Consider the following 127500-nt stretch of genomic DNA (forward strand, 5'->3'; position numbering starts at 1 on the left):
CCGAGAGAGAGAGACGCGCGCGGTCACCGAAAGAGAGAGAACCGCGCGCGGTCACCGAAAGAGAGAGAACCGCGCGCGGTCACCGAGAGAGAGAGACGCGCGCGGTCACCGAGAGAGAGAGACGCGCGCGGTCACCGAGAGAGAGACGCGCGCGCGGTCACCGAGAGAGAGACACGCGCGCGCGGTCACCGAGAGAGAGACACGCGCGCGCGGTCACCGAGAGAGAGACACGCGCGCGCGGTCACCGAGAGAGACACGCGCGCGCGGTCACCGAGAGAGAGACGCGCGCGCGGTCACCGAGAGAGAGACGCGCGCGCGGTCACCGAGAGAGAGACGCGCGCGCGGTCACCGAGAGAGAGACGCGCGCGCGGTCACCGAGAGAGAGACGCGCGCGCGGTCACCGAGAGAGAGACGCGCGCGCGGTCACCGAGAGAGAGAGAGAACCGCGCGGTCACCGAGAGAGAGAGAGAACCGCGCGGTCACCGAGAGAGAGAGAGAACCGCGCGGTCACCGAGAGAGAGAGAGAACCGCGCGCGGTCACCGAGAGAGAGAGAACCGCGCGGTCACTGAGAGAGAGAGAGAACCGCGCGGTCACTGAGAGAGAGAGAGAACCGCGCGGTCACCGAGAGAGAGAGAGAGAGAGACGCGCGCGGTCACTGAGAGAGACAGAACCGCGCGGTCACTGAGAGAGAGAGAGAACCGCGCGGTCACTTAGAGAGACACACACGCGGTCACTGAGAGACTCGGTCGCTGAGAGACATATGCGGTCATTGAGAGAGACACGCGGTCACTGACTGCACACCTGTAGGACCGTGCACAGCTCTCCCATTTAGATGGTTATTTTCTCTCTACCCCTAAAACAAACCCTGGCTACACTTGGTTTGTGCAGAGTTAAAGGTCAGCTTGGTTTCAGGTGTGAAAGCTGGCTGGAGTTCCCCTCCTCTTTTAAAGTAAGTCCCAAACAGCTGAGGGTGAGGAGTACCTTATTCAGATGCTCTTCACTATATTTATTTGTAAAGCTGACAGTAAATTATTATACATCTGTGTCAGTCAGCAGTCATTTGTGAAAACTGAGCAAAGATTGCTGGACAGAAAATTCCAGAAGCCAGCTGAAATCATCAGGATAGAGTGCACAGCCAAGAGATCCCAAGGTCTCAAATCATAAAACGCTGAGTGCACTTCCCTCTTTCAGCATAAAACGTGTCTTTGATGCAGATGGCATCTCTTTCATTCATTATTGTTGTACTCATGTCTATCGTCCATTTTATTTAAGCAGGGAAATGCAAACCGTTTTGAGTAACTGTGGCAAACATAGTCCTGCCTTAAATTTGCTGTCTGCCGTTCTGTGCTCCCTGCTTCCGCTGCCTCCAGCAGCAAATTGCACTGATTCTGAGCATTTTTCTATTTAACCACAAGAGGGAGTGTTTTCCTGATGTTGCAGCACTGTTATGGAAACCTGTTCTTCTCTTTAACATGCTGAGATTTTCAGGAACTGAGACAGACAGTCTCTGTGAGAGTGATGCTGACACACCTCATCAAAGATGCTCTTCATTTCAACTCCTCAGAGGCCGCTTTTACCTCTTTTCAGAAGAACCCAAATGAACAGGAATACTGTGTCCTCCATAGATGACAGGAGACACATCCCCCTTCGTATCCAGGAAAGTGTAAACTCTGCTAAACCATGACCCCACACAGAGTAGAGTAGCTCCAGCAGCAGTGATGGTGACAGCAGGACATGGAGATGTGTCCCCTCCCCTCCACCCTGCCCCACACTGCCTCTGCCTTGGAGAACGAGTATCTTTTTTTATTTTTTTTTCTGGGGGGGGTGGTCAGGAAATCTTGTACCCCTGTGTTTTTTCTGTACCTGGCTGTGCTCATTTTTTGCAGGTACAGTGCACTTCAGTGGAGTGTGCTGTGTTCCACATAGTATTCCAGTTGGAATTATTACAGTAATTGCTTTTGTTCTTTAAACAAAATAGCAGCACTGATATATAAATTATATTTAGTCTGTGGAGGGCTGTTCTGTGATGAAATAAGTCCTTATATCAAAAAAAATGTACAAAAATAACACATGCAGAAAGTGAGCGTATGCAACACACAGATTCCTCCTGCCACTAATTTAAAGTAGCACAATTATTTTTTACAAGGTTTAAATATGTAAATGAAACATTTAATGTTATTTATTTCTAATGTTTGACTTCAGCCCCAGATTTGCATGAAGATAAATTCCACACAGAAAATTAAATGAAATGATGTGCCGTCATTAAACATGCAGTTTTGTTTGCATGTGTCTCAGTGGCATCCAGTCCTTCATCCCCGCTGCAGCTGCTGGGCTCTGCTGCATGGTGGGGTTTATTATATCTGTTACCAGGATCTAGGTCAAGGCTTGTGCATGACAAGGTCACAGTGAACAGTTTACCTACAGATCCAGCAGGGGGCGCAGCAGTCCAGGAGAAGGCATTTAACAGGACAGCGTTTCCCAGCTGAACTCTTCAATGCACAGCGGAGCTGTCAGGTGGGTTTTAACTGAAGAGCTGATCCCTGACATCATTATATCTGCTACAAATTCTGTGTGAAGGAAATGAGCTGTTTAATGAATATGTGTTCATTTCTGCCCCTTGATAAAATGTGATAAATTAGTTGTCTCCTATAACAGCTGGTTTCCCTGAGCTGAATGGCTGTAGGTGAAGCTGCAGTGTTACCGTTGGAGGAAGCAGAGGCACGCACTCAACGTCAGCTGGAAGGAAAGCAGCACTGTTTCTCAGGAGTGCTGTGTCACACCCGCTTCACTCGCCGTGTCTGAATCACTGCTATGGCAGACACCAGGTGACCACACTGATGTCCAATCAGAAGCCGCACCCAGCAAACCCTCAAACACCCCCTTTCTTAGTGTTAGCATAGCAGAGGAACATGGTTAACAGCCATTTAGTCCTGTCCAATTACAGTGTTCCCACAGAGACAGAATAAGAGACTCAGGGTTTCCCTCACCTCTTCTGTCTCAATCTGTTTTATTTTTGCAGCGTTGAAGGTAGATGTTGTAGATTCAGCTTGAAAGCCAGATCCATTTGTCCACAATTCCCAGACTTAAGACAGTCAGTTTGTTTACTGAAGAATTTACGGTGAAAGGAGCCACTTCCTGTTCACAGTGTCATGCTCTGGAGGAAGGCTGTGCTTTTGACTGGCTAATGTGCTAACATGCATTCCCTTTTAATCCCACTTCTGTTCATCTTGAGGACGATGTCCTCTTGGTCACATCTCTTCTTTTCCTTGCCCCCATGGGTGGAATAAACTGCTGTGTCACTGATCATCTCCCTCCACAGACTGAACCCTCGTCAGTTTAAACTAAACATTCATGCAATGTCCTCAAACGTGTCTGCCAAAGGACAGCACTTAGCACAGAGCTGTATGTCATGTATTGACTCCTGCTGTCAGCTGCAACACTGGTGAGTTGCATGGTCTCCGTTCCTAGTGCAGTCTTTCTACATGCACTGCTGTAAGTGGCTCTGTATGAGAGCATTTCATAAATGACTAAGTGTGAATATGTTGTTGGATAAATGCTGTCTCAGAGGGGCTGACTCCAGGGTGAGGTGAGACCTTTCACTGGGTGTGATTTTACACACGCTCACGGACTAGTATACTGTGGCTCCAAGAATCGAGATCTAACTGGTAATCAGGTTATATTTGTAATAATCATTGTGCATAATTGCATTTAGACAGTGTGGACACATTCAGTTTAGACACATTCCTTTGACACCTTCTTACTCCCCTCAGCCACCTGTAAGATGCACCACAGCCTTTTTGCATCAGAATGTTCTCCACTCATCAGCTATGCAGTGAGGGAGGATCATTCCAGCTAGACTGTGGGCTAAATAAACAGCTAGTCAGCTGAACAGCCCCACTGTCAGCTAGAGACACAGACCTTTAATGCTGCCAACGGCTTCCCCTGCTGACGAAAACGGCTGGAGGTATAAACTGCAGGCCAACATGGTTCATGTGGAGAAATCTATTATTCAGTTTCTCCTGTTGATCACATTAATAAGCAGAGTCATCAGCATTTAGCATAATTCCACTAACTGAAACCATTCAAATTTAATGTAACTTTGCAGTCCTCTAGAGACCAACAGATAAATGAACTTACTGTGAACAGGGTATATGGTAATCACCAGATGTTTTAATTTTTTTTTTTACATTTAGAAAAACATTGAAAATAAGTAAAGAGCTAAAAAAATCTTTAAGCATGAAAATTGGTATACTTAGCATAACCAAATGCATCTAAATCCTATAGTGAAACAGGGCCCAATTTTTTGACAAATTATTTTTTTTATTCTGATGTTAAATTTTAGAACTGTTGTGTGGGTGGCATTGTTTATTTCCAAAACAATTATGAAAACAAAATGCAAAAGCATCAGTTCACAAGTATTTAATTTACACTTTTCCAAACCAGACATTTTTCAAAATAATGAAGAATGTAGATACATTGCTGTACACAAGTACAATATGTCAATAACTGACCCAACAGAAAAAAAGATATTCCAATAAAAACTCATTTCACTGGGAGAGGGACATTAGTGGGGGTCTGAAATTACAGGTCAGAACTTCCAAGATGAGAAAGCAAATATATATATATATATATATATATATATATATATATATATATATATATATTATACACATATTATAGCAAATCATTCCTTTCAGCTTTCTTCTCCAGCTGTGTGTTCATCGCTCTTACTGGTTGTCAAGCTGGACTTTGAACAAATAATTGATGCTCAGCTATTAAAGAGCCTTTTATTAATTTTAGAGTCACCGTTGTTCGGTTTAATACAATGACCACTAATCTACCTGAGAATACTGAACTGAACCCTGAATAAAGGAATCAGTTTGAATGTACAGTGCAAATGACTCCATGTACCCATGTTTACACTTACAATTACAAATTTATTTTAAACTGATTAAAATGTATCTTAAGCATGCAGCCCTGCACCAAACATCACAGTTCTTTGTAAGAAAATATTTCAAGATAATTCAAAGATTCAAGATAAATAACTTAGTCTAAAATACAATGTATATAATCTTCTCAGGAGTTTCACCTCGGGAGTTTTATCAATGCATATCATTTGTCATTATTCTATTACCATCTTAAAAAGCAATGAAGAACCAACAAAAAGCAGCCGTGAAGCAGAAGCAGCAAAAATAAAAAGAGAAACAAAGAGAGCGCCCCCCAGAGGTCAGAGATGTTGCAGTGCAGGTTAGCGGGCTGCGGGGGCGCTGCTGGTCATACAGTGTGCAGGTGAGTGTTTGATTTCAGTAGTAGAACATTTAAAGGCTACAGTGTCGTAGTTAAGCATCCTCAGAAAGAGTCTCAGTGATTGATTGGTTGGCTGATTTAATTGATTCATTTGTCAATATTTAGCTCATAACCAAGGCCAAGAAAACCTTGGTATCAAATATTTTCCTATCAGAAAATTATTTCTTGCAGAGCAATGTTTGGTTATTAGCCAAAGCAGCTAAACATAATACAGAAAACAAGCACATTGTAGTAAAACCAAACAAGATTCATAACCCAAGCTGAACAGAAACAAAAAACAAATATTTCAGTGCGCATCACACTGTCATGTGAGCAAAAACAATAAGAACATAAGTGAAATTTCCTCCCTCTCTTTGCAATATAGAAAATATGGCTATTTCACAGAGGAAGGCTGTAGTTCACGTCTACCAACAAAGCAGGTATCCTATGATGCATTCTGAGCAACAGATATTTACAAACAGTTGTTTATGACAGACCAATTCTCATTGGTTGCTTAGAATCAGTGACATGCTGGCTCCTCTGGCACATCTACTGGTTCCCTGCATGCTCATGAAACTGCCCCTCCCACTCAGGCCCTGATTGGATGCTGAAGGATTTTCTGACTGTCCTTTGTAGCCACACTGGACCTGGAGGGCCACAGTGCCTGCAGGGCTACTCTACCCTGGTCCTGGAGGGCCGCAGCGCCTTGGAGGCTTCTGACTCAGGCAGGCACATAACCACATCATTCAGCTACTTTAATGCTGGTGGTAGAGCAGGAGTGTCTGTGGTCTACAGGGCTGCAGAAGCTGAGAGGAGAAACTCACTGGTCTGATATATTTTCTGATCTGGAAACTCCCACATGTGTCAGTGTGTTGGGATCCTACAGCGCACAGATGAGACTGCTCCTCCCACCTCACACCAGCTGAATCTCATGCTGGAGACTGCCAGCAGGGACGTGCCCCTCTCAGGGGCTCCTTTGGAAGCACTGAAGGCCAGTGCTGTGCTTAAGGCTGCCAAGAGGCCATTAATACATAAACAGAAGGAACCTGCTCAACAGCTCAGTCACTCACACATATTTTGATTATTCTATGGGCTATATGAAGAGTAAATACTGGTCAAAAGCTATACAGTGAGCATACGTATCATGTGAACCTACAGCCAGCCTGCAGTAGAACAGAGACAGCATTAACTGGAACATACGATGGCAGAGGGACACCGTGCTGAGCACGGCGGGCTGCCCTTCATGTTAGCATCTCCAGTGAAGAAGCACTTTCTGCAGCAACTGTTCAGAGAAATTTGATTTCTCCAGACAACATTTGAGTGGTATGTCTAACTGAGACAGTGTAAGATGTTTGTGAAAGTAGTTATGATCCAATTAAGAGTTTGGGACTGTAGTTAGGGTCAGATTGAGAGTGTAAAGGTGTTTGGGACTGTAGTTAGGGTCAGATTGAGAGTGTAAAGGTGTTTGGGACTGTAGTTAGGGTCAGACAGAGTGTAAAGGTGCTTGGGACTGTAGTTAGGGTCAGATTGTGAGTGTAAAGGTGTTTGGGACTGTAGTTAGGGTCAGATTGAGAGTGTAAAGGTGTTTGGGACTGTAGTTAGGGTCAGATTGAGAGTGTAAAGGTGTTTGGGACTGTAGTTAGGGTCAGACAGAGTGTAAAGGTGCTTGGGACTGTAGTTAGGGTCAGATTGCAAGTGTAAAGGTGTTTGGGACTGTAGTTAGGGTCAGATTGCGAGTGTAAAAGGCATGTACCTGGCCTGCTTTGTAGAGCTGGAGCTGAAGGAAGGCCAGGCCATCAGGGATGCAGAGTGACGCAGCCACGCCCACTGCTTGGGTTCATCATCAGCTTCTCCAGTGAGTTTAAACTGAGTTTATAGAGATTTTCTGCTATACAGTAACCACGGGTTAAGCATTCATGTTTTTAAAGGCTTTTCTTGGTGGTTATTTTAAATATCTAAATATATATATAATATGTACACTGTATAAAGAATCATTTTCACTGGATGCCTGACATGGCATTTAGGGTAAATGATGACAAAAAGCATAGGAGTCCTGCTGTTGCATATGTGTGCAAATGGAGTTTGGACCAGGTGTGTGAATACTGCACAGAAAGAAGCAGTCAGTCTTATCCTGGGAACGAGCGGCTGTAGGGTCTTTGGAAGGTCCAGCTGAGCACAGCGTGAGGGTCAGTCAGGTGCTGCTGGGAAAAGCCCTCATCTTCCTCACTTCTGTACATCCAGATACGCCTCTCCCTTTACTCCAGAGGAAACGGACAAACAGAAACAAACATTAACATCCCGGGATGGAGGGGTTACAAAAACATCTGTCCTGGTAAGTAAAAAATCCCCCATATAAATGTAATCAGAAAGAAAAACAAGCCTAAAATCTAGCCAGTTTATAGTTTCTCCCTCTTAGTCCTGATCCACATATAAACCCACGCGCTGAGTGTCAGAGAGGTTAGGAACGCTATGCAACTCCATCCTCTCTCCGCAGTAAAACTTGGCCATGCTGCACGGCCCCCTGGGTAAATAGCCTCAGTATGGGAGCATGTGAGCACAGCATTAGCGTGTTCAGGTCAGGCAGCGGGAACAGCGGTGTCCCTCATTGACATGGCTGCCATACTGTCATTTTATCACTAGATGGCGAAACTGCTGCTTAGCCAATAGGAGCCATGTCTGTTCAGTTCTTGTGTAATGAAGAGATTTTGGTCCAGTCATGGAACCAGAAGTATCTGTGTAAATCCACAAAGATGTACATGAAAATGATTTTGTAGATTAGAATGTGCAGGTGGACGCTGCCGTTGATTGGCAGGTGTATTTACCTGATCGGCAGGCGGCTTCTTCTCCCCGTTCACACCTTGCAGAAGGACGGCTTCCTCTGTTTTATCACTCATCATTTCCACAATGTCGTCTTTACTGACCTTCTCTTTACTGCTGCAGGGAGAGCGCACAGCATGAGCTCCACCGCCCAAACACAGCTACACCACCCAAACACAGCTACACCGCCCAAACACAGCTCCACCACCCAAACACAGCTACACCACCCAAACACAGCTACACCACCCAAACACAGCTACACCACACCGCCCAAACACAGCTACACCACCCAAACACAGCTACACCACCCAAACACAGCTACACCGCCCAAACACAGCTCCACCACCCAAACACAGCTACACCGCCCAAACACAGCTCCACCACCCAAACACAGCTACACCACCCAAACACAGCTACACCACCCAAACACAGCTACACCACACCGCCCAAACACAGCTACACCACCCAAACACAGCTACACCGCCCAAACACAGCTCCACCACCCAAACACAGCTACACCACCCAAACACAGCTACACCACCCAAACACAGCTACACCACACCGCCCAAACACAGCTACACCACCCAAACACAGCTACACCGCCCAAACACAGCTACACCACCCAAACACAGCTACACCACCCAAACACAGCTACACCGCCCAAACACAGCTACACCACCCAAACACAGCTACACCACACCGCCCAAACACAGCTACACCACCCAAACACAGCTACACCACCCAAACACAGCTACACCACACCACCCAAACACAGCTACACCACACCACCCAAACACAGCTACACCACCCAAACACAGCTACACCACCCAAACACAGCTACACCACACCACCCAAACACAGCTCCACCACCCAAACACAGCTACACCGCCCAAACACAGCTACACCACCCAAACACAGCTACACCGCACCACCCAAACACAGCTACACCACCCAAACACAGCTACACCGAGCCACCCACACACAGCTACACCACACCACCCAAACACATCTACACCGAGCCACCCACACACAGCTACACCGAGCCACCCAAACACAGCTACACCGAGCCACCCACACACAGCTACACCGAGCCACCCACACACAGCTACACCGAGCCACCCACACACAGCTATACCACACCACCCAAACACAGCTACACCGAGCCACCCACACACAGCTACACCGAGCCACCCAAACACAGCTACACCGAGCCACCCAAACACAGCTACACCACCCAAACACAGCTACACCGAGCCACCCACACACAGCTACACCGAGCCACCCACACACAGCTACACCACACCACCCAAACACAGCTACACCACACCGCCCAAACACAGCTACACCACCCAAACACAGCTACACCGAGCCACCCACACGCAGCTACACCACACCACCCAAACACAGCTACACCGAGCCACCCAAACACAGCTACACCGGGCCACCCACACACAGCTACACCGAGCCACCCACACACAGCTATACCACACCACCCACACACAGCTACACCGAGCCACCCACACACAGCTATACCACACCACCCAAACACAGCTACACCGAGCCACCCACACACAGCTACACCGAGCCACCCACACACAGCTATACCACACCACCCAAACACAGCTACACCGAGCCACCCAAACACAGCTACACCGAGCCACCCACACACAGGTATACCACACCACCCAAACACAGCTACACCGAGCCACCCAAACACAGCTACACCACACCACCCAAACACAGCTATACCACACCACCCAAACACAGCTACACCGAGCCACCCACACACAGCTATACCACACCACACAAATACAGCTCCACCGCCCAAACACAGCTACACCAAGCCACCCACACACAGCTATACCACACCACCCAAACACAGCTACACCGAGCCACCCAAACACAGCTACACCGAGCCACCCACACACAGCTATACCACACCACACAAATACAGCTCCACCGCCCAAACACAGCTACACCGAGCCACCCACACACAGCTATACCACACCACCCAAACACAGCTACACCGAGCCACCCAAACACAGCTACACCGAGCCACCCACACACAGCTACACCGAGCCACCCACACACAGCTATACCACACCACCCACACACAGCTACACCGAGCCACCCACACACAGCTATACCACACCACCCAAACACAGCTCCACCGCCCAAACACAGCTACACCGAGCCACCCACACACAGCTATACCACACCACCCAAACACAGCTACACCGAGCCACCCAAACACAGCTACACCGAGCCACCCACACACAGCTATACCACACCACCCAAACACAGCTACACCACACCACACAAATACAGCTCCACCGCCCAAACACAGCTACACTGAGCCACCCACACACAGCTCCACCGCCCAAACACAGCTACACCAGGCCACCCAAACACAGCTATACCACACCACACAAATACAGCTACACCGCACAAACACAGCTACACCGAGCCACCCAAACACAGCTATACCACACCACACAAATCCAGCTACACCGCACAAACGCAGCTACACCGAGCCACCCACACACAGCTACACCGAGACACCCACACACAGCTACACCGAGCCACCCACACACAGCTATACCACACCACCCAAACACAGCTACACCGAGCCACCCACACACAGCTATACCACACCACACAAATACAGCTACACCGCACAAACACAGCTACACCGAGCCACCCACACACAGCTATACCACACCACCCAAACACAGCTACACCGAGCCACCCACACACAGCTATACCACACCACACAAATACAGCTCCACTGCCCACACACAGCTACACCGAGCCACCCACACACAGCTACACCGAGCCACCCACACACAGCTACACCGAGCCACCCACACACAGCTACACCGAGCCACCCAAACACAGCTACACCGAGCCACCCACACACAGCTATACCACACCACCCAAACACAGCTACACCGAGCCACCCACACACAGCTATACCACACCACCCAAACACAGCTCCACCGCCCAAACACAGCTACACCGAGCCACCCACACACAGCTACACCGAGCCACCCACACACAGCTATACCACACCACCCAAACACAGCTACACCAAGCCACCCAAACACAGCTACACCGAGCCACCCACACACAGCTATACCACACCACCCAAACACAGCTACACCGAGCCACCCACACACAGCTATACCACACCACCCAAACACAGCTACACCGAGCCACCCAAACACAGCTACACCGAGCCACCCACACACAGCTATACCACACCACACAAATACAGCTACACCGCACAAACACAGCCACACCGAGCCACCCAAACACAGCTATACCACACCACACAAATACAGCTACACCGAGCCACCCACACACAGCTATACCACACCACCCAAACACAGCTACACCGAGCCACCCACACACAGCTATACCACACCACCAAAACACAGCTACACCGAGCCACCCACACACAGCTACACCGAGCCACCCACACACAGCTACACATTCATATCAAATGACTCGTCTCTATACATTACAAAAGACAAACTCATAGGTTAAACTTACATGTCCTGTTTGCCTGAGCGGCCACAGGGAAGTTTGCCTTTCTTGTACAGGAAATAGAGCACACTGCCAAGGATGGCCAATAGGAGAATGCAAATGATGATGACAGCGATGATCACGCCACTGCCCTCTATTGGAGAATAACGGGAGATGCAACCACAGGTCAGAGTCAGCGTCTGCTTACCCTTTGTTTTCAGCCGGAGAGTTTAAGCATTTCTCACATGGTTCTTTTACTTTACTGCGTTTCTCTTTGCTCTCATTGCTAAAGCGTCCAGCCCTGTGTGGAAGGTCTTAGAGAAGCATGACAGTGTGATGTCAGTGTGATTCCCCTTAATGTCCATGAAGCTGAGAGCGTGAGGTGGTAGGCATTCCCAGCACATGAAACAGATGAGAGAGCTTTGGACATGGATGTTTTCTCCCGAGCCTCGTGTGCCACTGAATCACTACAGCACGTCAGCTACGGTACGAATTCAGCCGTCCGTTTAGAGATTCTGTTCTGTTTTTAAATCTACTCTTCTTCAGCAGCAAAGTCAGCAAAAACTGCAGTTGTGACAAAACCACAGTTTAGTTTCTCATCAATCACTAGTATTGATTAAATTCAACCCCATAAATGTAAGCATAACCTGACCCACGAGACACAGGAGAAACAGCCTGTAAGCTCTGACCAAGGCTACCAGCACAGTCTGTACAGCTCAGTGAGGGAGGGTTTCACTGCCAGCAACAGCACAGTCCGCTGTGCAGTACAGACCACTCCCTCTGCTGTCTGTGAGTCTGAGCTGCAGACTACTGCCAGTGTGGAGGACTCAGAGATTAGAGACTGGGGCTGAGGGATAGAGACAGCGAGAGCAAAGCCAGGGCAGGAGTCTGGCTGTCTGATGGAGGCGTGCGGCTGACATTCTGATCATTCAGGTGGAGGTGGGGTCCAGGCATGCTGGCGGCACCACAGGAGTACAAACCTTTCTGAACTCTCTTCGGTGGGGGTACAGTTACTGTCACTAGGACAAACCAGATGAACACCGTTATCGGGGCAGAACCCAGTCTCCACGGAAACACCACAGGGTCACTACTGGAGTTTCTCTATTAATGGCTCACTGTGCAAACAAGCTCACCATGGAAACAGAATGTGTGGCCCCCATCTGTAGTGTGTGATTGCTACTGCACATAAACACAGACAGGGAGCTCTGGGGGACCCCGCTCAGGCATTCTGGAAATAGCAGCAGTTTGATAATCTGACAGTACTTATGCAAAGGTAAGGCAGGAGTTTAATGCCAGACTTCAGACTGATACTTTCTGGCACAATGCACTCGGAGTGACTGTAATGAAAGTCAGGAGGCGCGCACCAGCCATTAGCTGCACGATAATCTGATCTGCATGCTGCAGTCTCAGCCCAGCTGAATCTGTGCCCACAGCACAGTGAAAACAGCAGTACTGGACACAGCTGTGAGCTGCAGCTGGAAGGGACTGCATCTGCCTTGTGCCAGTGCAGTGGGTTCATCACTTTTAGCAGAACTTTCCCTCCACAGCACTGAAAGCTCTTTTTGTTTAAACAGGAGGTGAGCTTGTGCAGAATGCAGCACACAGGACCTGCAGTTCTGACAATCCCACTGAAAGACCTGCAGTTCTGACAATCCCACTGAAAGACCTGCAGTTCTGACAATCCCACTGAAAGGACATAACAACACTTCCACTGCAGCCTTCCTGAAGACTCTCACTAAGAAATGAAATAATGCAAAATGTGCAACGATGGGGCTATCTGTCAAAATCAATCTGCTGCTCAGGTTTACAGGCGTCTCCGGCCGCAGAACCACTGCTGATTTCCTCACCAGTCAGATCCATTGGATCCACCGCTGTATTTGTGTCATTATTCCTTCAAAGATACTTAAACATGCATTGAAATGGAGCTGTGTGTAGAAGAAACAGCTGTTAGCTGTTGCTTGAAAATCAAAATGGTCACCTCCAGATAAAGAGCAGCACTTCTGCCAGAGCTTACCTTTGGTGCTTGAGGTGGTGGTCAAAGGAACTGCAAAAGGGCAGAGCTGGGTCATTACTCTGTCTTCTGCACTGTATATCTTATCAAATATAACATGCAAACACACACAAGCCACTTTTAAACCCTTCTTCAACCTGCCATCTGAATCTCTGCTTTTCCCCCTATTGTGGGCCCTTAGCACATTTTAAGATGGAGAATTATACAACAAAAAAATCAAAGTAACTGTCTTCATTTATGAGTTCTGAATGTCATTGCAGCTCTGTATGCAGTAATAACCCAATGCTCCATAAGCCCTGAGAGCACAAAAATGTGATTAAAGAAATAAGGCAGACAGTCATCAGGATGTGACCTGTGACTGTAAGTGCCCAAAGATGGGGAAAAATCATATATATATATGTCCTCCCTAAAATTACTTTACTGAACTCTGTTGGTCTTCGGTGCTGGTGAAAGGGGTAATCTGAGAGGCACAGACAGTTTTTCTGATCGTGTCAATCTCTCTGACTGGGGTGGTCCTGTGTGAAGGAAGCCTGCAGATTACTGGGTTCAGCTCGGTATAAAGGGGCTGAGGCTGGGTTTCTGTGTGAAACTGGCTTTGAAAGGGTCTTGCATACATACATACAGTGATACACACGTGCACAAGCTGGGGTCATCCCAATGGCACTAAATCCGCTAATATGGCTGAACTGCATGACTAAGAAGTAAAGCTTCCACTGCGTACAGCATATGACTTTTTCTGTTAACTGTTTGTTAATGTTGACTTTTTCTGTTAGCTGTTTGATAATGTTATACACTTAATCGGCATATTACAAAATAGCATTTCCTGGTGTCAATGCACTGCACTGTTTGATGTGAGTGGTGCATGAAGCAGCATGGTGTCCGAATGTGAAGTGGTTATGACAGGACTCACTGGCTCTGATGCTGAAGAACTTTGTGTCTGTGCCAAAGTCATTGGTGGCATTGCAGGAGGCTGTAAGGTCAGAGGTCACCGTGAAGGACACCACGCTCTGGACGAGATTGTCAGTCTCTCGATGTGACACCTCATGCCAGTTCTTACAGAGACAGAGAGGACACAGCCTTGATGTCGTATTCCAAACCAGCTGTATCCCCCACACACAGTGCATATGCGAGAAGAGATCAGGTGAGCTGTGCTGTAATGTGGCAAATACCCCACAGTGACACACCCCAGAGATTATTCTCACAAAATAGCTCTTATCTTTCAAAAAAATAATTCATTAATAATGAAATAAATCATATATGAATACTAAAATATGTAACATTCAGTTCCATATTGAGAGCGGTTGTGTGTGCATGCTGGGTACCTGGGCGCCGGTGCTGCTCCAGGTGAGGCTGGGTTTGGGGAAGCCCCAGGCTTCACAGCTCAGGTTAATCCATTTCTCCACACTCTCCTCCAGGGCTGTGCTCTCCGGCTCGCTTATCTTTGGGGGTCCTGGGAGAGGGGTTTTGGGTGAAGTAAGTGGCAAATACAGTGTGAGGGTGTGGCAGGCGAGTGTGAGACATGGTCTGTGGGTGTGGGCGTGGTGGGCGGGTGTGGGCATGATAGATCATGTGGGCGTGGTGGGCGGGTGTGGGCGTGGCGGGCACACGTGGGCGTAGTGTGAGGGTGTGGGTGTGGGCGTGGTAGGCAAGTGTAGGAACTTACCGCGGACACTGATGTGGAGAGAAGCCGTGCTCTGCAGCCCGGGAAGAGAGGGCACCGTCACCTGGCAGACATACTCCCCAGAGGTGTTGAAGGAGACATCCTGCAGCTCCAGCCGGTGGCCCTCATCAACCTGCTGCCCGTCCTGCCAGACAGACGGATGGGGGGAGGAGATTTGAGGCCTGTTAAGCTATGTCTGCTACTCACTCAAACATTGTCAGATCCCAGATTGCCAGTAAAGTTCCAGCTGTATGAATATATATCATGTAAAAATGATAGGACACTCTGGGTAACAGTGTCTGCAAAGTAAATATAGTGTAATAATGTATAATAATGTCAGAACCCAATATTACAGACAATCATTGATATTTTCATGAAACCCTGAATATCTGGCCAAAGTCAGTTCTTCTATGTACTGAATTTTTTTTGAAGTAAGTCTATAAATATTTCCAGAAAAGGTGAACTTTTCCATTTTTACCAGCCCTACCGTGGCCCTTATCACAGCCAATGGCTGTCCTCACAGTGGTGCTGATCATGCCCTCTGGCACTGGTCACATGATGGGGGTGCCTGCTAATCATGCCTTCTGGCACTGGTCACATGACAGTGGTGCCTGAGAGGGAGGAAGCCCCACCCACAGCAGAGCCCTACCTTCAGCCACACGGTGTGGGTGTCCAGAGAGGACAGGGCGTTGCAGGTGGCCATCAGGCTCTCCCCCTCCTCCAGCACCTGCGCTTTGGGGACCACCTTTGGGGGATCCAGATCTGGGGAGACAGACACTCGTGTGAGAAACCCTTTCCCTGGCTCTCCCTAGCAGGTCAGAGGTCACGGCCGATGGGCATCTCACTCACAGTGCACATGGAGACTCATGTCCTTCTTCACATCCACGTAGTCAGCGTAGTCAGTGTAGCTGTCCAGGTCCAGGGAACGACACCTGTAGACGCCGGTGTCTGCCCGGGATACATCCCTCAGCACCAGCAGGTCCAGCTCACTGGAGAGGTCCTCCTCCACCTCCTCCCCCTCCTCCTGCTGCGGGACATCAGAGAGGAGACGGTCACTGCACCCTGGCCTCCCTGCAGGCCGAAACGCCCTGTCAGCTCAGGAGGAGTCTTACTCTGATCCTGTGGAAAGTGAAGGGCGGGGCTGGGTTTCCATTGGCACTGCAGCGGAGCAGTACTAGGTCTCCCTCTTTCACCAGGCCTGTGGGAGACTCCTGCCTCAGCTCCACCGCGGTCGTGGGGTCTGAGTGACAAACATGGGCCATGCATAAGAAAGCTTTTATTATTCATCTTTAAAGATTGATTTTAAAATGAGAAAACCAAGTCACAGCAAGAATGGCTGTGACCTGCATATTCTACACTGACAGTATGAATGAGTGACTGACTGTGTGAATGAGTGACCGGGTGACTCACAGTGCACGGTGATGTTGAAGACTCTGGACTCAGACATCCTCATGCCATCGGGGCTGTCGTAGCTGGCCTCGCAGTAGAACTCTGCATCTTTGTCCTCCTTGTTAACCTTCAGAAACAGCTCGCTCTTTACCGTCAGCAATCCACTAGACTCCTGCGTCTGCTGTGTCTCCACTCTCACCTCTGCCAAACACACAGGGAGGCTGAGCACCGCACAGTCACACTGCAGGCCATGCAGGTACCAGAAACCCAAACCATATTCAAATATTTATTAACTAATAAGGGGTTGGGCCACCCTTTGCCTTTAGAACAGCTGCAGAATGCTGTTATATAAGTTTTCAATTGTTTCTACAGTGATATTGGACCCTTCTTCAGAAAGGAAGGCAGACAAAAATCTATATTCCAGAACATCCCATAAAGCTTCAGTGATGTTTAGATGTAGCGATTGGGGAAGCCATGGAAGGTGTTTGACTCTTAAATCACTCTTGAATCCATTTAGCAGTGTGCATGGGGCTGTTATTGTCTGAAATGTAGAGGAAACTATTTTTGCACCATAGGGAGCACATGATTGCCTAAAATGGCTTTGACTTCCTTGTAATTCTGACATACAGAGTAATACTCAGACTCAATAACTCCCACGAGATGGCTGCCCGTACCAAAGCAGATGCACCACCCTCTCTGGGAACTTGGCGGATACCGTCACTGCATTTTTGGGCATCAAGTATCTGACCTCTTTCAAAATGTGTACAAAAATGTTTGCTTTAGATACATATTGTAAGGTGTTGAGTTTAAATGCATTTTATAGAAAAAATATATTGGTTATTAGACATTAAAATGAAACTGCAATTCAGTTCAAAATAGGAGTTCTTTTACATCTGACATTTCCATTACTCTATTTACCCCCTGTATATGGCGCATAATACAAATGGAAATTCAAAGAATGCATAACAATAAAGAAACCCTTTATTCACAAAACATGAATTTTAATCTTCAGACAGGCTGTGATGATAGGCCAGGTCTGCTGTTTCTGACCCCTCAGTGGGGAAGCCTGGATAGGCCAGGTCTGCTGTCTCTGACCCCTCAGTGGGGAAGCCTGGATAGGCCAGGTCTGCTGTCTCTGACCCCTCAGTGGGGAAGCCTGGGGACTGGAGCCTGAGGTCCCCTCTCTACTTCACACAGTGTGTGATGGGTTAGTGAAAAAGGGAAAGCTTCTTCAAGCAATGAAAAAAATCTGCTTTTTTAAATGATTTGCACGTCTTTGTTAAAGCCCAAAACTTACGGCCATCCACTGGCCTCAGAGGAGTGCGGTCACGGTACCAAGTGATCCTGGGTATGGGATAGCCATTCCTGGCCTCACAGGATGCTATCTGTAACCATGGAAACAGAGGGAGAGAGACGCCACAGTGGTGAAGAGAGAATACATCCACTCTTTAATACCGCGTCCTCTCCTCCGGTCTCAGTGCAGCTCAGTGCAGTGAGGTGCCACGCAGCCCACACTGAAGCAGCGAGATTTAGGAAAGTGGAGGGACTTTCAGCCCTAGAGTTACCTTAGAGGGGTCCTCACTGGTCACAGAGATTCCAGAGTAGACTGCCTCAATGACTGGGGTCTCAGGAGCAGCTGGAGGGGAGTGACAGCATGAGAGAAGAGCTGTAGGAAAGGCCTGGCTGATACTCTGAGAGGCAGCCTCCCTTCGGCAGATCCACTGCACTGTACTACAGGGTTTCATACTCTCACTCCACACCTGCATTCTCCACTCCTGCAGGTGCCCTTTAATCTCCCTGGATCTCTGCAGGCTGGATGCTGACGCTGATGGAGGCTGTCTCCACAAACTCTTACATATAACACTGTACTCCACACCAGCCTGCACTCAAAGCCAACACCTCACCCACTCAGCCACCTGCAACCCTAATTGTTGATAATATTAAAAAATAAATTAGATTAGTATAGCTCTCACATCATAAACAGACCTTGCTCTCAGCTGAGAACTGTCTCATTGTGGAACTGTACACATCCTGTCCCCGTAGTGTCGCTATACTTACTGTATGCACTTTGGTAAGTCGCTTTGGATAAAAGCGTCTGCTAAATAAATAAATGTAAATGTAAAATGTACATCTTAAATACATGTGTATGAAAACAGGTAGAAAAAGACACATTTTTAAATCTGTGCAAAATTCACAGCACTTCAGAGGAGTTTGCCTTAGTTTTAGCACTGGTTTGTCAGTAAGCCCCATCGTTCCCTGCGCTCAGCACACAGTGAGCCTCTCTGGTTGCCCGCCGCAGTGCACAGGTCGTACCGAAAACCCTGAGCTGCGTCCTGGCCTCCTGGCTGCCGGCAGACCTCCCGTTGACCTGGCAGATGAACTCGCATTCATCTGTGAGATGCACGTCTTGGATGGCCAGCAGCACCGAGCCACTGGCGGAGCGGGTGACTCTGATCCGCTCCGCCAGGTCCGTGCCTTGCTCCACGATGCTCCTCGCATCGTCGCCGTAGTAGACACGCTGCCTCCCACTGCCGCTCTCACCTGCCTGCACGCAGAGACGGCGGGTCTTCAGCTGCTTCCATGACGCATTGCATCACATCACAACACTGTCATTCAGCAGACGCACCTTTCCAGAGTGACTCTCATAGCTTACAATTTTTACATGTTTTCCATTTATACAGCAAAGGCAAATGTAGGTGAAGTACCTTGCCCAAGGGTACAGCAGCAGTGCCTCCACAGGGAATCAAACCAGCAACCTTTTGGGGTGCAAGCCCTGCTGCTCACTGCTATGCTACACTGCCGCCCCACGGTGAAGGACTGAGTCAGGCAGTCAGTGTGTTGGCAGGAAGGTGTGACCCTGGCTTTCCACCCTGCCACTCTGCACATGCTGTTTCATTCACCACATTATACTGCCAAACACAGCGGCCACAAAACCCGCCATTGAAAACCTCAGTCTCTGAGATACATTTTTAACAATATATAACAAAATGTTTGTTATTTTTCTTGAATGTGTCCCTCCTCACACTGCGGAGAGGCTGCGGTTTTACCTGCATGCTGCATGCTTGTTTTACACAGAGAGAGATACTTTCAGTCTTAGCAGTGGATTGTCATTCTTAAGGGGAAGATCTGCTTTCCTTTGCACAGGAAAACACTGGTTTGAAAAAAGAGCCTGTTTGACAGGTAAAAGAGGTGGGAAAATCTGAGGATGGCCTTTCTTTTTTGCATCTTAAACCCAACTCTGAAACTAATAGTTAGGATCCAAGTAAGAGGAGTGTCCTAAAAGGGGACACTTATTGAAGAAGATTTCAGGCTTGCAGAGACTCACTTTTTGTACTTTTTTTAAATATTGTTCTCTGAAACAATATATTTTTATTATTTATTACATTTATTATTTATTAACATTTCACAAAGACACGGTTTGGCAGTATGTCTTGTACTTATTTATGAGACATAAAATATTCTGAAATTTTCACAAACTGATAATTGAAAATCCTTTCAAATCCTGTGTTTAATTCTCTGTAAAACTCTGGAGTTAAAGACATCTCATCCTCTCAGATGTAACTGCTTCATTACCTTGTGCAGCGTAGGAGTCTGATTGGGGCTGAAGCGTTTAATACTCACCACAAACCACTGTATGACGACAGCACTGGGCTCCTTGCTGACGGTGTAGGCACAGGGGATCTCGGCACGCTGTCCTCTGTACACCTTCACACTGTCCTGCATGGTCACCTGCACCTTTCCCCACGCTGCAAAAACACACACGCACACCCAGTCAGCTGTGTGTGTGTGTGTGTGTGTGTGTGTGTGTGTGTGTGTGTGTGTGTGTGTGTGTGTGTGTGTGTGTGTGTGTGTGGGGGGGGGGGGGGGGGGGGATTAGATATTAGAATATTTATTATTACTTCATATTAATATTAATTTCCAATGTAGTAATCAATATTATTATTATTAACAATTATTATTCATATTATTAACATTCAATAAAATAATAAAAATAATTTCCAAATCTTCAACATTTGTAGAAACATACTTACTCTATATGTGTGTATATATATAATGTGTGTGTATGTGCATATGTATGTATGTGTTTATTTATATATTCATACACACATACATACAGATACACAGGTGGTATGGTACCACATATATGGTATATATGCCATTGTAACAAGTACTGCTGCTTCTGTTTGTCGGTTCATTGGTTATTGTTGCCACAGACTGAGCACAGCCTGCTTCATTTTGGAATTCATCCGTTTGTTCTCAGGTTGAACTTGTTCCTACATAGGAATGAATTTCACAATTGCTCCAGACCATCCATACTACATGTCCAAGAGGGCAACGTGAGCAAGATCCCAGGCCAAAGAATGCAAGTGTAATGGATGTGAATTTGCGTGTGAGATTCGGACCGATGTTCCCATCGTTCAGCTAAACTTTAACGGCCAGTGTCGTTACCAGCTGAGCTAAAGGCAATCTAAGGCTCAGGGAGTGACATCACTGCTGAACCTGCTACACTTCTGGCTTTACTCACACAAGTTACTGCTACACATGGCTAACAAAATGTTTCATCCATGAAATGGAAATATGTATAAAAGCCAATTTATATCATTTTTAAGGAAGATTTAGGTTTTACATCAGCTCTTACAAACTACTCAGAGTGGAAAATCTAAGATGCCATGCAATTGTTGTCAAAGTAGAATTTGTTTTGTCTTGTGATTTGTAACTGTACACTGCTTATATGCTTTATACTTGTTGTAATTCGGTAGTGACTACTGATGTCGCAACAATAAAAAGTCTGTCATATGACATGTTTGATACGTATCACTGATCTTTGGAAAAACTCTTCTGCATCAGGATTGATGCATGCCTTGCTGGAGAAGATCAGGCAAACATTTAGTGCTCACAAGGAATCGTGCTTCAGGTGGTGAGCAGATATTGATTTCCGGGTCAGGAAGGATATGAGGACTCAGGGATGGAAGAGAGGCTGCTTACAGGTGAGGGCCCAGACCGCCAATCTGCCTGCCCTCCACACCCCGGCCAGCGTGTAGCCGCACACACGCTCCAAAAACAACCATACTCCACAAACATTCTGATGTTTCTCCATATGTTTTTTGACTTATCATGACATGAAGATAAACTGCATAACGTGAATAAACCAATGAAATTGCACTTTTGATATTCTGATAAGGACCTGGGTGCTGTTAGACAGTGACACTTGATTATTTGTTGACACTGTAACAGTGTAGGATAGTGGTTAAGGAGTAGACCTTGTACCTGAAAGGTTGTTGGTTCGATTCCCCACTGGGGCGCTGCTGCTGTACCCTTGGGCAAGGTACTTAACCCACAATTGCCTCAGTAAATATCCAGCTGTATAAATGGATACCACTGTAAAAACATGTAACCGATAAGAGTCTGTTAAATGCCTATAATGTAATGTAATGTTGATACTAGCAAAATTGTGTTGCTTTCTGTTACTTATCACAGTGATGGTGGCACTGAGAGCACTTCACTCCCATTGGCACCGAGCCAAGCGCACAGCACAACCTGTCCAAACTCAAATTAAGAGCTACAGTCACGCCATGACTCGGGCCAGGAGGAACGGACTCACTTTCCCTCGAGTGTGAGCTGGTGCATCAGATCGGCTGATCTGATGGCGTACGGGCCTGGGCTGAGAGGCCAGCTGCTGGAAGGTAAGAGAGTGTGTTTTTCACCACAGCTGGCTGCCACTATAGTGCACAGTGCACTTTGACTTAATTGTGGGATTGATCTGCTTTGCTTTGGGTTTGGCTGAAATTGATGTGTTTAATGTTGGAAGCTACATGTGTGCAGTAACAGTGTTTTGGTACCTCAGTTGAGGGAGTGGCTAGTTTTTGTTTTGTGTAGCTGCGTTCTTTGCTCTAATAAAATTGTATTAAAAATAACATGATGAAGCAATGGGGCTTTCAGTTATTAACCTGCCGGCCTACTTTACCGAGTGTTCCACACTGTCTTCAGTCACAGCTGTACAACTATGTTGTCCGGGAGGAGAAGGACAGCACACACACTGCAAAGCTTGTGAGAGTGTGTGTGCGTGTGTGCGTGTGTGTGCGCGCGCGTGCGCGTGAGCGTGTGCGTGTGCGTGTGCGTGCAAGAGAGAGAGAGAATAGCGAAACATTAGCAGCACAGAAAGGGCAGCGTGTCAGGCAAAGCAGTGGACGCAGGAGGATGTTTACGCCCCCCTCCCCCCAGCCTCCTCCCCCACGCCCTAACCCCAGCCTCCCCCCCCCCCCCCCCCCCAGACCCCTGGATAAACAATAACAGCCCCCCTTCACGTGTTTCAACTCTGTCTACTGGAAGCTAATTCAACATGAAGGATCCATTCCCATTACAGAAATCTGATTAGTTCTTCCCAACAAAAACATTTCCTGCTCTTCAGAGATGGCCTCACGCTACCGAATCACACAGTGTAAACACTCCTGTTCCCTTCTGAGACTAACCAGGGAAATTTGTACAGGCAAAAGCGCCATTCACTTTATCTCCTAAGAAGAGGTGAGATGTCAGGAAACCCTGTCCAGTTTGCTGCTGGGTGTAACCCAGCGGAGTGCTGTGAGTCAGACCTGGGCAGTGCAGACTCTCACAGCAGAGAGGCGGAGAACGGATGGTGGGAGGGCGGCTCGGGGGCCTTCCTGTGTGTGGGACAGGGCATGGCACTGTGGAATGTGGCCTGCCATCATCTGGCTGAGCCCTTCTGCAGCCTCCGGGATACTCCAGTTTAAATCACCTCGCTGCCATGGAAACAGCCTGCATCAGCAGTTATAATGAGTAACCGCATATTCACTGCAGCAGACAGTGCACAAAGCAATAGGTATTCCAGGGGCTTCTTCAGAGTGACAATATTTCAACAGTCCCGCCAGAGGAGTGTGTCAGGCTCAGGCTGCCCCGCGCCCTGTGGCCTGAACCCCTCCTGCTCCTCCACTCCCTGTCTGGCCTGGACAATTCAGATTCCACACACTGCAGACTGAATAAAAGCCTCTATTCATCAAACAGTCAGCGCTAAAATATCCCAGCAGAGTGACTTTAAAATGCACCACAACTCTGCCCCAAACCCCCCTTCTGCTGTAAATAAAAAGCCTGTGGCCCCAGCCCATTTTATAGGCTGTGAGAGAATCACACGCAGTTGAAAGGTTTGTTTTTAATTGAAAACATGTGGAGGGAAGGAGCTGTCTGGTCATTAACGCTGTTACACAGGGTCGGTCAGTGAGGGGAGGGGCAGTAACGCTGTTACACAGGGTCGGTCAATGAGGAGAGATGCTGTGGGTGCAGGTGATGCAGTGGGGCTGTGGGTGCAGGTGATGCTGTGGGTGCAGGTGATGCAGTGGGGCTGTGGGTGCAGGTGATGCAGTGGGTGCAGGTGATGCAGTGGGTGCAGGTGATGCAGTGGGTGCAGGTGATGCAGTGGGGCTGTGGGTGCAGGTGATGCTGTGGGTGCAGGTGATGCAGTGGGTGCAGGTGATGCAGGTGATGCTGTGGGTGCAGGTGATGCTGTGGGTGCAGGTGATGCAGTGGGGCTGTGGGTGCAGGTGATGCTGTGGGTGCAAGTGATGCAGTGGGGCTGTGGGTGCAGGTGATGCAGTGGGTGCAGGTGATGCAGTGGGTGCAGGTGATGCAGTGGGGCTGTGGGTGCAGGTGATGCAGTGGGTGCAGGTGATGCAGTGGGTGCAGGTGATGCAGGTGATGCTGTGGGTGCAGGTGATGCTGTGGGTGCAGGTGATGCAGTGGGGCTGTGGGTGCAGGTGATGCTGTGGGTGCAAGTGATGCAGTGGGTGCAGGTGATGCAGGTGATGCTGTGGGTGCAGGTGATGCAGTGGGTGCAGGTGATGCAGTGGGGCTGTGGGTGCAGGTGATGCTGTGAATATGATGGTGCCACTCGCTTTATCTTCCAAAAAGAGGTGAGACATCAGAAAAGTGTCTCCAGCTTGCCTGTGGGTGTAACCCAGCAGAGTGGTGTGAGCAACCTGGCCAGTGCCAATTCAAGGCCTGGCAGCGGGTCAGGAGACATAAATGACCTTGATGCAGAGGTTAGTAGTAAAATAGTAAAATTTGCAGATGATACAAAACTAGGGGGTCTAGCCAACAGTATGGAATCAGGAAGACCTAAACAGCATCCAAAAGTGGGCAGATACCTGGCATTCAATTTAATGAAATGTAAAGTCATGCATGTGGGAAATAAGAACCTTCGACAAGACTACTTCATGGGGGGGAAAAAACTAGAATGTGCTTAATTTGAAAAGGACTTGGGAGTAATAGTTGGCCCAAGCTTAACAGGATCTAGGCAGTGTGCTGTAGCAGTAAAAAAGGCCAACAGGATGCTGGGATATATAGCCAAAATTATTGATTATAAAGGAAACCTTGAAATTATATTGAATTATATTGAAATTATACAATGCTTTAGTCAGACCTCACTTGGAATATTGTGTGCACTTCTGGGCACCGCACTATAAGAAAGATATTGAGATTCTTGAAAAGGTTCAAAGAAGGGCAACTAAATTAGTTCCTGGAATGAAATATAAAAACTACAAGGAAAGACTCAAGTCACCTAACCTACCCTATAACCCACCCACCTAACTTATTTAGACTTAGCGAGAGCAGACTTAGGCGTGATTTAATAGTGGTTTTTAAATTTATAAAAGGACTCAATGAGGTGAACTACAGTGCATTTTTAGGATGAGTTCAGTCTGTAGAACAAGGGGACATGAATGGAAACTAGTTAAGAGTAAGTTCCACACTGACATAAGGAAATATTATTTTACACAAAGAGTACATGGAATAGGTTGCCAGGTCATGTAGTTGAGGCAGAGACCCTCACTGTGTTCAAGTCCAGACTTGATGCAGTTTTGGATACTCTCTAATTGTAATGACAAGCTTAGTTGGGCCGAATGGCCCGTTCTCATTATAATATGTTCTTCCTGTCTTCTTCCAGAGACACTTCCTCAACCCACAGCCACCTCTGTACATGTGCATGTGTTCACAAGCTGCCTGAAGGAGGAGGAATGATCCAATCGGTTCCCCTCCCAAACAGAATCATTCGGACTTATGACACACCAGGTAAAATCAAAGGTAGAGCCCCACAGCATGCAGACAGAGGGGTTTGGCTGTAGATGCAGTTCCTGCTCTATACCTGCAGAGGGCGGAGCACACAGCCCCACCCAGGTGTTCTGAATGTTTTGCATCAGACAGTGGATGGAACTTTGGTGCAAAGAGCTGCCTCTGGATCACTTTTCTGGCCCCTATCGTGACCTCATGCATGGATGAAAGTGGGCAGAGAAGGTGACGCATACAGACAGAGTAGGGGTGTTGGGTTGCTACTGGTGCTGATGTTGCTGGTGTGGGAGTTTATGGAACTGTAAATGCCAATATTGATGACAATATTGATAGCAATAACATTAATGTAAAATACAGAGTCTCAATAAGTCACAAATGTACACACACGCTCACACTGGTGCACACACGCATGCACACCACTGTTCCTGTGAAGTTATGTCCCATCCTCTATTCTGCAGCTGTTCTCCTTAATTCCCTCCTGCTCTCTACAGTATGAATTATGGCCTTTCTGGGAGTGTGTATACTTTATTCTGCAAAGAAAGCAATTTTTAAGAGGACTTTAAAATCACTATCTATTTCCCTGGAAGTTCAGTCACTCTCCATTAATGTTTAATTGTGGTGGATATTCCCTGTGAGAAAAGCATTAATGGCTTATTCAGTAAGATCAACATGCTTTACTCTTAGCAGGCATTTTTAGCATTTTAGAAAGAGACAGACACGGACAGACACGGACAGACACGGACAGACATGGACAGACAGAGACAGACACGGACAGACACGGACAGACAGAGACAGACACGGACAGACACGGACAGACAGAGACAGACACGGACAGACAGACACGGACAGACACGGACAGACACAGACAGACACGGACAGACACGGACAGACACGGACAGACAGACACGGACAGACACAGACAGACAGACATGGACAGACACGGACAGACACAGACAGACAGACAGACACAGACAGACACGGACAGACAGAGAGAGGAAAAGAAACAGAGAAAGAAAACTCATAGTATTACTGCTATATGAATTTTATTTTTGTCTCTTTGCTTGTTTGAATGTTTCTTTTTTCTGTCATTGATCCCATCAGGAAGGTTAGCACCGTTACCACATGAGATGGACATTATTTACTAATGGACAATATCCCCTTCTAGAGCAGGTAAAGAGGCTGACCTTACACAACACCCCAGTGTCTCACTCACACTGTCTCACTCGCACTTTCAGAACATTAAATGCATGTCTTAAATGTCTGCCTCAGAGTGCTCTGAGAGAATAGCAAAGTGATCGCAGGTGTGCTTTGAAGCTAACGAGCTGTGCACCCCCTAAACCCCCACCCATTTCAGCTGTGAGCTAATGAAAGTCTGGCCTTCTGTTTGCCTTAGCTGTCTTTAAAAGGTTTTAATGAGCTACCCAACTTCCTGAGAGAGTTCTCTCTTTAATGAAGAGATGAGACCTTACCAGACACCAACATTTTCACATACACACGCACAGGCACACGCACAGGCACACACACACACACACTCACACACAAACACACACACTCAGGCTGGCAGAGGGTGAGTCCAGCAGCCCCAATGTCTCCGTTAGTCCTATGCATGAGACAGAGCCCACAGTCTGCCCCCTCCCCCCCAACTCCTTCATCCTGCTTTGGTCCCTCACTCTCACCTGTCCATTGTTGCTTTCTAGGGGACAGGTGTGTGGATAGACAGCCACGCTGTGTCACCCAGGCCAGGGAACGCCCCCACAGTCTCCGCAGCTCTGGACGCTTGGCTGTGTTTTGATGCCCCTCTGCTGAAGCGTTTGCTGCAAATGACCTCTGACCTGTGGTCAGTTTCCCATGTCCAGCCCTCACACTCAGCATGGAGAGCGGTGGAGTCACAATCTCGAGGCCTCTAACAGCACTGAGCTTCCCTTTCTGCCCACACCCTGAGCAGAAAAGCTCCCTACTCCTTTCCCACCATTTGGAAAGAGGCTCTACAGAGCCTGATGTGTACAGGAAAAGAATTTAAACAACAGCTACACAAGAATACAGTCATTAGCAATTTCAGTGGTAGAATGATGAGTCCTATGAGTCCACCTTCAGAAGAACAGGATCTGGGGTGAAAATGTGTGATATCTCCAGCTCTTCAGATAGTGTGTGAAACTTTAGCCAACATGATAAAGTACACAAGACCGACTCGCTCCTTTTTTGGTCCAAGAACTCAGCCTGAATCACAGCCATGGCGAGCAGAGTGTGCCAGACATTCCTCAGAGAGCACCGATTTACAGGCCATCTCCAGAGGCCATTTCAAATCAAGCAAAAACCTTAAAAATTAAGGTACCTCTGCATCTACTCTTTCAGAAAATTTTAATACTTTCATCTGTGAACCAGAATGACCTAAAGAAAATATCAGACAGCAACCATGTAGTGCTTGCAGATATGCTTTTAGCTTCATTAGCCATTGAGAACCTGATTCCCTTTATTAATAAAAAAAACACATTTTCTGAGGGAGTTTAACACTTTAACGACATTTACAAGTACTGTATGTAGAAGACCTATGGTATAAAAGACTCTCTCTGCCCTGTTTCCACAGTCACTCAGATGAGATGCCCTGCCATGCTGAGCCCATCACAGCGCAGGAGCAGTGGGCTTCATCCTTACAGACATACATTATTACATTTACATAACACATTACTTATCTCACATTAAAAAGGACTCTTCCATGAAGTTAAAATCTTTTTGCATAGCTCAGATTTTGTTTACCATAAGAGGAAGTTTGAAAAAAATTAAATGCTTATATCCTGAAATAAGGTAACACTTATGAATATAAAACCCCTACATCTGACAATATAAGAAATATGTAAATGGAATATAATGTTTACATGTAATGTACTTGCTATGATTAGTCTACTGCTGTTATTACTCAGAGGCCTGTAAGTTGCTGGCTACAGGCCTCCTGGCAGTGAGCACACAGCCATTCTGAGCAATGCTGCCTGCATTGGGAGGGGGGTTTTCTTTAAAACGGGACAACACCAATCCAGGGAAAGTGATTTGCAGAATGTGCCAAACATGTTAGAAACTGCAAGATGGCCCATTTTAAGCTAGGTTTCAAAAAATTATTATGACCATTAAAAGCAGTCAAATAAATATAAGTGATATTTCTCATTATTCTTTATTTCTTGGTATCGGAGTATCCAGTCTCTGGCTTCCTCTGGGAGTGCTGCCATTTTCAGGACAGGAAGGGATGTCCTTTTCTTCTAAATGAAAGATGCCCAAGGCGGTTTGTCAGTAAGGAGGTCAGCAGACTGGATGTGATCAGTGTGGAGCAGCTGTGAGCTCTGAGGCTTCTGCTGCTGTTGCTGTCGGACCTGCCTTACAGCCCACTGCCTCAGGGCTCTGCATCCTGTTTTTCTCTGTTATTGCTACTATTAATTTACTTACTTTATTAAAATCTTTTCTTAATATTACTAATATTTTTGCATATTATATTTTTATATCTTTTCAATTGTAGTTTATGAGTGTTGCCTTCTTTAAAATTAACATTGTTTTCCACCTTTTAGCAAGTTAATCCTCTGTAATTGCCTCTACTTTTTAGAGACCTATCTGACTACATTCACTACACCGCTTGAGGTGCTGTACAGGCTTATCTACATGCTGGTGATGTCACTGGCTTCTGATTGGTGCTTGGGTTTGTTTTCTGTCTATTGGTACACACTTCCTTTCTGCAATTTCTGGTGTCAGATGCAGGAACAGATGACAGTCACTCAGGGGGTTAGGAAGCCACTGTGTCCTGTCCTCCATCCCAGCAGGGGGCAGCACTGAGTCAGCTGCCACAGAGCATGCCCGCTGACCGCTCAATCTGGTCAGGGCTCTTGACGTCCCTTGACTTGCTGATTATCTTCACTGCTCCGGCAGCACTCAGACAGATTACCTTTCAATCTGAGAAAGTAAGACTTCCTCACATATCCAAGATCAGCTTTGAGTAGGAATCAGGTTACTGTCACTGACCATTCTGCCAGTCAAATTAATGACACACAGACAGACCTACAAAAAGCAGAGAAAAGACAAACAACCCCAAGTACCTGCAGCGCCAGAGAATGAGAGCATAGCCAGAGCTGGGGCTCAGAATGACGGGCACGTCCTGGACCCAGCTGCACACACAGGCTGCACACACAGGCTGCACACACAGACTGTGTGAGCTACACTCTCCTAAAGGCCCCTAATGTTCCTGGGATTCGCTGACACTGTCACTTCAGGAAACAACATCAATTATTAAGCACCACATTATGATGGAGTCAGGAACACACTGCTTTCCACAAAAGGTCTGAGCAATCTCCTGGTGTCAGGCAATCAGCGGCAGGTCCCCAGAGGACACTCCCTCTCCCTCACGCTCTTAGTGTGCACTTATATGCACAGCTAAGGGGTTTTCCTTCCATCAATCCACTAATGTAAACAGACATTGCCAAAAAGCCCTCATGCTGTAATACCTGCTCTCAAACATCCCGCTGGTGCCACGTCATTTTATTTCAGTCTGGTGTCTCCTTCACCTGGTGCAGCGAAGGCAGGCAGCACACATTACCTGGCGCGGTCTGTAATGGCTGTAATGGGTGTGTAGGACAGTGTCAGTCATTTACCCTGCAGGTCCTGCCTTACAGCAGAGTAGCTCTGCTCCATCCTACAGTCCTGCTGCCACAACAAAGTGCTGTTTGTACATCATGAAAGTGTCAGCAAGCTGAAAAAAGTAGAGTGCATTGCCAGAAATGCTTCTTGTTTCTTTCCCATAGTTTTTCTCGCGTTTAGCTCTCAGCATGTGAAACGGGGGCCTTGCAGTATGGATTTATGGATGCTGAGAATTTCTCCCTCCATGACTCCTGTGGCCTGCTGGGCCCAGACAGCGCCTGGCTCTGTTCTACACACAATAATACCCCTGGCAGGACATGATCTGGAAATGTTTCAAGAAAGAGCAAATGCTAAATCCCCTCGTTCCTCTGACAGCACCCCACAGCAGAGCATAACAATGCTGTCTCTGTTTCAGTGCATATTACTTTTCTAGTGATGGCAGAAGGATCCTTAAAAGCATGTCATGGATTTGAATAAAGAGATGCTGTTAATCGGCCTCTTCTCTGTAAATCTGTGTCCTGTGGGGATGGGTGCTACTGAAACCAAAGTGGACAATACTGTCTGCTCTAGATGTTGTGTTTTTTAAGTGTTATAACAGGACATAAACTTTATAGGACATTTAATGAGGGAGTTAAATTCAGGCTGTGGGATTTAACACACTACAGAAGGTGAGGAGTGGGGCCATTAATTACAGAGATATGAGTATTCACTGCTAGAAGAAACAGGCCCACTGCCTCTGAAATGGAGAGACAGGCCCACTGCCTCTGAAATGGAACAGGGGACCAGAGGAGGCCTGAGTAGATCAGTCCATTAGAGATTCACAGGCTGAGCCCTACAGACTGCTCTACTCCAGCCCTGTCAGTGGTGGAGCTGGTGGGTCAGGCTGTGGTTCATCTGCCTGCTACTGGGATGACGTCAGAGGAGTAGTACTGAACTTCCAGTGAGCACCCAGGGCGCTGTAGGGCCCTGTAGTGCAAAAGTATCATTTGTTAGCAGAAGCTCATGGTCTCCAGTCTGGAGAAACAGAAGGTCATGGGCTCCAGTCTGGAGAAACAGAAGGTCATGGGCTCCAGTCTGGAGAAACAGAAGGTCATGGGCTCCAGTCTTGAGAAACAGAAGGTCATGGTCTCCAGTCTGGAGAAACAGAAGCTCATGGGCTCCAGTCTGGAGAAACAGAAGCTCATGGGCTCCAGTCTTGAGAAACAGAAGCTCATGGGCTCCAGTCTGGAGAAACAGAAGCTCATGGGCTCCAGTCTGGAGAAACAGAAGGTCATGGTCTCCAGTCTGGAGAAACAGAAGCTCATGGGCTCCAGTCTGGAGAAACAGAAGCTCATGGGCTCCAGTCTTGAGAAACAGAAGCTCATGGGCTCCAGTCTGGAGAAACAGAAGCTCATGGGCTCCAGTCTGGAGAAACAGAAGCTCATGGGCTCCAGTCTGGAGAAACAGAAGCTCATGGGCTCCAGTCTGGAGAAACAGAGGCCCACGGGTTCTTGCGGGGGAGCTGAACAAAAGGGGAGAAGCCTCCCAGGAATGTCTGGCATCTCAGACCAACATGTCTGTCAGGATAAGGCCACCATTATGGCGCCATCCACCCCAGCCATTTCACAGAGTTTACAATCCTGCCTCTGTCACCAGCCACCGGCTGCATCCATGTCATTGGGATGCAGCGATTGGCCACAAAGGCGTCATGCGAGCAGGGGGTAGGGGTGCCTTCCTCAGGTCTTTAGCCCCAGCCAGGGGGATGGGGGACAGCCTGTATGTTTTTGAACTGGGAGCAAAGGCTAAGAGGCTGAGACGTACATGAATCATACACAAATACCCTTCAGTTAGACAACTGTGTCCCAGTTCAGTCTCTAATATTCTAACACTGACATGCAGAGATAAAAAACACAGAATTCATTTTCAGTACAGAGACCTTTATTCCATCCATTTAACTGAGCTTTGTTTCAAGGCTGTGACCAGTTTCAAGAATTAAAGATGACTTGGTTTTGGCATAAACATTTGTCTACAACCCAAAACAAGACAACGACTATAAAACAGCACCAGCTAACACAAGACAAAATTAAACTATCAGAGATACCACACCCAACACTGCAACAGAGCATGAGAACTGAATCAGATGTAAGGTATTTCAGTTTCAGCCAGGTTAAACTTCAGTGGTCGTCCATCATCCATTGAAATGTCCTTCAGGCAAGCTGAGATGCACACAGAGACCTGTGTGTCAGACGGTTGGAAAGATAGGAGAAGCTGAGTGTTGTCAGCATTGAAGTGATATGAGAAGCCGTGGGAGGAGAGCACGGCGCTCACAGAGAACAGAGCCCTGAGGGACACCTTTAGGCAGGCTGTGGGGTGCAGACACCCTGAAAGAGCATCCAGAGAGGTAGCGTTGAACCCCAAGAGGAGAAGTGTCAGCGTTCCCTAACAAGGCCAGGGTAGACAGAAGCAGAGTGCGGTCCACAGCATCAAAGGCTGCAGAAAGGTCCAGAAGAACTGACACTGCAGAGTGGGAAGATGCTCTGAGCTGAGGATGCTGAGAGCTAAGGTATGACTGATCACAGGATCCATCGTGACTCATCTCCTTCCTTTTCACACAAAAACTCACAACTGTCAATGTGGTTGTCTTAGGATGGGTGCATAGACGAAATGCTAAATGTGCTCTGAAATGATTCTTGCCTGATCAGGCAAATCACTAGCCAGCTCTATTTGCCTGACACATGTTTTTACGTTTCCCGGGCAATCAGGCAGCCGTTAACCTGAATCCTGTATATGCAGGCGTATAAGACTCAGCAGGTTTTTGGGTAGGGACGGCACCCTGCTCCATCCCAACTCTCACCCCCTCTTGTTGACAGCTGTTATCTAGAAGTTGCTGGTGAGGAAGCCAAAAATGTACCCGAGGGCCTGATGTATGAATTATTATGTATTTTTAGGACTTGTTGATGGACAGGGGCTACATAGTTATGTAATTTAGGTCATGTTGACTGCTTGTAGGCAGACAGCAGAAATCATGTGATAGACTTTCAGATAGAAAAGAAAGGAGATACAGACTGCTTTTCCAGCTACACAGAGGTTTTGCATCTCTGCATTTGGATCAGTCAGCTCCCCTGACCTCTCGGTCCTGCTGTGGTTGTGCATTTAAATGGCCTGCTGATTTCCAGGCCCGTCTGGCTGCGGAGGCTGGTCATTTCACAAGACTGTAAAATGGAAGGTATGAACACTCCATAATCAAGCCCATGTGCTGTAATGTCAGTTTAGATTCTGCAAAGTTTGACGCAAATGCAAATAACCCATTTGGACTTAACAGCCAAATTTTATTGAGCAAATTAGATTGGGAGCGTTCCATTCTTTTCCTTCACATTTGCATCAGGGGACACTTTCCCTGTTTGCAGGCCTATCAAACCCTCCATTAATAGTCAGTGTCTGTTATTATATTGCTTCTAGAATATTCAAACTGAAATTTAAGAAAAAGCATGCCTTTAAAAACTAAATAAAATCTTTTATGTAAAAATGAAAGTCTTAGGCTGTATCCAAGAACATAATCTGGCCATTTTTTCCACACTGTTACACAGCCCGACACACTGCAGCACAGCCCGACACACTGCAGCACAGCCCGACACACTGCAGCACAGCACGACACACTGCAGCACAGCCCGACACACTGCAGCACAGCCCGACACACTGCAGCCCGACACACTGCAGCACAGCCCGACACACTGCAGCACAGCACGACACACTGCAGCCCGACACACTGCAGCACAGCCCGACACACTGCAGCACAGCCCGACACACTGCAGCACAGCACGACACACTGCAGCACAGCACGACACACTGCAGCCCGGCACACTGCAGCACAGCCCGACACACTGCAGCACAGCACGACACACTGCAGCACAGCCCGACACACTGCAGCACAGCCCGACACACTGCAGCCCAACACACTGCAGCCCGACACACTGCAGCACAGCACGACACACTGCAGCCCGACACACTGCAGCACAGCCCGACACACTGCAGCCCGACACACTGCAGCACGACACACTGCAGCACAGCTCAGCAGTGCTGCTCCTCTCTCAGAGCTGAGGCAGGCCTAGCTGGTGCAGTACAGTGTACTGTTTCTTTCTCTCTCTTCTTCCCTCTCTCTTTCTCTCTCACCATCTCTCTCTCTCTCTCTTTCTCTTTTTCTCTCTCACTTTCTCTCTCATCTACTCACTGCATCAGTTCATTTCCGTGCAGTGTGGTATATGTACTGTGTAAGTATGGATGATGCTTGTTAAGGTGTGTGTGAGTGAGCATTTATTTATGAATGTGATTAGCCTGACATGCAATAGGAGGAATTATCCCCAATTAAGACTTGGTGGTGATAGGCTAACATTTGAAGTGAGTGGTGAATGAATAATATTTTAATAAATAGAACACAATCAGCCAGTGAAATGCTTCATGTGTATTTACATTTACATTTATTCATTTGGCAGATGCTTTACTGACAAGTGAGGTACAATACAACACAAGTGAAAAACCGTACAGAATCAACAATATTAGAAGCACTGCATGACAAAGTTCCAAAGGTTGGCCAGGCAAGGTACAAACTAACAGGTAAAGCTAACAAGTGCGTTAAACCATTACAATTTTTTTATAGTTTAGTAGGAGACAGTTTTAGTCATGAGAAGTTCCTTTAGGGGGGAAGTGTTTCAGGTGTTCAGGTAAGAGCGGAAAAGCTGTGTCTTCAGATGTTTCTTGAAGACAGAGGGACTCAGCAGAATGGATGAGGTGTGGAAGTTCATCCCACCATCAGGGGACAAAGGCGGAGAAGGTCCTGGATAGTGATGTAACGCCGTGATGCAACGGGAGCACCAGGTGCCATTCGGTGGCAGAGCATAGCAGTTGGGAGGGAACACAGGGTTGCAGCAGTGAGTTCAGGTAGGTAGGTGCAGTTTTGTTGGTCACCCTGTACGCAAGCATCAAGGCCTTGAACATGATTCGGACAGCTACAGAGAGCCAGTGGAGCGAGACCAGGAGAGTTGTAACATGAGCCCTTTTTGGTTCATTGAAAACCAGACGTGCAGCTGCGTTCTGTATCACCTGCAGAGGTTTAATAGTGCATGCAGGCAGGCCAGCCAAGAGAGCATCGCATCACTCCAGTGAAATGCACAGGACAGTGGCCACCAAAGATGCCACTGTTTAAGGTTCAACCTATTTAAGAGGCCTTGTTTTCTAGAAGATTCTGATCTCTTGGCTTTTGGGTAAGGGAAAGGAGGTTTTTCAACACTTGACTAAAGCTAGCTTTCAAGTATCTGGCCACACCAGCACTTTCTACACTTGTTGGGAAACTCTTAAATCTTACATGTAAAGTTTTTAGACCTAAATGGTGCAACTTGTCTCATATCATGTTTCAAGAACTGATGCTTATAAAATATAATGATCCAGGAGATTGACACTGTGTCTGCACTGTTTGCTGTAGACTTAACGGAACTGAATTGAATTGAACTTTGTGGTACTGACCCGAGCCCTGATCAGCAGCGATCCTGGTGCATCACTGATCGCTACTCTGCAGACTGCAGAAGATGCGGCACCAGGGTCTCCATTCACATTAACCCAACTGTGCTTTGTCCTTAACTCTGAGAAACAAACTTAAGCAAGACTTATCTTTTTGTTTCTGGAATAACATTGTGAGTTTGCCAGGCAATAAGGCCAATGAAAGCTGCTGTGCAGTGAAGGGGGTGCTTTGTTATTTGTTCTTGGACTCTCATATTTTGCAGTTGTGTAGAAGGTAGTAGGCATGTTACATCTCATCACTGAAATGGCTGGGAGGCAGCATCCCATAATAGCCATGTGTTGGCATCTGAGCATGTGTTTCTTGTCATGACTGTAGCCCTCTCTCTCTGGAAGGCACAGCTCTTCTTCAGTGTAATCTCTTGCTTTCATTAATAGCAGCTAAGCCACAACACCGGCACAAAAAAGTCTGGTCAGCTGAAGAGCTCTGCAGCTCCCAGCAGGTTAGAGACGAGAATAAAACAAAGGGTGAGTAATGTGGTCCCTTCATCACCGCCGTCTAATCTACAGCCACGTGCAGTGGACAGCTGGCAGGGCCAGCTATTAAAAACCACTGCAAGAAGGGAGGAGGAACATCAAACCACCTGCCACCTGCTGCTCCTGAGTACTGACACTCCAAGCTGTACCACCTTAAATACAGCTGTACACTTCAATTAACCTTTACCACCTTAAATATGGCCCCGTGTTTCCCTGGCAGTCAGGTATTCATCCAGCAGTGATCAAGTGAAAAATAAAACAATCCATGGGAAAACATAAACATTGTTTTTAATGGATCCAGGTTGCTACTTGATGGGAACCTTGAAGCAGGACTTTTTTTAAGGTCTCTGTGCTGAAATAACTGTATAACCTGAGGCAAAAACATGCGCCATAAATCAGTTCCCCTTAAACTTTCTTTTTGGAGAAACGTGTGTATTTACTTTAACTGTTAGCATCTTTCCGTATTGCTAATTTAATAATGCTTACAAGCAAGTTGGTTACATACTGCAAAACTGAATGTAATTGTCAAGGTTATATGTTAGCTGGATAAAATGTGTATGCTGGATTGTTTTGGTTTTCAGCCACTGCAATGAAGCAGTTCCTTTAAAGACTAAATCACATCAGTGGTTTTAAAATAACCAGCCATCCTTCCCTCTTGGCACTCGTTTGATCTGTTCCTTGTCTGGTTAGCGTCCTGTCGTAGAAGATGTCCTGGGGATTACCCAGATTCCTCTTCCATTAGGCCATTCTGCTGTGCTGCCCTTGTGTCACAGTGAGGGTTTCACAGGTGTCCAGAAGGAAGTGAGATTTATATGGCCAATGTATCGATGGGCATATCTCACTTGCTAATTGCTTAGTAGATTTGTCTTTTTTGAAGTTTTATAGATGTGTAAGTGCACCTCCACACAAAGCCTGTGGGAGATGGAGTGACGTGCCTGTGTTTTCCACTGCAAAGCTTCCAGACAGATTAGAAGTGGCCCCTATTACCTAATGAGAGTTTGGACTCTTGTATAGGAGTTTGTACAGAAAAAACTTCCTTTCTGCACACAGAAGCGCCAGAGGCTGCAGGGTAACCTGGAGACATGCTGTCCATCAGGCCAGGCATCTGTGAGCTGGGGGTGATGAGCCAGGTGCCAGTCATCACCCTGCGAGTCTGTGAAGGGGGTCCAGATCACCTTTTACTGTCGACAGCACTAAGGCAGTCCTTTGCAGTCCATAACTCATTTGAAAACAACAGCACAGCAAGAATGAGTGTAGAAACAAAAAGGCAAAATCTCTCAAAGCCATGTTATCTGCTGAGGATGAACATGGCAGTGTGTGGGTCTGTTTAAACAGTGGCATGGAGAGCTAGAGAACCACGTGACCCCTGGGACTGGCAGAAGGGGAGCTATTTCCCAGGAGCAAAGCCCAGAGGGACAGGCAGAAAGAGAATACCCCCACAAGCACCTTGGTTACTATATATCAAATACCGTATAAGTTACACCGTGGAAAATGTGACTGATACAGCGCAGAACAGTCTCCCAGCCCCAGACCTGCTCTTTCATTCAGCTTCTGCTCCTTATCCATCTGATTGAAACTAATGTATTTATAACTCTTGCTAGTTTATGCATTCCTTTATTTTTGTGAAAAATATGACTTTGTTCTGTTAGCAATATTAATATTGGTCTTAATATTACTTCAGATTAAAGCATAACAAAAAAGTAAGCATGAAAAAAATTCCAGTATTCGCTTTTCTGTTACATATTTCCTGTGTGAATAAATTTGAAGGGTGTGATACTGGAAGTGATGCATATACATGGTGTGTGTGTGTGTGTGTGTGTGTGTGTGTGAGTGAGTGTGCGTGTGCGTGTGTGTGTGTGTGTGTGTGTGTGTGTGTGTGTGTGTGTGTGTGTGTGTGTGTGTGTGTGTGTGTGTGTGTGTATACATGCTTACAGTCCAAAGGCCAAGGCCACTGGTGAGCGGGGAGGTACAGTAGGGTAGCGTAATGGATGAGAGGGAATGGGGGGTATTGTGGTATTCGGTTTCAGTAACCTGAGATCCTCACTCTGCCCTGTGATTGGTGAGTAGCCAGGTGTGTGCAGCTGCTGGGTGGAAGCTCTCTCTGCTTTAGACTTTTTTTGACTTGTTACCTGTGGTCCAAACCTGAGTCAAAGCACCATGTCTCCCACAGTCTCAAACTGACCCTGCAGACAGTCAGAGTGTGGTGCTGCTTTCACAGAAACACGCTGAATATCAGCACCAGATGGACAAAGCAGGCGAGAGAAGGGCAGGGGATGCAAACTTCAGATTAAAGCAGCTTTCAGTGACACTTTACCCACAGCCACTAAAGGCTAGAAACAGACTGACCACGTGTGTGTGTGTGTGTGTGTGTGTAAGAGTGTAACAGTGTAGCAGTGTGTGTGTGTCAGTGTGTAAGAGTGTAAGAGTGTAGCAGTGTGTGTGTGTCATTGTGTAAGAGTGTAAGAGTGTAGCAGTGTGTGTGTGTCAGTGTGTAAGAGTGTAGCAGTGTGTGTGTGTCAGTGTGTAAGAGTGTAAGAGTGTAAGTGTGTAACAGTGTGTGTGTGTGTCAGTGTGTAAGAGTGTAGCAGTGTGTGTGTGTGTGTGTCAGTGTGTGTCAGTGTGTAAGAGTGTAGCAGTGTGTGTGTGTGTCAGTGTGTAAGAGTGTAAGAGTGTAAGAGTGTAGCAGTGTGTGTGTGTGTCAGTGTGTAAGAGTGTAAGAGTGTAGCAGTGTGTGTGTGTCAGTGTGTAAGAGTGTAACAGTGTAGCAGTGTGTGTGTGTGTGTCAGTGTGTAAGAGTGTAGCAGTGTGTGTGTGTGTGTGTGTCAGAGTGTAAAAGTGTAACAGTGTAGCAGTGTGTTATTGTCAGTGTAAGTGTGTAACAGTGTAAGGGTGTGGGAGGCTCAGAGGGTTGGGTTTCAGGGACTGCCATGACTAAGCACATGCAGAGAAATGTTCCCATTGGAAACAGGATAAACACATAAACACAGGCTCCTCTTGACCACGGCAGATCAATATCAGTTCAGCTTTGTGATCTGAGACCCTTTCTGTAGCTGTGCCAGTGATTAATGGCTGCTAAATCCAGGCCCACTCACAAACAGCGGGGTGTGCTGGCTGCCATTTTTACCTCCTTCCCAGTTCATCGTCCACCAATCAGGGTGGACAGAAACACTTGGAGCACACAGAAGCACAACAAAAGGAGTACTTTTCATCCTGCAGGCTTCTAATGACGTCGTTTTTAACCTAGCAAATCTACTGCACAAAACACTCTCTGTTGGAGGGGGCCTAGAGTGGAATTCCTCTTCTGAATACCCATCTTGAAAGACTCCCACAACAGCTGGATGGTAGACATTACACACAGTGCTGAGTTCTAATCAGTCTCTTAGTAAATGACAAGAACCCATTATCAGGAGCTGCGGGTTGTTTTACATTTACATTTACATTTATTCATTTGGCAGATGCTTTTATCCAAAGCGACTTACATAGGTTACAGTTGTTTTACAATGTTATCCATTTATACAGCTGGATATTTACTGAGGCAACTGTGGGTTAAGTACCTTGCCCAAGGGTACAGCAGCAGTGTCCCAGTGGGGATCGAACCGGCAACCTTTCGGTTACGAGTCCTGCTCCCTTAACCACTATGCTACACTGCCGCCAGTTTTCACTGTCTGCATCCCAGAGTCTAACCAGCACTACAGACAGGCAGACAGACACTTTCTCCTCCACCCCACTCTGAAAGCTGAGGGTTTGAGTCTGTGTCATATTTCAGCTGTGATCTGACTGATTTCTGAATGGAAAGTGTCAGTTCCAGTTTTGATGGACATTTCTTCAGTATATTTTGTTTTTTATGTCTGATTGCGTTGTTTGTTCCTGAGGGGACTGGTGAAGAATTCTGTATGTGATAAAAGGAGCCTCAGACCATAATATGACAGTGAAACCCAGACCAATGTGTGAAACGTAATTAGCCAGCACAGAACAGTAACATCTTGCAAACAGCATGGTCTGACCCTGTTTGTGCCAGCAGAGAGATACTGCCATCATTCACAGGACTCTCTCCTTCTCAAACACTGAGCCCCTTTGATCTGGTCAGACAGCAGAGCAGAGGTGCAGGATGCTAAAAACATAGCACTGCTTTCACTAGCATGTGTAAATGAAAGGTAGGCATGAAGCAGGTTGGGTGTGTGAGCGGGAGAGCAGCTTTAGACTGCCAGGTGTTTTACACTCCTGCCTATGACTCAGTTCCCATTCAGCAGTACAACCAGCATCTTCTTTTTCTCTAAGTCAATTGGCTAATTTTAAACAAAACTCCTCAAAAATTCTCTGCTTTCTGGACACTTTCATATCACATGCTATTATTTTGTTGGTTCAATTGGTCAAATTTAATGTATGTATGTTTTATTTCATTTTTACTGAAGCTCTGTATAGGAGTCAATGTGCCCTTCTCTGCCAGTGATGGCGGTTATTTCGGGAGATGCACTGGTGCTGCGCAAGCCCTCTGGAAATCAGATTAGCACTCAGCCATGTGTCACAACACAAAGATCCAGGGGGTGAGGGACACACACATCCCATATCTCCATACACTGTGTATATTTATTTCTCTAAAAAGTCTCTAAAATACCTGTTAAAATAACTTCATCAGATAAAAACAGAACTATATATGCATATATTGGTTAGTCAGATGTTACTGAGGGATTGTACCAGTGACCTAATGAGGAGATAAGTTCCATAAACACTTCTACCACCCTAAACAGGACAGAAAGGTCATGCTGCACACCATCTGGAAAGGTCTGGAAGGATCACTGTGTGCCTTCAAGGGTCTCCTGCCAGTGACGGAGAGTTACAGGACGTCCATCTGAAGCCCTGCCGTGCAGTTCCCTCTGTGCTGGTTGTGAGGTAAGGCATGCACACACTCTTTGTTACTGGACTGTCATTTACAGACTCTTCAGGAATTGGAGCAGCTTTGCATTGTTGGCTCTCAGCAGAGGTCAGACGCTATTTTCGTGGGCACACCGATCACAGGGAGATGTCACGTTGGCCAGGGACTGTCCCATGTGAAACAAAAAAACCAAGCTGCCCTTCTGACTCCACCGTACCAGACAAGCAGCTTTCTCTGACAGACTTATAATAGTGCATTCCACGTTCAGCATTCTGGTAGCTCTCAGGCACACAGTGCTTTCAGTAATGCAGAACTGAATTGATACATGAAAGAAAAGAAAACAATTCAGACTGAATTTCACTCAGTTCCTCTTAATACTAATTTCTAATATTTTAATATTCTAATTTCTAACATCCTAATACTAAACCTCTAATATTATTGATTTCTTAAGTGGCTTGTTGCTTGGGTTGTACTCCGCCTCACTTTTAAGTCGCTTTGGGTAAAAGCATCTGCCAAATGAATGAATGTAAATGTAATACACAGTTAGCTTCATACCTCCTCATCCAAAAGCTGGGATCTTATGAAGTGTTTGTAAAAAGGTCAGTCCGTGGAGTATAAACACACTCCTCTGCTAGATAACCTTACTGCATTTCCACTCTTCCACAAAATATGAGTCAATGATGAATTCCCATTTGTAAACACTTACAATATTGCATGCATACTAGAGCTATCCATACACAAACAATGTAGATACACACACACACACACACACACACACACACACACACACACACACACACACACAGAATGCTCTGAAATGTGTTTCCACTCAAGGCCTGCCTGGGTAGCATCTGACTACAGGTAATAACTTGCCCAGATCATGGTAAATCTGTCAGAGTTTTCACTTCTGTAATTTAGAGGAAATTGTCCCAGATAAGAGCAACCCTGGTTTCCACAGACTGCAGCTTCATGGCTCTCCCTGTGGCTGTCAGGGATGGCAGTAACAAATCAGCATGGTAAACCTCACAGGCTGAAGATCGATTCCTTTAATATCTGCAGTGCTTTAAATTGGTCTTGGTTACATTTTATGACAGGAACTGTTCTGCAACTGTGTCTGAAGATTAGACTCTTCATCTACAAATTCTGATGCCACTAACCACAAAGGTGATGATCCGAACTTTGGTGAAGAAAGCAGCGCATCTGTATTATGGGTGTTTCTCACCTCCATAGGCAAAAAGCAGGAGAGGAAGGAAGGTGAGGATGCAGAGAGGGAAGTGAGAAAATGTATCATCACAAAGAAGCACCTCTACTGCCCTACCCACATACACTTATCCTTCAGGTTCTACAATTTTCACACCCAAGGTTCTATGCTTTTTGAAGGTAAGGTTCTGTGCTTTTTGTGGCCAGTGTGTGTGTCATCAGATTCATGGCTGCAGGTCTATCAGGTTTAATACAGAGAATTCTTAATTTCAGTTTCAGATTACAGCGTGTTTATGCATGCTCATTACTTTTCATTTTACTGAGAAGGTCTTTGTCCCAGAGCTGCCTGAGATGTTTATCAAAGCAGACACAGTGCATCCATAACACAAATGTCATACTTATCCCCAGTCCCGTGGTCTGTGTGATATTAAACACAGATATGCTATTGAGATTCAGACAAAACATTCTCGGTCCACTGAGGCTAAGGAACATAAAACAAAAATAACAGACCTCCATAACCTTTACTGCTTTTATAATGTTCACTCTTAAATATAACTCATCACGCCCCGGCATTGTTACCAAGCACATGAAAACACCCTAAACCTAAATGTATACATTTACAGCAACAAGTTTGATAAAACCATGGGTATTCTTCAAAATCACTGGAAAGCCTCCGGTTGCCACAGTAATTTTCAGTTCAGTTTCTTTTTGAAATAAATTTCCACAATGAAAAAAGGTACCCATTTCATGTGTTTTCCAATACCACAGAGAACAAGCTGCTGCTTCGTGCAGTACGGTGTTTAAACTATTATAAACAGTATGAGTGTTTAAAATGTACCGAACAGAGATCTGTGATCGACGGAAGCAGGGTGTGGAAGTTGTGCAAATTTCAATGTACACGGACCCTGTGCACTCCCGCTGGTCCCAAACGGGACAGAGCCCGTCAAAGACCGTCAACTGCGTGTATCATTCTGAATCAGTGCAACTTTGTGTCCACCTTCAACGGCATCCGTATTTCTTTCTGACTGGAAAAATCAAACTGAAGAAGTTTAAATTTTACTCATGTCGCTAAAACCTTGTGTGAAAATAAAATAAAAGCAGCTAAGAACCGTGAACGACATGATTTTTACTTAAGCGTCACCGCAAAACCGTCTGATAAATGTTAATTCCAGTCATTTAATATGAGCAATCTGTGTGATATAGTGAGCCAGAATGCATCAAGGCCTAATCAATAATAATAATAAACTATTTTTGCAGAGGAATGCAGAATGGTAAGACGGGCCTATTTAATGAGTACCCTTCTGTTAGCATTTTGCACTCGACAGTACCCTCTTTTCGCATTCGGGTTTTGGGGTAGTTTTCATATTTTTCATATGCGCGCAGAGCAGCTGTTCCTTAACAAGCACGCGCCGCTCTATTGGGCTCGTGCTGGTGCTTATTCTGCGTCTGTCCCCGTGCGCTCCCTGCAACGAGCACATCACGCGCATACAAGGCACACGAGAATTCTTCCCATGACTAAAATTCGTATTCCTAATACTTTGCAGAAACAGAGAAAAAAGGTAAAATGCGATACTGGACGCAACCTTGCTCGTTTCCACAATGCAACACTAAATTTATGTATGACTTGATTTAAACACCCTGTTTGCTACAAGTCCTGGATCAATGCATCTGTTTCAATATCTTCTACAAAGTTTGCTGCTAATTAACCACATGCAAACAATTAACTTCAGCGCGAGAGATGATGCACCGCGGTTTTCGTTCGACTGGACAATGTTTGTACTTGCCTTGCCAAGTCGCGAGGAAGGTAAAAAGTCCCACGAAAAAGGCAATTTTGTGGAAAGCCATGTTCCTCTCGCTTTATCCTGAGCAATGGGTGAATGTGGAGGTCGTTGCTCGCTCGCCACGAGGGGTAGAAGTGAATGAGTAAAAGAGAGAAAGAGCAGGAGGAGGAAAGGGAAGTCACTGCGCGCAGGGATGTGTAGCAGCCTACTGTAATCCCGTGGCCCCGTGGGAGGGAACTGAATTCCCAGTCTTAATTTTATTATCCTCATCTTTGCCGCCGTTAAATAGCTCCACAGTCTATATGAAAGCCGTAGGACATGAAGTCGTTGCTCATTGTAAATAGTAGCGTATATTCTGCTCTTTGAATAAACCTACTGTGAATGCAAATTTTGAATTACTATCACACTGATACACAGTAAGTCATATCTGCTCACTGTGCAGCTGTTTTGGACAACAGGCATACATTTGTGAATGGCAAGCTGCATGGCAGTAAAGCAGTGAAAGCTGGTTTTTTTTGAGAATCATTTTGGTCTGAACTTTGTTTTTCTCAGCTTGATTTGTTGACACATTATCTGAACCTGTATTTGACATTTTGAATTTGAATTTCTGAGCTAGCATAACTGATTGTACAAACTGAATCTCTGTTGTACTAGTTGCATTTTATAATCAGAAATTCAAAACCTTATATTCAAGCTTACTCTTTCAATTTTATACAATTTTCTTAAGGGGGAGCGGTGCAATGTGACATCTGGGGGAGACGCTGTGTGGAGACTGTGTGACGCTGTGTGAGGCTGTGTGGGAGAGGCTGTGTGAGGCTGTATGGGAGAGGCTGTGTGAGACTGTGTGAGGCTGTGTGGAGATGCTGTGAGATGCTGTGAGATGTTGTGAGATGTTGTGAGATGCTGTGAGATGCTGTGTGAGGCTGTGTGTATCTGGGAGCTGACAGCCAGGTGCAGGTAGCCCTGGGGGTGTGGCTTTGAGCATGCAGATAGCGTGTTTGCACAGCTGGTGGATACACACAGAAGCACACGGTCGAGTAATGGCCGAGCACAGCATCCGGTCTGCACCAAGGGCAGCACCTCGGAGGGTCAGCACACTCTCTCAGCACAGTCTGTAGTTTAGGAAAGACAGGGAAATGGTGTGTATGTATGTATGTATGTCTGACGTCTCCAATGGGCAGTAACAAAATCTAACAGATATCTGTGACATTAGCAGCACTCAAGCACACTGCACTTTGTTGGTAACATGAGAATCTTCAGTTTTCCAACGAACAGTCTAATGTGCAGCAAGAATCACCCAAAAAGATAACATTACAAAACACTGTGGGAGGTGTGAGACCTCAGAAGACTGATGATAGAGGGGTGTGCTAGTGAAAAAGCAAGAACAGAATAATCAGCTCTGAATCCTTGCTGGCATCTGCAACAGCAGGCAGGTGATCATCACAAAATTAGGGTAGAGGCAAAGACCCTTTCTGTGTTCAAGTCCAGACTTGATGCACTTTTGGATACTCTCTAATTGTCATGGCAAGCTTAGTTGGGCCGAATGGCCTGTTCTTGTCATAATATCTTCATATATTGGTCGGGAGGGAACATAGGCTTGTAGTAGATTGTTCAGGTAGGTAGGTGAAGTTTTGTTGGTTGTTCTGAACGCAAGCAACAAGGCCTTGAACATGATGCGGGCAGCTACAGGGAGCCAGTGGAGTGAGACAAATAGAGGTGTAACATGGGCCGTCTTTGGTTAGTAGAAAACCAGATGCACAGCCACATTCTGTATCAACTGCAGTGGCTTAATGGTGCATGCAGGAAGGCCAGCAGTAGTCCAATCTTGAGATGACAAGAGCCAGGACAAGGAGTTGTGCCCCGCCCCTTCAAGATAACTTGAAAGATCTACCAGACCAGTGGAGTGCAGTGCTGGTGATGCCCAGATCAGCAAGAGTGGACAGGAGTATCTGGTGACTCACTGTGTCAAAGGCGGCAGACAGGTCTAGTAGAATGAGGGGCAATGACCTGGAGGCAGCTGCCAACCGCAGGATGTCGACAGCGGACAGGAGGGCCGTTCTCAGTGGAGCGGCCAGTTCTGAAGCCAGATTGGTTGGCATCCAAGAGGTCATTCTGGGAGAGGAAATCAGAAACCTGGGTGAAAACAACTAATTCCAGAGTTTTAGATAGGAAAGGGAGGAGAGAGACAAGTCTGTAGTTATCTACTAGTGTAGGGATGAGTGTAGGCGTTTTGAGCAGTGGGGTTACTGTAGCCTGCTTAAACACGGTGGGGAAGGTGCCAGTGGTGAGTGATGTGTTGATGATGTGAGTGAGTGCAGGTAAGAGTGTGGGAGAGATAGCTTGTAGGAGATGGGAGGGGATGGGGTCCGGGGGGCAGGTGGTGGGTCAGTTGAAAAGGACAGGGGGAGAGAAGCTTGGAGATATGAGCCTCAGAGATAGGGGAGAATATGGAGAGTAAAGTGTTGTGGTGGTGTGGAGACTTGATGCGAGTGTGTGGAGTGGAGAACAGACTGCTCATTGCTTCCACCTTATCAGTGAAAAAAGTGGCCAGCGGTCAGGGAGGTGGTGGGTGGAGGGCAGAGGAGAGAGGTGAATCTCCAGAACAGTTTGTTGGTGTCTGAAGTGCTGTTGATCTTGTCCTGGTACTAAGTGGCCTTGGCAGTGGAGATGTTGGAGGAGAAAGAGGAGAGGAGAGACTGATACTTGCACACTGATACAATGACTGATAGAATCAGTGCACGTTCACTTGCGCATGCATGTGTGCCCCTTCAGTGCTGTCTTTGCAAGTGCAGGAGACATATTGCAGTTAAGCAAGTATAGCAGAGGTGCATAAATGCATTTTAGCATAGTATAAAATAGAAGAAAAAAGAAAAGGCAACAATCCAAGCAATTTACTGAAACAACAAGCTGCACTAGGCTTTGATGCCTTGCTGTAAATTTGTGAATAATGAATAATCTAGCATGCACATACAGAGTCAGGTGATCCCATGAGCTGAGAAAGCATGCAAAGATCTGCCTGCATGTGTGCGCACACGCAACCCTCTGCCCTGCTTTCAGTTAGCAGGTAACCAAATTTACTGTTCTAATTTTAATCAGACCACAGATGGAAAAAACCTGAGAAGAATTTTTGAGGATGATTTGACCTAGAGAACAGCGGGTCATCTTTACACCACCGTGATCTTCAGCTCATATCAGTCTGCCACTGCTGGTGGAGCTCAAACAGACATTAGGCATGGAGCAGGACATGGTCCTCCACAGCGTGAAAGAGCTGTTTGAAGGGCAGACCTGAGTCCACTGCTTAAACACACAGAAGAGATTAGAACTCACATTTCTGGGCCAAAAATGTGTCTGTTACAGATGCTGGGTTGTATATCAGACTGCCTAAGCATGTCATACACTGCCACATCACGCTGCTCTTACAGACCTGCTTCCTTACCAAGTTCTTACCAGGTTTACTCATCTCCTGTAAAGTGAGAAGAGCGGAGAAGCACAGAGAGACACGGAGAGACGCAGAGAGGAGCAGAGAGACGTGGAGAGGAGCGGAGAGGAGCAGAGAGACGCGGAGAGGAGTGGAGAGGAGTGGAGAGGAGCGGAGAGGAGCAGAGAGGAGCAGAGAGACGCGGAGAGGAGTAGAGAAGAGCAGAGGCGCAGAGAGGAGCAGAGAGGAGCAGAGAGGCGCGGAGAGGAGCAGAGAGACGCGGAGAGGAGCAGAGAGACGCAGAGAGAGACAGAGAGACGCGGAGAGGTGCAGAGAGACTCAGAGACGCGCGGAGAGGAGCAGAGACGAGCGGAGAAACGTGGAGAGGAGCGGAGAGGAGAGACGCGGAGAGGAGCGGAGAGGAGCAGAGAGACGTGGAGAGGAGCAGAGAGAAGCGGAGAGGAGTGGAGAGGAGCGGAGAGGAGCAGAGAGGAACAGAGAGACGCGACGAGGTGCAGAGAGACTCAGAGAGGCGCAGAGAGGAGCGGAGCGGAGAGACGCAGAGAGGAGCAGAGAGGAGCGGAGAGATGCGGAGAGGTGCAGAGAGGAGCGGAGAGGAGCAGAGAGACACAGAGAGGCGCGGAGAGGAGCAGAGAGGTGCAGTGCATTTGGGGTTAGTTCACCTCTACCCCTCGAGGCCATTTTGATCATCAAGACAATCAGAGTTTAATTTGATTATAGAAATGCTTTCTGGCACTTCCTCCATCTAAGGATATTACAGAACAAGGCCATTCCTGGACTGAAATCTAAACCTTTACACAGTGTTTTATATGTTTCCCTGCAATGGTAGTGACACATGCCTACAGCTGCCAACTTAAATTGATTATTCATTTAAATTTTTCATTTAAACACTTTTTATTGTGCAAGATGAGCTCAGCTGAGCTCAATGAGATGGAAGAATGTGGTCTCTGCTACCTGAAGACTTGCTGCTAAAAGAATGGGGTGTCTTTTAGCTGTGCCATCTTCAGGTCTGTATGGGGGGACGTCTAAAGCCAGGAAGCAGCAGCCGATGCACTGAAAACAGAGACCTTGAAAGGGCACAGTCTTGTTAAAGTCCACCCAGAACCCAGAAAGTAAACAGGAAGAAAGCTGCTGCAATGGGTGTCCCGAAACTGATTTCAAAAATAATCAGTTTATCTGTTACTTCATGCCTGAGACAATGAATTACAAGCTGAAGTAGAAGTGAAATTCAAAAGCTGCTTTTGCATCAGACTGACCGGCCCATTTCCTCTTTGAAAGGAAGTGATGATTGTTCATGTTTCTTCACAGCGGAGAGCCCTGAACCCCACATTTGTGCTTTTCAGTTCCCAGGGACTACAGAGACCCAGAAAACCCTAGAGAGATGCTGTAATTTTAGAACGAGGCAGAAAAGGGGAGAGTTTGCAGAGGGACGGAACGTTTCAGGAAACTCCCAGGGAGCCTGGAAGAACACGTGCTTCTCTGACCTCATGATCAAGCTCACCCACAGCCGGCACCAGCCCACGTTTAGCCACAAGCACAGGGACTGGGTATCCACTTTGAGGAAACGTATCGAAAGCATCTTCATCAAGACAAAACATGTGGAATGTGCTTCTCTTCATTTTTCTGTGTCTGTGTGCAGCATATAGTGGCACAATGTCCTTCTTTGCTAGAATCTTGGTAGCCCTTCCTCAGAAGTTCATCACCCATGTGACCCATGTCAAGATGGATAACCCAACTGTTAACAATCCGAACCATCCCACACACAAGAGGGGTGGGGAAGACCGGATGCATTTCTTGTTCACTGTGTTTTACACATAAAATACATGTTCTTTCCTGGAAACTGGAAAGTGCGGTTTCTGGAGTGTTTGCCCCCCTTTCCTACGATTTCGGCCTACAGTCACTCAACTCTCTCATCCTGACTGACTCCTCCCCTTCTGCGGCGTGCACAGTCTTCCTTAAAGACATGCTGGTGCCAGGGCTAAAAATTAAACCATTCTGATACAAACTGCAGTGGCCACGTTTTAACCCTCACAACGCCTAACTGTTTCAGTGTACTGCCCAGGCAAAGACACCATGTCTGCTAAAACATGTGTGGCTCAGAACAATGGAGCAGACAAAGAAGCAGAAAAAGCTTTTTTTGTCATCCAGTTGGCAAGCTAGCTGGAAAAATCTGTGCAGAGAGGTCTGAAATTCAACAAGCAGATAAAATGGTGCTTAGTTGTGTTATCTGCTGTACAAAGTACCAATTACTTTTAATGTAGATTTAAGATTTAAGATTTGCTCTTGAGAGGATTAAAAACAAAAACAATAAAATCAATCTTGCTGGGTAAATTAATTAACTTGAACAAAAAATCTTGTAGATTTTACACCAGAATTAACCTAAACCAAATTAAGAAGTCAGTAGTCAAACGGGATTCATTGATAATATTTATCCAGCTGTAAGTCGCTCTGGGATACAGCGTCTGCTAAATGCCAGTAATGTAATGTAATGTAATATTTGTGGTTGGCACATCTGGGTAACTGTTTTCACCTCAAGGTGTATCCTGCTGTCTTTTGTCTGCGGTGCTTTTGATCCAGACAGTTGGGGTACTGTGGGTAAAGCCAGGATTCGCGTGATTTTGGGGTCTCATGTTTCTTCCAGAGTAGAGAATGACCAAAGGAAGGAAGAAGGAAAATAACTCATTCTCTCCAGACCAGGCCTGAGAGCCCATTGTTTTGGGGTCATCTGCAGGGATGAGAGGGGGCCATTATGTGCAGAACACTCTGTCTTGGGGGGGGGGGGGGGGGGGTCTGTTTGCGTGTGAATGTGTGTGGGAGGGGGGTTTTGGCTCTGACTGCAAGGGACGTTGAACAGCCATTCCTGCAACACTCTGTCACAATGGCATGGATTGTGTAATTGGGGGGCACTGACAGCCAGTGCAGGCATGGGGGGGTCACTGTTTCCATGGTAATGCAGGGGGTACCATAATGAATTTATCATTATGATATCTGCAATCATCAGACATAATAATGTGTATGCCTGTGTTCTGACCTGACACGAGGGCATTTCCACATTTTCAACTGAGTGACACAGATAAGCACACCGTTATGGTGCTTTAGATGTGATCTTTGAAAGCTACAGCCTGAGTAAATTCACTCATTTCACACAGTATACCATGTCATCTGCCCACAGCAATGAATTACATGCTGACACTAACTGCACATCACACATTACAGCATAACCAACCCACATATTCATTAAACCTTTGCATTCATTCATAGCCTGAATGACTGCAATATTAAGTACAATTTGAACAATTTGATATTTAATCTCATAATAATTAAATCATCTGTTGGAGAGCCCTGACTGAGTCTGTACTATGAAATGGTAGATTCTGCATGTGAAAGTGTGAAGCGTCTGTAGAAGCTGAGGTAGAGTGTGCAGTGGCATATTTGCGGTTTGGGTGGTTCCTGTTGAATGCAGTTGTGGCTGTCCTGGTGTCAGACAGCGAGTGCAGAGCCGCTCCTGGGAAGGGGAACTTTCACAAGCGGAGAATGCTGCCCCTGGGACACTTACACTCAGCAGGCACTAAACAAATATTCACATTTCCTTTGTGTGAGACTTCTGGGGCTCACAGATGCAGAGCTGAGCGGGAGACCGTGGGACGGATTGGTATGCGAGATCACGGCCGAGGTTGTGACCAGACCATGCACCAGTGAGTCCAGTTATTTGGAGTTTACGTTTTCCCATAGATGCCTCCTGTCTACTGACTGCCCCCATCACAATGTCTCTCATATTAATAGTCATCTCCTCCAGTTACCGCATACTGGCACACACCCAAAGACAACCAGCTCCAGATGGAAGCTCCAACATGAATTCCAAGTCCAAACAAGGTCTTGCCATGTAGATTAATAGGTACATAAAAATATTCAGAGGATTGAGATTCAGGGTTAAAAGAGGTGGCAGTGCAACCTCAGCACTCATATTTTTTCTCAATATGAGTTTGATCAATTAGTTTGCTTTTCACAGTGCCTTTTGCATAATCTGCTATGGTTCATGAATGGTTCACACCCATTTCAAATCACATGTAACTGTCTGATTGTTATGAATTAGATAAACTTTCACCCAGCATTTTGCTGTTGCTCATATAATGTTGTATTGATGTTGGTGAAGGCTATCGATGTAGGCTGTAGAAACACAAAGGATGTTTTCAGTGCTGAAGTCAGAAGGGCCTTCCGTCTCCAGGATAATGCTGTCACTCAGGGCCCCACCTGCCTGGTTCTACAGGAAGCCCCCTCTCAGAGGAGATCTCTTTCTCAGAGCGGAAACCGGGGGTGAGGGTGTGCCTGAGGCCTGAAGGTGATCGGCTGCTGGATGTGCACTTGATAATGTGGAAATGAGGGGAGCAGCTGTGTCCCCTCCTTTAAGGAAATGCGTCTGGGGGTTTGCTTATGTTCCCCTGGCCTCCCCCTGCTGAGCCACTGTTGTTTTCCAGTCTGGGATTTATTTCCAGCCTTGTTTGTTTATTTTCCCGGGGGATTCGTCACAGAACGTTCCAACTCGGCCTCAAAGCGGGGGTTAAAGATTGTGGGACCTGTCGTCTCTAACAAACTTTCAACATGGAAACAAAATGATGTCACTCTGTGAGGAAATGCTGGCTGTGGAGGCGGGGGAGCACCAGCATTCCAAGGCTGGCACAAACGCAGCAGGTATGAGTTCCTGCCCCCTGTGTCAGACCATTACTTATGCAGTGAATAAACCAGTGTAGGTCCACTCCTCACTCTCATGCCTGCAAAGCCTTGTGCCCTTTGGAAGGTAGCTAGATGTTAACGACGTGGTCAAGCCCTGGGGGGGGATGGGGGGTGAGGAGACGTTCAGCATGCTGAGGTGCAGCAGAGTTCACAGCTGATTGGTGCCAGTTCTGCTCTGGACAGAATGAGAGCAGCAGCTGTGACTGGTGACACGGAGAAAGAGAGGGAGGTGCACGGCAAGAAGGAGGCACAGAGTGAGAGGGAGGCACAGAGTGAGAGGGAGATACAGATCAAGGGAGGGAGATGCAGGGAGAGAGGAAGAGGCAGAGTGAGAGGGAGGCACAGGGCGAGAAGGAGGCACAGGGTGTGAGGTGTGTTTAAAAACTCCTCCAGAAAGTGCTCTTCTAGTCTCTTAACCTGGTTAAGAACACATTTTCGCGTGAAAGCTGGTCTTAATCCTCTGTTCTAAAAAAGTAAAACGCCGCTTTTTACTGTCAAGGTTGTGTCTTAGACACAACTGCACAGAGACAGGGCTAACATGCCTTTCACAAAGGCACAATGGCACTCCGCACAATGTAATCGCCACTCAGACCCTGTGTCCAATGGAGGATGGCCGAGACTGACAGGGCCAGTGGCGGGGGGTGAGAGTCAATGTTCTGGAACTCTGGCCTCCCCAGGGCACTCTTTTCTCTGAGATTCCCCACATTTTGGTTGAATGATTTACTGGCTCATAATGAGATACAGGATACACTACAACAAAGACAGCCCCTGAACCACAGAAGGGGTGAAAAACAGTGGTATAATGTTTCAACGGGATCATGAGTATTTTGACTAAAAAGCTGCTGAAAATGTTTCTGTGGTTGTATTCTGGGAAAAATTAACACAAGTATTTTATGAAATTAATATTTTTTCTTCCATCTTAAAAGGATCTCAGATAAGCAAACAACAACAGATTAAAATAGGAAATTGAAAACACAGTGGATATGTTCTGATATATGTGAACATACTGTATATGGCCTTTATTACAATATAGCCTATCTTACAATATATAATTACAATTAGTTGTATTTTACAACAACGACGCAGCATATGTTAAATGTTTTAATTTATAGTAATTTTCCAAAAGAGAAGGAAAATGAGAAAAGGATGTGGGGGAAGGGGGGGGGGGGGGGGTGAATGGGCAGTGAGCGGCCCGTGCAGGAGTGCTCCATTTGGAGCAGAGGGGCAGGGCATCGATTCGGTGGGTTTGGCTTGACAACAGCAGCAGGGGGAGAATGACAGAGGATTCTCTCTATATGGAGGATTCTCCATCACATTATAACCATAAAAGGAATGTTAGCAGCGACTAATGCAGAAGATCCTAAATAAAATGTTGGCCCTCATTCCGTAACTACATAATTTATTGCTAAAACAAATTCGGATTTGAGTTCCTGTATTTGAATTCCTTTCAGCTGGCCAATCTAAATTTCCCATGATCACATCAGATTGACTTCCTTTCTGGAAACGATCCTTTCCCTTCCTCGCACACAATGAATGCGCAAGATGTCCGGGCCAGGAGCCGAAGGCAGCGGGAAGAGTCACTGAGCGCGACAGGCCTGGATGTGTTTTCCAGAGAACATTAATAAGGATGTCAGAGCGACGGGGCACCTGCTTCCTCTTCACTGCAAAGCAGTGGCACGTCGTTAAAACTGCACCACGCAGTCCTCTTTGAATGCGCATTATCAAAACTGTGTACATGTACGGGTACAATGCTTAATGTAGGCATATAAACAGAGGACGTTTGATGGCAGTCATCTTTAAGATATGTACCATCTGCTGTTTCATGTGACCAACGGTGTGTACTGCAAAGAACAATAGAGATGTAGTTACGTCCTTGAGCGACTCCACCTCCCACAACTCCGTGCTCAGATGCGATTCATACACCTTTTCATAATCTTACGCTGCAAATATTGTGAAAATCAATTCAAAAGAAGAACTTTATAGCTAAAGTGAAACTGAATACTGATTAAATTGCCGTTGCTGCAAGGGGGTCAAAATCTCCCGTTCGCTCTGAGAATTGAGCTTGAAGAAAGCTGTTTATGAAATATGACGACTGGGGTGTCTTTCTTCCTTGCCCATTCATAAAAACCAATTAATACTGTGGTTTCAAATGAATCATTCCTTCAGATCCAAGGGTACTTAAAAATCCATTTAATGCCGGTTAAACCTCTCATATTTTATATTTTACTAGTCTCTCATTACCATTATTCATTACAAATTTTGTTTGCAGTAAGCTATAGCCCACCACCTACCGAATCACGGTGCAAACCGTAGCTAATTTATCTAGCCAATATCTTCATTTCGTTTTCATTCCCAAGAACGAGCAAACAAACAACAAAAGTTAAATGAACAGTTCGGGAAAGCACTAGAGCCGTGCGATCGCAGGTTGTATTGAGTATTACAGCGAACGCTGTTTAACATATAATGTTATAGCGAATGTTACTTACAGCTTTACTTAATGGCAAATCAGTTAATAAATACAGTTCCTTTCAATATTTTCACTTCTTCGCAAATGAACACAACAATATTATAGTTCGCTGGTAATAGCAAACTACGTTTAAACAGACCACTGAAATTACACATGGTCTTAAAAACGCTGCGGCCGATCGGTTTAAATGATCAGTGCTCGTTTACTTCCGCCTGACTGAATCCTGAATCTGCGCTCGATTGTTTTAGGCTGATGCAACCGAAACAATATGGCGGCACCGAGGAAGTGTGGGCTTCGAACACTAGTAGTACTTTTTCAAAGTTGACTTAAGTCTTGTTATGATGGTTTTTTTTTACATGGACTTTAGACTCGCAACCACAGAAGACGACCCAGCTGACTTTGTATCCGTTTTATCGGTAACTGTCCGCTGATTCGCGGTGCTGTGTGTCTTTGGCTAGCTCGCTAGCTGTAGCTCACTTCTAATTCGAATGTAAACATCCTGGCAGCTAGCTGCTAAGCTAAATACCCGATTGTTGACTGTTCCTGTTTAGACAGGCTGAACTTATGGAAAATAAGCGAGCTGAGATCATTACTTCAGCATTTAGTGTTCACGACAACTGGATAGTTGCGTTAAACGTTGAATCCGTCGAACCGATATTCTGACCTAATGTCAGGTTGGCTAGCTAGGTTAGAGAGCTAAGTTAGAATTTGCTATCCGTTTAACTTTAACTTTAACGGTGGCTATCATGATTGTAGTCATCGTCATGTTAAATGTTAATTTGTTAATAATGAAAGGTAATTTTAAACGATTAGCTATGTAACTAGCTACGCTAGTACAGTTTGTAATAATGTAGGTAAACCCAGGCTGACCGAGATAGCTACGGGGACCATCGCTGGGCTGTAAATTTATCTAGCTAACGTTAGCAGGGTAAGGCACAAGGACTGTGTCAGCATAGTTCCTGTCTGGTTAATTTAGGCAATAGGTGGTCGAATTTATTTCCACCTGGCTAGAGAGCGAGACTAAACTCCATGTAAGATCCATTCGTAAGAGCCGCGCTGAGACATGATGGGGCTGGTGTGGTTCGTGTTCGGCGCCATCGGCAGATGCATGGACTTTGTGTGTTTGATGCTGGATCTGAATTTCTGCATTGTGAACGCGCTCGTGCAGCTGCTGCTGGGCCTCATCGCGCTCGTGCATAATGCGCCCGCGCTGCTGGCGGAGGCCGCGCGGGAGTGCGGGAACCTCGCGCTCCTCTGCACGCTCACAGTGACGGAGGCCGTGTCCAGCGCGGGACAGGGGGCTCTGGGAGGCATGCTGGAGAGCTGTAAAATGATGGCCCACTTGTCCTCGCATGTGATGCTGCGCACTAAAGAGCAGCTTCACCGTGGCCTGCTGTCGGGACACTACCTGCTGAGACAGGTATGGGAGGGCTGCAGCATTTCCCTAAGCCTGGCGCTGTACCTTGTCAACACTGTGGTCAACATGCTGCTCATCGGCCTGCAGAACTGCTATGGCGTGCTGGTGGGGGCGTGGGAGGCCGTGTTGGGCCCCTTGCAGAAAGCTGTGGAGCTGGGCCTGGCTGTCGTCACCTTCTTGTACAGCACGCTGGTGGGCACCTCGGTCCTGCTGTGGACACCCTGCCAGCTGGCGCTGGAGTTCCTGGGCTCTCTCTGCCACATGTTTGCCAGCGTCTTCCTGTTTAACTCCTACGGCCTGGCGCTGACCACGGCCCTCGCCACCGCTGCCACGCTGTACCTGAACAGCGAGCTGCTCCAGCGTGGCGCCCGCCGGGCCCTGCCTGCTCTGCTCTGCCTGCGGAGGGCGCTGTGCAGCCTGCAGCTGCTGGCTCTTCAGCAAGCCCAGGCCCTGCTGGAGACAGAGCTGTGGCAGAGGCTGGGACTGCAGCGCAGCCGCACCGGCCTGTGGAGAGGCGCAGGAGCGGACACAGACACCCGGCAACCAGCAGCCAATGGGGAACCAGGAGCCCTGGCAAGGGGCGTGGCTGGAGGAGGAAGGCAGCAGGAGGTGGCTGCGCCCCCGCCCTCAGGTGTTCCGGCCGGAGATGTGCTGCCCTGGGCTCCGCCCTGCTGCCGGGGGCCGGAGCCGACACAGGAGCAGCAGGGGAGCGGCGGGACGCAGCGCCCCCCTGAGGACTGTCTCCTCAACCTGCTGAAGGAGCATGAGGACAGGAAGAAGTGCGTCATCTGCCAGGACAGCAGCAAGACGGTGGTGCTGCTGCCCTGCCGGCACCTGTGCCTGTGCCGCGACTGCACCAGCATCCTGTTGCGGCAGCCCATCTACCAGCACAACTGCCCCCTGTGCCGCCACATGATCCTGCAGACCATGGACGTGTACCTGTGAGGCCGGCGCTCACGGCACGCTGCACTCACGGCACGCTGCACTCACGGCACGCTGCACTCAGGCTGTGCCTGTCAGTGAATAGGCTGTTATGTGTTCTGTTTGGTAAGGAGTTCCAAAAGCCATGCCATTTAGCATTATCATTCCCTAATGTATGTGGCATGTATGAAACACTAACATGTTTTTCTACTCTCTGGTGTGGCCTGCAAGTGTTGTATGGACCAAAACATTCTTGACTAATGCTTTTGTATCTTGTGCCAAAAGTGGGTAGGCAATAGTCATATATTGACAGTCCACCCTGCCAAAAGCTTCTGAACTTAAGGTGTGAGCTTAATAATTATAAGTGTATGACAAATCACTGAGCTATTTCTCTACAATCGCTTACTGAGGCATTAAGTGGGAACTGAACAAGAGTATTTCTGTTTGATAGCTTTGTAATGAAGATGTTTAATATGAAGGAAACATTTTTTCTCAAATTAAATATTTTATAAACTGCAGCAATTATTTAAGGATAATGTTTATAAAATGTTAGCATTCATGCAGTCATGTTAACATAATAGGTATGTCCTTAAAAAAGGAGAGGTTATAGATTTACAATAAATGCCCTCAGAAATGGCACAGTCTCTCAATGACCCTTTCTTTTTTTATTTATTTTAGAGTTGGAAATGCAGGATGCAGCTATATCAGAGAGAAAGGAAAGAAATTTCACTTCATCAGAGATGTCTGAAAGATACAATGATTTTTGGAATGCTTATTCAGAACGTTATTTTCTTTTTTAGTTTCATAGCAGAAATAATTTCATTATTAGCGTGAGTAATCTTAAAAACTGAATGGCTTTCTTTGCAGGGGGTAGCCACCTGTGGTCCTGAGGTGTTGGAGGTGTTTCTTTGTGTTCATTTAGAACCCGTGATGTCATAATTGTCTGAAAATTGTTTGAGCAAATGAATGCAAATAACCACATGCACAAGACGGTCTGTTTAACATTCAGAGATGTAGAAAATCTGAGCGAGTGGAGCCCCATTAACAGCATCTCCTGTCCCTGTACCATGGTTATTCTTTGGTCTTGCAAGTTCTAATAAATTATGCAATGATGATGTATACATTGGAAATATATATTTTTAACCTTTTTGGGCACACTGTTGTTGTTCATTCAGCTTTACTGTAAAGCCTTTGTGCTGATGGTGGTTGTAATTGGAGCTGGGTTTTTTCCGCATACACTTGATCAAATCAAATCCTGGACCAAGTATTGATCTGTAGTCCTAAATGAGCATTTGTTTTGTGTGGACATAGCAGTCCTTATCTATTATTTGTGTCTTCTCTAAAATGGTATTGATCAGAGCTCTTTGAAATCTGAAGTTGCCGGTTTACCATAGAAAATGGTTGCGCGATGTGAGGCCGATAATTGAATTGCATTGCAGTGATGGTTTGAGTATTTCCCTTGTAAGTGAATAAGAAAGCAGAAGTTCTAGCTACATTTTCTGTGAAAGCTTTTTTTGGCCTAGGATCCATGTCTGAATGTTCCGGGAAACATAAGTAGTTTATTTTCATCTCTCTTGAGAGCTTCTGCCATTCTGTGCATGACTTTTTCACAGCAGTTGAACTGGCTTGGACAGCGACTTTAACATAAGAGGACGGGTCTCTGTCATCACTGTGTTTCTCACTGTCTTTATCAGTGCCTCTTAAGGTATCTGCTTTTCTTGATAAAAAAGTCCTTTGCCCTGAGACCTCAGCATCTCTAAGAAAGCACTGCATTGTACAGAAACAGTGTCTTTGCTGGGACTCATCTTTTTATTCACATTCATGTTTAGAAGTACCAATGTACTAATTTACAGTCATAAAAATGGATATAATTACTTTTTAATGACAGTAGTACTGATATTACTTATTTTAATGTTCATATACATTTATTGCCAGGATTCACAGTTTGTACTGCGGCTGCTAAGCCAGGATCAGTCTTTGATAGGCTTACATGTTTAGCAGGCCTATCAGCTGCCTCCCTTTTCAGCTTGTGTGGTGCATTCTTTGCATTTGCCATTCAACGCAATCCTAAGGTTTATTTTAAATGTTGTTTTCATGGATTTTAAATAATGTTTCAGTGAAAATATAAAGGGTCATTTAAAAGTGGATCCCTTCAATCTCCCAAATCATGCTCAAAATGTCTCTTAATTCTCAAAACATTCGAGTAAATAAAGGAAAGTTGTGAGTAGGACCTCAGCCAGGAGAAGCAGAGCACCTGTGCTTTCTGCACATACCTGCACACCTTCTGCTGAAAGAAGTCTGGAAAGATGAACGTCTGAAAAACGTCCCCCAGGTGTGTAGAGCTAGACTGACCCTGTTTGTGCCGTTGCTTGGAGCTGTCTGTCTGCGATGGTTCAGCCAGACAGGGCAACATGGAGGAAGGCAGGAGAGTGCAGATTTTTCCCTTCACTCTCTAATGAGACAGCTTAGTGTCAGAGCGCACTCCCTCACTCTTTCCTTTGCTCCATTTCACTTGGCTTTGATAGGAATTAACATGTTTTAGTGCACTGGGTCAGCGTAAAATACCTATAAAGCACATGCCTTTCAATTCTTACTCTGTTTCACTGCTGTGTGTTACATCAGTACAAATGCAAATGTGTATGATGACTGCCTAATGCAGTCACAGGCAAAAAGTGCATTTATAACTCAATTTTATGTAATGCTGATCTGCAGTAAACTAAATATTGTGATATAGACCAGGTTGTAATTATAAATACATATTCAGTACCCTGATGTGTCATCTGCAGTGTTAATAACCTTTAAGATTCACTCTGGCTTTGCCATTCAGTAGACTCTAAGGCCAAAAAAATCATATAAAACGTGTGACAGTAATTCTGTGTCATCCCCCTGTGCAGGTAGGAGTGGTCGTAGACCGATCCAGCAGGCTAACACACAAGTACACCTCTGGCTTATACATGCCTCACATCGCAGAGCACAGCAGTGATTTAAATGATTTAAAGGATGCTTCACATCCTGCCCATACTACTGGAATTAGCATGTGAGCAGCCTCCCACATCTGCTTCCACCTGAAATATTCAGATATTTTAACATTCCATACCTGAAGAGGGAAAAGAGGCAGCCTGATCTCACAGAATGTGGGATTTTTGGTCAATTTTGTCAGCTTAGGCACAAATCTATTTGTTCTGTTGACATGTTACATGTGGGACATTGCAATATTTGATACATTTTTAAATAATGTAAATGGAAATGATGAATGTGAAGCTGAGCCAGTATTTTGCTGATGTAATAAATGTGCTTCCTTCTGAGCTCCTGTGTGTTATAAACATGAATGTGTGAACATCTCGGCTTTCTCCCAGGGCAGCTGCGGTCTGTACTGTGGCTCTGCTGCTTTGTGGGATTGAGCATTACCAGTTCCAGGTCAGTTGCATTCTTTTCTTTTTTTTAAATTTTTATTGGTATTTTTTATGTACATTATTTTTGGTATTATGTAACAGCCATGTAAATTCACTTATGTATTGACTGAAACAGGCAGCGGAAGCCTACACGTCCCCATTCAAGGCAACATACCGCATGCACAGACAGGACATTCGGCACCCCCTGGGTTTGTGCTGCTCAGGGGCAGCAGGCAGAGCTGCCCTCTCTCACCCCTCCTGCTCTCTCTCTCCCTCTCTCTCGCCCCCCCCCTCTCTCTCCCTCTCTCTTCTCCCCTCCCTCTCTCACCCCTCCTGCTCTCTCTCTCTCTATCTCTCAATTCAATTCAAGAAAGCTTTATTGGCATGAATGTTACAACAACATTATTGCCAAAGCCACACACACACACACACATAAAAAAGGGGACTACTATGTTAACTATGTTGAACAGAATTGGAATGTTATCACAAAACAGGCCCCTTCCAATAATAATCCCAGACAGAAATGGAGCTGGTGTTTTCTTATGGGTGGCCTCACTGGCTGTCCCTCAGGTTATGACAAGCTGATATAAATTTTGCTGCCAGAGTGGCCAAATCCTTGTTCTCTCTCAGAATGTGTGGTAATTTTTCTTCATTCGTGTAGTTTCGACACTCAGAGAGGGTTGAGTAGAATTTATTGAATGAAGATTCTCTAATTTCAGCATATTTAGTGCATTCAGTTAAGAAGTGCAGCTCTGTCTCTATAGCCCCCAGTCTGTTCTCTCTCTCTCTCTCTCTCTCAAATTCAAATTCAAATTCAAATTCAAATGAGCTTTATTGGCATGACAAGAACTTCATTTGTATTGCCAAAGCATTTCTACATACATGAAAACAAACAAACAACAAATACAGAAGTGTGTGTGTGTTTGTGTTTGTGTGTGTGAATGTGTGTGTGTGTGTATGTGTGTGTGTATGAGTGTGTGTGTGTGTGTGTGTGTATTTATTTTCTTGAAGTGTTTTACCGATGGAGTGACTCTCTTTCTCTGTGGCAGGCATCCACATACCTAGCTGTTCCTCGCCTAGTAATATTCTTAGAACCTTACTGTCCTCAAACTTTTCAAAGTCTGGGTAGATTGTTTTGAATTCAGGAAAGAATTCCTTCCGGATATCTTTGAATTTGCAGCATTCACTCAAGAAGTGGAGCTCTGTTTCTATCATGCCCTGGCTGCAATGGGTACATAGTCTCTCTTCTGTGGGCAGCCAGGTTTGCCTGTGTCTGCCTCTTTCAATAGCCAGGTTATGGTTGTTTAGTCTGTACCTGGTCAAGGTCTTCCTTTGTTTTGTATTAGACACTGTGGACAGGTAGTCTGCTACAGTGTATTCTCTGTTTAGGGCCAAATAGCATTGAAGTTTACTTTGATTTTTTGTTGTTTCAATCCAATATGTCAGATAGTTTTCTTTTTGTGTTTTTATAATTTGGTTAGGCCGAATTGTTTGTGCGAGGGTGGCATAGTCCTGAGGCTGATTGTTAATTGTATTAGTCTGGTTATTCTTGTTCGTCGTATTAGTTTGTGTGAGCCTCAAGACTAGCTGGCAGAGGGGACTTATTTTTGTGCTCATCTCTTGGCTTTTCAGGGCTTTAAAACAATAAGTGTTAGGGTCACTTGATTTGAGATGTTTCCAGAATTTGATGGCTTGTTTCTCAATTTTAATTGATAGGGGATATTGGCCTAATTCAGCCCTGCATGCATTGTTAGGTGTGCTCCTCTGTACTTTGAGGATACACTTACAGAACTCTGCATGCAGGGTTTCAGCTGGGTGTTTGTCCCATTTTTCAAACCCATTGTACATGAGTGGACCCCACACTTCACTGCCGTATAATGCAATTGGTTCTATGACTGATTGGAAAATGTTGAGCCATCATGCCAAATTGAATCAAAGGCCTTTTGAAAATCTACAAAGCAGGCGAATATTTTGGCTTTATTTTGGTTTACATATTTGTCGATTAGGGTGTGTAGGGTGAAAATGTGATCTGATGTTCTGCATTTAGGTAAAAAACCAATTTGACTTCTACTCAAGGCATTGTGTTCGATAAGGAAGTTTATAGTTCTGTTGTTCAAAATGCTACAAAATAACTTCCCCAGGTTACTGCCCACACAGATGCCTCGGTAGTTGTTGGGGTCCAATCTGTCTCCGCTTTTGAAAAAGGGTGTAATGAGCCCTTCATTCCAGACATCAGGGGAGTATCCGACACTCAGAACCAAGTTTTAGAATAGTTTTAGAATAGCCATACCCAGATTGTGGCTTGCGTTTTTGAGCATTTCGTTGAGAATGCCATCAGGCCCGCTTGCCTTTTTTGGTTGCAGGTCTTGGATTTTTTCTAATAATTCTTTTTCTGTTATTAGGTAATCTAAAGGGTTTTGATATTCCTTAATTGTCTTTTCCATATTGATCATTTTTTCGTATATTTGCATTTGTTCTGAGTTCATGTTATATTTACCATACAAGTTTTCAAAGTGGCCTTTCCATATTTCTCCATTTTGTATGGCGAGTTCCTCATGTTGCTTTTTATTCAGTGTATTCCAATTATTCCAGAAGTTGTTTGAGTTTATAGATTCTTCAATTGTTTTTAATAGATTTTGAGTGAACTGTTCTCTCTTCCTTCTGAATGTGCTTTTATATTTTTAAGCTCATTGTAATAAGTAAGGCGTAAATCAGGGTCGTTGGGTTGTCTGTGCTTTTGGTTTGATAGTAGCCTAAGGTTATTTCTCATAATTTTGCAATCCCTATCAAACCATTTTTCCTTTTCTTGGCTATTCTTATGAGTTCTTTTTGTTGTTTTAAGATTAGAAATTGATGACAAGTAATGGAGAATGTTACTTAGGTTTTTAACAGCATGATTTACGCCTTCTTTTCTATGGGGGTAAGTATTAATCAAAAAGTTTTCTATCAGTGAACTGACTTGGGGTTGGCAGATTGCTCTCAGGTAGTTTTCTTTGCTGTTTTCGGCCCATCTGTATTTTTCTCTGATGTTATAGAGCTTGCTGGGCCTTGTGAGCGTGTTAGTATTTTTTGTTATTTTAAAATAAACAGTAATTTGACTATGGTCTGATAGAGGTGTTAGTGGTTTGACCGTGAATGCTTTGAAAGTGAATGGGTCCAGATCTGTAATCATATAATCAACTGTTGAGCAGCCAAGTGATGAGCTGTAGGTATATCTCCCAAAGGAGTCCCCTCGCACCCTGCCATTGAGCAGGTACAGACCGAGGCTTTTGCAGAGCTCAATGAGTGATTTGCCACTTTTGTTTATAAGTTTGTCAGAGGTATTACGGGCAAAGTTGACCAGGTCTTGTGTATAACTGCTGCCAAATATGTGGCTGTTGCCTTCATCTGAATTGTAGTCAGGTAGGGATCCTGTCCTTGCATTTAAGTCTCTGCAGATCAACACTTTTCCCTGGGCATGGAAGTGGTTGATCTGACTGTGGAGATTATCAAAGATCTCCTCATTGTAGTAGAGGGATTCAGAGGGGGGGATGTACAGAGCACAGAGGAATATGTCATTATCTGTCTGTGTTAGTTTCTTGTTGATTTTTAGCCAGATATGTGATTCTTCTTTTTTGATTGTAGTGATGTATTTCGCTATTTCTATTTTGAACCAAATAATTATGCCCCCTGAATCTCTTCCACATGTGAACTTTGGGTGTTTCTTGGATGAAATTGCTACTTCACAGTATCCTGTGGGACACTGTCTCTGTCTCCCTCTCTCTCTCTCTCCCTCTTTCTCTCTCTCTCTCTCCCTCTTTCTCTCTTTCTCTCTCTCCCTCTCTCTTTCTCTCTCCCCCTCTCTCTCCTCTCTCTCTCTCTCTCTTTCTCCTCCTCTCTCTCTCTCTCTCCCTCTTTCTCTCTCTCTCTCTCTCTCTCTCTCCCTCTTTCTCTCTCTCTCTCTCCCTCTTTCTCTCTCCCTCTCTCTCTCTTTCTCTCTCTCCCTCTCTCTCTCTCTCTCTCTCTCCCTCTCTCTCTCTCTCTCTCTCCTCTCTCTCTCTTTCTCTCTCTCCCTCTCTCTCTCTCTCTCTCTCTCTCTCCCTCTCTCTCTCTCTCTCTCTCTCTCTCTCTCTGCAGACTGCTGATCTGTTCAAACATCCATTAACCCTGACCCTTTCTCCAACTGCAGGTACCAGGTTAGTTTCGTCTCTTTTTGGTAGTCCTTAGCGTCTCGGAGAGAGCTTCAGAGGTCAGTGTTCAAGCTGGACTGGTAATCTGGGGCAGTATTTCAGACATCAAAGAGCGCAGTATAAAATGAAACTCAGAGGACAGACTGTAATAAATGCTCACCGAATGCGGAAGGATCCAACACTCATGCTGTGGGAATGCCTGGTATGCACAGGATCTACTGTATCAGACATACACCTGCATAAACAGCTACCAATGTCACCTTCACTATTTTTCTTAGGGGATGAATCAAACTTAATGTTTATTTTTAAGAGAGGTGAGTCCTCTTTGCAGCTCTGATTGCAGGCAAAAAGCTGTTCTAAAAGCTTGGTTGGAACCTATAATTAACCTTAGGAGATCATGGCTGCTTTATTTTACAAACATGTTATTACGGTCCGGAGATTACGGACCATCAACATTACAGCATTAATCTATTGCTATAGAGAGTGTGATAAACTTGTGAAGTGCTTGGTGAGTGGATATGAGTGGCAGTGTCTCAGTGTGGGGGTTTGTGGGAGTGAGCGCAGTCATGCTGTATAGCAAAGACAGGCCCTAATGCTTCCGGTGTATGAACGGTGTTTATGACGCTGTCCTGCCGCTGTGTCCGCTGCATCAGATGCAGTTTTATTTCCCCGCTCTGCTCCTGCAGCACAGCGGGATGGTTTGATTTAATTTGCAGATGCAGATGTAAGAACCGTTGGCCATTATTCTAAAATACAAGCCAGATGAATAGCGAAGGAGAATGAACTGCATTTCCTCTCCAGGCTTTTGTGGTGTGGTGCTGTGCTGTGCCCTACTCACTCCTACAGCCTCGGCTCCTGCTCTCTTCATTCATTTCATTAATGGGATTAGGGGCATTTGGCAGCAGCCTCCTTAATGTGCTTTTCCAAATACTCAGTTCCATCTGCAGTCTTTTATTTCACCAGAACAGAAGCAGTAATCCTCCTTTTACGGAAAACTGACAGCCTTTCGTAAGATCTGAGACCTGTGTCGAACTAGCCCTTGAGAAATAAATATGTGTGACTACATGCTAAAGCATGAAATTCAAAATCTTGTAAGATAGGTCTTGAACCGAGGTCTCAGATGTCCTTATCAGATGGATTTTATGTTTTCTACTTTTTCATAAGGCCAAAACTGTCCAAACTTTCTCTTTAAAACATTCCTCAAAATACAGCTATTTTCAGTGACAGTAAGCAAGCATGAGAAAATGTTGCTGTTGACAGCGGACGGCTCTCCTGAGGGGGACGTATCCCAGCTGGAGGGGGTCCCCGAATAAGGCTGCTGGCTGGTGTTAAAGACTGTTCCCTACAGGACGTTACTATCACTGAAGGTTTTTGGTTGAATGCTGGCAGACGCCCCTTCCCAAAGGCCTGTCCAAAAACGGCAACAGCTCCTAGGCAAAGGTGACTCAGAGCATGTGTTTAGCTTAAACATAAACACATTCTGTAAACATTTAGCTGGGAGATGAGAAAGAAAGAGGAAGCGTGGCCAATGGCAGCCCCAGTCTGCAGAATCCAGTGCTAACAACGCGGCCCGACAGCCCTGCTGCAGCCCAGTCTGCAGAATCCAGTGCTAACGGCGCGGCCCGACAGCCCTGCTGCAACCCAGTCTGCAGAATCCAGTGCTAACGGCGCGGCCCGACATCGCTGCTGCAGCCCAGTCTGCAGAATCCAGTGCTAACGGCGCGGCCCGACAGCCCTGCTGCAGCCCAGTCTGCAGAATCCAGTGCTAACGGCGCGGCCCGACAGCCCTGCTGCAACCCAGTCTGCAGAATCCAGTGCTAACGGCGCGGCCCGACAGCGCTGCTGCAGTGTCGCTGCTTTTAATAATGAAGGACAGGATGTTTGCAGTGTGTCACCATGTCCATTCTTGCTTTTATGTTGGCTTGGAAAAGTCAACGGACACCACATAAACTCCATCAACACAATACACCAGATGTACAAATTCTTTCGTACAATATATATATATATATATATATATATATATATATTTTTTGGTGGGGGGGTGGGTGTGACCTGAGGGCCTCCCCACATTGGGCGCTTATTCCTGGTTGGCCAGGAATTTTTTTTACAAAGCCTGCTTACTGTTCTTATTCCTTCTTATTCCATTTTCTGTATGTAACTCCTCGCTTTTAAGGTACACTTGGCCAATAACTTCAGCTAGTATGGGATTGCGTTGCTTGTGCTGTTTGTGCCAATACCTACTTTTTTTTTTTTTTGATATTTATGATTTTTCCAAAAATTTCCCATTGACTAACTACAGCCTGAACGTTTCGAATCTGAACACGGGACATTGGGACACTAAACTGAAAGAAACACTGGAGATGCCGCACCAGCCGAGACACTGGACGGAGCTGTTCCAGCTGGCGGCCAGCAGAGGGAGCTCTGACAGTGGGTTCTCCCGGGCCCTACTTCCCAGGGCACTGCCCAGGTAACCTGCCGCTTCAGAGCTGTGCATTTTATCTGGTTTTGGTTTTAATTTCTTTCATTTATATCTCCCATACTCATTCGCACTCATCATTTAGACACATGTCTCGCATGGCCTGGCTACAGGGCATGACAACATGCACATTTAAATATCTCATTATAAACAGAATGGGGATTATGGATACAACTTTCACTACTCTAAGTGAAACACATTTTTATTTTCAAACTGAAAACTTTGAGGATTGCCAATTTGACTTCTGTATGCTTTATACTCAAAGACAGTGTGCACTACATTAACTACATTGATTCATTTACTTACAGAATGGAGCATGGATATTTCTGTGGTTGTTGTATGAATTAGAATAAAACATAAAATTCTGTATTTTTATATGATTGATTTTGTTCCTGTTGGGGACTTTACCAGAAGTAATTTTGTCCACTAACACCTTTTCTGGCTACTCATATCCTAAAAACTGAAGTGTTCTGGAAACACTTTTTGATTCATTCATTTTGCAGGTATATATTTTTAAGAATTCTAAAGGCTAGGTCAATACTATAGTCATTAAGGACTACTCACCATTATTTAAAATGTAATATTGTAAGGAATATTCTGCCTTTATGTCTGTTAAATGTTATGAACATAATTCTCTGCGCTGAAACATTTTATAAGTATGTCGTGGAAATTCATATCTGCTTACCTGTAAAATCATGGAAGTCTCAGGAAATTTGGAATGAGTCCAGGAGTGGGAACTCCAGGAGGTACCAGGTTTTTTTGAGCCAACTGAGTTTGTCCTCAACTTTTGTAGCTGTTCTTCTAATTATTGAACAAGTCTTTTCAGTGTATAAACTGAACACAACTGATTATATTTTTAGGTTAATGTGATATAGCTATGAATATGCTACACAACTGAAGGAGAGCCTTAACCTAAAAAATCCAGATGTGCAAAGGGGTCTGCAGAAACTTTATCTAAACTCTGTTAAATATTTGTTTTGTTTGGCTTTTTTGGTTTGTGTTGGTAGCATGACCCATACCTGAGCCTATCCAGCCAGATCCACTGAAAACTGCTTCATTGGAGTTGTTTGTCGTTGTTTAATTGAGGCCAGCCATTGGTTAACGGACTTCACATGTGCCAATCAGCAATCAGCTTGTGATTAAATCCCGGTGTGTGGCTGGAGACGGGCTTGGCCTGAACAGTCTGTGCCAGTCTGCTGCTTTTGGGTTTGTCTTTGTTTGGTACTTTTTTCTCCTTGTGGTTTTTTTGTGTGGTGCATTAGGTAGTACAATGCAAAATGCAAGTAAATTTATTTAAGGATAGTAAAGCACTTCAGTAAAATAATACAGTGAAATAATAAATCAACAAATAAGACTGAGACATGCACAATGCAGGTAAACATAAAATAAAGACTAAAGTAAATACATAAGATTAACATACAATTTAAATAATTCAACTAGGAACCTATCAGGTACAGTTGAATTTCTAAACAGTTAAGAGTCAACAACTCCAACTGTCTCTTTGCATTATTGTATTGTTTTATTTACACATCTGTCAAATTTAGCCAAGAAAAATTCTCAGTGTTACAAACAGTACCAGTGGCAGAGTAAGTATGGATGTCAAACTAAAGCACATCACAGTGAGATGTATGTCATGTCATGTATTTTCTCAGGCTAAATCTGGCAGTTTTGGGAAGATTCATGATAAATGTCAGACTTTATTCAATGTTTTAAGAGATCCCCTGAATGAGACTACTATTCTGCTGTCGTGCACTGAAGAAGTGCCTGACCCAGGAGGGCCCCTGAAAGTCAGAGGAGTAATGCAGGCAGCTTACCAATTTATTCCCCTGCTGATGACAGCTGGACTCAAACCTGTGCTGTAGGGCTTAGCCTGCACCTCACATGAGTGCCTTGCTAAGCAAGCCACTTGGGACCCCGATGCAGCATTTCTCCAACTGAAATCACTTCTGAATCTAAGGGGCAGCAGTGTAGTGTAGTGTAGTGGTAAGGAGCAAGGCTTGTAATCGAAAGGTTGCTGGTTCAGTTCCTTGCTGGGGCACTGCCACTGTACCCTTGGGCAAGATACTTAACCCACAACTGCCTCAGTAAACATTCAGCTGTATAAATGGATGAAAGTTTCACCTATGTAAGTTGCTCTGGATAAGAGTGTCTGCTAAATGCCAATAATATAATGTAAGTGAAAGACTTTTTGCCATAAATGAGACATAATAATGATGTCATTTTAAACATTGAAAGGGAATGTATCTTGATATGGAAATTTGGTTGTTAATTACTGTATATTATTGAATATGAATAGATTTTCATGCACTTTGACAGCTCACATATTATGGAAAGTTAATATCTTATGGCCTGTACAGCAAATTAAAAACCATTCAGCTTACGCCACATTCAGAATGTTTTGCTCAGTTTTGGTTACTGCTATAAAAAGACATAGAAGCTGTATAAATATAAAACAGACATGAAAGAACTTTCTTATGTTACGTAATGTAAGAACGTTTCTGTGAAAGGAGTATGAATGGGGCTGAGGTTTTTAAAAAGGGATTAATGAACAGGATGTCAGAATTAGTGACCTCCTTCAGAAGCACAACTTGCCTGAATTTGCAGCAGAGGTATAGGCATGCTAAGATGGCCTCAAGGCATGTGCATCTTGCTGTGTGTTTTCAGGAATTCATGATTCCATATAATAGGCATATTTAATGGTGTTGGCATTTTCATCACAGAAAAGCGAATGATATTGATTGCTGCTTTTCTTCCTCCTTTTTGCAAAGTGAATTAATGGATAAATGCTGCATCCTCTCCCACAGGACATTATTGTGGGAAATGTCTGTCCAAGACTCTAGAGAGGACTTGCTGTTTTATGACTGCTTGGCAAAGTATATAACAAAGACAGAATGGGAGTCTTCAGTACAGTATCTGGGAGCACAATCAGAGGAACCTCTAGATTATTTATTTGTTCCCAGTAAATCCTTTAGGACCATGCAGAGATATCTGAAACTGTATGGAGTCAGTGAACAGAGGGGATTGTGGGTAGAAGGAAAAGACTTCCCCCTGAGAGATGACCTCTCCCACTCCTATGATGGTCTGTCTTCTCTGGGCCTTAAAGACTGTGGGAAACTTTGGCACACAGTTCCAGATCTCCAGATTTGTTTGTTTTAGCAATAAGTACATTTATACTTCTCAGTCTGCACTGGAGCAGGTAACAGCTCTCTGCTGTATATGTGCTGATAAGTCCCTCCTGTGGATGGTACAGTCACACCAGCACATCTGTGCTGAGCTCCCTGAGAACCACAGGTACCTTGCTGCTTTCAACAGCGTAGTCTGAACATGTGATGCTCTGTGTGTGTGTGTGTGTGTGTGTGTGTGTGTGTGTGTGAGAGAGTGATTGTGTGTGTGTGTGTGCGCATCCGTGCACACGTGTGTGTGTGTCTATATGTACGTGTGTGCGTGCGTCTGTGTGTGTGTGAGAGAGTGAGTGTCTGTGTGTGTGTGTGTGTGTGTGTGTGAGTGAGAGAGTGAGTGAGTGATTGTCTGTGCGTGTGCGTGTGCGCATCCGTGCACACGTGTGTGTGTGTCTATATGTACGTGTGTGCGTGCGTCTGTGTGTGTGTGAGAGAGTGAGTGTCTGTGTGTGTGTGTGTGTGAGTGAGAGAGTGAGTGAGTGATTGTCTGTGCGTGTGCGCATCCGTGCACACGTGTGTGTGTGTGTGTCTATATGTACGTGCGTGCGTGCGTCTGTGTGTGTGAGAGAGTGTCTGTGCGTGTGCGCGTCCGTGCACATGTGTGTCTTTATATATGTGTGTGTGTGTAATATATATGACTTGAGCACATGAGAAATAAAACATTGTTTAGTGCAGAGGTTCCCACATGAATCATGAGCAGCCAATCAGGGAAATGCGAGCAGCTCGTCAGCCTCTCCTGGTGTGACCCGGATAAAACGGCCGTCTCATTCTGAGGCTCAGCTTCAGCGCAGAGGAAGTGAGAGAGAGAGAGTCGGGTGTCTGCTGGGGTTTGTAACATTAAGCAGGATACATTCCTCTGCTTTGAGCCCAGTGGGAACCAAGCAGAACACTCTTCCTTCTCACACCCACACAGCTGCCCCTCACAGCCACACACCGCAGCCCCACACACCCACACACACCCACACAGCTGCCCCTCACAGCCCCACACCGCAGCCCCACACACCCACACAGCTGCCCCTCACAGCCACACACACTGCAGCCCCTCACAGCCACACACCGCAGCCCCACACACCCACACACACCCACACAGCTGCCCCTCACAGCTGCCCCTCACAGCCCCACACACAGCTGCCCCTCACAGCCCCACACACTGCAGCCCCTCACACCCACACAGCTGCCCCTCACAGCCCCACACACTGCAGCCCCTCACACCCACACAGCTGCCCCACACAGCAACACACCGCAGCCCCACACAGCAACACACCGCAGCCCCACACACAGCAGCTCCACACACCGCAGCTCCACAGAGCTGCCCCTCACAGCCCCACACACTGCAGCCCCACACAGCCACACACACCCACACAGCTGCCCCTCACAGCAACACACACTGCAGCCCCTCACAGCCACACAGCTGCCCCTCACAGCCCCACACACTGCAGCCCCTCACAGCCACACACCGCAGCCCCACACACCCACACAGCTGCCCCTCACAGCCCCACACACTGCAGCCCCTCACACAGCTGCCCCTCACAGCCCCACACACTGCAGCCCCTCACAGCCCCACACACTGCAGCCCCTCACAGCCACACAGCTGCCCCTCACAGCCCCACACACTGCAGCCCCTCACAGCCACACACCGCAGCCCCACACACCCACACAGCTGCCCCTCACAGCCCCACACACTGCAGCCCCTCACACAGCTGCCCCTCACAGCCCCACACACTGCAGCCCCTCACAGCCACACACCGCAGCCCCACACACCCACACAGCTGCCCCTCACAGCCCCACACACTGCAGCCCCTCACACAGCTGCCCCTCACAGCCCCACACACTGCAGCCCCTCACAGCCACACACCGCAGCCCCACACACCCACACAGCTGCCCCTCACAGCCCCACACAGCAACACACCGCAGCTCCACACACCGCAGCCCCACACAGCAACACACCGCAGCCCCACACACAGCAGCCCCACACAGCAACACACCGCAGCCCCACACACCGCAGCCCCACACACAGCAGCTCCACACACCGCAGCTCCACACAGCTGCCCCACACAGCAACACACCGCAGCCCCACACAGCAACACACCGCAGCCCCACACAGCCACACACACCCACACAGCTGCCCCTCACAGCCCCACACACTGCAGCCCCTCACAGCCACACACCGCAGCCCCACACACCCACACAGCTGCCCCTCACAGCCCCACACACCGCAGCCCCACACACCCACACAGCTGCCCCTCACAGCCCCACACTGCAGCCCCACACACCGCAGCTCCACACACCGCAGCCCCACACAGCAACACACCGCAGCTCCACACACCGCAGCCCCACACAGCAACACACCGCAGCCCCACACACAGCAGCTCCACACACCGCAGCTCCACACAGCTGCCCCTCACAGCCCCACACACCGCAGCCCCACACACCGCAGCCCCACACAGCAACACACCGCAGCCCCACACACAGCAGCTCCACACACCGCAGCTCCACACAGCTGCCCCACACACCGCAGCCCCACACACCACAGCTCCACACAGCTGCCCCTCACAGCCCCACACAGCAGCTCCACACACAGCAGCTCCACACAGCTGCCCCTCACAGCCCCACACTGCAGCTCCACACACCGCAGCCCCACACACCGCAGCTCCACACACCGCAGCTCCACACACCGCAGCTCCACACACCGCAGCTCCACACAGCTGCCCCTCACAGCCCCACACTGCAGCTCTACACACCGCAGCCCCACACACTGCAGCTCCACACACCGCAGCCCCACACACCGCAGCTCCACACACCGCAGCCCCACACACCGCAGCTCCACACAGCTGCCCCTCACAGCCCCACACACTGCAGCCCCACACACTGCAGCTCCACACACTGCAGCTCCACACACCGCAGCTCCACACAGCCTCACACTGCAGCTCCACACACCGCAGCTCCACACAGCTGCCCCTCACAGCCTCACACTGCAGCTCCACACACAGCAGCTCCACACACCGCAGCCCCACACACCGCAGCTCCACACAGCTGCCCCTCGCAGCTCCACACACCGCAGCCCCACACCGCAGCCCCACACACCGCAGCTCCACACACCGCAGCTCCACACAGCTGCCCCTCACAGCCCCACACACTGCAGCCCCACACACTGCAGCTCCACACACCAGCCCCTCACAGCCACACACCGCAGCTCCACACACCGCAGCCCCACACACCGCAGCTCCACACAGCTGCCCCTCACAGCCCCACACACTGCAGCCCCACACACTGCAGCTCCACACAGCTGCCCCTCACAGCCTCACACTGCAGCTCCACACACCGCAGCTCCACACACCGCAGCCCCACACACCGCAGCTCCACACACCGCAGCCCCACACACCGCAGCTCCACACACCGCAGCTCCACACACCGCAGCCCCACACACCGCAGCCCCACACAGCCACACACCGCAGCCCCACACACCGCAGCCCCACACACCGCAGCCCCACACACCGCAGCCCCACACACCGCAGCCCCACACACCGCAGCCCCACACACCGCAGCCCCACACACCGCAGCCCCACACTGCTGGTTCCTGCTGCAGAGGAAGTTCACACACAGGAACAGCACACTGTGAAATTTGATTCATTCAAACAGCCACCTGCATATCCAGGAGTCTAGATAAAGCACCTCACAGTTCTGCTGCATTCTGATAACAGCAGGTGGGAATCAGAATCCAAAAAGAGCTACAGCTGAAGGCGAAGGCATACTGGCAGAGAGTGAGCCACTAGTGCCCTCCTGTGGGGGAGCTGAGAACTGCACTTCTCACTCCACAGGGTGCCAGTACAAAATCAGGAGAAAAGGAGAATGGATGCTTCTTCAGTGTTTTAGTATGAACACTGGAAATGTTTTGCTATGACTCAAACAAAGATAGGGGTCAGTGGAAAAGATTTACTTGTTGTCTTTTAAAGATCCATGCAGAAACTGGTACATGTGCTGACAATATGTGAGATATATACTATTTAATTGGCAGGAGTGCAAGGTGCTTTTCCTTTCCTAAATCAGCTGTGCTGTAGATTTCAGGCGCTATCAGATGGCCCAGAGGCAGCAATGGATCCATGTCTCAAAGTTAGCAGCGACTCTTGTGTGTCACAGTGTCATGAAATTACCATTACACTAATACACAATGTGCTCGGTCTGGTGTACAGTGTGTGTGAGCCTCATATTGGGCACAGGTGCTTGCTATGAAATGGCAGTCTGTGACCCTGTTACTTTCGACCAACTGCAGCCTAAATTCAGCCTTCTAGCCCTGTCTGCAGGTTTGTACAGATGATGCAGTACAGTAAAATGGCTGCTTTGATAAAAGATGTGGGTTTTCACTCTTCATCCTCTGGGTGAACCCCAGCATTTTTCCATTATTACAATCTTCAGCATAACAAAGCTCTATTTCAGAGGCGCCAGCTTTGATTATGTGAAATATGCAGTTATCACTGTTATACTGAAGTCTTGTACTGAAACGGGTATCTGTATGTACAATGTATGAATGTATGCATTTTATGCATCACCTACTTTAAACAGAACAGCACAGGACGCATGGAAAAGCAACAGGGTCTGACATTTCAAACAACATAAAATCAGTGTGTTACAGAACTGTGGATTTTTAGAAACCCATACATGCACTGACTGATGGAGTGAAAATGTTTCCTGAGTTAAATATGAGCCAAAGTCAGTGCTTTATCTCAGAACACCGGCTGCTGTTTAATCACGGACAGACTACAATCATTAGACTATTAACCTCTCATGTTGCCACAGTGTTGTTTACAGATATATCTCAACACGCTGACTTTTCATAAAGACAGTTTATTGTGTTTGTAATAATTACCTGTGTCTCAAGCTTTGTTTAAGCGAAGACGGCTGAATTCTTCCAGTCAGAGTACACCAGGAAGCCGGTGAAGGTGCTGTCTGTCTTGGGGCTGGAATAGAGCCCGCTGTACTCTCCCAGGGCCATGTGCACCCACACCTTATCCCCAGGTACCAGGTGCAACAGCGTTCCACCTGACAGCGAGGCTGGCTTGGGCCAGTTCCCGTAAAACTGGAAGTAAGACGCGGTGGTGTGGCCGTTCTTCACCAGGTCGAACTGCAGGCTGGAACGGTACACAGTGGCGTGAACCACAAAGTAGTAGACCCCCGGGACTCTGCAGGTGAAGCGGCCGCTGCCGGCATCGTAGTCCCCCTGCTCGTTGAGCAGCACCTGATCGAAGCGCACCGCCTCCTCCGCAGGCAGCGGCATGCTGTGTCCCTCAGACAGCTTGGCACTGAAGGCCGATTTAGGGGCGACGGCACACTCCCCCTGCTGTCCCCTGTCCCCCTTCTCACCTGGGTCCCCCTGATCCCCAGGCTCACCCCTCGCTCCTGATACACCTGTGAAAACAACACCAGACATCCGTCTCTCTAAAAACGATGGAGTTTTACAGCAATGTACAGTGGCTTTACTTATATTGGATTACATTTGAAATGCTTTTTTAAAATAAAAACAACAGAATCCACTCGGTTATGACCCAGACAGGCCTGAACAGAATGTAAATACAGATGCATGTTAACAATCATGATTAACACTTGTCCATAATAGTTGTGAATGTGCTCATGTCTGTTATTTTATAATCCAAAATGGAAATAGTTCACTAAAAAATAGTTAACCCATTTGCCCTGGTAAAAAGTGAGGAAGGCCTTGAGATTTTGGGGAAATTTGCTGTCAAATAAAAAGCTTGGGGAGGGTGGGGCTTCTGGTGAGAGGAAGCTGGATGTGGGCGGAGCTTCCAGCAATGCAGGGTCTGATGTGGGCATGGGTTTCTGACAAGGCGGGGTCTGATGTGGGTGTGAGTTTCTGGCAAGGCGGGGTCTGATGTCGGCGTGGGTTTCTGGCAAGGCGGGGTCTAATGTGGGCATGGGTTTCTGGTAAGGCGGGGTCTGATGTGGGCATGGGTTTCTGGCAAGGCGGGGTCTGATGTGGGCATGGGTTTCTGGCAAGGCGGGGTCTGATGTGGGCGTGGGTTTCTGGTAAGGCGGGGTCTGATGTGGGCATGAGTTTCTGGTAAGGCGGGGTCTGATGTGGGCGTGGGTTTCTGGCAAGGCGGGGTCTGATATTGGCGGGGCTTCTGGCAAGGCGAAGTCTGATATGGGTGGGGTTCTGGTAAGTCAGGGCCAGGTACAGGTGGGGCTTTCAGGTGTGGTGAAGTCTGGTGTAGGTGTGGCTTCAGGTGTGGAGGGGAAGTGCTGCTCTACCTGGCTCTCCTCTCTCGCCTTTTTCACCCTTCTGTCCAGGAGCAGCATCTCGCCCATCTCTCCCATCTCTGCCGGGCTGACCAGGACTGCCATGTGGCCCGGGAGATCCTGGGATACCGGGATGTCCAGTGCAGAGGCTGGGAATCTTGTTGTCCTCAAGCTGATTGGTTGAGTTTATCAGCAGCATGAGGAGAAGAGAGAGGGGCCAGGCGTGGAATGCGGTCATGGCAGCGTGTCTCTGGAGAGGACATAAATGTCGTCAATCAAAAACTAAACATGCCAAAACATGCAATGCTGAAAGTAAAGCCATTTGGTGAGGAAACGCATGCCTGCTTTTGGGCTGCAGAGTGGATTTTCCCACTAAAGAATAATGAAATTCCCATGGAGTTTCCCAGGCTCATGCCGAATGGTAATAGGTTTTGGCCCCAAGAGCTGAGTTTGGCTCACAGTCATATTTTCACATCATGGTTGTGATTAGGTTTTGAGGTTGGATGAACTCATCCTGGATTGGTTGCTGGGGGCAGGAAGTACCCAGGACATTTAGTGCAGTCTCTGTCTGACTGTAAGCCAGCAGGACTGGAACAGCTGTTTGACAGTGACAAGAGGGAGACTCAGGAAATCGTCGTCCAGTTTAAGTTTAAGTTTACTGAGCACAGGAAGGGCCGAGGGGACAGCAAACTGACAAGAAGGAAAGTATGACTCCACTTTCACAGCCACTCCCGCCCGCAGCCACTCCCTCCCGCAGCCACTCCCGCCCGCAGCCACTCCCGCCCGCAGCCACTCCCGCCCGCAGCCACACCCTCTCACAGCCACGCCCACCAGTGCATACCTGAGGCTGCAGAATCTTCCAAATAAAAGCAGCAAAACCTCAGAGATCAAAAGTCAGGAAGAAATCCTCCCTCTCTGCCCCATCACCTCAGCCAAAGCCAATAAGAAATGTTTATAATACTTTCCACCTGTCACATGACGTCCTCTGTGCTCTGTGTTTGAGCTCATTCCTGAGTGCTGGAAGTGCTTAGAAATATGCAGCACAAAAACTCAAGAACAACTTTCTACTTCTTTTACACAAACTGTCCCTGCAGGACACAGCTCTGATTGCATGAACCCTATTTGCAGCATTTTGCTGCATTCACCACACTGGCCACTGTGCTGTCAGACTACAGGCAGATCAATTTGCACAACACAGCTCCAGAAATCATTCTCTTGAAATTCGTTATTGTGATTTTTTCTTTTAAAATATTCAAAAATAACAAGCTGGCCCAGAACTGCATTCCTTTACTTACCTGAGTGTTGAAAAATGAGAGGTGAACCCTGCAGTGCTGAGTGCTTACCTCTCTCCTGACACCTCCCCACTGCCTCCTCAAGTCTTTTCTCATCATTATATTTGTATTTCACTGTCCTGTTTAGCTAAATTACACAGCAAATTTAAATGTTAAGGGTGTTTGATATAAGAGGAAATAAGATGTTTCTTCAGATAAGGATATTATTTACATTAGGACAGTAACATTCCCTTTCAACATGTAATTCTGTCAGATGCCAGTATAATACAAATATTAACAATATGCATGTATATTATAGGCCTGATAGGTCAGTTCACTTTAGTAAAACACATAGACCCCCTTGCTAATATGGCTGATATAGTATACTCACTGCGCAGGGCTGTGCGGATCAGTGGTCAGTCCTTCCCTGTTCACACCGCTGGTGTTAAAAGACAGAGTTGAGTTTGATGAGCTCAGTTCCTGCACACAGGGCCACAGTGTGGGAACAGCCAGCTGCTCCGCTCTCAGGCCAGCACAGCAGCTCAGAAAAACACAGAGGTCTGAGTGCAGCGCAGTAAAAGTCATCTTTTCTTCCTCGTCCAATGAGGCAGGGAGAAAGTGAGAAATAACAGCCTGGGTTGAGGGAGGGAGTAGGGGTAGGCGAAGGAGAGGAGTATCTGACACCTATCCAAAGAATGCAGAGGAAAAAAGCTGTGAACCTCCCCCAAAAAACTGGATCTGAAAATAGGTTTAGAGGGATTAGAGGGCTGGAGATGAATTGCAGGTCAGATAATAAAGAAAGAGAAGGAGGAAAGCAGAGAGAAAGAGTGCAACAATAGTATAGCACAGTATTGTAAAGTGTAATGTACTGCAGTATACTGTAGTATGGAAGAGTCAAGTTTATTATTTAATGCAGGGTAGCATAGGACATTGCAACATGGGACAGTTAAATGTAGTACAGCCAAGAAAACTACATAGTATAGTATAAAACAGAATAGTATAGTGTAGTATTGTATAGTAGAATATAGGCAGTATAGTATGGTACAGTTATAGTGTGGTAAACTGAAATGTATTGTAGAATGCTATAGTAATTGTACCACTACAGAATAGTACAGGTTACTATACAGTAATATAGTATAACTGGGCATAATCGGTTATAGTTTATGTGTTCTGCTATGGCTTGGTAGTGTCTGTAGTAGTAGTACTACTGCAGTATATATTGTATACTGAGCAGTATGATATTGCATGCTGTTGCATAATATAGTTCGGTATAGTATGGTGTCATACAGTTTAATATAGTATTGCCCACAACAGTATAGTGACGTTTTGTGTGGTAAAACAGCATGCGGTATAATTTTGTACAGAATAGCACAGTATATAGTATAGTACAGTTCAGCATGGTACAATACAGTATTGTGGCATACAATGCATAGCATGTGTTAGTTTAGTGTTGAATTCTACAGTGTGGTATAGTATAGAATAGTATACTGTAGTATTATAGAGCTGAATTGCTTAAAATTTTCACAGTACTAATATTTCTGCTAAGGACTGGAAGGGAGGGATGAACCTCCGCTGGGCCAAGCTGCTCCTTTCTGGCCTCCAGAGAAGGAGAGCCAAGCAAACTGATGGACCACATGACACCCACCTCCCCCAACACTTTCATCCCAGCACTTGGCCCTCTGTACCTGCCTGGGAGGGCAGCAGGTGCAAAGTGGCAGAAATACCATAACATATTTCAAATGAAATGATGAGCCAATTATAAAATGGCTGATTCCAAACAAGGTTAAATAAAGGGGGAAAAGAAAAGAAACGGTATAACAGCTTCTAATGTGTTCTGAAGTTTGTTTCCTGTGCTACAGTTACCCAGTCCAGCCACTGATACAGGATCCCTGCAGTAAGCACTTTTTCACAAAGCCCATAAACATGAAGCCCTGGCAGGGTAACGCCTGGGGGTGGGGGTGGAAGGCGGGGTGACACCTGGCTCTGGTTACTCCTCATGCTGCAGGGCTCTGCACAGCAGTGGCAGCAGGGCCTTTTGAAACTGATTCTCCTTTTAACACCTTAATGAGCACTGCCTGTCCCTCCCGGCTGGTCAGGCCCCTGTGGGCCTCCCTGACTCAGGCCCAACTCTAATGCGGGAGCAGAGAGCACAGTGCTTCATAAGCACTCATTTTTACACCAAAGCCCTCTGTTAGCTAAAGCTTGTTAAGGTAAGCAGTGATCTGCGCCTCTCTGCCCAGAATGCTGCTGAAAGCTGAAAGAAGCATGGAACTGCACTCCTTATTTGACTCATTCAGCATTCAGATATTGTTTATGTAACAGTGATGCACAATCTCTGTTCTAAAGGAGTTACTGACTCTGGGGACAGTCTGTACTACAGACAACATCACACCTTTAATGAATATATGTAAATTTGTATTTTCCTTATTGTCTGCAACCTTGGTTTTTGTATTTGGCAGTTGTATATTAGGCAGTAGAAACAGGCCCTTTAGACATCAGTAGAAACCACACCATCCAAACCCAACAACTTTACCAAACATAACAACCTTACCAAACCCAACAACCTTACTGAACATAACAACCTTACCGAACCCATCAACTTTCCATGCCAGTGACCCCCCTTGATCTTGCTGAATATCAGCCTTTGAGAGCTTTGTTAAGCCAAGGTTCTACCAGAAGGAAAATATGGCCAAAAGCGTTATTAATGGAAATACCAATATAATTACTGGCACCATCATTATTAGTGGTAGTAATATCAGTATGACTGTGACACCATTATTAAAATGACTGAGTTTATCTTATCAGTGCAATGGCAATGCGGACTCTGTGAAAATGTTCACTTCCCTGTCCTGTGCTCTCTTTCATAAGACACATATAATCTGTACTGTTGCTACTGTTGTTTTTTCATGAAGAGTGAGTTGCAGTCCCCTGTGATGCTAAAGAGCCATTTGGTTTCAGAAAAAGATGAGTTGTATCCCTGAATCAATCCCATAGGGGGAATACTGAAGAACCCAAAGACTTCAGCATCACTGGGGCTGATCTGAGGTTAGTAGAGTTTCTATTCCAGCATCTGTACTGTGAATAAGTAGCACTGTGCCAGCTTCTACACGGTCTGACCTGCTTTACACAATACAGATACAAAACTAAACAAGCAAATTCAGGAAATCATGAGGAAAGGAGCTGGCCTGGAGTGCATCACTTTATGACTTTAAGTGCCACTTTATTCGATTTGAAATCCAGAACTCTGCTACAGAGAACCAGGGCTATGAATCCCAACTCCTGAACACTGAAAACACGCCTTTCGTTTAGCTCTGGAAGTCTCTCACTGACCTGAACAGTCTCAGAATGAAGCTCTGGGCGGCAGGTCCATGCAGCTTCCTGACAGCATGAATGCTCACTGAAGTGAAAATACGCCTGCAAACATAAAGCCAGCTGTAAGATCAGTTTAGCTATTACTGCATTTTCAAAATGGAAGAAGACCAAAGCCTATGAAGGGAAGGCTTTGCTTTGTCCTTAATGTGTCTCCACCATTTGCAGATCTGCCAGTATGGGCTTTAAGACCACACAGAGTCCCACCTCTCACCACTTGCTGCACTTGAAATTCATGGAGAGAAACAGCCACAAACCACCTCTAGCCAAATTAGGAAGGCACCATGCTGGTACTGATAGAGGCCATGGAAGAACAGAGCAGGGAACATTTTCATTGCCTCTTTCTTTTTGCTTGATGGTGTTGTAAAACGCTGCCTTAAGGGCTTCCTGCAGGATTATATTATTGCAGCAGGCCCAGCAACCTGCTGAGAGAAAACAGCAGCACCTCAGTGAAAAGTCTACAGACTTTCTATAGAACGCTGGAGCTTCTTACACTGCAGATACAACACAAGCGGAGCTGAGGCTGCTTAGGTGTGTTGCGCAGCTCAGACATGCTCTGAGCTCTGAGCTCCAGGTTCTGAGCTCTGAGCTCTGAGCTCCAGGTTCTGAGCTCTGGGCTGTGAGCTCCAGGTTCTGAGCTCTGGACTCTGAGCTCCAGGTTCTGAGCTCTGAGCTCTGAGCTCCAGGTTCTGAGCTCTGGGCTGTGAGCTCCAGGTTCTGAGCTCTGGACTCTGAGCTCCAGGTTCTGAGCTCTGAGCTCTGAGCTCCAGGTTCTGAGCTCTGGGCTGTGAGCTCCAGGTTCTGAGCTCTGGGCTGTGAGCTCCAGGTTCTGAGCTCTGGACTCTGAGCTCCAGGTTCTGAGCTCTGAGCTCTGAGCTCCAGGTTCTGAGCTCTGAGCTCTGAGCTCCAGGTTCTGAGCTCTGAGCTCCAGGTTCTGAACTCTGGGCTTGAGCTTGGGTTTAGGCCTGGCACCTCTGTAAAGCTGCTTTGTGACTAATTTCCTTTATTAAAAAGTGCTTTACAAATAAAAGTACTCTGAACAGAACTGAAGAGCTTGCTCTCCTTCCTCTCCCTGCTGTGGTGGTTTAATTTGGGCTCTACATTATCCCTGCTGAACGAAGCTTTTGCTATAAAAAAAATCACAAAAATACATGTCTAACAGATGTAAAAACTGAAAATGGATATTGCTCTGTTTGTGTCCTGAATGAGTGCGTTTGCTTCCCTCATAAGGGCTGTCAGCCTTCAAGCTGAGAGCAGCAGGTTGGGAGAGGGGAGCGGGGCCGTCAGAGAAGTGCTGCTGACGCTAATGCCCTGAGAAACAGCCTGCACTCTGAGGTGGCTCAGCACCATGGCAACCAGCCCCCCTGCCTCAGGCCCCCCCCAGGAAGGCCCCTGCACTCCGCCCCTTCTTGTGGGTGTGGTCAGAGCCTGAGGGGGATGGCCCACAGGCGGTTTTGACCATTTCATTCTCACTATAACACTAGAGGGGCAATCATGTCCTCTGAACAAGTCTGGATCCTCCCAGCTCTTTCCAACTGGCTCTGAGCGCCCAGGTGTTCAATGGCTTTAATGTTTAATGCACTGCTGCAGCCTATAAAACAGCAAAAACACTTCTGTCACGTTTCGGTAAAAGGTCAAAAAGAAAAGAAAACTGAAGCAAACACTACAAGATTTAATAAAATATAATACACACATGTTTATGCAATACAGTTTCAAAGCCGATACACAGGATTGTTTCCACTCGATTATTAATTTTAATTAATAAAGTCTTAAGATATAATTCCATCACGTGTCTCACCTTGCTTGTTTTATCACCCCACACATCGTTAATCAAAATCAAAGCCTCTTTCGGTGAAACATTTACACAGCAACTTGTAAGGTTCAAACACAACCTAATCAGCAGTTCCTGTCAGAAATGGAAAAAAAACCTCAAATGGTCAAATACTCAGATCAGGCCACCATCAGTTATGAAAAACCCTCCCATTCAATTTAATAACATTTGACATGGTTTAAAAATCAAATGATTATTTTATCAAGACATTTATAACAATGCCACTCTAACTCAAACAGCTGATACCTCTTACAAATCTGCCAAAAAGCCTCTCAGTGCAGTTAAATAATCACTCTACTACACACACGCACAGCCCAACTATATGTGTCATTTACTACCAAATTATCTGGGCCAAAGCTCATCATAAACAGTTACAGTGAACATGAATACACATATCGGCACTTGTTCTCTAGAATTTTTCTTCAGTGTGGAAATCCACAGTTCAGTTAAGACAGGGTCAGAATCAGGAAGCGAATCAGGCTGTCAGCTCTGAGGAATTCTTGCTGTAGCCAAAGGCAGGGTTAAGATCACTTTCACTGAACTGGAAGCTGTGGCGTGACAGCTGGTGTATGCTCAAAAGGTACAGCACAATCAAACAGAAAGCAGATACTGTGTAGAACTGCAAAGCACCTGCAACCATCAGAGTGACACAGACGTTCTTTACTTAAAAAAAGAAAAATCTTTAATGATTCCTTACATCTCACCCAGGAGTGAAAGATAATGCCAGCAATTAGCCAATCAGCAAATTATATCATTTAACACTTAGGAACCCAGTCATGGTGAGAGAAACTGCATTGTTAAGAAACATGATTCACATGAGGCAGCCTCTCCCTTTAATATAAAGTTGTCACGAGTTCCCACACATGCATTTACATAATGAGCTTTCTGTCCTTTTCACTTTTCCTCCTTACATTATACAACAGCAACAACTTTCACAAAAAAGTGCTACTGGCAAAGAGGACCAATGTGCTGAATGATGAACACCCTGCTTATTCTTCAGGGCACGCAAATATGCTGAAATTTAACCAGAGAGGGCGAATATGCAGCACCTCCAATCCTGCACATCCACTGAACCATTCTCATGTCAAATACACACCAGCAGCAAAGTAATACAATCAAAACTATTTACTGTATGCTTCTAAACCATGATTGTAGCCAGATGTCCTACAGTTTAATGAAGTAAAAAAAAATATGAATACACATATGACACGTGACATATGCCAAGGGTATGCATTATCAAATCAATTATTGCCACTTAAGAATATGTAATTTTACAATATATAGTACAATTTACACATAGAATTACACACAAAAGTGGTAATGAATAAAATATTTTCTAATATATTATATTGATTAAAACTTAAATTAAGGACTTTCTATTGTAACAGAACACATTGCATGAGGGTGAGTATTCTATGTGAAGACACTGGCAGCTTGGAGCTTTCCGATTCAGTGCTTATAAATGACACTTCCAATGTGCAGACTGTGCACTTATTAGACTCAGTGAGAACTGAGATGACTCTTCCACAAGATGGAACTCTGAATGATCTCATTTCTTTACAGCAGAAAGTGTTGGGGCAGCCACCACACCCTCCAGTCGTACTGTAGATGTTATTATCTAATGATTTAAGTAATATAAATTAAAACTATAATTCTGAATCTCTGAATCAGATTTTCAGGGGGGCATAAATTCTGCTCAATGCTGAAGTGGCCTTTGACAGTCAGTGTTGAGCTTTGGCACTCCTAAACGAATCCATCAGAAGCACCCTGCTACAACTGCTGCTGCTGTCCAGCACAATACTGTTTTCTAACCTGGTACAATTACGTGCACGTGGGTGTGTGTGTGTGTGTGTGTGTGTATATGTATGTGTATGAGTGAGTGCATGTGTGTGTGTGTGTGTGTGTGTGTGTGTATATATGAGTGCGTGCTTGTGTGTGTATGTGTGTGTGTATGTGTGTGTGTATGAGTGTGTGTGTGTGTGTGTGTGTGTATGTATATGTGTGTGTATATATATATATATGTGTGTGTGTATATGTGTATGTGTATATATGTGTGTGTGTATATATGTGTGTGTATACATGTATGTGTGTATGAGTGTGTGTTCCTTATAAAAGGCATCCAGGCGCTGGGTACAGAGTAGACAGCATAAAGTCCAGTCGCTGCAGCAGCTCCTGTCCTGCTGATCACCCTGCTGCTGCAGCTCCTCCGCTCAGCTGAGAGATGGCAGTACCTGGCATCAGCGCCCGCTCCAAGGAGCCCGGGGGGGGCAGCGTGGGGGATGGCGGGGTGAGGCGGTGTGGGGCAGTGTGGGGGATAGGGGGGGGGGGTGACGGGGTGTGGGGCAGTGTGGGGGGTGAGGGGGTGTGGGGCAGTGTGGGGGATGGGGGGGTGAGGCGGTGTGGGGCAGTGTGGGGGGTGGGGGGGTGAGGGGGTGTGGGGCAGTGTGGGGGATGGGGGGGGTGAGGGGGTGTGGGGCAGTGTAGGGGATGGGGGGGTGTGGCGGTGTGGGGGATGGGGAGGTGAGGGGGTGTGGGGCAGTGTGGGGGGTGGATGGGCACGGGGGTGTGGGGCAGTGTGGGGGGTGGGGGGGTGAGGGGGTGTGGGGCAGTGTGGGGGGTGGATGGGCACGGGGGTGTGGGGCAGTGTGGGGGGTGGGGGGGTGAGGGGGTGTGGGGCAGTGTGGGGGGTGGATGGGCGCGGGGTTTCACCCGCTGGGACCCATCTGCAGCCTCTCCTGCTTGCGTTCTGCCAGCCAGAGCAGGATCTCCTGCTTCAGCTCCTCGTTCGGCCGGATCTGGTCCATGGTGAGGGGGCTGCGGTTGAACGGATCCGTCTGATCGCTGAGGATGAGAGCAGAGCATTCTGGGATATGGACTCCCATAGGCTCACACAATTCAAACATACACATGTACATACCGCAGTGCGTGCAGCGTCGGCACACAGCGCCAGTGTCTGGGAGGCAGTACCTGAGCAGGTGTCGCGCGATGGTGGAGCGATCCACAGTGACGTGGGAGGAAGGCAGCAGCACAGGGTCCAGCATCAGGGTGGACATTATCGGGTCCAGGAAGTGGTCCGGGGCGTCCGAATACGTCTCCTCCTCCTGCTGCTGCTGGTCCGCCAGCGACTGAGCCATCAGGGGCAATAACGCACATCAGGGGGAGATAACGCACATCAGGGGGAGATAACACACATCAGGGGGAGATAACACACATCAGGGGGAGATAACGCACATCACGGGCAATAACGCACATCAGGGGGAGATAACACACATCAGGGGGAGATAACACACATCAGGGGGAGATAACGCACATCACGGGCAATAACGCACATCAGGGGGAGATAACGCACATCAGGGGCAATAACGCACATCAGGGGGAGATAACGCACATCAGGGGCAATAACGCACATCAGGGGGAGATAACGCACATCAGGGGCAATAACGCACATCAGGGGGAGATAACGCACATCAGGGGCAATAACGCACATCAGGGGGAGATAACGCACATCAGGGGCAATAACGCACATCAGGGGGAGATAACGCACATCAGGGGCAATAACGCACATCAGGGGCAATAACGCACATCAGGGGCAATAACGCACATCAGGGGGAGATAACGCACATCGGGGGCGATAACGCACATCAGGGGGAGATAACACACATCAGGGGGAGATAACACACATCAGGGGCAATAAGGCCCTCACCTTGATCTTGTCTGCCAGCAGGCTGAAGGACACGATCATGTCGCCCGGGGTGTTGATCTTCTTCAGTACTCTCACAGTCTGGGAGAAGAGTGTGGGCGAGTAGGAGCGCCCGTCTTTGGGAACCGTCGCGCAGAAGTTTTCCTCATCGCTACAGATAACAGAAACACGGTAAGCCCAGGCAGATTAGTGCATTTTCATGAATTAATGAATGAAGTTGAAATTAAATCCGCAGGGAGTACTAAGAAGGGCAATTTGACATAAGTATGATTTTTACTGGTGATTGTAGATTAAGCTGCAATTTTCAGAGAAGCAAATCAGATGCACATGCTTGCACATGGCCACAGTGAGGACAGCCCAGTGTTTTGGCACTGTATTATAAACGTGTCACTTCCTGGGCCTCTGAATCTACCCTTTATGTGCTGGAAGAGATGAACTGCAGGGGCAGGATGCAGGTGAACTGGGAAGAGCGTCCGCTTGAGTCTTACCCCAGGTTGAGGTAGATGGTGCAGATATCTGACACCAGCTGCTGGGGCTTGAAGTCAAACTCGCTGAAGTCCTTCACTTTCAGGGCGCCCATCTTGGGCCCCACCAGGTGCTGCAGGAAGTAGTTGAGCATGGAGATGATTCTCTCCGCCAAGAAAGGATGGACGAACAGGCTCTTGATCTCTGAGACATCAGAAATGACACAGCACATCAGGAAAATAGCATGGAATGCTGGGAAAAAGACACCGTCTCACTGAGTCTTGGGAAAATGACACAAAGTATCAGGAAAACAAGTTACGAATATTACTTATGTCTGCTCACGAAAATGAAAGGAAAACCTTAGAAACATCTTCCTTTTCACAACAATGTGGTATCGGACACACTCTATATCAGAGACAGCACAATGCACATGTAAATATCACTGAGGCAGCAACCCACATGCATACAAATATCACCCTATACGACGGAGACAGCAACACACACACATAACACAGTGTTCTACAGATACAAAACACGGCCATTATACACTATGGCTAAGATGGCCTGGTACAGAGAGAGGCACTGTCTGCCTCCCGGCCCCCTCTCACCTGACGTGAGGAAGGCCAGGGTGCCGATGGTCTCGTTAGACATGATGTTGTGGAAGCGCCCCAGCTGGCCGAACATCTGCAGGCTGGACTCCTTCTCTCGGCGAGCGTCAGGGGCAAGCCCCTCCCACTCCCCGCGGTCCCGCTCCAACTGCAGTAGCTTGATCTTACTCAGGTACTACAGGACAGAACGAGGAAGTACACCTGAGTAGTACTGCAGAGCAGGTACATCAGAATCAGCAGAGCAGGTACATCGGAATGCACAGAGCAGGTACATTAGAATGCACAGAGCAGGTACATTAGAATGCACAGAGCAGGGCCGTAAGAATGCACAGAGCAGGTACATCGGAATGCACAGAGCAGGTACATTAGAATGCACAGAGCAGGGCCGTAAGAATGCACAGAGCAGGTACATCAGAATGCACAGAGCAGGGCTGTAAGAATGCACAGAGCAGGTACATCAGAATGCACAGAGCAGGTACATCAGAATGCACAGAGCAGGTACATCAGAATGCACAGAGCAGGGCCGTAAGAATGCACAGAGCAGGGCCGTAAGAATGCACAGAGCAGGGCCGTAAGAATGCACAGAGCAAGGCCGTAAGAATGCACAGAGCAGGGCCGTAAGAATGCACAGAGCAGGGCCATAAGAATGCACAGACACATTCTGTAACCTCAAACATGAGACAGCAGAAGCAAGACTCAAAACAACGGCTGTTGTACTGTTCATCTCTTTCTTCGCTATGAAGTGATGAAAACAGAAGTGATAGAAATGAAGTCTTTTGTCTGCTTCTTTTGTGTCTCTGGCCCCGCCTGTGCGGTGTCTCTGGCCCCGCCTGTGCGGTGTCTCTGGCCCCGCCTGTGCGGTGTCTCTGGCCCCGCCTGTGCGGTGTCTCTGGCCCCGCCTATATGGTGTCTCTGGCCCCGCCTATATGGTGTCTCTGGCCCCGCCTATATGGTGTCTCTGGCCCCGCCTATATGGTGTCTCTGTCCCCGCCTGTGCGGTGTCTCTGTCCCCGCCTGTGCGGTGTCTCTGGCCCCGCCTGTGCGGTGTCTCTGTCCCCGCCTGTGCGGTGTCTCTGTCCCCGCCTGTGCGGCGTCTCTGGCCCCGCCTATATGGTGTCTCTGGCCTTACCTGTATGGCTTCATCCAGCAGGAATATGGCATCGTTCATGAGCAGGTTCAAGAATCTCAGGAAGAGTGGGGGGTTCATGGCCTCCAGATTCTCTGAGGCGTAGTCAGCCAGACGCTGAAATATAAATACATAAAAAATACATAAACACAGCATAAATTGTCACATCCAGCACTCAGCACTTGATGAGCAGCAGCAGATAACACACAGAGCACACAGCTGGGCTGCAGAGCAGAATCTCTGAAAGCCTCCTGCCTTGATGCTCTCTCTGTAGCTGTCCTTGCCCCACATGTATTTTAGGATGGGGTACATGGGCCGTCGGTAGTTAAACTTCTGCTCAAACTGGTGAGGATCACCTGGCAAAACAAAACATGACAAGGAACAATATGAGCTGAACAATCACAACAGAACTCTTCCATCATCAAAACCATTTCAATTCCCTGTCCATTCACGAGATGCAGTCCAGTCCTACACACAGACACACACAGAGACACACAGACACACCCACCCTATGCCTCTTACCAGTGAACTCAATGTCCACAAACACAGTGATCAGGGCCTCGGCCAGGTGCGGGGCATGGCGGTAGGAGCAGAACACCCGCTGGCGCTGGAACATGGTGGGCGGGGCTACGCCAGGTGCCACCGGCTCCAGGTGGGGCATCACAGCCTCCAGCACCTCTGCCAGCTTGGCTCTCAAATGAGGGTTCTTCATCCTGCAACCAATCAGGTCTGTCTGTCAATCTGTCTGTCTGTGACCACATTAGCCCAACACATACTATGTGTTGTATGTGCATTTGTATAGAGTTACACACGAGCACAGTGCAGTAAGCTGGAGGGACTGTTAGTGTTAGTGCCAGTCAGCCACTGATTGCTGACAATCAGACAGCCAGCCGACAGGGGGCTGAGGTGGTTTTTCACCCTTTCGAGAGCAAATCTTAGATAAGAGGAGTAACAGTCGCTATCATCTAACCATCCAATAATGTACTCAACAAAGCTCAGCATCATTTAACCTGCCAGTTATATCTCAGGTCTTGCTGCATGTGTGGTCAACACTATTTTGCACTGTATTACTGGAGGCTGTGACCGCTTTCCAGCCGACAGTTACCTGGGTAGCTAAACAAGGCGTGGATACCTTAGATCACTGTCATGTAGGAATGCTCATATTAGGTAAGCCTGGGCCTCATTCCAGAGGGAGTCAGGGATTCTGGCAAAAATGGCCAGCTATGTGCTGGAGGTTGTACCTCCCTTTGTCTTAAGAAGGGATGCAAAACACACCCGAATGTAATCTAAAGAGTGGAGGCCAGTGCAGCACAGAACAGCACAGAGGTGACTCAGCTGGATTCGAACGCGGGCCATAGGGCTCAGCGTGAGCCTCGAGGGAGCCAACACCTCATTAACAATGGATGAAGTGGAATACAGGACTACAACTACATATTAAATCTGCATGCAGTATCTACATATCCACATACATCTACATGATTATCTTGTGTATCTTTGTACCTATATATACGTACATATATGCTCATACAGTATTTACATGTCATATACACACAGTAGCTACATGTATGTGCACACAGCTTTTTCTCTCTCCTACCTCTCCACGTTCCCCATGAAAACCGTGATGAAGTTCAGCACCTGCTCCAGACTCTCAGCTGAGGACTCCAGGACCTCATCAGCAAAGCGGCGCAGGAAAACGAAGGAATCGCCCATGTTTTCTGCAAAGAACTCTGGGATATACAAGCATTACAGAAACAAATACTCAAACATAATAATCCTCACAATTTCAGCTTGGCATTCAGAAATATGTGACTGCATGAAATTTCACTCCTAGCAAGAATAAAATCAATGTACAGTGAAAAATGGAATACAGATTAATGCACTATATTGTGAAAATCCATTACTGTACTTATTGCATATTAAATATTTATTTATATACCAAATATATCAATAAAGATGTAATGTTGAGCATTAGTTGTATAACTTATATTTAAGTATATGCAATTCAAAAATTTAAATCAACGTCTCCATTGTATGTTTTATTCCATCGTACTACTTTTCCAATCACTAGCCCCATATGAAGCCCTGCTATATAAACTGCTATGACAAACTGATCCTTTTTTGTTTTAGAAACTATTTATGTGCAAGACAATACTACAGTGATAATCTGCTCTCTGCTGACAGTGGCAGGGTGGGGGCCCAGCCACATTCCAGAGCAAACTTTAGCAGTGTTAGTGTGGGGTACCTCACTTTAGCAGCGTTAGTGTGGGGTACCTCACTTTAGCAGCGTTAGTGTGGGGTGCCTCACTTTAGCAGCGTTAGTGTGGGGTACCTCACTTTAGCAGCGTTAGTGTGGGGTACCTCACTTTAGCAGAGTTTGTGTGGAGCACCTCACTTTAGCAGCGTCATTGTGGGGTACCTGTCTGTAGCAGCATTAGTGTGGAGTACCTGGCAGTAGGAGTGTTAAGGTTGAAGCAGGGCGGTAAGACGGGGTACCTGGTACGTAGCACAGCAGACTGTGCTGTAGGGGGGGCAGAGGGAAGGACAGCTGCATGTGCTCGGGACCCTGGTTGCCGAGGCTGAGCTGCACCAGCAGGGCGGCGGTAGAGGCCTGCAGATTGAGGCAGCACTGCAGCATGCCTGGCTGGGTCGCAGCTGCTTTGGTGGAGAGGTACACAGTCATGAGGCGCTCGAATTGCTCACGCAGCTGCTCCGCCGCTGCCCCCCCCGCATGCTGCGCCTCCCGCCACGTCACCTGCAGCCGGTGCAGCGACTGGTTCATCTTCACCATCTGATCATGAAGCCTGTGGGGGCAAACATACAGCGACTGACGCTCTCCCGGGACTCAGAGCTGAGACTCACCCGGGACTCAGAGCTGAGACTCTCCCGGGACTCAGAGCTGAGACTCTCCCGGGACTCAGAGCTGAGACTCTCCCGGGACTCAGAGCTGAGACTCTCCCGGGACTCAGAGCTGAGACTCTCCCGGGACTCAGAGCTGAGACTCTCCCGGGACTCAGAGCTGAGACTCACCCGGGACTCAGAGCTGAGACTCACCCGGGACTCAGAGCTGAGACTCTCCCGGCACACACAAGGAACAGACTCATTTAACTTGGCTAGTATGTTACCTATTGAAGCCCAGATGTGAAGCGTGTGCGTCACCTGTGGAAGCCCAGGTGAGTAGTGTGTGTGATAGTAAAATCCAGGCGTCTGTGTTACCTGTGGAAGCCCAGGTGAGGAGTGTGTGTGATAGTAAAATCCAGGCGTCTGTGTTACCTGTGGAAGCCCAGGTGAGGAGTGTGTGTGATAGTAAAATCCAGGCGTCTGTGTTACCTGTGGAAGCCCAGGTGAGGAGTGTGTGTGATAGTAAAATCCAGGCGTCTGTGTTACCTGTGGAAGCCCAGGTGAGTAGTGTGTGTGATAGTAAAATCCAGGCGTCTGTGTTACCTGTGGAAACCTAGGTGGAGGGCCAGCTGTGTGAGGATCAGGTTTTCAGTGAGGAGACTGTAGGACTGGGCGAACTCTACAGGCTGCTGAGGAGGTGCTGGAATCAGACACGTCTCTTTGTCCAGCCCTGAGGAGAGAGGACAACCCCTCACCTTACATTCTGCCTTCAGGGTATTAACCATTCAGTTAAAATACACACACGTGTGCCAGAGTTTCTGTTATCCAGTAATTACCGGTTTTTGCCTGGTAAAATTTATAAAAAAGCGATAAATTAAAAACTTGCCAGTCAAAATGTTCGGTAATAATGCTAATAAAAAACGTAGTTATAACGAAGGCTATTTATTTATTTAGCTATAACGATTGCTTATTGAGTTCAGCGAGCTGTACCTTTATGCTGGCTAAAATTGCCTGTGTTTTGCCTTAATCGTTACTGTTCGTTTTGCTGAATCGTTACTGTTCATTAAATAGTCAAACTGATTTGAGGTCGTTGTCATTCTTTCATCAACCTAGGTGTACATTACATTTGCGTTTGTAACACAGATTGTCATTGAAACGTGACCGGTAAGTTTCAAATTTGTCCGGTAAAATAAATTCTTTCCAGACACCAGGCAAGAAAAAAATCCTAGCGGAAACCCTGACGTTTGCACATATTATCTATATATATATATATATATATATATATATATATATATATATATATATATATATATATATATATATATATAAATCGCAATGCCCTTTCACAGACTGCTTTCATGGTGCAGCATCTCTTTGCCAACAATTAGGTGACACATGAACTTTAAAGATTAATAAACACCATCAGAAACAACAGTCATTAAAGTCATTAACAGGTTCATACTTCATTCTGCTTTAAGTAGGATCTTGAAAAAGTAGCCTAAACTATTTGCTGAAAAGTGAAACAGTGTCAGTGCATGGTCAGACGGATAAGCGGCGGATAAGCCGGCTCACCGCGGGCATGCACGTTGCGGTTGCGCCGCTCCTCCTCGCTCAGCTCTTTGAGGGCGCAGTAGGTGGGGTTAAAGGTCAGCAGCTTCGGGGAGCGCGGGCGGCAGAAGGGCTGGCACAGCTTCAGCAGAGCCGCGCCCAGGTTGAGGAAGAGCGCGTCCGACGCATATGTCTGGATGAAGATCTCCGGCATCTGATTGGCCCAGATCTTGGCGCGGCCGGCGTTGGCCTGCAGGCAACCGCCCAGCCAGGTGAGGAGCAGGTGGCGTGTGTCACCCGACTGCTGAAGAAGGTTCTTCAGGATCTGGTGCAGCTTGTCATGGTACTGACCCATGAACTGACAAGGGAACAGAACACATCAGAGGAGTCATTATAATGAGAAATTACATTAAAATATGAAATCCAAAATCCATTTACTGTACAATATACTGCTGGCATTAAGTATTTCCTACCACGTAACAGCCTACAGAACCCATTTATATCTAAAGGCTTCAGGTTCCTGCTGCTCTGCTGCCCTCTGCAGTCACAGTGAGAACACTGATGACAATGCTGTGAAAGAGTGTTCACAGCGCCCCCACCTGGTGAATATTGGACTCCTGGACCTTCATCTCCTGCGGACTGGAGCGGGATGGGTTGAGGAAGAAGCCGTGGTTCTCCACTACGCCAGGGGTCTTCAGCAGGCAGGACATGTTCAACACTGCCCCCAGCAGGGTCTTCTGGTACTGCAGCCCATTGTTGGGGTCTTTTGGCTGGATGTGCTCAACCAACACCTGAGGAATGAGTGCTCTCCTTGTTAAATAAACCACACATGCTGATAAATGGTCTCTAATATCAAAATAACTTTAGATGGACTGTGTTAGTGTGTGGTGTGCTGGTTCCTCTGAGCCCTGACCTTGGCAATGTCCTTCTGCCGGCTGAAGTAAAGCAAAATGTCCAGGTAGGAGTACAGCAGCAGCTGGCACAGATCCAGGTCCTTCACCCGGCCCACGAATATGTCCAGCACCGGCACCATCACCTCCCCAAAGGTGCGCACCTCCTGATCCGCCAGCAGGGCGGCGATCACCTCTTCCACAAACTCCAGCACTTCCTCCAGCTCTGAGAGGCACAGAAAGCAGGATTGCCACTGACAGCAGTGGGTCAAAGCGCTCGCTCCTATCAGCGTCCAAATATCACCAACAAGTCTGAATCTCTGTGAGTCATTTTGAGTTGTGGTAATAAATGCATGCAAATCCAGAAAGAATAATGTAGCACGGCACTGTGCAGTACAGGCTGTAAAGCGCTGTTTATTGTGGTTATCATGTACTCACGGGCTCCGCTCACACCCTCCAGCAGCAGGTCCAGCAGCTCCTCGTACACGTTCTGGCTGACATAGATCTCAGGGGTGAGCAGCACGGTGCGTGCGTTGGACACGGTCAGGTTCTTACAGCGCACCGCATAGGACAACAGCTTCTCCGGCACTTTGGTGACCTGCAGAGTTCAACAGAAAGCTGTGCTGCTGCTGCCAGAACGCTTTATCAGACATCATTCAGGAACGTCAACATGCCCCTCGGTCTCCCAGGGACTGAGTGTCCTCCCTCCGACTCAGGAGTTTGTGTGTCATTCTGTCTGCAGTGCCCCTGGCAGGGGACTGGGACAGCTGTCTTAGTGGTGCAAAAGCCAATATCCAGGTCAGTAAACCAACACAAGAAGGTCTTCTAATTTTACTCTCATTCTCAGAAGAGACCAATCGTTTCTTTCTAGTCTATATTTTTTTATTTTCGTATGTATTTATTTTTTGGAATCACCAATTGGGTGTGTTATGCTTCTCTCGACATGATAATTGACATGATTTAATTTAATTTTCTTCATTTAGCAGACGCTTTTATCCAAAGTGACTTACATAGGTTACAGTTCTTTACAAAGTTATCCATTTATACAGCTGGATATTTACTGAGGCAACTGTGGGTTAAGTACCTTGCCCAAGGGTACAGCAGCAGTGGATCAGCGGGGATTGAACCAGCAACCTTTTCGGACTTGTTCGATAACAAGTCCGGCTCCTTAACCACTATGCTACACTGCCGCCCCAACCGCTGCAGCCATGCAGGAGTGTGGGGTGCAGTGACTGCATGCGGGAGTGCGGGAGTGTGGGGTGCAGTGGCTGCATGTGGGAGTGTGGGAGTGTGGGGTGCAGTGGCTGCATGTGGGAGTGTGGGAGTGTGGGGTGCAGTGGCTGCATGTGGGAGTGTGGGAGTGTGGGGCGCAGTGGCTGCATGTGGGAGTGTGGGAGTGTGGGAGTGTGGGGCGCAGTGGCTGCATGTGGGAGTGTGGGAGTGTGGGGCGCAGTGGCTGCATGTGGGAGTGTGGGAGTGTGGGGTGCAGTGGCTGCATGTGGGAGTGTGGGAGTGTGGGGTGCAGTGTCTGCATGAGGGAGTGTGGGGTGCAGGGGCTGCATGCGGAAGTGTGGGGTGCAGTGGCTGCATGTGGGAGTGTGGGGTGCAGTGTCTGCATGAGGGAGTGCGGGAGTGTGGGGTGCAGTGTCTGCATGAGGGAGTGCGGGAGTGTGGGGTGCAGTGGCTGCATGTGGGAGTGTGGGAGTGTGGGGTGCAGTGTCTGCATGAGGGAGTGTGGGAGTGTGGGGTGCAGTGTCTGCATGAGAGAGTGCGGGAGTGTGGGGTGCAGTGGCTGCATGTGGGAGTGTGGGAGTGTGGGGTGCAGTGTCTGCATGAGGGAGTGTGGGAGTGTGGGGTGCAGTATCTGCATGAGGGAGTGTGGGAGTGTGGGGTGCAGTGGCTGCATGTGGGAGTGTGGGAGTGTGGGGTGCAGTGTCTGCATGAGGGAGTGTGGGAGTGTGGGGTGCAGTGTCTGCATGAGGGAGTGTGGGGCGCAGTGTCTGCATGTGGGAGTGTTGGATGCAGTGACTGCATGCGGGAGTGTGGGGCGCAGTGACTGCATGCGGGAGTGTTGGGTGCAGTGATACAGCTGTGACTGTTCTTCACACTGCAAGCCTCCCAGCTCTACAGTGAGCTCAGCACTGATCGGAGGAGACGAGCAGCTTCACTGACATCATCACAGGGTGTCTGAGAGCAGAGAGATGAGCAGCCCCTGCTGACACACCCTCTCTTAACCCTGCAGGAATGAAGCCAGTTCCTTCTGCTGCTGCTCATCGTCAGCCAATGACATGGCCGCGATCTGAAAGCGAACGCCTCCGCAGCGCCACTGACCTCCTCCTTGGCTCTCTGGTAGCAGGCATACAGATACGGCATGGCTCGCTTCTCTCCCGCGTCACGGTCGGCAGAAAGATTCGCCACGCTGCACGACGTCATGTAGATCAGCTGATTCCCAGGTTCCAGCAACAGCAACCTGTTAAACAAGGCCTGAGACACACACACAATCAGGGCACGCACACACACACACAATCAGTGCACACATATAAAACACACACACACACACACACACACACACAATCAAGGCACACATATAAAACACACACACACACACACAATCAGTGCACACATATAAACACACACACACACACACACACACAATCAGTGCACACATATAAACACACACACACACACACACAATCAGTGCACACATATAAACACACACACACACACACACAATCAAGGCACACATATAAAACACACACACACACACACACAATCAGTGCACACATATAAACACACACACACACACACACACACACACACACAATCAGTGCACATATTTAAAACACACACACACACACACACACACAATCAGTGCACATATTTAAAACACACACACACAATCAGTGCACATATTTAAAACACACACACACACACACACACACAATCAGTGCACATATTTAAAACACACACACACACACACAATCAGTGCACATATTTAAAACACACACACACACACACAATCAGTGCACATATTTAAAATACACACACACACACACACACACACACACACACACACAATCAGTGCACATATTTAAAACACACACACACACACACACACACACAATCAGTGCACACATATAAAACACACACACACACACACACACACACACACACACACACAATCAGTGCACACATATAATACACACACACACAATCAGTGCACACATATAATACACACACACACAATCAGTGCACACATATATAAAACACACACACACACACACACACACACACACACACACACACACACAATCAGTGCACACATAAAACACACACACACACACACACACAATCAGTACACACATATAAAACACACACACACACACACACACACACACACACACACACACACACACACACACAATCAGTGCACACATATAAAAGACACACACACACATCAGTACATAGAATATAACACACACACACACATCAGAACATACATATACAACACACACACACACCAGTCCACACATAACATTTTTTGGGCTCTGGAGCTTCGGTAGTAATCAACAGCGAATATTCGAAGCTTCGACCGAGGGGGGGATTCTGTTATTCTACAGTATTGTTGTTTGTATTGTTATTTGTTAATAAAAAACATTTTCCAAAAGGTTTGGTGTGTTTTATGCATGTCTGTAATCCGGAGGGGTTTGGTTGAACGAGGTCCTATCTATGCACTTTTTGTGACATAATAACAGCTTATCATGGATAAATTATAGATAAATTATAGCTCTACACAGATCTACATAAATGCATAAATGCTCATAATAATAGGCTCCAAATCCGAGACAATGCCTGACAAAGCGCTGTGAAACAGAAGTGCAGAAACAGCATAATTGCTCCAACAAATTTAAGGTTTGAGATTTATATTTATAACATTTACATTTATTTATAATTTATTTATTGTCATTTCTCAGTACTCGCATACATTGAAACAAAATTTGTCCTCTGCATTTAACCCATCCTATACACTCATCACCATCACTGCTTACGGAGTCCCAAAGGAGGAACTTGGCGATCGCCGTCTCTACCAATGGAGCCGCGATATATATCCGAGTATTCAGGTCCAGTTCTACACATCAGTACATACATATGCAACACATGCACATACATGCGCACACACACAAGATTAGATGCTCCTGGATCAGTTGTTAGATCAGTTTCTGTAAAACCTTTGTGTCTTGAAGAGTAGCTGTATTAGGGAACACCTGAGAACACCTGCCCAGCTGCCTCCCTCACCTGCTCGATGTTATCCATGTCGAGCCAGTCCTGTCCATCCAGGTCAGCTGCCATCTCCTCCAGGAACACACAGCGGGGCGGAATGCCATTACCACTTTTCAGACTGGGGTCACCTGGACAGACAGACGGATGCTCACTAACACCTCTCAGACTGAGGTATAGTCCCGCTGTCCTGGCAAAGCTGAAGGTTTCAGTTTGAGCATTTAGCAACTGTCTTCACCCTCATAACTTTGTCGTCTTGGAAGCAGCATCTCCTGGCCATGAGAACTGCTTTCAACGCACATATTCAGCACAGGGATGGAGCAGCCAGTCAGAGTTTTGCTGAATTCCCTCCTGAGTCCCGTGGGCAGTGTAACGTCAGCCTCTCACCCCCAGAGAGTTACATACAGCTTTTAAATACTTTAATGACAGACTGCAGTGACTTGATCAGCCAGGTATCTGCTGTAAGGAATAGGTGAAAGGATGCGGCTGTGAGTGTGTCAGCAGCGGCCTGCACACACCACTCACTGGCCATCACAGCTGCCAACACGGTCATTTAATAGACAGTTAATAAAAATGGCAGAAACCATGAGCACAGGTGCATGAAAATCACCATGGTAACATCTTCTTTCATACATATGGAAACCATTCCGCCATATTTGTTGTATTACAAAAATGCAACTAGCTGAGACAAGTTCTGCAAATTTGGTTATTTTTTAAGAAAAGACGTGACATTACCAGTTTGGGATTATTAACTTCAGTGGAAGTTTTGCAGCCAAAAATCATTAGGCTGCATTTTAAAAAATGTGCGTATTCAGTAAGAACAATAGCAAATAATAATCACCAGAAGAATAAAATCATAATACTTTGCTTGTTATTGTTTATTCTGTATGTGGCTTTGGCATTACTTCCACGGCACATACAGTACCAGTTGGACACACTTGATTAAGATAATGAGAAAAATGTATTCAAAGATATTTTGATCTAAAGACTTACGCTTAAATGCTTGAAGTTTTTTTCTTAGACAAATATAAATCATGGAAATGATGCTTATGTATGAATTTCTTCCCAAAAAACATTGCAATTTAAAAATATCTATATTTTTTGGCTATTTTCAGGAATTGCCAGCAGCCTCCCCTCTCTGAGCGATGAGGTCATTGTGGCTGACTGTCATAAATCTAGCGCATGGACGCCTCTTCCACAAACTCAGTCAAAAGCAGCAGAGGAAGAGATTTGCAGATAAACTCTCATGATGTTTCCACTTTAAAATGTAATACGAGGAATGTAAACCCATAGGCTCTATTACATATCAAACTGAAGCAGAACACTACTTTCATAATACTATGAAGGTAGTTCTAATGACTACTAGTAGTTATGAAAATTAGCATGGTAACTATAATACTGCTTCAGTCTTTAAAACAAACCAGAAAAATTACTTAAGTGATACTGGCTGCGGAGGAGCTATCAGCCAATTATTCATTAGTCAGTGTTGCGGTTCAGGGGTCAGTGTTGCGGTGCAGGGGTCAGTGCTGCGGAGCAGGGGTCAGTTTTGTGGTCAGTGTTGCCGTGCAGGGGTCAGTGCTGCGGTGCAGGAGTCAGTTTTGTGGTCAGTGTTACGGTGCAGGGGTCAGTGCTGCGGAGCAGGGGTCAGTGCTGCGGAGCAGGGGTCAGTGCTGCGGTGCAGGGGTCAGTTTTGTGGTCAGTGTTGCGGTGCAGGGGTCAGTGTTGCGGTGCAAGGGTCAGTGCCGCAGAGCAGGGGTCAGTTTTGTGGTCAGTGTTGCGGTGCAGTGTTGCAGTGCAGGGGTCAGTTTTGTGGTCAGTGTTGCGGTTCAGCGGTCAGTGTTGCGGTACTTACTGTTGTCTAGCGTGATGAGGAAGATTCTTTGGATCATGTGGTTTATGTTGAGCTGCTCACACAGCTCCTGGCGGGAGCGGAAAGACCGGCTGATCTCAGCCACTGAGTCATCGTTGTCATCAATGCTGTCAGACACCGAATTCTCTGAGTCTGATTGGCTGTCCCCAGAGTCATCCGCTGCAACACAAACCACACACACACTCAGAAAGAATCCACTGTAAACACAGTCAGAGAGAATCCACTGTGAATACACTCAGAGAATCCACATACACACACAAGCAAACTATGGACATGTTCAGTGAGAATCCACACACAAACACAAGTAAACTGTCCCACAGTAGAGAAACTGCTCTCACACACTCCTACAAGGAGAGAAACTGCACTCACACACTCCAACAGGAGAGAAACTGCTCTCACGCACTCCTACAGGAGAGAAACGGCTCTCACGCACTCCTACAGGAGAGAAACTGCACTCACGACAGGAGAGAAACGGCTCTCACACACTCCTACAGGAGAGAAACGGCTCTCACACACTCCTACAGGAGAGAAACGGCTCTCACACACTCCTACAGGAGAGAAGCTGCACTCACACACTCCTACAGGAGAGAAACTGCACTCTCACACTCCTACAGGAGAGAAACTGCACTCACACACTCCTACAGGAGAGAAACTGCACTCACACACTCCTACAGGAGAGAAACTGCTCTCACACTCCTACAGGAGAGAAACTGCACTCACACACTCCTACAGGAGAGAAACTGCACTCACACACTCCTACAGGAGAGAAACTGCACTCACACACTCCTACAGGAGAGAAACTGCTCTCACACTCCTACAGGAGAGAAACTGCACTCACACACTCCTACAGGAGAGAAACTGCACTCTCACACTCCTACAGGAGAGAAACGGCTCTCACACACTCCTACAGGAGAGAAGCTGCACTCACACACTCCTACAGGAGAGAAACTGCACTCTCACACTCCTACAGGAGAGAAACTGCACTCACACACTCCTACAGGAGAGAAACTGCACTCACACACTCCTACAGGAGAGAAACTGCACTCACACACTCCTACAGGAGAGAAACTGCACTCTCACACTCCTACAGGAGAGAAACTGCACTCACATGGGGGTGCTGGCTGCTGCTGCTGCTTCTGGCCAGATGCAAACTGCTTGGCATCAGCCAGGGAGCTGAAGAGGGCAGCAAAGGGGTTTCGGGAGATGTTCTGGTTGTTGTTGCCCTGGTCGGTCATCGCACCGAGGCAATTTCGCCATCCACAGACACCGTCCACGCACCTGGACACAGACAGCAGTGGAGAGACACAAACATACACAGTCTGCTTATATAGACTGCTTTAGGATATACTAAAAAGCCATTGCTTTGCTGAAGGTGTTTGTGGTGAGACAGCATGTTGCTTTCCTCTGATTACAAGATGGCAGGTGAAGGGTCAGGGCAAAGTTGTATCATGAAAAACAGGACGATGCTGAGTGGGAGAGGAGATTCTGGGCTTTTCTGCAAAGGAGAAACCAATGGCAATAATATTACATAGCGCTATAGCAACTCAGTTTAAGTACAGCTCCTCTGCTGAATGCCTGACATAAATTATAGCACAACTGTGCTAACAGGCTGTTTGACACAGACATAGCTCTTTCAAATGGTAGCGCTGCAACACTGACCGCATGTTACGCATTAAACTACCGCAACAAACACAGAGCTGCTGTGAGGAGAGTGTGTTACAAAGAATACCGCCAGCTGCCGTGTTGAAACAAAGAGACAAAAAGAAAACCAAACGAAATAAAATGAAAACCGAAGGTTACATGATTAAATATTCATATTAATGCTTTCGAAACTGGTCAAAAGGACGTATAATACTCCAGTACGGTGAGCATATCCAAGGTTACAATGGCAAGATACTAAAACTGCAGAAGATAAGTGAGCTCAATAAACGCCCTCTCTGAAGTGTAAAAGAGCTCAACGAAGACACCTGCGTCAGCTGCAGCTTCCTCAGAAAATCTACCATAATGATCGGAAGACATTATACCTACGCTGGACAACACGGAAAATTAGCTACAAACATGTGACATTTACTGCAAATAACACTGAAGAATCATGTGTCATTGGATGTACACTTTTGCAACGCACGCCTAGCAGCTTTTGGCTTGGTAGTTGGTAATCAATGTGACAACCTAACTCATGTTGAGCACCTACATCAGAACACACAGAGAAAACTGGCTGTAGTTAAACCAAAAGAAAGTATAGCTACACGGAGATACGTAGCCAGATACACGCTGCCTCCCGCACTGACCATGTACTCCATTGTAACGGGATTGCAAACTGTTCGATCATGCATTTCAAACACATGTGGCACTTACCTAAAAAGAAGAGGAACTAATTAGATACACCGTTTCTCAACTAACTCGTATTGGTAGTTAGCTAACTAATATAGAAAGCTGACAAAAGCATGCCTTAACTCGGCAGATTAGTTAGTCAAGCTCACATTTAATAGTTACAATGCAATACGACAGTTGGCTAGTTAGACAGACATCACACTCTGCACTGTCTAGCGATGACCCCAATAATCTTACATTTCCAGCATTAACCAGCAATTCTACCACCGGCTCGATCCCCGCCGGGGTCTACCTTTTTCTAACAGGGCATGACTGCTGGCTTGTGAGGGCATTTAGCTGGATAGCTACACCATCTGCTACAGAGACTGCTAACAGTAGCTAGCAAACTAAACCTCATTAGCTAGTTTGACAGCGGTGCATAGAGTAGTCGGCATTGTCTTACAGCTCTTGTAGATATAACAACGTTTGTCCAACCGGATTAAGTATGTTTAAATGTAGCTTTATATTCAGTTGGCTTTGTATGTTTATCCGATTTTGCTCTTCGGTGCTATGAAACGTCGCTGCAGTTCCTGAATCAACAAAAATGAGTAAAACGTCATCAGTTGGGGACAGGAGAATGGGACAGAACGCGCCACTGTGTCGCTGGAATTTTACGAAAGCGAGCGCAGTCCAGCTGCGGCCAACTGCGCAGCGTGCATGCGCGGCTGCTTCAAATGGGGATAATGGGAACCTATGAATGTGTATTCCTGCCTGAACTTATATACCTGGCAAGCGACCGATTAACAATAGCTGTGCATATAGAGAGCTCGTCTGTTTGGCTGCACTTTTTAGGTTGTGCCTCAGTAAAGATATTAACTGCTTACGTTTAAAGTATTATTTTGTGTGTTGACTGGTTTACTGAAATGAGTCATGGCTCTACAACATGACCTGGCTGGAACTAAGACCTTTTGGTAACCATTGTGATATCAGTAAGTACTAGTGCTGAAATTAGGTTTAATATGTACCGTGTGAGAAATACTATAATTTTAAAATCCTTTTTTCAATTTTCAAGCTCTTTATAACTTAATGAAATCTTGTTTCCACTGGTCATCAGCAGTGCAAAAATTCCACATTACCTGAGGTAGCCTATTGCTAGCTAGCTAAGCAGATAGGTAATGGACAAGTCGGTCCATAAGATTCAGTCATACAGGCACACATGTAAATACGCTCATATCTGCTGGTCTCATTTTCTCAGTGAAGTTGCAGTATTCCAGAGGGGTGCTCTCCAGCCAGTCCTTCTGCTGGTCTCATTTTCTCAGTGAAGTTGCAGTATTCCAGAGGGGTGCTCTCCAGCCAGTCCTGCAGGAAGCATATTCTGTTCTGTCTCTTTTACGCCTGCATGCAATGGCAAGGAGTGGAGTTCTTTATCTGCAGCGCAATACTACCCAGCCACTACCCAGCGTTCTCAAGGGCAGACCAGTATAAACATAAACATCACGAGCTCATGCATTTCAAGTATATGTGCACATACTTCAACAACATTCAGGGGCCTTGCAGCTGGTGCATTGGCTGGTTTTTATGATTAATCTAATGCTAAGTTCAGGTCAAATCCACTGACCTCACAGAAGGAAATCATTCCTCCTTTCATCACCCATAAAGCAACTAATTAATAATTATACTAATTATAATTAATAATACTTATTAATAAGTATTTTTAGTGCACAAAAATAAATGTTGCAATAAAATGTCTGCTAAATCTGCTAAATAAATAAATGTAAATGTAAAATGTACATTACAGTAACTTTTGTTGACAATGTGCATCTGCCTTGATGAGTATGTGAGTAAGTATGTGCATGTGTGTGCACAGTTATGTGTGTGTTTATGCATCTGTGTGCATCCAGTGTATGCTTGTGCACATGTGTGTATGCATGTATAAGGTGTGTGTGTGAGTGTCTTTTCTTACCTGATTGCGATGCAGAATTAGGCCTGCAGTGGGAGGCACCCCAGTTTGTTCTGGTTTCTCATATCCCTCTCAATTGAGTAATCCAACACTTCTCAAAATGGGGGTCACGAGATTACAAGGAACCGCATCCAGATTATATATTAACTGACAACTGTAAAAAATGTGTCTGAAGTGTCTATTGAAAAAATCTTTAGGCTTCTGCATTTTCTGTATGTCACTGCTACACTTTGTGTCACTGCAGTGGTGTATCCAAGAGACAACCACCACTATAACTCAACATTGCTTAAAGCGTTTTAGGAGCCATTTATTATTTTGTGTTGAGATTGTATTTTGTCATTTCATTGCACTTGCACTACTTATTTCATCCAGTGGAGGGTAGTATGACAGGCACAACAGCACAAATAGGCAGGTGATGCAGGAAGTAAGCATGCACAGGCAGAGGCAGCTAGCACTGCCGGGATGCAGGCACGGACTCAGATGCAGACCAAGCAAGTACGGATTTTAAGGGCTTTATTTGGAATCACTGGGCAAGTTCGTGGTGGCAGTACAGGCAGAGTCAAAAACCGGAAAGGCAGTCTGAGGCAGAAACAAACCAGGAGCAGGGATCAGGGACAGGAACAGGCTGGGTCGAAACCAGCTAGGCAGGCAGATCAGGCGACCAAGGCAGGAACAGCAGGCAGAGACAAGGTACAAAGTCAGGCAGGAATCAGTATGGAAACAACAACACAAGTAACAAGGCGGGACCATAACAGAGCAAGCACTGAGACGAACTGGCAACAAGACAGAGACGAGCAGCAGGGTAGATATAGGGCTGGCCTGACAAGGAGGTGGGATGCAGGTGAGCAGGCAGGCAGGTGGAGACGATCAGGTAATCAGGTGAATGGGGACAGGGCGGAGAGCGAGGCGGGGCCGGAACACAGAGGAACAGTAAAGAAAAGCACATGGACGACACTGACAGACAGGGAGAACACCAAAACAACAGCTAGGGGGCCGAAGTGCTGACAAACACAGCTTTTACCAGGCAGGCAACTCTTTATGCTTGAACGTAACCTGTCTATTCTTTTAATAAACTAACAAGCCAAAGATAACACACTGAACATTAATTCTGTTTCAACTGCCTGTGCCTTAGTGGCTTTGAACGTTTTAAATCTGAACTTCGAAAAGAGCAATTACACCCTGAGTTCTTTGAAAAGAGCAATTACACCCCGAGTTCACAACATTTTAACGATCAAGCTAGTGAGCTATGAATCTAGCAAAGCAAGTCGGATGGAAAGTTCACAAATATTTTGATTAATTAGATAACTGTCAAAAAGGGAATATAACTTTCAAAAAGTTACTAAAGTTAAGCATCAATAACATTATTTTGAATATCTTCAGGCATTTACCTTCTTCATCAGCAAATTGTGTAATTTGAGAGAGGTGCCCCAAGCTCAGGATTGGGGTGCTCCTGTGTAAATAGGGGGAACCCACGAAATTACCATGTTCCCAACTGGGTATGAATAGGCCATAGTGGGGAAAAGTCAGGGATTCAAACCCAGGCTGATGCTGGGTTTAATTGTAAAAGTGGCATATGATTTCATCTTATCTCTTCTGCTTCTTGAGAGGATTGTTGCAGACAAGAATACGTGGCCGAATGAGACCCTGTTCAAGGAAACTGTCAAGGTTTTGCGCAGAAAACCAAACAGCCATCATTGTAACATCATTAGGAAATATAACTTACTCAGTTTTGTAAAGTCTGAAAATGTGTAGAACAGCTTTTACAACCACTTCCAATCACAATTGCACAATATATGTGGCAAAAACTTAATTAACATTAATTGACATCTGGCAATATAATATCAACACAATATATATTAGAGAGAATGATCCCAGGCAAAATGTTCATTCTCTGAAACTACAGTTTCTGAAGCTGTTGTGCAGGAAACAGAAAAGCTGACTTTGCGGGGTCATGTTGTGAAGCGTTACCTGCAGCGGCTTCATGGTGCCTGCGTTTGTCTCCTCGGTAGCTGAGCAGAAAGGCAGAGCACACGTACGAGGTGCAGAGACACACACAGAACCCTGCACCAGCAGTGCTGCCTAATCCCTGTCTGCTCTAATGCTTCAGCTCAGGATCCAGACACTTTGCTGAATATCTTCACTATCCCATTGTCCCATACTAAACAAGATCACAGCTGAGTCAACTGGGATACACATTTGTGAAATTTGACTGAATCCTATGGTTACATTGTTATTCAGGTGCATCAGGACACTGTGCGTGCACAGCTGGAGTGAAGAAAGAACAGCCTCATCAGATGTGTATTTGTATACTGTTGTGCAGTGTTAAGGACAAAGTGAATACAACGATGATGCAGTCCTGAAAGTCAGGTAGCTAGAGAGACTCAAAAACCAGACAGCGCAGCCTTGATGCAAGCATTTTTTCATTGTTCAAACAAATTCTCAGGCACATTGGTGACAAACGTTTGACATAAAGGCAAATATTTTGTTCCATTAACTACATTCACTTATAAAAAACTTCTAATTCAATTTTTTAATCTCTCTCCCTGAACTATGAAACATGTTGAGTCTAAGATCAGGAATATCATGTATATACTTTGTTGCACAAAATCTCCTCATTTACTAAAAAGGCCTGAGGGCTCCAGGTTTGAGTCCAGAGTGAAGCGCTGACATTTCTTTCAGGAAAGACCTTCACCTGCTGCAGGTGTTTATTTCAACAGAAATATCCTCACTTCTCCACTTACATATGATGGACAGCACAGATCATACGGACATCTGCCGAGCAAATTAACATGTACAGAATCATGGGATGGCGACTTCATGTGTCAGGCCATCACTGTCTCCAATCACATACTGTATCATATAATAAGTGGTAAGCTTGTTCCCCTCCCAGCCTCTAGGCGGCACCCTTCTCCAGCATGTGCCCTTCTCCACCCAGCGAAACACATATCATACGGACGTTTGCAGAGCAAATCAACAAAAATAAAATGATAATAAATCCTGGAGAACTGATTCCATATCAGAACACATTTTTCTGTTCATTATCAATACTCTGAACCTTTAAACCACAAAGCGGGTTCAGCATTCAAGTAAAAAAATTTAGTCAGGTTCATTGTATCAATCCTTTGTTTTCCATTCGAGATCAAAATCAAGATTGACAGTAAATCTTTTTCCCACAAATGACTGATGATTTCAAATATGCCTTTTGCAATAAATGGAAGTCATAAGTTGCCATTGGATTAAAACTGATTACTATGGCTTTAACACAAAACAAATACACACCTCTTCCTCAGGACCCCTGTAAATACTAGCACCCACATACATAGCTAAAAATCTCACAAATACAGATCTGTTTCTCTTCAGCACAGCTGAGGCACAGCATGCAGAGTCCTGCTCTTACAGACGTAATTTCTGCAGGACGCATGTACCACAGACACGGAGAGAAGGAGACACCGCACCAAACCACAGACGTGTTCAGAATGAGGGGACACAGAATCACAGACGTGTTCAGAATGAGGGGACACAGAATCACAGATGTGAACAGAATGAGGGGACACAGAATCACAGACGTGAACAGAATGAGGGGACACAGAATCACAGATGTGTTCAGAATGAGGGGACACAGAATCACAGATGTGTTTAGAATGAGGGGACACAGAATCACAGATGTGTTCAGAATGAGGGGAGGGTGAGCTCATGTGTCAGGCCATCACTGTCTCCAGTAACATATGATATCATTTAATACGTGTTAAGCTTGTTCTCCTCCCAGCCTCTAGGCGGCACCCTTCTCCAGCATGTGCAGGATTTCCCTCACGCCTTTCTCAACCCTGCGGAAGTGCAGCCTCTTCCAGAAGCTGTGCTGCTGCCTGCGGCCGGACTCCAGGTCCCGGAGGAAGACCTGCAGCTGCTCCTGCACTCGGTCTCGCTCCCAGGAGGTGGAGTTCTTGCGAATGACGCTCAGGATCGGGTGCCAGTTGTCGGAGACATCTGAGCCCTCGGTCACCGAGGCCAGAACCTTGACACGGCGGCTGGCCCCATCCTGTCCCCGCGCTGTGCCGTGCACGTACAGGGACTGCTTTCCCACCTCACTCAAACGGTTCAAGTACAGACTGCAGAGGAGCAACGTACAGAGGCTGTGCTATATACCTGCATTTTCATTCAAAGCGTTTCAATGTAACTATGCATATGAAATATTGTAAGTGAACTCTAGCATTGTGGGATAAGGACTCTGCAATACTCACTGCAGTGTGTGAATAGTGGGGTGCTCTCTGCAGGAGTCCACCAGGCTGAGGGCAGCGCTGTCCCCGATGTTGTTGTAGGCCACGTTCAGCTCCTCCAGGCCCTCGTGCTGGGCCAGCTTTTCTGCCAGCTCAGCAGCTCCCTCGTCCCCCAGGCCCGTGTGCATGAGAGACAGCTGGCGCAGGGAGCGGTTCCTGGGGAGAGCATGGAGCAGGCAGCGCACTCCCTCCTCCTGCAGCGGGTTATCACACAGCCTGCGGAAACACAGCGTCCCGTCAGCAACACAGCAGCACACCGCCCTGTCAGCAGCACAGCGTCCCGTCAGCAACACAGCAGCACACCGCCCTGTCAGCAGCACAGCGCCCCGTCAGCAGCGCAGCGTCCCGTCAGCAGCGCAGCGTCCCATCAGCAACACAGCGTCAGCAACACAGCGTCAGCAACGCAGCGTCCCGTCAGCAACACAGCGTCCCGTCAGCAACACAGCGTCCCGTCAGCAACACAGCGTCCCGTCAGCAGCACAGCGTCCCGTCAGCAACACAGCGTCCCGTCAGCAGCACAGCGTCCCGTCAGCAGCACAGCGTCCCGTCAGCAACACAGCGTCAGCAGCACAGCGTCCCGTCAGCAGCACAGCGTCCCGTCAGCAGCACAGCGTCCCGTCAGCAACACAGCGTCAGCAGCACAGCGTCCCGTCAGCAGCACAGCGTCCCGTCAGCAACACAGCGTCCCATCAGCAGCACAGCGTCCCGTCAGCAGCACAGCGTCAGCAGCACAGCGTCCCGTCAGCAGCACAGCGTCCCGTCAGCAACACAGCGTCCCGTCAGCAACACAGCGTCAGCAACACAGCGTCCCGTCAGCAGCGCAGCGTCCCGTCAGCAACACAGCATCCCGTCAGCAACACAGCGTCAGCAGCACAGCGTCCCGTCAGCAACACAGCGTCCCGTCAGCAGCACAGCGTCCCGTCAGCAACACAGCGTCAGCAACACAGCGTCCCGTCAGCAACACAGCGTCCCGTCAGCAGCACAGCGTCAGCAACACAGCGTCCCGTCAGCAGCACAGCGTCCCGTCAGCAGCACAGCGTCCCGTCAGCAACACAGCGTCCCGTCAGCAACACAGCGTCAGCAGCACAGCGTCCCGTCAGCAACACAGCGTCAGCAGCACAGCGTCCCGTCAGCAACACAGTGTCCCGTCAGCAACACAGCGTCCCGTCAGCAACACAGTGTCCCGTCAGCAACACAGCGTCCCGTCAGCAACACAGCGTCAGCAACACAGCGTCCCGTCAGCAGCACAGTGTCAGCAGCACAGCGTCCCGTCAGCAACACAGCGTCAGCAGCACAGCGTCCCGTCAGCAGCACAGCGTCCCGTCAGCAACACAGCGTCCCGTCAGCAACACAGCGTCAGCAGCACAGCGTCCCGTCAGCAACACAGCGTCAGCAGCACAGCGTCCCGTCAGCAGCACAGCGTCCCGTCAGCAGCACAGCGTCCCGTCAGCAACACAGCGTCCCGTCAGCAACACAGCGTCAGCAGCACAGCGTCCCGTCAGCAGCACAGCGTCCCGTCAGCAGCACTACAGCCCACTGCTGCAGAGCAAATACTTTAAAAGGGAAAATAATGCTGAAAGCCACTGATAACGTTGGAAGAACAAACCTTACATCTGAATCCTTTCATTCAGATATAATTACATTACATCATCAGATGTTACCTTCCATACAACAAACAATGAAAATACAAATGACAGGGTTAAGAAGGGTCAGTCTGTTTATCTGCAATAAGAAGAGTCACACTGTTTTACTGCATTAAAAAGAATCAATCTTTCTAACAGCAATAAGAAGAGTCGCACTGTTTTACTGCATTAAAAAGAATCAATCTTTCTAACAGCAATAAGAAGAGTCGCACTGTTTTACTGCATTAAAAAGAATCAATCTTTCTAACAGCAATAAGAAGAGTCGCACTGTTTTACTGCATTAAAAAGAATCAATCTTTCTAACAGCAATAAGAAGAGTCGCACTGTTTTACTGCATTAAAAAGAATCAATCTTTCTAACAGCAATAAGAAGAGTCGCACTGTTTTACTGCATTAAAAAGAATCAATCTTTCTAACAGCAATAAGAAGAGTCGCACTGTTTTACTGCATTAAAAAGAATCAATCTTTCTAACAGCAATAAGAAGAGTCGCACTGTTTTACTGCATTAAAAAGAATCAATCTTTCTAACAGCAATAAGAAGAGTCGCACTGTTTTACTGCATTAAAAAGAATCAATCTTTCTAACAGCAATAAGAAGAGTCGCACTGTTTTACTGCATTAAAAAGAATCAATCTTTCTAACAGCAATAAGAAGAGTCGCACTGTTTTACTGCATTAAAAAGAATCAATCTTTCTAACAGCAATAAGAAGAGTCGCACTGTTTTACTGCATTAAAAAGAATCAATCTTTCTAACAGCAATAAGAAGAGTCGCACTGTTTTACTGCATTAAAAAGAATCAATCTTTCTAACAGCAATAAGAAGAGTCGCACTGTTTTACTGCATTAAAAAGAATCAATCTTTCTAACAGCAATAAGAAGAGTCGCACTGTTTTACTGCATTAAAAAGAATCAATCTTTCTAACAGCAATAAGAAGAGTCGCACTGTTTTACTGCATTAAAAAGAATCAATCTTTCTAACAGCAATAAGAAGAGTCGCACTGTTTTACTGCATTAAAAAGAATCAATCTTTCTAACTGCAATAAGAAGAGTCGCACTGTTTTACTGCATTAAAAAGAATCAATCTTTCTAACTGCAATAAGAAGAGTCAGTCTTACTGTAAGGATCTAAGTGCACAGCTTGGATCAAGCAGAAGGTCTCTGAAGATTACACAGGACTCGGGACCCAGGCAGTTAAACTGCAGGCTGTGAGACAGAGACAGGCAAACACAGCTGTCACACACACATGCTGTTACTTCCATTAAACCACGGTCTCCAAGAGCTGCGTTTTCACATGGTGAATCTGCAAAGACATTATCAAAATGGTAAATTACTGTGATTAACCCTCACTCTCCCACATTACATCATGCTCTTTCTGTTTCCATGGCTGAGGGCAGCTCTGTGTTCTGATTACGCAACAAAACATCTCAACAGATTTACAGATAATGTCCATCCTATTGAGTTGTCAGGAAGGACAGTCACATTGCATTCTGCATGGTAAGAGACAATAGATAAAAGGATGTTTCAGTTAATTCAAAACCAAATGTTAATTGAACAAATCCAACTGGCATTTGGAATTTCACCAAACATTTCACACTTCATTCATATTTGTAAATTGTGAGCAAATGTTACCAAGAAGGACGAGAACTGGGAAAGTTTATGGATGCACTTAAATCCAGACTCCAGTGGTATTTTCCACATTTTTGGAGATTTCAAAACAATATAGCTTATTGCTCATAACTGAGCCCCCAAAAAGTCTATAAAATTACTACTTACAATGTTAGCCGCTCTGACTGTAACAGTCAAAAACAAAATGTCATTCAAACAGTTAAATATTCATTAGTTTAGGAGGAAATATTTCATATTCATTAGTTTCAACTGAAGTATGAGGAAATATTTAGAAATATTTATTCTTTAGTGTAGGTGGACTGTTAGGATTGGGGCAGACACATCACATGCGCACACGTCTTGGTTCTTGGATTCAGCACATGCTGATGATGCCACAATGACATTAGATGCAGGCCCTAAGAAGCTTAAAACAGTGACCCTCTGGCAGGAAGGGGAGGAGAAAAAACTCATGGCAAACTTCAAAACAAAGCAGACCTTTGCAGAGGATTAATGAAATTGGTTTTGGGTGAATATGATTTGGAGTGTGAAAATTGATCTTTTTATAGTGAGTCTGGGAGACAACCCTTGGTGCTAGCTTAGTCTACTCTGTTTTTGCTAGGGTTAGGGTGAATTGTTGGAGTTACATACCCCCGTCCCCACCAGCTCCCTGAAGAAGGTTAGACTGTAGCCTCTCTGCTGCTAGCCTGGGTTCAGCAGGTGAGATTCTAGTGTCTCTGCTGCTAGCCTGGGGTCAGGGTAGGCGTTTGTAGCAATATTATGAATGTGATTAGAAATACACTTCGATGAATAAAACATGATCAATTTTAACGACAGACGGTAAGTGAAGGACTGCAGAGAACCACGAAAACAGCTCTGGTGAAGAAGACAGTGCATCTGTGACATGTTACCAGGTGTTATGAAACTGCCGGTAGTATATGCAGCTATAAGGAGGCCATGCCCTCTCCTGTATAGATGTTCTTTTCCTAAGAAGAAAATCTACACTTACAAAATGGTGACATCAGGATCTTTGGAAATTGCATTCCCATAGTCCTCTTAAATCTTGGCATTTAATACCATTTTTAAATATTTTCCCCAATCGAAGGTTTTTTAACCTTGTAAAATAATTACTGTAATATATTCCTACTGTAATATATCAGATTAAAATATGACATTTAAACTGCAGTCTGACAGTAAGCTGCACTTGTGTTGGCGGACAGAAAGACGCAGAGGAAGAGCAGCTGATCTCACTTCAGTCTGCGCGTATGGAGGAAGGCAGGACACAGCGTCTCCAGCAGCTCCTGGGTCAGGTGGCAGGACGAGAGGTCCAGCTCCTCCAATAGGTGCCTGTGGGGGGTGCAGCTGAGCACTGAGCTCAAGATGAAGCACTTGAGGGGTGTCATGCGAACTGTGGAGAGGCTGACCGCTCTGAGCGAGCCCAGCACCTCTGCTGAGAGGCGTGGGTTCTGAAACTCATACAGAAGCACGAGGAGATCCATCAGCTCCTCGGGAGGCTGGGGCTTGCGGATCTCCCTAAGAAGGTGGCGGCGTAGCGTGCGGGTGATCTGCGACACCGTTGAGCTCTTGATACTGCAGCCCAACTGGTCCAGCAGGACGCGGTTGCCATAGTGCAGCAGGCCCCCCATGAAGATGGGGTACAGCTCAAAGGGCTTGGCCTCCAGCCGCTGCTGTGGCTGTGGACCCTGCACCCCCAGCAGGCTCTGCTCCATCTGGTCCAGCACGTCCTCGTTGAAGCTGTCCTCAGAACGGAACATCTCTGCTGCCATTGTTCTGGCGATGCGACCCTTGCTGTGACTGGAGATGGTCTCGAAGAGGCTGGGGAACAGCTTAAGCAAGTTGAAAACAGCAAAGATCCTGAGAGGGATGAATTTGGAGAGAATGCTAACCAGGGCAGTCACCTCCTCCCCAGCCTGTCCGATGGCCGAGGACACCTCCTTGCTCAGCTTCTCCAGGGCGGACTTGTTCTCTCCCAGCACTACGTACAGGGCGGCCAGGTACTCCTGCATGGCAGGGACCGCAAACACGTAGCGTCGCTCCTCCCCCTCGCCCGCCTCCACACAGGGCACCAGGAAGAAGTCCAACACGTCGGTGCGGAACACAGCCAGCTGCCGCAGCTCCTCGTCGGTCTTGGTCTTACCCCCCACCCACTGCTCCAGCTCCTCCTCAGAGAAGGACGTGCGTTTATTGGTGATGCCATCGAATGCCAGCTTCCCAACAGTGCGCACTACATACAACATCAAAGATGCCTGCTGCTGTGGGCCTGCCTCCAGCACCTCTCCGCCAAAATTCAGCCTGCAGAAGCTGGTGTAGATGCCGCTCAGAGTGCGGATGGGTGCCCGGGCGTCGGTGAAGTGCAGCAGGTGCAGCGTGGCACAAGTGAGCCAGCAGTACGAGGGCAGGAAGCAGGCGGCGGCTAGCTGGCTCTTGCGCCGCAGGTTGAGGTAGAGCAGCTCGATCAGGGACTCGGCCTCCGGAAGCCGCTTCTCTCCGCTCTGCTGCAGCAGCCTGCTGGTGAAATAGGCCCGCTGTCGATCGGGGTCGCTGAAGCCATATATCTGCACGTATCGGCTCACGTACTTCTTCGGGATACGGTCCAGCGCTGACAGTCTGGTCGTTACCAAGATGCTGGCCTGGAGAACAGAGCACACGAGCATTAATCCATACAGAAGGATTTCACTACAGCATTTTGTCTTAATGTGATCCAATATGCCAGTGCCCAAAGACAGAAGCACAGAGGCCACTGAAGATGACATACTGTTAGATCATTATCCTTGGCGATATGCACACTCCCAGCATAAAGGCTGTCAGCGTGGAGGTGTGCTGGTCTCCAGGGTGCCACCTACCTCCGGCAGCAGGTACTTGCGCAGCAGGTTGACCATGACTGCTGCAGAGGGCAGGGGTTCGGCAGGGTCGCTGCAGAGCTCGGTGGAGGCGATGCGGAAGTCCAGCAGCATCTTCTCCATGCCGTTGAAGATGAAGAGAACGTGTTTGGCCTGGTCTCCTTCCCCGCTGAGGAGGGGAGTCCGCCGCAGATGCAGGTACTTCCTCCCCACCAGGTCCCTGAGAGACGTGGGCCTGGCCAGCTGAGCAAGATCCTCACAGGAAAACGGAACCAGCAGTTTGAACTGGGTCAGTGTGGACCCAGCGCACCAGTCCAGAACCAGCTTCCGTACCACTGTGCTCTTCCCTGTCCCCACTGCTCCATACAGCAGCACGTTCAGGCCGCGCCCACCAGAGGGGGGGTCAAAGAGCTGCTCCACTGTGAGGGACGGGTGATGGGGCACCAGTGTCTTCATGGAGGCCTGCTGGAGGCCCTTACCCTCCTCTGGCTTCTGCTCCACCATCAGGGGCTCCACATGCATGGTCTCAGGGGAGAACACACCCCCAAACTGCTTCTCTTCCTGGGGCAGGTGGCTGAACCACAAGCCCAGCTTCTGCTTGTGGACTTCAATGAGGTCTACAAAAAACAGCACCATTAGTGCACAAATGCCCTCCAGCAATGCACTCCTTTCTCTAGAATTACAGAGGAAATTAACCAAGGCAAAAACGCCTATACACAGCATAATCACAGTAACCCCACTAACCCTTTGATCGCCAGTATCAATAAGCTGTAAGGTGAAAGAACATGTACTCATGGTTGACTGTGTTGACTGTCAAGCTTGATGTTTAAACACACACAACCACAGAAACAGATCCCAGACAAACACATCCTACAGAAACACATCCTAGAGAAACAAATCCCACAGAAACAGATCCCAGAGAAAAAGATCCTCAGACACATAGATCCCAGAGAAACAGATCCCAGAGAAAAAGATCCTCAGACACATAGATCCCAGAGAAACAGATCCCAGAGAAACAGATGCCCAAACCCAACTTCCTTTAGATGCTCTCCTACAGTCTTTCCCTCCAATGACTTTCCATTCCATCTCCTAGTTATACAAGTAGCTGCATGCAGGTGTGCAGACCTGATAAGTGTTTCTGCATAGCTGCTGCGTACCTGTGCCAGCTGCACTAGAGCAAAGAGGCCTGACTGAGTTCAGACTGGAGAGGAGGGGAGAGTGTCTCCAGCTCCTCCATGCTGTCCCAGAGAGCTGCCTGTGGGGGAAAGGAGAGTGAGGCTGCAGCCTCCTCCGGGAGGGCTGTCCATTTACACACTAAGAGCTGTGCCAAAAGGCTCTTCCACTGTGCCGGGAAGTCACAAGCCTGGAGACCAACATGCCCCCCCTCTCCCACCATTCACTCTGAAATTTTACTGCAAAGATATGAACTTTCACACTGTATGCCATGTTCATATCTAGGATTGACTATCAAGACTTACCTGTCCAACATGAAGACAGTCTGCTTCCTGGCATCTGGGTGTGTGACTTTGCTGAGCTTCATATCTGAAAAAAAGGTGCAGCCAGATAAAGGCTGAGTTCCTGCTCTATAGGACAGGAGGGGGTACAGCACCATGTTTCAGACTTTTTGCATGAGAAGATCATCAGAAGGGGACAGGGGTCAGGGGTCAGGGGTCAGGTCTTACTGTGCCTCCAAACCCAGGCCATGCGGAGAGCGTCCCGTTCCCCCCGCGCTCCTGCACCTGGCCGTCTCAAGCACTGCCACATCCTGCCGCACGGTTAGCGCTGCCTGCAGGAGCAACACATTACAGATGACTTATTTTCCGTTTCTATAGTTCAGCACTAATGTGTTGCTTATTGTACTGAGATTAGTGTAGTTATAAAAACACCAAGGTCTCCCGCCTTCCCTCTGTACAAAGAGGACAACTCCTCCCTGAACTGACAGTACTTCAATACCTGTAGGGCTTGCAGTGCCATACAAGACGAAACTTAACCCTCTAAACACAGCAGGTACATACAGGCTCTGAAAGGTACAGGTAAAGGTACCTGTGTTGCTCTTAGATTAAAACATTTAATTCAACACACCACAAACAGGAAAAAACAGCAAAACCCAAGTCAATTTACAAACTGTAAATCCCACCCTGAATGTGCAGTCTGTCCTGATCCTGAGAGCAGCACCTATTGCACGGCCGGGCTGCAGTGTTCTCACTCCTGCCTTTACACAGCAACGCACAAGGAATGAAGTCAGAAGCCAGAGACACCCCCATCAGGAGCTGCAGGCCCTGTGACACCTCTGGACCAATGTCAGGGGAAGAATGCTCTGCTGGCCAGGCTCTGTCCCCCCTCCCCGGCCCTGCTGAGCTGTTTTCTCACTGTACATTACTGTATCTGTCCAAAAAGGACGACCTCCAGCCACTGTGCCATTTCTAGCATAGAGCTGATTTCTATTTCCAGGGGAGCAGTGGCCTCTGAAATGCACAGCTGCCATGTCCTCGTGAGGCCACATAGCAGTGAGTGCCACAGACACACAAACACAACTTAGGCCTCTCCTGTCTGACACTGTTACTAAACATAACAGTAAAACTAAGACTGTAGCCACCTGTAAATACCTTTGAACTCCAAATTTTCAGTAATAATCTTCCAGCGAGCATAACTAGCAAACCTAGAAAACATGGCACCAACTTTCAGTGAGTATAATAAGCAAACTAAGGAAGCCTATCTCCAACTCACTCACCTCAAACACCATCTGGGAATATATCCTGTACTCTTCCAAGAAATATTTCGGTAACTGACAGCAAGGACACAGGCCCTGTTTAGAATTTTCCAAAAAAAAAAAAAACCCAGGTACTCAACAAACCACACATACACATACACATGAGATAGCCCTTATTGTTCTTCTACATTGAAATTTGCTGTAGGCTACTGCTTGAGTTAAAAAGAGCGTCTGATAAATGCATGTAATGTAACATTTCTAAAATCGACTACACGGAACAATTTGTCCATGATATGTGGTTTAACCTGTAATCTCTATACGAAAAAATGTCACCTAACATTTGAAAGGCTGTCGAAGGTAGCTTTCTAAGTTCTCTCGAGATTTCTGCGAATAAAACAAATATATCGAATAATAAAAAATACCCCTCTCCGTTATAAAATCAGTAACGTCCTGTTTTTTAAATGAACCATCTCGAGTTACTGGGAAAGTACTACTTGAGTTAATGAACAAAAGAGAATGCAAACAATACCTTCCAAGAGGCACTATTTTGATGTTTGATGTTAATATCACCAGCAACGCCGTTGTCTTATCTTAAAATAATTAGATAAGGTTAGTTAGCATTACAATCCCGGTGACCGAGGTGCGCCAACTTCCACTGCCAACGTTACCAATGGCTCCAGTCTAACCGGTATAAAACCATATACCACCCTGAAGGCGTCCTGCAGAATCAGTGCAATGAGAAATCGATCGCAGGAACCTCCGCTTTTGGGTACATATCGCATAGCCTATTTATGCTTTATATTGTACGCTTTGTACAACACCTACATTCGCTAATTCATGTAAATGCAACACATCAGATAACCTGCCCCGCCTTTAGTGAGACACAGTAGCCAGCTGGCTAAAACAAAACAGACATGGGTTGGTTAGACTTGTTTAAAATACATTTTCAGTTAAATATGCTTCTAAAATGACATGAAAATGACAATATGCTGTTGTCAGACAGCTCACCAAGATAACTTTAAATATTTGCCACGATACAGCAAACTACACAAACAACATAACAGCATGACATATTAGACCAGCGACTTTCAGTCGAATGTTATTTTTAAGGACAAAATCAGCTGTTACCCGTGTCGAGGCTGAAACATTTCGGCTACCGAAAGTCTGACATGCCGATACGCGGCGTCCCGTTACTTCCGCACTCCGTGCCCGCGCTGCGTGTGTAACACACCGCCCGGCGCAGTGTGTCAGAGTGTGTTGCGCTGTGTGCGTCTACTTCCTGCAGCAGGCCGGTGTAGCCCGCATGCAGCCGCAGCCCTGAACTGCTGATTCTTTCCGGTTTATCTCGTTCTTGAAATGTCGCACAGGAGTGCTTTTGGCTCATTAGCCTAGCTGAATTTACAGCTATCTGGAGCAGGAAGCTATACTGCAACGCGCAAACAGCCATGTAATGTAATTAATAGTCTAAGAGATGTGCGTTCCAATGCACTGACATAATGACTAACATGTGACCCACATTACACAAAAAATCTTATATTTTACTCCAGTTTGAATACAAACAGCATTGAACCTACTGAGATACCCTCCAGTGTGAAACTAGTCAAATCAGAGCTAGCCTATAGGATATATAACCTATATTTATCGAGGCAAAGTATTTAGGTTCTCGAATTATTATCCGTTCCTAAATCCTTTGCCGTATGATTGCTGAGGAATAAGTTGATTTTGTAACCGCTGTCTGCATGACGGGGTGCGAGGGGTGCCCAAATCACTACCCATTCTAATAATTCACCACCACTCGGCTCCTCCTAAGGGCTGTCATTTTACTGATTTTCCTTAGTTTTTCAGAATAAGCATAAATATAATTAACAGCCTCCGCGTGAAACTAAACAGTCTGTAAGTAACAATGATTCAGCGTTTCTAATATCGTTTACTCCTTGTTTTTTTTTTGTTTTTTTGTGGTGTTGTACTCTGCCTCACTTATAGGTCACTTTGAATAAACGCGTCTGCTAAATGAATAAATGTAAATGTAAATACATGTAATGACCCATCATGTCGCTCTTGGCTGCTACCATCACATCACCTTATTTCAGCTCAACCCATCACTCCTCCCGTTTCTACCTCACACCCTACCAGGCAGCAGCGGGTGGCGCTTATTAATGCGTCTGTCCAAAGGGTTACATATAAATGACTATGCACGCCAAAATTTTAGATAAAAGCACAACCACTTTGAAATAGCTTAAGATTTACATACATTTCTTTATACATTTTCTATATTTATTTTTGCAGCTCAGATCTGAGGATAAATAAATGAACAAAGTTATCAATATTAATTTTTAATACCCAGATTAGAGATAAAATGAATTATAAAGATGAAATAGATATTTTTTTTATATGTATGTATGTATAAAGCAGATAATTTAAACATTGATTTTGCAATGTTGCAGATTTAATCATGTATTTTTGAAACTCATATGTAACATATAAGAAATACTTATCTAAAAAACTAAATATCTGTTTTTGAGATCAAGATTTAAAACTGAAATACATTCCAATGTATTTGAGATACATTTTAAAAGCACTTATCCTTTTGGATTTCTGGAGAAAATCTGAAGATATATCATTAAAAAATGGATTGTCTGAGATTTAGTCTACTAGATTTTAGTCTAAATCTGGGACAAGATACAGACTGCACAAAAAGCAAGCCTTAAAACAGTTGAATACTGAATCAGAGGTAATAAAATGTGTGATCAGATTCATCAGCTTCAGTTCAGTTTCTGTCCTTTCATTAAAGCACTCAGCATCCATTGGCCTGCTGGTGTTGGTAATATCAGCACTTTTATATCAATCCACCAATCCATGCTGATGATGATGAGAACAACTGAAATGTATTTACATAATGATCTCATGAACTTCTGTTTCCTAATGTTACCGAATCTTGTGTGATGTTTTCTTTTCAACATTTCAAAAGGCCCATTTTAGAGTTATGTAAATACAATGAACCATACCATGTCAGCATTTTATCAGAAAGTGCAAATATACAGTTTTCATGTGATTCGGACATAATTTATATATCAGATGACATTGCCTTGTTGTTTACTCCAAATAAACTATTCAGATTTTTCAATCCTTCATTGAGAAGTAAAGTGATTGAGCATCCAGTAATGGTACGATGAATGAGCAGATATATGACACCAGCTAAAATATTTGTCTAACCCAGCTTCCCATTAATCTGCAAAAATGCAATACCTGGTAAAGTAAATAAACAATTAATGATAAATATACAAAATAAATGTACATTTTTATTTGATATACACATCCAGGCAGTTAACAGTTAGGTACAGGCAACTGATATTTTCAAATCTAAGAGTATAAAATGAATAGAAAGAAATTAAAATTGGAATATTGGCTATTGGAAGTGGCAGAGCTTGCAGTTGTCAGAGGCCTGCCATATATCCATGTCTCGTGAGCCTAGCAGTAATATAGCATTTTTACATGGTGTGTCCTTGGCATAACATTGAATCGTCACCATAGTTTGATTCCTAAGGTATCTGCTTGTTTAAGAATAGCATTCATTTGGCCTGCATTTAAATAAACAAATTTCCTCATAGGTGGCACAATGATACAATGGTTAAATTATAAACCATTTTCAATTGTTATCCACAATGTCTAACCATATTTATTTGAACCTGAATTGCCCAGCAATGTGAGAATTAAGGTTACAACAGAAAACCAGCTGAGAGCAGATAAGTCACCATAACACTCACATTTGTCCTTTCGGGAATACCCTCGAAAAGATCCTTTCATAAATTGGTCTGATACCTTAATAATCATATCTTGTAGCCAGTAAAAACAACAGTGAATGACTTCAGTTCTATAAGGGCATTTATTCTGTGGTGTGCTGTGTCAGACTCAACATTTATGCTAAGCAAGATTGCACTCATAACTTCTGTAAGACACTTGCATACAAATTTGGCTAAAAACATAAAAAGATGTTTTGGAAGCTTATATAGTTTTATTTGACAGGACGTAAAATAATTGTTTGAAGGCACCAATGGTCCAGTGGTCACTGCAATCAAAGGACTACATGGGAAAAGCTTCATATTCACACAGAGTGAAGACAGCTGAGTGTACACAGACAGGAGTTTCCATCACAATGTGCTGCCACTTGTGCAGTTCACTGATTAGCGTCTGTGACATGAACACATCAGGTATGGTGCATTCTGGCTGTTCTCAGTGGTGGCTGATCGTTGTATTATACTTAAAGAACTGTGTAAAGGCTCTTTTAAATTGTTTCTTGGTCATTTGTGTTGTACTGTGGGTTTGAGCCTTTATTCCCAAACTTATAGGCCTATCTGAGCCATGGCAACTTGTGATTTTGAAAAAGGAAATGCACAAATCTATCCCTTAAATTGCTCTCCTTCAGCCATCATTTGGTTTGCATAGTTAACAAATATAGAGTTAATTATCTGAACAATGTCTGCTAGTTTTGCTGCTAATTCCTTTCTTTTCATTGTTCTTCCTGTAGCAGTATTCTTCTTCTTCAAATCGTGAAATTGTGCTGCATTTGCACAGATCCACAGATTATTTGACCATGTGGGTGGATGTTCTCTTAAATCCACCCAACCAAAGCATATTGATGCTGTACAGATCAATTAACCTGTGCAAAGCCAGAACTGGACAACATTGGATAGAAGAAAAACAAAGGAAATTCTGCCTACTGCTACAAAAAACTCAGAACAAGTTGATAGAAATAATTAGTTCATTGGATAATACTTGTTCTGAATCTGTATCAAGTTCAGCATTCACAGCTGCTTTTGCAATCTTCAGTTTCTCAAGGGCATCAGTTACACTGGGAACACCAGGGCATTAGTTTCCTTACACTTTCAGAAGTACAAAAACACCTGGTTGGATGTCCTTTTATTAACACGACAATAATGCAGATAAATTATAGTGTGGTACCACAGCGGCTTCATCTAAACTGGCAGTTAAATCAGGACATTCCTGAAAGAGAGAGAGGTGCACTGTATAGAGCCCAAGCTTGCTTCTGTTGTCACTTGTCAGCAACAGGTACTAAATTATCTTATTGAAGAGGAACATTCCATGAAAGTGTGGCCAATAACCTGTAGTACATTTGATGTCCCAAAGACACTTAGGGGTATAAAGCATTTTTTCAGACAATTCAGAGAAACACAGAATACAGAGAAAGTGTGGCAGATGAGACACACATGACAATAGATTCTGAAACAGTAACCTTTGCGCAGAGAGAATTGATGACACACAAAAATCATTTGGAATTATTGCTGAAATGCCCATAAAAAAATGTCGTTTGAAATATATCATTGCAACACAACACTATATACAGCACTGTGATGGCGTCCAAGACTGTGGTTATACTCTTATTGCAAAATTACCTCTGAATTTTCTGAATGAGGTGTTTCTGTGGTGACACTTCGTAGAGCTTGCTCAGAGACGACACACGGCAGCCAATCTTTGCATTATTTCACAATACAAAGAGGAAACAGCATTTTGTCACTTTTGTGAACAGACTTCTCCTTTCTGCTTCCAATGCCACTATAAACTCCAGCTCTTCAGCTTCACTCTGCATAAAAGATGCTTAGCAAGAAGAAAAGCACAGGCTGAAAGGAAAGATTTACACATTACACTGACAGCATAATGTAGCTGTACTCTCATTATTACATTGATAATATTATCACTTGAATCACTGCAAGGCATGATAATCAGAATAAGTAGTATTTAACTGGTAAGCCTGTTAGATCTGAAGATATTTCCATTGCACTGCAGAGAAATAGCTCAGGGCAGTATGGGAAATTGCAATAAAACAGAGGAGTCTCCATTCACTATATAAATTCATTATATTAATCTTCCTCTGGGGCATAATGCACAGTTTAAATCTGACAGGAGAATTTCATGCTCTCAGATTGCCCTGTCACATTAGAGTCACTGGTAAGATTTTGTCCATATCCAGGGTTTTAGGGAGAAGTCAGCCATTTCCATACATCTCTGCAGTCTGCAGATTTAAGTGTGCAACACATCACCCTTAAAAACACAGATTTACACTTCATTCATAAAGGAACAGACAGCTATAGACTAACAAGTGATCTCGGGTAGAATCGGGTTGACAGAAATCTGGCTTCACTCAAGGTTTCTTTGAATGCTCATGGCCAGATGGAGAGCAGTGACACTCAGTACACAGGTGGGATCATGTATGATGGACATGAATCAGATTCTCAGGCTCTTGGTGCTGATGTGGACGGATCCTGAAAGGTTCTGATCCAGTAGGACTGAAGTCCATTTGAGATGCTGATCTAATAAGGTGTTATAAGGGAGGTGACAGTCTCTCTGGACTCTAGGGAAATCTTGATATTTAGCTTTTATCTCATCATTACATTACATTATTGGCATTTACCAGGCGCTCCTATGCAGAGCAACTTATAGTTTTTTTTTTGTACAATGTTATCCATTTATACCGCTGGATATTTACTGAGACAATTGTGGGTTAAGTACCTTGCCCAAAAGTACAACAGCAATGCACCAGTGGGGAATTGGACCAGCAACCTTTCAGTCACGAGTCCTGCTCCTTAACCATTATGCTACACTGCAGCCCTCCTCAGCTCTGGAGAATATGGCAGATGGCTCAGATTCAATACTTCAGTCTGCAAGATACTAAAAATGGCTTTGCATTACTGTAGGTATTTTTTCTATTCTTAAGTTAATTAGACTTGAGTTTAATTTTGTGATGCACAGACTGTTTTGAACTTTCAGGCTGCATTTAAATGCTTAGCCCCTGCAGCAATGGGATTTTGACATGGTGGAAGGACGGTATCAGACTCTGGGTTTTATTTGCAATAAAGAAGCCGGAAGCTGGCTGAAGCAGGCAGGCTTCAGGGACAACACACGTCTGATTCCCTCATCAGCTGCATATAGTACATACTGTGTGCTGTGTAAACTAACCCGAACCCTAACCCTAAGACATGTCTGATTCTCTCATCATGAATATAAATATATATGCTGAATATAATTCATATAGATTAGGCAAGATGAAAACACAGTGAGTGAACAACAGTTTTCAAATAAAGTAAGAAAGAAGGTATCAGCATGGAAGGACAGAATGTAGTTCTTTGAGATTAAAGTATTTTTTGAGAGGAATATAAAGAATTATACTGATTGAATAATCATCTTCATTGCTGCCTATTAAACTAACATGTGGCATCTAAAAATAATCAATAATTTGACGTTCCGTCTATCTGTCTTTGGACATACTGCCTCAAACCTGGGAGGACACTTGAAATGTTGTTTCATATCTGTACCATCTTGAGAAAAACAGTTTGATAATATGAAATGTAAAATATATCTGCTCTGACTCTCCACAGAGGAACATACAAGTCAGTCACTTATTTTTATTTATTTCCTTTTTTACATGTGCCACACTAGCATTAAGATGGCTTGTCATTTGTCTTTGCAAAGGTTATGGCATGTAAACATCTTCTTTAAATTTCTTTAAACTCCAGTTTTGGTATGTTCTTCCACTACGTTTCACTGATTCTGTGTGTCTCCCTTGTTAGTGGAATCAAAGGATGTTTGCACTGGGAGGTACAATTTCAAAGAAAATGAAGCTAGTTAATAAGGATCCTTGAGTTCTTTTTGCAAACTCTACCAGATGTCACATTAGGAGAATACGAGGTGTGGAGCCAGTGTGTACGATTTCCACAGGTGTGCAATAGCCACAAGGGGGCCTATCGCTCAGATTTGACTTTGTAACGCAAGACCAGGTAGGTGGCCAGCCGCAGAGTCAGAAAGAAAATGCCGAGAACAATGAAGTCCATGTACAGTTTGGCGTCCTCCACATCTAGCAGCTGGAGAACCTCCTCTGGCTTCTGGAATTTGCACACATTCCCTGGACAGTCTAGCTCTGTTCGGTTCATGCCATAGATGGACAGAATCACCCCTTCAAAGCCGTACCTAGGAGAGAGGAGGTAACAGGCTGTGGGGGCTCAGTGAGGGCTAAAAATCTCACACATGCATTAAATGCTCAGATGCTCTTATCCAGAGCAATTTACATCAGTTACAATGTTGTACATTTATACAGCTGGATATTTACTGAGGCAACTTGGGGTTAAGTACTTTGCCCAAGGGTACAACAGCGGTGCCCCAGCGGTGAATCGAACCTGAAACCTTTTGGTCATGAGTCCTGCTCCATAACCACTATGCTACACTGCCACCCCTGCACTGCCCCAGGATTACTTATCTAAAAATGAAGCCATTTCTCTGATGTATTCACATCATCAGAAGAAACACCCCACACTCCTTTTGATTGTTTTTTTTTGGTGCAGCTTTTGAATTCATGATGTCTGAGACATACCTGACGTAGGACACGTAGGAGCTCCACTGGAGGTACTTGGGGATGGTGTCAAAGTTTACAAAGAAGCCAGAGAAGAGGAGGACAGGAATAGCAGTAACAGGACCAACAAAAGTGGCCACCTGTGGACAGGTGCACACAAACCCCCAATCAGGACAGCACAGGACAGAAAATAGGCTAAAATGATAAGTATTTACATGTGGTGAAACAAGAGTATTTGACTTTAGTGTTGTTATTTCAATGGTAGTGTTGATAGATAGATATGATTGGTGTTGTGAAAACAAAGATGCAAGGTAACATTTCTCTCCACATAGTTAAGCATCAAGTTCACATGAGCTAATGTTGCTGTAACAGATCAGTGACAGGTTGTGTGTGTGTGACAGTATGATGGGGGTACATTACTCTTAAGCATAGCAGTTAGGCACTAACTTTATGCTACCAGCCATTTTGTCCCTTCATTTTTGCTGTTCTTGCTGTGAAATTTAGTGTGTCCTGCCATGCTGGCCTTTAATCAGGCTAGCTCATAGTGTCAGGCAAATGGACAGGTAATAGCAGGTGAATAATGTGGCAGCATGCTGGCTCACCTGTAAGGAGGTAGATGCGGCCCCAATGAGGAGCCCCAGTGACTGCGCCACCAGGGCGGTGCAGGTGGACAGCGCCACGAACAGCAGGTAGCGTAGCGCCTCCGCAGGCTGCTCTGTCATCCAGTACACGATGCTGCAGTACATGACGGGGCAGATGACCTGGGCAGGACGTGCAGGGTTTGAGAAGGACACCAGGGGGCACTGTGTTGCACAGGTCTACTGACCTCTTAGAAGCCCTAAATCTGACAGGTTTTTCAGAGTTGTTTAAACCACCAACCACCTGTTCACACATAAATCTCATGTAAAAGTGTCTGCCTCTAATGTTAACACACAGTAGTCTGCCTGGAAGACATCAAGAATTCTTACATACACACTCACCTTCAGCTCTGAGTGAAGTGGGAGAAAGAGATGATATTAAATCATTACAGTTTTTTACAACAGTTTTCACACTTAGGTCAATATCATGGCCACTTTTTCAAAACTCTTAACACTGTGTGCTTAACAACCATGCATATGAGCACATCAGTTAATCTTTCGTGCAAAATGCACTACAACCACCAAAACACTTCATAATTCAGCCAAAAGTGACTCGTGCTGCCATAACTATAGCAAATCTCTCCCAGCAGACTACTTTGTCACTCAAAGTACAATGGACTGAAAAACAGAAAAAACTTGAAGCAATGCAAAATG

General features: G+C 46.3%; 6 protein-coding genes across 9 annotated transcripts in view; 1 reads left to right on the plus strand and 5 right to left on the minus strand.

The window, feature by feature from the left end:
• Positions 1–5359: 5359 nt before the first annotated feature.
• Positions 5360–44540, minus strand: mcamb (melanoma cell adhesion molecule b). 3 transcript variants are annotated; one of them, XM_036535987.1, is made up of 17 exons: positions 44260–44540; positions 20314–20438; positions 19006–19237; positions 18258–18328; positions 17990–18077; positions 16714–16893; positions 16416–16543; positions 16153–16330; positions 15953–16065; positions 15307–15448; positions 14966–15093; positions 14554–14695; positions 13647–13676; positions 12613–12651; positions 11660–11786; positions 8110–8218; positions 5360–7540 (listed from the first exon to the last, which is right to left on the minus strand). In XM_036535987.1, exons 1-17 carry the CDS (start codon positions 44318–44320, stop codon positions 7511–7513), a joined length of 1923 nt encoding a protein of 640 aa, XP_036391880.1. In that variant the 5' UTR covers positions 44321–44540; the 3' UTR covers positions 5360–7510. The 3 variants fall into 3 exon arrangements, with proteins under 3 accessions (XP_036391880.1, XP_036391879.1, XP_036391881.1); XM_036535986.1 differs by having other exon boundaries at positions 8110–8221; positions 44260–44539; XM_036535988.1 differs by lacking the exon at positions 12613–12651 and having other exon boundaries at positions 8110–8221.
• Positions 44541–55158: 10618 nt separating this feature from the next.
• On the plus strand, positions 55159–58376 carry LOC118782610 (E3 ubiquitin-protein ligase RNF26-like). Its single transcript, XM_036535990.1, has one exon. It carries the CDS (start codon positions 55957–55959, stop codon positions 57253–57255), a length of 1299 nt encoding a protein of 432 aa, XP_036391883.1. The 5' UTR covers positions 55159–55956; the 3' UTR covers positions 57256–58376.
• A 16953-nt stretch (positions 58377–75329) lies between these two features.
• Positions 75330–78475, minus strand: LOC118783574 (complement C1q tumor necrosis factor-related protein 5-like). Its single transcript, XM_036537504.1, has 3 exons — positions 78362–78475; positions 76712–76949; positions 75330–75850 (listed from the first exon to the last, which is right to left on the minus strand). The coding sequence occupies exons 2-3, from the start codon at positions 76935–76937 to the stop codon at positions 75330–75332; spliced, it is 747 nt and encodes a 248-aa protein (XP_036393397.1). The 5' UTR covers positions 76938–76949; positions 78362–78475.
• A 7359-nt stretch (positions 78476–85834) lies between these two features.
• On the minus strand, positions 85835–103390 carry ube4a (ubiquitination factor E4A (UFD2 homolog, yeast)). Its single transcript, XM_036536116.1, has 20 exons — positions 103267–103390; positions 101602–101771; positions 100476–100652; positions 98642–98754; positions 96677–96829; positions 94784–94943; positions 94369–94571; positions 94055–94246; positions 93480–93813; positions 92511–92637; positions 91563–91870; positions 90664–90796; positions 89592–89782; positions 89325–89425; positions 89073–89186; positions 87944–88118; positions 87359–87539; positions 86874–87021; positions 86138–86295; positions 85835–86011 (listed from the first exon to the last, which is right to left on the minus strand). The coding sequence occupies exons 2-20, from the start codon at positions 101726–101728 to the stop codon at positions 85876–85878; spliced, it is 3231 nt and encodes a 1076-aa protein (XP_036392009.1). The 5' UTR covers positions 101729–101771; positions 103267–103390; the 3' UTR covers positions 85835–85875.
• Positions 103391–107181: 3791 nt separating this feature from the next.
• On the minus strand, positions 107182–119090 carry nlrx1 (NLR family member X1). Of its 2 annotated transcripts, XM_036536118.1 has the most exons (8): positions 118978–119090; positions 116822–116925; positions 116618–116681; positions 115143–115756; positions 113530–114929; positions 111793–111879; positions 109002–109253; positions 107182–108869 (listed from the first exon to the last, which is right to left on the minus strand). In XM_036536118.1, the coding sequence occupies exons 3-8, from the start codon at positions 116649–116651 to the stop codon at positions 108533–108535; spliced, it is 2724 nt and encodes a 907-aa protein (XP_036392011.1). In that variant the 5' UTR covers positions 116652–116681; positions 116822–116925; positions 118978–119090; the 3' UTR covers positions 107182–108532. The 2 variants fall into 2 exon arrangements, with proteins under 2 accessions (XP_036392011.1, XP_036392010.1); XM_036536117.1 differs by lacking the exons at positions 116822–116925; positions 118978–119090 and adding an exon at positions 116297–116394 and having other exon boundaries at positions 116618–116667.
• A 6513-nt stretch (positions 119091–125603) lies between these two features.
• Positions 125604–127500, minus strand: part of abcg4b (ATP-binding cassette, sub-family G (WHITE), member 4b) — a 21945-nt gene continuing 20048 nt past the window's right edge. The window contains exons 13-15 of the mRNA XM_036536953.1: positions 126811–126969; positions 126230–126348; positions 125604–125829 (exon numbers count right to left, since the gene is read on the minus strand). Of these exons, the coding sequence (XP_036392846.1) occupies positions 125604–125829; positions 126230–126348; positions 126811–126969 (504 nt within the window). The remainder of the gene's footprint in view (positions 125830–126229; positions 126349–126810; positions 126970–127500) is intronic.

Source organism: Megalops cyprinoides, chromosome 9, assembly GCF_013368585.1.
Source record: "Megalops cyprinoides isolate fMegCyp1 chromosome 9, fMegCyp1.pri, whole genome shotgun sequence".
In the NCBI taxonomy this organism is placed as follows: domain Eukaryota; kingdom Metazoa; phylum Chordata; class Actinopteri; order Elopiformes; family Megalopidae; genus Megalops; species Megalops cyprinoides.

Bases quoted from the DNA above. Each gene is read 5' to 3' on its own strand.
- mcamb (XM_036535986.1), bottom strand. From the start codon at position 44,320: ATGGCTTTCCACAAAATTGCCTTTTTCGTGGGACTTTTTACCTTCCTC. The intron at 13,677-14,553 runs GTGAGTCCTGTC...GCCCTTTTGCAG, and splicing joins GTTCTTCAGCATCAGAGCCA to TTCCTTTGACCACCACCTCA. The intron at 12,652-13,646 runs GTAAGCTCTGGC...GGTTTGTCCTAG, and splicing joins CACCACCTCAAGCACCAAAG to TGACAGTAACTGTACCCCCA.
- LOC118782610 (XM_036535990.1), top strand. From the start codon at position 55,957: ATGATGGGGCTGGTGTGGTTCGTGTTCGGCGCCATCGGCAGATGCATG.
- LOC118783574 (XM_036537504.1), bottom strand. From the start codon at position 76,937: ATGACCGCATTCCACGCCTGGCCCCTCTCTCTTCTCCTCATGCTGCTG. The intron at 75,851-76,711 runs GTAGAGCAGCAC...TTGTTTTCACAG, and splicing joins AGGCGAGAGAGGAGAGCCAG to GTGTATCAGGAGCGAGGGGT.
- ube4a (XM_036536116.1), bottom strand. From the start codon at position 101,728: ATGACCGACCAGGGCAACAACAACCAGAACATCTCCCGAAACCCCTTT. The intron at 93,814-94,054 runs GTGGGGGCGCTG...TTCCCTTGTCAG, and splicing joins AGGAGTCCAATATTCACCAG to TTCATGGGTCAGTACCATGA. The intron at 89,187-89,324 runs GCAGGAGGCTTT...TTTATATTTCAG, and splicing joins GCTACAGAGAGAGCATCAAG to CGTCTGGCTGACTACGCCTC.
- nlrx1 (XM_036536117.1), bottom strand. The intron at 114,930-115,142 runs GTAGGTGGCACC...TCTGTTCTCCAG, and splicing joins GCAAGTACCTGCTGCCGGAG to GCCAGCATCTTGGTAACGAC. The intron at 108,870-109,001 runs GTGAGTATTGCA...GCTCCTCTGCAG, and splicing joins CCCACTATTCACACACTGCA to TCTGTACTTGAACCGTTTGA.